The 144,179-nt window shown below is 39.9% G+C and overlaps 5 protein-coding genes across 7 annotated transcripts; 1 reads left to right on the top strand and 4 right to left on the bottom strand.

Moving 5' to 3' along the window:
- Positions 1–31,037: 31,037 nt before the first annotated feature.
- Positions 31,038–36,996, top strand: nrsn1 (neurensin 1). 2 transcript variants are annotated; one of them, XM_044034598.1, is made up of 6 exons: positions 31,038–31,201; positions 33,585–33,700; positions 33,925–34,017; positions 34,180–34,298; positions 34,597–34,784; positions 34,915–36,996. In XM_044034598.1, exons 2-6 carry the CDS (start codon positions 33,605–33,607, stop codon positions 35,016–35,018), a joined length of 600 nt encoding a protein of 199 aa, XP_043890533.1. In that variant the 5' UTR covers positions 31,038–31,201; positions 33,585–33,604; the 3' UTR covers positions 35,019–36,996. The 2 variants fall into 2 exon arrangements, with proteins under 2 accessions (XP_043890533.1, XP_043890532.1); XM_044034597.1 differs by having other exon boundaries at positions 33,588–33,700.
- A 2,272-nt stretch (positions 36,997–39,268) lies between these two features.
- LOC122775207 (doublecortin domain-containing protein 2-like) lies at positions 39,269–57,158 on the bottom strand. The gene is made up of 9 exons (XM_044035020.1): positions 56,600–57,158; positions 56,028–56,082; positions 53,739–53,815; positions 53,426–53,560; positions 53,096–53,245; positions 52,269–52,323; positions 51,488–51,671; positions 40,633–40,697; positions 39,269–40,309 (listed from the first exon to the last, which is right to left on the bottom strand). Exons 1-9 carry the CDS (start codon positions 56,884–56,886, stop codon positions 39,428–39,430), a joined length of 1,890 nt encoding a protein of 629 aa, XP_043890955.1. The 5' UTR covers positions 56,887–57,158; the 3' UTR covers positions 39,269–39,427.
- A 4,655-nt stretch (positions 57,159–61,813) lies between these two features.
- Positions 61,814–72,297, bottom strand: slc6a3 (solute carrier family 6 member 3). Of its 2 annotated transcripts, none has more exons than XM_044035019.1 (16): positions 72,123–72,297; positions 71,174–71,286; positions 70,577–70,784; positions 69,820–69,951; positions 67,841–68,057; positions 66,764–66,902; positions 66,452–66,586; positions 65,766–65,869; positions 65,048–65,172; positions 64,812–64,924; positions 64,599–64,727; positions 63,958–64,057; positions 62,608–62,708; positions 62,196–62,363; positions 62,012–62,083; positions 61,814–61,869 (listed from the first exon to the last, which is right to left on the bottom strand). In XM_044035019.1, exons 2-16 carry the CDS (start codon positions 71,219–71,221, stop codon positions 61,846–61,848), a joined length of 1,815 nt encoding a protein of 604 aa, XP_043890954.1. In that variant the 5' UTR covers positions 71,222–71,286; positions 72,123–72,297; the 3' UTR covers positions 61,814–61,845. The 2 variants fall into 2 exon arrangements, with proteins under 2 accessions (XP_043890954.1, XP_043890953.1); XM_044035018.1 differs by having other exon boundaries at positions 71,174–71,241; positions 72,123–72,179.
- Positions 72,298–75,295: 2,998 nt separating this feature from the next.
- Positions 75,296–94,353, bottom strand: LOC122774906 (lysophosphatidylcholine acyltransferase 1). Its single transcript, XM_044034501.1, has 14 exons — positions 93,859–94,353; positions 89,211–89,350; positions 87,584–87,798; positions 85,194–85,306; positions 84,592–84,652; positions 84,248–84,306; positions 83,160–83,194; positions 82,467–82,521; positions 82,221–82,303; positions 81,175–81,300; positions 80,538–80,691; positions 80,156–80,254; positions 79,740–79,881; positions 75,296–79,318 (listed from the first exon to the last, which is right to left on the bottom strand). The coding sequence occupies exons 1-14, from the start codon at positions 93,979–93,981 to the stop codon at positions 79,089–79,091; spliced, it is 1,635 nt and encodes a 544-aa protein (XP_043890436.1). The 5' UTR covers positions 93,982–94,353; the 3' UTR covers positions 75,296–79,088.
- Positions 94,354–134,257: 39,904 nt separating this feature from the next.
- On the bottom strand, positions 134,258–140,496 carry irx4a (iroquois homeobox 4a). The gene is made up of 5 exons (XM_044033385.1): positions 140,218–140,496; positions 138,992–139,243; positions 138,131–138,237; positions 136,422–136,732; positions 134,258–135,481 (listed from the first exon to the last, which is right to left on the bottom strand). The coding sequence occupies exons 1-5, from the start codon at positions 140,260–140,262 to the stop codon at positions 134,736–134,738; spliced, it is 1,461 nt and encodes a 486-aa protein (XP_043889320.1). The 5' UTR covers positions 140,263–140,496; the 3' UTR covers positions 134,258–134,735.
- Between the last annotated feature and the right edge of the window lie 3,683 nt (positions 140,497–144,179).

Consider the following 144,179-nt stretch of genomic DNA (forward strand, 5'->3'; position numbering starts at 1 on the left):
TTCTGTCTAGAGTTAACACGCCAGAGAGCAGAGAGGTGTAGAAGTTCAAAAAAAGGGGGTGGTCTGAGGCAAAATGAAATTGTGATTTTAAAAAAACAAAAACAACAACAAAAACAGCAAAACGCTGACATAAGGCAGAAGGGCAAGGAGGAAAGACAGAAAACAAGCTCATGAGAAGAAGATATTAGCAGAGAGAGAGAGAGAAAAGAATGGAAAGAGTGAGTGCACAACACGTATATGCTTGGATGAAGAGCTTGCCAGCCAAATCCATCATGATGAAACTCCCTTGCACCAGGAGGCCACCCATTCTTGAAGGTCTGCAATCTGTGATGACTATCATTTTAAACGTCTAAACAGCTTATTCTCAAAACATGTATTAAATGGGAATGGGATTTTTGATGCTGGGAGAGAAATATTGGCAAAAAATAATAAAGAACCGAGAGCGGGTGGAATTTGCTGGGTGTAGAAAATGGTCAGAATTTTATATATTTATCGTTAATGCGTCATTTTGATAATAAATGTCTGTTTTTTTGACATAATTGATTTTTTTTTTGGGGGGGGGAAATTATAGATTGGTTTTATGATTGTTTTTTTTCAAATGTTCCACTAGTATTTGCAGAAATCCCGAGTGTGTGTTTAAACATCAATCCTGCAGACAAGGTTCAAAAAATAATAATGACAATCACTCTCACTTGGTCCTGTGCACATAGCAATGAGAAAGAGAGGAGACGGACATGCTTTCCATCTCTGATTAGATGTATGATTTTTGATTACATACCTAAATGGACATGGCATCATTATCATACACTGAAAAAAAAACATCTTCTCTGTCCACTGACGTATTTATTTAATAAAGTTTATTAAGCTGGTGGTCAAATTAATCATATCAAATCCAAGTAAAATCAATTTGCGCTCCACATTTTGCCCACACGTGTGTGCAGAGGTGGTGTTTCAGGGTGTTTCCTCAAACAAGGTCAAGTCCAGCATTGTATCCCGTCCAATTCTGCACCTGACCTTGACCTCTGACATTTATGGAGCAGGCGCAGCTGAACTGAAAACAGAAATGCCCTTCAGTAATCAATAACGTAATATATTAGATGCACGCATGAGTGACTTACAGAGAGGAGCAGCAAGGAAATGAAAGACTTTATGACCCAATACAAGGCGGGAAATGATGTCATCTGTGGCCTGAGATATCTGAGATATCGCACCAGCCACACATCTACAGTATTAGGTGCTTTGCTATCAGATTCAAACAAACACAGAGGGAGGGAGGGGGGGGAGGGGACAGCTGTTATGATGCCGTTGTAGCCAAATGCCATTATTCTAATTCAAGACTCAAGCAGTTTTGGACCACAAGAGGCAGTTGTTGGACACCCATACCCTTCAAGCTAGTGACACACAGTCTGTCTCTCTCTCTCTCTCTCTCTCTCACTCTCTCACACACAGACACACAAACACACACACACACAAATACCCCCCTCTCTCATTCCATCTCCTCACCTTGCCCCCAAAACACCCAGAATCAAAATTTATTCATTCATTTATTCATTCATCCAATCATTTTGGCCTCTTCACTAGTTGAGAGGAAGTGAATAGGCCCATTGTAGTGCAACCTGTGTACCTCAACCCCTCAAGCACTCTGGCCAATTTTTGCTCCCATGCTGTCCCCTTAAGAGGCGAGAGCCGAAATGAAAAGCCTTGTCCTTCTTTCTCCCTACTGCACTCCTCCTCCTCCTCCCCCCATCATCCCCCATCCTCCTCTCCGCTCCAAAAACAACCCATAATGGGGGACTGGAGGCTGTCTATCTATTTTTCTGCCAAAAGAGGGGAGAGAAAAGCAGAGAGAGTAAGTGAGCGAGGAAGAGAGAGCAAGACCAGCAGTGAGCTCATCATCCTTGATTAGGCCTGTCACCACCAGGTAGGAGGCAGCAATTAGCCTTGGCCAGGCCTGTTCCACCGAGACACACACATGCACACATGCCCACACGTGCATCCTCGCACACACATGCATAATTACGCAGACGCAACAGACACTCGTTTAGACACACACCCATACACTTGGGAGACCAACTGAATGAGTGCGGCATCTGTTAGAGAGTGATTTGGCTGCTGAAGTGAAAGGAAGGATGGATGAATGTGTGGTGAGCAGAAGAGGAGCAGTGGCACACTAGCATGGAAGGGTGGAGAACAGGAAGAGAAGTCATGGTGAAGGACGGATGAGGGAGGAGAGAGGGTGGAATAGCGTCTTCTTTTTTTTTTTAACCAAAAAAACTAGTGGGCACAGTAAAGGACAGGTAGGAGAGGACAATGGGTGGAAGACAGAAGGGACAAGAGAAAGATGGGACGCAACTTCTAAAACAGGAAAAGCTGATACAAGGAACAGCAGGAAGTTAAGAAGAAGAGTGAGCCAAAGGAAGTAATGAGCAAAGGAAAAGAGGAGATGAATCAAGAAACGAAAAGGTGATTAAAAACAGCATGGCTGCTTGGACTGATAGTTTGTGTTTGGACAAAAAGAGGGAGGGCTGGGGCAAGGCATGAGGGGAAGTGAGAGATGATGTGGTGGAGAAATGTGGTACTGGTGAACTAAAGGACGGATGGACGGAGGAAGAGGAAAGCAAGGGGGGACAGATGGGGTGAGGAAAGAAAAGCATAGAGCAAAAGACAGGAGGAGAGGAGAGGTGGGGTAGAGAGGGGAAGGAAATGTGGGGTGTTGAGATGGACGGGGGGGAGAGAAGATTGGCTGTTTGGTTTTGATAGCATGTGCCAAATCGATTGTGGCTGACTAATCCAGTTAGTTATGGCAGAGGCATGCAGAAGAGGCGCTTATCGGGGTGTTAGGTTAGGAGTGTGTGTGTGTGTATGTGTAGCATGCCCAAAGCTGACATGAGGCAAAGCTACTGCCATGCTGTGAGACTTAGCAAAAAAAGTCTTGCAAAAAAAAAAAAGAAAACAGACCAATCATTAGTCAGTCTTCCCCAATTCCAGATAAATACTCAAATATTAAGTTGTATTAAATCATTTTTGGTTTTTTTTCTAGAGACTGAATGGTGATTACGACAACAGCAAGATAAACCAACTTTTATATGCCGTCTATATCCTTTTGCTGAAATATTGTATTCATTTAAATTCTTTTCAAAACAAATTTTGCAGCCCACACAGATAAGGACAGACGGAGTGTGCTGGCAAAGCATTGCAAAGCATTTTCATCAGCAGGAAGAAAAGCTGTTTGTGTTTCCAGTCTGTCTACTACCCCTTTCTATACCATCCAAGAAATATGGCACAGTATAAAACACTCCCTTTGTCACATTCCATTTAAAGACATTGTCAAAAAATATTGCAGCAGTGCTATAGGGTGCTTAGCATGCTCTGCCCCCTTAGCCTGCTCTTTACAATGAGCCACTTATGTAGAAAAGGGACACTGGCATGTTAAATCACTTCATCTATAATTGCCTGCATTTACTTCTCCTTAGAGGGCCAAACATAAGACATTCTCCCAGGGCCAATAAATGCTGCTGCTGACCGTATTTCTGATTAGGGGCTGTGGGCGGAGGAAGGGATTTGACGCTCATTTTTCACAAACAATTTTTCCATTTTTCTTCACAGGCAGACAGTTGGCATTAGATTAGGGCAGGCCTAACAGAGGCAGGGCCGCTAGCAAATTGTGCAGCTTGAAGGGCAAATGCCCCTCTGAATTTATCAACTTATGGCTCCAGTGAGCTCCGAGGGATGGTGATGACCTTAAGATACCCTCCTAAGGTTGCCTTTTACCATCACTCCATGCTACACACAGAGGTTCTTTACAGGGCCATAGGCTATACGGGTGTGAATGAGTCCAGTAGTTTTTTTTTCGAAGTTTCATATCTAATAAATCTGTATGTTTATTGGCTATAGCTGCATAGTTGTGATGTGCTCTCTCTCGCTCAAATAATTATATTATACTATTATTATATACATTGCAACAAATTATATCTGTTTACTTTGCTATTATTATGCTGCCATTATAACTCAGAGTGTTTATGGGCGTACTAATTTGATTTTAATTGGAAAGCAGAGTGTCACAAAGAGTACCATAAGTGTGCACACGACATGAGAACATCAATGGGAAAGTATGTGCCAGCAACTGTAAAGCAGGAGTAGATTTTTGCCAAAAACACCATTACTCACTTTCTGTGACAACTCCATATAAAGAACTGTTGTCCCAGGATCGTAAGTCAACTGGACAGACAGATAAAGTGGGTAAACGTATTTCAAAGCTGTTCCAAAATACACAGAACTATATACCTTGGACATAACTGAAGGAACATATCGTACAGTTTAGTGAAATGCAGTTCAGTGAATGCATTTTAAACATCCAGTAGATTATACATCTGACATTTGGCCACAGGCAGACCATCATTGAAAAAGAAAACCCATACAAAATGTTTCCTGTAATTTATTTTGCAGCTTTAGTGCAAGTTGACCTAAATGCACTTGCTTGCTTTACATAAGGCAAATGACATGCTCCGCTTTCTTAACAGCAAGGCCAACGTATCACACACAAACTGATTATTTCCTCTGTGTTTTAATTTAATTAAACACATATATAAATATATATATATATAAATGTATATATATATATATGTATATATATACATATATATATATATATACACATATATGTATATATACACACATATATATACATATACATATATATATATATATATATATATATATATATATATATATATATATATATATATATATACATATATACATATACATATATATACATATATATATATATATATGTATATATATATATATGTATATGTATATATATATATATATATAAAACTATAACTAAACACCTTGGCCTTTGTGCCGCTGAGTTTGCTTGGTGGCACATTTAAATAATTATTGTCCCTGTGTAACCAATACTACAATGTCCAGTATATATTAACACCAACAGACTGCTAATAGCATTAATACATGGTTTACCATGGGCTTATTACACGAGTATGATTTAATGCTCTTACAGAGTCATCTATTCTGACTGTAATTATCACGCAATCCAGATAATCAAAATGCCCGTTAGTAGTTTAGAGTGAAAGGTCACCCTTGCTAACGCCTATTAAATGAAAAATGAGGTGTTTCAATATATGCTAATGTCATAAATAGCGGCAGTCAGCCCCCAGTGTGAGGCACTGACCACACTTCATCACATGATCTTTGCAGTCATATTTCACCCATAAAGACACTGTAGACTAGAGTGATGGCTGACTCGCTTTATTTATTTATTTTTTACAGGCATTGTTAGATCTGACTTTAAGTTATGGCTGTCATCTGACCGACACTGAATACAGCTTGAAAAGATAAGCAGGAAGTAGTGTAATGAAAATGAAGTAATAGATGTAAAGGTTTTACCTGACTATAGCCACTTATATAACAGTAAGCCGAAAGGCTGTGGAGTTAGGAAAAACTGTCTCGGCTTATATTTTCTTTTTCCCTCCGTGTGTTCATCTGTCTGAATACTCTATTTTTTTATAAAAAAAAGCCACCAACTTAACGTAAGAAGGACGACTTCAATCAAAACTGCACTCCAATAATAATCACTTTGTTAGTTACTTCAACTACTTCCTCTACCTCACCCTTCACCCTTTTCCTAATGTCACTGCCACAACATAAAATGACAAAAATTTTATAGCTACAAGTCATAATTTTTGTTTATCCGTCGGAGGAGCCGTAGATTTTACTGATTTGATACATTGTGTGCAAAATAATAAGACATTTCTATCACTCATCAGCACTAACAATTAATAGACTGGGCCTCATTATTTAACTACCATCCAACAGCTGCATGCATAGGTAATAAAAATGATCATTCCTCTTTGATTGTAATATTGATATTATTAGAAATTCTTCATTCATAAAGCATAATAAGGTGTGAGCAGGCTGATCAATGAGATCCTTTATTGGCTTTGGCAGGTTGAACTTTTTTTTTATTAGCATTTGATAAATGGAAATCTGTTGCACATACAAGTGCAAAATGCAGCTATGCATGGTGGGACTTTTTTTGTTTTGTTTTGTTGTTACACAGGACATTGTATAATGGAGTTTGACTGAAACTCTTTCTGAACCAAATCAATGGAATTCCTACTTTCAAAATAGCACACACACACACAGCACCCCTAAAATTGAAATAGCTTTATTAGAGTCTGCGCCATCAATCAAAAGATTTGGGCATATTACAGTCAAGAAATATGTTTGATGTTATGACGTCTGTATGCAATGATGCACTTCTGAATAAAGTCTAATAGCAATCCTTAGAGACTCCAAACTCATTGTTCTCTGGCCTCATCAGTCAAACTCCATAATATAGAAAGTAATATGGACAAAAAGTTACTAACTTAATGTTTTATTTCAACTGGTTTTTAATTACTATGCAATGGACATCACTAAATGTGAAGTGTGATTTCTAGTGACATCAGTGTCAGTAGATAAGGTCCCCATATACAGACATTCATTCATTCATTCATCTTCTACTGCTTTATCCTCCACATGAGGGTTGCTGGGGGTGTGCTGGTGCCAATCCCAGCTGACATAGGGGCGAAAAGCGAGTTGCCCAGTCCATCACAGAGACACAGAGACAAACAACTCTCACACTCACACCTACAGTCAGTATAGAGTGTCCAGTTTGCTTTATCCCCAAATCTGCATGATTTTGAACTGAGGACACCTAAGAACCCAGAGAAAACCCACAAACACACGGGGAGAACATACAAACCTCATGCAGAAAGGCCCATACAGGTTAGAACATAAAGCATACAAAAAGAGAAGTGCAACTGCCATCCTATAGATCGTATAAGCTCTGCATTACGCTCAACTCATGCAGAAGATCCAAGGTTACCTCAACTTATCACTCGACTACTCACACATAATTCAACACAGAACTAGTGAATAGCCGTGGACAATGAGCAACAACAATGTGAGGGTCCTCTCACATTCACTTGACATCTGCCCCAGTGTGTGTTTTTAAGATCCTAATATAAAGACGACAGAGCCGTGACTTGTTCAAAAGACAGCTATATGCTCAGAAAACAGCTAAACCAATACACTTCCAAAATCTTTGTTCTGTTCAAGAAAAACACCAGCAGGTGCGTAAACACTGACAGAGTCCAACAATCACTGGTAATTAGCTAAACTTTCTTGACCTAGAGTTCTGACTGGAGGCCCAGGGGGCTTACCCTGTTGTTCACTCATGTATAGCTTTACAATATATCCACATCAGCAACCAAATGAAATACCTGTGGATAATTACATTTTAGCGTAAGGTGGTGACACTGAAGTAGACTAATTAAGCATTTTAGGCTCACATTTAATCAAAATGTTCATGACTCTGACAGAGTTGCAATAATAGAGCATATGGTAGGAAGTTCTTATCCATCGCTCACCTCCAAATTTACGCTGGTTTCTTGTTGGTGATGTGAGCGCAGAAAGCTAACCATAGAATTCCTGTTTAGAGTCCACAGGTGGAGTGTTAATAAGCCCCCCCATAACACGCATTAGCATTGAGGTGACCTTCTCACCCTGGACAAACTCCAACAGTGCTCAGCTGGGACCCTCCGAGTATCCTCACCACCTGCTCGTTGCTTTTCACACTGAACAACTGCAGAAAATAAGCAAATCCAACCGAGCAGAAGCCAGCGATAATAATGATGCTACAACTAAAGCTTAAAATTGGGGCTGGAAGGCATTTAAACCATAAAGAAGTGGTTTCTTCAACTTTCACTGTGGAAAAAAACTAAATAACAGTTTGCAATGATCTACCACTTTTACACATTTTTATCCTGATGAGCTTTTAAAATGTAATAAAAAATATTGACCCACAGTTCACGGAGGGCAATCTTAGGTTTACATACAACAACAAATATAATAAACTGCACAAGTATTTGTGTTTCAATTTCACAGCACAGACTGTTGTGTAAGGTGTAATAATGACACATGCCAGGTCCAATCTGTGTCCTTGACTGTATTAAATCAAATGAAGCTACCTAGATGTAATAAAGAAAACAATCATCTTTTAGAAAAATCAATGCATTTACTGCAATCAACAAAATCAGAGTATTGCCATTTACCTTTGGGAACTGCTATGGCTCCAAACTACATGATCGCCTCTGCGTTTGCTGTTCAAGCTGTTATGGCTGCATTAAATTCTTTCATAAACGCAGGTATTGCAGAGCATAGCAAAGCTATGTCTGATTCAATTCACTACAAATAAAACCTAGGGCAGGGGCCTGTAATCAATGGATAATTTCCACGTTACATGTCCTTAGGACTTCTGCGGTGTGAAATGCAATCAAAAGTGTCAAAACCTGTAAAGCTCCTCCCACACTGTGTGTGAGTGTGTCAGTGTATCCGTGTACGAGTATGCGCATGCACACGCAGCGCGGAGACCATTTGATATCCGCGCTGCTCTTTTAACAGCAAATGGAACTAACCACTGTGGTGTGAATCCAATTTTCAACACCCAGCAGGCGTCATTGTGAACCTCATGTCAAGCTTTCTACTTTGCACATTTCACTTACATCATTATACAACATTACTCTCACCTATTAGTGATCATACATATCATAAAGCAGACCTTTTGGACATTAATGCCGCGACCCCTCCCCAAAACAGTCATCACTACAGTAAAAATCAGCCACTTCCTTTTCCAACATTTACTGAACGTCGATGCACCAATAAGCACTCCTGTTAATCACTGTGCACACTCCATTCTCAACTCTAAATCCTGCTACACATGCTATTGAGTGCTACAGACCCCTTGTTTATATTTTTTTTCTAGGACAAAAGACATATGTCTGTCCATTAACAGTATATGTATTTTTTTTGTATTATTTACTGTGTTTAAAGCATGTTTTATTGTATCATTCACTTACAGCAACACATTATACAAAAAAAATCACACAAAACATGTTCCAGAAATGTAATCACCAATTAGAATAGTGGACATAAGGAAAAATTACAGCCAGTAAAAAAAAAAGAAAAAAAAGTGTATCTTAACCATTCTACTCTCTTAAGACTTGGGAATCAAAGAAATGATTAAATTTCTCTCCTTTTTTGTGCTTGCTAATGGCATTACATCTCTTTGTTATGCCTCGCTGGTGCAGACAGCAGTCCCTCAGTAATTAAGTACAAATGCTAGAGAGAGGAAGAGATTGAGAGAGGGAGCGAAAGAGAAAGAGGCAGGCTCAGCTGGTTCCCTGAACATGAAAACAGGTCTAATTAACAGCGCTGACTTCACACATGAGATTGACTCAAAGGGGAGTGAATTGCAGCAATTATTCATACGGCAGAAACTTCTGCCTGTTTATTCCTTTAGAGCGAAGCATAATTCACGTCATTGCAACATTTAAATGTCTTGTGATTTTTCAAAAAAATGCCTCAGGTACAGCGACATTTATATTAGTGACATCTCCTCTCCCAACACAATCTTGAAAGATTATTTGGTGTCTGAAGAGGGCGGTTGTCAAATTCTGTGTGGGTATTTTTTTGTGTTTTGGTTTTGTTTTAAGAGTCGTTTATCGAAAATGTGCAGGAGTAAAAGGTTTTAGAAATGCTGAATTCGATGGCAGATACTCGTACATACATAATCTGCATTCGTATTACTCCCTCGCGCAACCGAGCGCGCCTACCTTTTTCAGTTACGAGGACAAAGGAACACATCAATTTTGCCTAAAATGTAGGCCAATAACCTGCCACACACTCCCACCCCCTTTTTTGGCTTTGTGTAAAGTTGTTCCAATATTACAATGGGGAAGTTACCTGGTGTGAGGATAGTGCTTTGTCATCAGGTTTGTCTAACAAGAGATGGGGCGAAAAAAAACTCCCCCATTCTTCACCCGCCTTCTTTCTTTTCACAGTGAGGTGTGATAAATGGCTAGTCAGCGTCCCACAAGAAAATAATATAACTCTAGCCTTTGCTGTCTGTCCATGCCTCCCGCCTCTACCACTGCCAGCATTTTTTCATTTTTTCTTTTTTTCCTCTTATTTCAACTTGCTCTCTCTGTCAGACTCTCCCCACCTCAACACACACACATTGATGTTAACCCTATCGCTTTTTGGTCTGGAGCGCTCTCTCCTCCCGCCTACCTCCCCTCTTCCTCTCTCTCCATCATCCCACTCCCCCCCACCCCAACTGAATAAAAAGAGAAGACAACATTATTCTAGCAGAGGAGCAGGTGAGGGTTAAAAGGCGACCGCCGCCTAGTCTTCCAGGAATTAAAGGGAAAGAGCTTGGGGAAGCAGGGGATAAAGACAGGGCCTGTTTAAAATTCTGACACCTCTTTGCTATAAAGTAGGATTTCTGAGCCACTTGGGGCACAGGGAGGAGGAAAAGAGACTTAAGCAGATGCAGAGGGTAAATGCAGGGCTTTGTTATTTCTGACAAGCTCACAGAATGGAAATGTCATTAACTGACTGTAAATATTCAAACTCCATCTCTCACGCTCCCACTCTCTGATGGAGGTTTTTACAATGTTTTGTCTTTAGGCGTATGCATATATAATCCACGTTGTGTATGGAGAAGAAACTCTGAGACGTGTATCAATAATTCAGTCATATAGGTAGAAAAGGCGCATGCAAGTCTTTCCGCACGGAATTTGTCATTCCCACGTATTTTGTAAGTGGGAACCTTTTGGATTTAAGAAATCTTGAAATGGTAATCATCTTACAAAGTATGGAAGTCGGTGCATTTTATCGGTGTGGGTAGCTGTGTTAGTTTGAGCTGAAACTAAAAATTACATTTGTGTAGCACACTTTTACCATCTAAACGTTTACATTGTGAGATTTAAATATAATGACCCATTAATGTGCATCTGCAATGCTGTCATGTCACTGTGGCACACACAAGTAGAACACTCACATAGTGCACCAGGCACTGTGTTCCTCCGAATATGGAACAAAAAAAAAAAAAAAGCAAAAAGAAGAGAAAGGGACAGATAAAGGTAGCAAGAACGACAGGCAGTCTGACAGAGAGTTAAAGAAGTTCGACTCACAAGTCCAAGTCCAGGAGAAGAGAGATTTAGAGAGGTAACTGTACAGACAAAGTAGGCACAAAAGACAACCTGAGCAGATGACAACATTTTCAGCCAACATCTTCAAGGACAAATGGAATAGTGCTGGCAGCCACAGAGCACCTTAGGGCAGCCAGCAGAATCACTCTCTACCACCAACAACATATATTTGTCATTTAGCCCTTGGCAATTCAGTCCCCGCGAGACATTTGGAATGCCTCATCAAATGATGCCGATGTTCCCTTTCGCTGGTTTTGTGTTGTGTGCCCAAAAGCTGCAAGGCACATTCATCTTTGGAATAACCCAATCTTTTCATTCTCTCTCCCCTTGTGGCTATGTTGAGAGGCTTGCTGATGTGGGTTATTTGTCCCCTCATGCTGAACACATGGAGTAAGTGTATTTGAGCCGATGCTGTTGCAGCATGCTCCACACTATTGCAGCAGATTGGAGGACTGAAACCAATGGTGCTTTCTAATGTTTGTGGAAATGCAAATGGCAAGGTGGTGAAAGTGTCTGTTGGTCGGTCAGTTAACTGCGTGGGTTCATGCTGACGTTCCTCGAAAAAGCACACGGTGGAATGTCAGAGACGTGCTGCTGTTGAATCCTGCATGCTGTTCCATCAGATCAGAGAGACACTGAAGGACCATTTCTGCTTCTGTAAGTTCACTGTGAAAAGGTTGTCATTCACCCATGTCCTTGATGGTACTCACATACCCTAACCTACAAAGGGCTACATAGAATAATGTCCACTACTGGCTGAAGGACTCAAATTAGCCATATGTATATCCTGTCTTTCAATTTCATCTGGCATTATAATCAAGTCCAGACTGTAGGACACAGATACATGTCCAAAAATGTAAAAAAAATATTATAGAAAATAGTTTGCAATTGGAGCTTTTAAATCAGGTCCCTAAATGCTAAATGCAAAATGATTCAAATTGTGCCATGCAGACCAACAGTTGAGAATATTGCTAAAACAATGTCAAACAAAATGTCCTCACAGTTAAAGACAACAAACTAAAACTGATCAGTAATGTTTGAATTTGAACAAAGATGGCATCACACGCCTACATCAGGAACATTTAGACCCATTAAAAAAATTAGATAGGAGGTGCTTCTGATAGCATAAGAATATGGTACATAATATAGTGAAACAGAATTCAAAAACAATCAGACTAACAGCATGTCCGTTCATAATACTATCGATCAAAAACAATTGGAAACAGGCACAAGATCATCACTAATTGAGCATTATGGTGATCATCACTAATTGGGCATTGCATGTCTTCAAAACATCAGCTATTTTGAGCCTGTGAAGCATCTGTGAGAGAAATTACACGGCGATTGACAAGACGTTGGCCCTGCGAGGGTTGTCCTAAAGCTTTTTCTGAGACATCCTTTGCAAGCAGTTCCACTCTGCAAAAATGTGTTGTATCTGAGAGAGGCACCTTCTTAATTGCAGCAATGACAACTGTCCTTTACTTTCCACCACCTCATCAATGTCAGCGAACCGTGCAATCTTTCACAATCTCTGCCTCCGTAAAGGGCCTCTTCTGTCAAGTTTACGTCCAGGCTACACAAGGGATTCTATCGCTGCTCAACAGCAACCAAGAGCCACTTGGCTGTGTTTAAATGATGCTAATAGTACCTGTTGTACCTTCCTCCTCTCCTCTTCCTCGTGCCCTCAGTGAAATTGGCAGAAAACAAGCCATGGCTTGATTTATAGTGCCTCTTCAAGTGGTACTCTTTTAGCACAGAAATGCAGTCATTGCACTATAAACACACTGGTTTGGTGCTTGTACTTGCTGGTAAAGTAAATACATATTTCTCCGTCCATTCACTCACGAACTGACAATTTCCAAAGTCAACTTGGCGTCACTTTAGCTTGGAGCACGACATTGCCATTTGCTTTCACAGTTTAGTTCCGCTAACATAAGTGTCTGCCCACTATCCCGCCCATGAAGAGAGAGCAAAAACAGTATGACAGAATCCTGTTGCAGCCAATCACAGCCCAGCCCCATGGTGCATGCATAACGTAACATTCAGACGTACCCAAATCAGGTGAGAGCCGTTGAAACTCTGTTGCTCTTGATGAAACAGTTACAAGATGAGTTTAGTCATAAGGTCATCTTAATTTAAACAGAGTTTTGCGAGCCGTAGGAAAATTAAAAAAGGGCCGTTTGCAGCCCCCAGACCGCTACTTGAAGCGGCCTAATGTAGACCGCATGCGTCAAGTGTCCGTGACGATTTCTAGAAGTGGAACTTGGAATGTGGGAACAGACCTGCGTATGCAAATCTGGCAAACACGGAACACGTAAAGGAAGGACACATCTTTACATGGCTGTTGACTATTAGTCTTAATCAAATTACACAGACCTAATAATGTGATGAAATGAGCATATATTCAGTGATTATAAAGATGATCCTGACTGTTATATAGGTAAACACAATAATAAAAAAAAAATCAATATATTCCGCGTAGAAAAATGTAGAGATTGCAGTAAGATAACGGTTACACTTCCAAAAAGATAAATTGACTGTAAATTAGACAAACAAAGGTTAAAATAATTCTATATCTATAGAAGACACACTAAGAAATGTAATGGCATAGTCATGCTCATTATCTGTCCATTTAAAGTCAGAGAAATCCATTCTACACACTGCAGTTCTGTGCAGACAGCTCGTTATGAAGAATGGAAAGGCACTGAACATCAATAGCATGCATGACTTCTTTTATGAGCCTTGCACACAGTTAAATTGGTGACATTTGGCCTTTAATGGGCTGGCTGAAAACTCATATCCCTTCTAACTACTGAATAAGGACTTCTAATGAACACCCAACCAGCTAAGAGAGTTAGTGGCCAGTACTCAGTGAACTGAGAAACCAGGAAAGGCAATTATCAAGGTTCCCAAACAGCGTTGAGCGAGGATTGCTGCCCAGAGCAATGCTTTTAACCTTGGGTTTTAGAATGCTTGTTTTACTGCGGCAGCCCTACAGCAGTTTTCATGATTACACAATCACCCTTACACTCGGTTTGGGACATTCATTCCTAAATCTGATCCTCCAAGGCAGCTGTAAATCAGAAGTAAAAAAATGTAACATTCACAAAAAAAAAAAAAAACAGTTTCCAGCTTAAGCTTGACTGGACTTTACATGCAAGCAGTTTTGTGGCCTTAATCACAGCCTAAGCAACCAAACCTCTACATCAGCTCCTCTGATGATCTGAAAGGCCACACAACACCAACTCACTGACCCGACCAGCGGTAAACTTGCTGAGCGGGAGCATGCCCTGACTGAACCATCACCTTTTATACTGCAGCATCACTTTTCATGCCTTCATTTTTAGCCCGGGACTGTGGTATTGATCTACGAGGGACGCGATTGGACGTTGCAATTAATGACCTCGGATGAAAGAAGTATTCCTTTGAGCTCCATTCCCTGAAATGATACCAGATTACATTCCACCTTCCACCAGTGCTTTATCATCAGTGTGAGTAATACAGAGGCCGGTGGACCAAACAAATGACAGGACCCTAACTCACAAGAGAGCTGTGTAATATAGAGGTAAGGTAATTTTTGTAATGAGCAGAGACTCCATCTTTGTCTGTCAGTTATTTATTCTTCCATTCTCCCTCGTCCGTCCTCTTCTCCCTTTCCTGCATCCTCACACCCTGGCTTTACAAACCCCTCCCTTTGCTCTCAACTCGGGTCCTCAATTATTTTCAGACTGCTAGAAAAGGCACTGTGGGGGCGCAAGGGACCATTTGGACTTAGTACATTAAAGAATTCATGATTTGAAACCACCATAGCCCACCCTGACGACTCTATGATATGACTTTTCAGTGCCTGAAGCTCCTTGCTTCTTTCCTTTCTTTCCACCAGACTGGCTTTCATTCCCCCTGACGACTGACATTGATCTATCCTTGAGTCTTTTAGCTCCAGGACTCCCATACCTTAAACTTCTGACTCCTGACCATTAAAAGAAACTGAGCAGCCAATATTTATGAATCTGTCTGTAATGATTTCCTTGTCCGCTTCTCGTGTCGCCATCTGTAAATTGCCCTGTTGGTATCAGGCACATATAGCGACAGACATGACAGCAGACTGCTGAAAAAGAGATGAAATGTCTTAGTGTAACACATGGTCTCAATCTATAAAGAAAGTGGGGGTGGTGTTAGAGAGAAGGACAACGACACAACACCAAGTAGCATGGTTAGTAAGCATGGTAAGTAGACTCTACTGTAGTTGCAAAAGGAAAACAAAACTAGCATTGTTAAATTAGTACAGAATATTAAGTAAGGAAAATGTAATCCAGTTCCAAAACTAGGAAGTTTTTCCAAGTTTTAAAGCTGCATTTGTCTTGTATGTTGGGTTATTAGCCAAAAACGCAAGTTACAGTGTCAAAAACTGACCCTTGAGATTACATACAGAATATACTGGGGTTGTACTTTCATTCATAAAAACACAGAATCAACAAAAAGTCATCATCAAAACGACTGGATCAGTGACGCTAATTACTACCTCAAACAGAAAGAAACCTAGGAATGAGAGCTGCATCTTGATTAATCGATTATTAATTTGTTTTTCTTTCTATTTAAACAAGCTTTCAGATTCTTCAGCTGCTTCAAAGTGAATATGTTCTGTTTCCATTGCTCCATTTGACAAAGAAATCATTCAAACTGACGAATGTGGGTTTTGTGGACAAAATAAGTCATCTGAGATCATCATCACTTTGAGGTTTGGGAAACACCAATCAAAACTTTCTGACACTTTATGGACCAAACAAATCCTCTATGAATCAGGAAAATAATCGACAGAATAGTCCATTTAACATGAAGATGATGTCACATCATGCCTTGTCTGTGCACAGATCACAATTAGACAGTTTTAATTATTTCTTTGTCATATTGGAGCAAAGAGACCAAAACAAAAAAACTGTTTTAATCATTAAAAAACCCTCAAATCGATTATCAAAATAGTTGTGCATAAATTAAGTAATAGAATTAGATCATTATTGACTGATCAATTACTTGTTGCCGCTCTAAGCACAAGCGTGATCAAAAAGACAAAAGTGACATCACACTTAAGTCAGGCGGCTCCTCTTTCAGATCCTGCAGACTACTGCTGCTACTGTGGCTACATGTATCAACTTCATTCATAAAACCACATCAAACACATGAGCACGAGTTACAGAGACAGGAACGATGAGCAATCGCACGCACCATAGCACCCCCAAACAGAAAATTACAGAGGCACTCGGCTGTGTGTTTTCAAATTTAAATTACAACTGTTGACTGTATGTAAGTAAATAAAGTTGCAACCAAAAACTCTACCTACTAGGATCAAGCACTACACTTTCTGACACGTCAGTAAAATTGCCAACATCCAAGATGCCAAACAAGAGAAAAAGTCACCCTCTCTCTCCCTTATCGTGCATTTAATACACAATGTTTTTGTGAAGAATCCTGTGTTTGTTACTACATTTATGTACATTATAAAGGCATGCTTTTTGCAATATAATGGGAATATACTGCCATCTTCTGGCCTATCTGGGGAGAGTAATTTTCTAAGATAAAAAAATTGGCTCACCGTCTGAGACATCTGGCTGCCGACACATAATGTTGCTAAATCCCTGGAGCCTCAGTCTTTCTTTTTGCTCCTTGCCTGTCCTACCTGCTGTTTGTATTTACTTGTGTCTGTGTCTGAACAGAGTAAAAGGAGAGACAGCGCAAAAAAGGAACTGAGACCTTCTCTGCAGCACCCGTCTATTCAAGAAACGGAAGGTGTTAACATGTGTTTTCACAATGCTGGACATTCTTCCCCTCCTTGGCTACAACATCCAACTTCAAACAAGCCCTCCTCACTGTGGGCGGCATGCTACTCTCAGTGTGAGTTCCCTAATGGCCTTAATGGAGAACAGGACCATTTATTATTACTGGTTGGTGAGGTATGTATACAGCTACAATTAAGGAGAAAAACATTCTAGTGCTTGTAAAGGGCAGTAATGTGACTCTGGGAGTGATAGATGCTGGGGGAATGAGTCTCGCAGGCTAGTGGGAGTATCTTATTATCTGAGGCATGTGGGGGATCGGTTATTGAGGTAAATTAGAGAAAGAGAAGGCAATACAAAGGGGGAGATAGAGACAAGAAAGATATGGCATCTTGGAAAGTGGACAGACAGAAGACAAAAAGGGTCAAGAACAGAACGAGATAGAGAAAAGAGAAAACAGGTTTTGAATGCGAGTGGAAGTAAGACATGTGCAGCTGCACTGGCGTGTAAACATATTTATCCACTATTAAAGATAATTTCAAATTGACTTCAAGAATGATTCCACAAAGAAAGGAGCACTTAAGCCTTTTCTCTGAGTGTTTTTTTTTTGCATTTACTTTACTGGCAATTACATCATTGTTGAAATCATTGATAGATCATTTTAGATTGCCTGCAACAACTTCCCCTTGTTGCCATGGAAGTAGCCGTGTGTATATTGTTACCTTTGTACACTGGAGCGCTGTGACGAAAGAATTTCCCGCAAGGGATTAATAAAGTATATTCTATTCTATTCTATTGCATGAGTACATGTGACAGTGAATAAAATGCATGTGTTTTTTTTTGTTTTGTTTTTTTAAACCACTTGCATAAAACATGTCTATTTATGTTACTGTGCACCTGTCCAACTGATTTATTGAACTTGTTCTGCTCATCATTTCTCAGTGTGTGTGCATTGGTGTGTATGTGTACATTATTGTCGTTATAATCATGTTTGCATGCATGTATATTTTATTCTGCAGCCATCAAGCAAAATTATTGCATCATTCCCAGAGCTGTAGTCATTAAACTGTGCCTGGATACACATTCTTGTATGTATGTGCAAAACATGCTTGTACACCTGTCTTAAGTGTCAATTTGAATTACTATATCTAGCAGCATCCGCCGTCACCATTTTACCCCTGGGACTCAGTGAGGAAGACAATATGGGTGGTCAGTAGCAAGCAAATCTCAATTACGCTGACAGGTGACAGTGAACCAAATAAATTATCATTATTCCTAAACAGCAGCACAGATGAACGGCTATACACATATCTAAGTATACAAGTATTGTATATGTTTATATTAGTGCCATACACTGTGTCCACCCTTATGGGATGAACAGCCATTTGCATGAATTCACTCTGCGGGACAGCAAATGGCAATGTTCGCTAATAGCACCATTAGGTTGTGACAAATGAAATGGCAACTTACTCGGAAAAAAAACGGAGATTCATAGGTTTCGCCGCAGCTGGTTTCTTAACCATCGCGACTGTGTCGGGCTCATGATTATGTATGGCTGTGACATTTTGAACTGCAATTGATTCAGATGGAACATTCATGCCCATGTAGCACTGTTAGGTCGGGTCGTACAAGGGGTGAAATTGTGGAATGTATTGTGGCCTGATTTCATTATCATTGGTGATTGGTTATGTCCAGCACTAAGACAGAGCAATGTCAGCTCAAATCAGACAATCAGGGAAGGTTAACTCTACTTTGACTCGGACGCCCAAATACCAAAATTGTATTAAGCTATGATGGACAGGAATTAATTTAACGACATTCAAAATGACACACAAACTGGCCATTACACAGTAAAGATGGGCTCACTTATTCACAACCAGTAACTTCTAAACATGGAGCCTTTTTAAACAATTAAAACAGTTTTTTTTTCCTGATACACGATGCCGTCGTGTATCACTTTTAACAAATAGGTTGAAGTGCAATGTCACATCAGTGTGGAAAATAAACATGATGGGGCTTTTGATCCCCACTAAAAAAATAACTGTTATATTTCACTGATATACAAGCTGTGTACAGAATATGCACGGCTCAGAAAATGCATATAAAATGCACATATATAATCTCAGGAAAGCAATTTCTACTTTAAACATGCATGGAAACTGGGAGAGTAAGAAATATCCCATTTAAGCCATGCTGATATGCTGGGTAGGCACCATGCAACGTTTTTCCATCTCATCCTTATCAGGATAATCCAAAATTCCCCCCAAAAAACTGGAATAAAATGTCATTATTCTCTATCTCATGTATATACCCATGACATTTCTGGAGTGTGGATAAACTTTATTTATCACTGTATCTGTGTGTGGTGTGCATGTGTCTTTGTATCTGCATGTGTGGTGGTTTATATACGCTCACAGCATATATTGGGTTTATGTTGTTTGCGGATGATCCGTCTTAAAAGGTACATTTACTTTTCAATAGATGTCCTTGATTTGCAAGGACTAGAACAGAACGACACACAGCGAGACACCGAGAAAGACAGACACTAAGACAATTACTAATAAAGTGAGACAGAATGAGCCCTGGAAAGAATAAAAACCCATTCAGTAATACAGAAAGACGGAATGACAAAGGCAGCCAGACAGCAGGAGCAAGAGATAGAGGCAGATGGGGAAATTAAGCCAAAGTTAAGTAACCATAGTGTGCTTCTTTATCTCCCCCAGATATGCTAATCCAGTCAGCCTCTGCTGATATCACTTTAACAGCCTGGCTGTTGTGTGTGTCTGTGTGTCTGTGTGTGTGTGTCTCTGTGTGAGATCGAGTGTGAACACTTCAGTTGTCCTTTTCTATCATGCTTCCAGTTACACCAGCTCTGCATAGCCAGTGCTGAGTGACACAGTTATAATCTCAAGGCAATAGAAAAGTGAGTATAAATTACCCGTAAAGACACTCAGGGAAAATGTGACTACGTGTGAGTTTAAAAGCGACACAATGTAGGGTTTAAACCGTCAAATAATGTCCCGCAAGATTATTCTGATGGTACATCAACTCATAACAGGGTGAGTGTCACCTCTGTCAAACCCTGCGCACATCTGCATCACCTACATTGGCACTATGTAACCTCTGGTTTCGGGTCCATGTCACAAAAACAACTACAAACTAACTAAAAGAAGCATCAACGTTTCACAGGCGAAACTGTTCATCGAGTGGATATCATGGCAGAGGCAGCACAAAAAATGAAGAGGGTTAAGTAGAGGGATATAATAAAACGGAGGCAGAATATTTCATTTTCACTCCACTGACAGGGATACCTGAGCGAGGACAATCTTGTCCTGTTACTATTGGAAGTGTAAACAGATTGTTTGTCAGGCCATGTTATTGAAGTCATCTCGTCCATCTCACTCATGAATCAAGTGATTCAAAAAAATAATAATGTGCCCACAATGAGCAGCAGGTGAAATAAGCCGGGTTGAAAATGCAAGTTACGGAAACTAAAGCACAATCGTTCTATTGCCATTTTGTTTTCTCTCTGCAGACTTCATCAAAAATGCATCAGAATGAAACACTGTTGTTTTTTTCATTCTTAGATTTAGAACAATTTGTGGATGGACTATCTGGTTTTGGCTTAGCCTGTTAAATATCACTCAAGTTACTCATCAGTTTTATCTTACAGTATCAAGGGACGTATCTGTTACACAACCTCCAGTACTTCGATAATGAGAAACTCTGAAGTTCCAAGGGGTAGAAAGAGCGGTTAAAATGGTATTTAAGTAAAAGTATGAGTACAATAAATGTGTTTGGTTCCTGTCCTGGTGTTGTCAGAGTCAGTTGTTTTTGACTTTTTGTCTGCTGCCTCCTGTCTGATCTTTTACCATGGAATTACAGTTTAGAGGGAGTCATTTGTTGCAAGAATTATATTTAAAGCTGTAACTTAAAGTATGTTATGCTTGAGTGTACGGTATATTTGTGGTTAAGGCAAAGGTCCTTTTATTGCTCCATTTGTAAAATTGACACAATGGTGCATTTGTGCCACTTCCATGGTGCGTGGATTAACACAGAATCTGTTGTACAATATGCTGTGAAGCAATACTGCAGACATATACGGTATATGGGACAATGTCAGTGCATTGTCACAGCTCATTTCAAGAAAACACAAACGGAACAAAAATAACAGCATTAGTCGATGACTTTGTTTAACCTCTTTCACTTTGCCTAACTTTTTGCCGTACTACCACTTTAAAGTCCATCAAGTTCCTTAGAGAAGTGTATAAGAGGGATGACTAAAATCATCCTGATGTGATTATAGCCCCTTCAGTGTTGTCTATGCCACATAAACATTTGCTTTCAAATGAGAACAAAAAAAACATTTGTTGAAGCCTAATGAGTCATGAAATCAAAAACTTTGTTTGACCCGAGGGTAGTTTAACAGGAAAGGCAATTGGCTCATTAAACCTGAAGGGTTTTATCCTCTTTGGAGCATATATGCATGCTCCAAAAAATATAAATATAAAAAATAAAAATGATTCATCTTATGGGGCACATTATTATGCCGAGTAAATTATATGATAAGCTGCCCTTTAGAGGGATGCCTTCCGTTTGGAAGAACAAGAAGGAGGAGGAAGATCCAGCCTCTCTGGCACAGGTCTCAGACTACTTGTCTCAACTGAGGGGAGGGAGAAACCCCTTACATCCTCACATCCTTTTTCTGAGGTTGTTGTTGAAATCAGCAACCCAATCTCCCCCGGAACAAAAATACCATTGCCAGGAGATGATGGCATCCTGGCATCCAGCAATAGCAGTAGCGTCTCCATGGATTCGACAAGAACCCATAAACCTCAACTACAAACTATTAAGGCAGATTACCTGAGTTAATTAAGTAAATTAATCAATAATTATCTTGTATATTTTCTTATTTGCTCACCCACTTAATTGTTTCCTCTATTATTTCCTCTGTCAGCTGGGATGTCATATTGCCGAGCAAGCATCTGTCCACATTGGGATTGGATGAGCAGACACCCTTCAGATATTCCAGTCTGAGATTGGTCTAATTACCAAAACATGTATGATTGTTAGAATGTTAGACACATTCAGTCAGGTTGGTCCCTAAATAGCCTTTCCTTTTCTTTCAATAGTTACAAACCGTGATGTGCCTAGTGTGACGGTTACTTGTTGTTGGCCCATTTAAAACTTCCCCTAAATGGATTCTAGGTCTTATACACTACATGTTTAAAGTCAATTGTTAGAGTTAATATTTAGCTAATGGCATGAAATACTTTCATAAATATCAGAGCTTTAAGAGCTGCCACCTGACAACGCAGAGTCAATGGAAGTCTGTACCACATGACTGTGAACTGATCTTAAATTCTTGTGGTCCATCCACTGGACACGCATCTTCCCATCTGTGAGACTTGACCAGGAGTAAGTAAGACATTTAGCTCATAACCCCACCAGTGTGTAACGTCATGTAAAGACACGTGTAGGCAAACTTGCCACACTGGCGAGTCGGTTTCTTTTGCAGTGACACATGTTCATGTGACTCTGACATGCCACAGTGAGGTGGATCCAATCAGTGTTCTCTTCTGATGACCGAAGGCATACAGTGCAGCAATGAATCCAGGCATACACGTGCCCACATGCTGTGAAATCCATGACACATCTGCAAGCACAGACATGCACACACACACACACAAAGAGATTTCAGAACCTTTTTCTGGTAAAATGACTATTTCAGGCCCCAATGGCTAAAGTGAATTAAGCTCCATTAACTCCATCTTTCTCCTTCTCTCTACACTGCTCTCCATTTTTCTCTCACCTTCTCTGTTTATTTCCTTTCTTGGCTCGCTCTTTCTTCCACTCTCCCTCTTTTCTTCTTTGCCCCTGCCTTCTATCCATCTAACCCTCCTTCTTAGTCCTCTCTCTCTCTCTCTCTCCCTCCCTCTAATATCTCCCCTGCAGCCATTTTCAGGATTCTACAGGGAGGGAAGCAATCTTAGATTTATTTTGCCTCCAATTTCCAATTTGAGAGACCCCTGCTGCTGGAGGCGAATCTTCAGTGGGCTTGATGCGAGTCGTCCTGTTAAATTAAAGTCCGTAAAAAAAAAAAAAAAAGGCAAAATATTTCAGTGGCTCCCCATGTTTCCAGCAACAAGACTAGAACACCATACATGTTCAGTACACAGAATAGTATGCATCACTTATGGTTCAGGGCTCTACAACTCAGGGTCTATTACTATTGACTTCCAGAAATGTGCCAAGAGCTAAACAAGTCATAGAAACCCAGTACAGTGAGTGTAAAGAGAATGTCAATTAAATCCCTTACACACACACGTTTAAGAGATTTATGTGTAACATTTACCACTGTGGTTGATACCTTTTGTGTAACATTATTTGTTGCACACGGCTGAGACATGTACCGTGCATCTTCAGTCACTACCAAAAAAAAAAGCACACAGTTACAGTGGTTCACGGTACAATAAAAGCTCTTGATCTTTGGGTTACAACTAATCTGACCCTGTGCAAAATAACCCATCCCCTCCCAAAATGTCCTTTGAGTCCCCATTATCAACGAAAGAATACAGTCTGCCTCGTGGTCTCCGTATGTCCATTCTTAAATCCTTGTACAAAAGAGCCATGCACACACACAGTTTCTTTATTTTTATTTTTTTTCCTTGAGAAAACAAACCCTCTCCCTCCCAGAAAAAAAAAAAAACACTCCCACCCATACACTCACTCTCTCATTCAAACACTGTGGTTCGTGCATTTACACTCGCACAGCACACGGTCTTCTATTCCCAGTATAAAGCCTGGAGACAGGTGTTGGATTAGCTTTCTGGAAGAAAAGAGCTCAGCTTCTTTGATAGGAGTTGAGCTGGCCTAGAGAGCAGGGAGGCAGGTGCACCACAAGGAGGGGAGTCCAGTGTGTGTGTGTGTGTGTGTCAAAGGACACAGCTCATTCCTAGTCATTCCATCTATTGAGAGGAAAAAAGGGGAGGCTTTTGGCAGAGCTGGCTTCTGTATTTTGAGAGCTTGGCACGACCAATAGAAAAGCGTGGTTGGCTGTTGCCACGTGGTGACAATTGCTCACCAGCCAGCCCTGGCGATGCACATGTATACACACACACACACACACACAAAAATGCAGTTTTATGTGCCCAGAAGCAAAAATACTAAATCAATCAGACATTACAGTAATTAATTACCATCCAGTGACTGATCCGTTCCTGATTTATCCCACTATTATTTATCTAAACTGTGAAAAACCTCATCTCAGCAATTAAAGGAAACTTTTCATCTGGAAATTTAAGACCAGGCCCATTTTTTCAATCAGGATAATCAAAAAAGCCTACGTTAACATTACAGACCCACATACTACACAAACACCCAAGCTGCCAGTCTGTAACCACAGTAACACAGAGTGCAAAGGAGGCCTCCTCCAGATGCTTTTGTTCTTAAGGACATCCCCTGGAGGTTGTCTGCCATATTGGCATGGGGCTCACGCACACTCACACACATACAGACGGGCACCTCTAATCCTACTATTTGAGACTTTTTTCATTTAAATGGACAATTACAGAGACACGGGGAGAGAGCAGAAAGGAGAGAAGAAGAGGGGTTTTGAGGAGGAGGGCGACCTGAGTGGCAGATGGAAATGCAAATGACAAAAAGAGCAGTACTGTAAATGGAGCGGTACCGTTGTGTGCTTCATCTTCAAATCCAGCTGGACTCAAGCTGGACCAAACTTCACCGTTTCCGCTGCGAGGGGCAGGTGCACTGTGACATGGAGCAGCTTACAATCAAGGTCAAAGTTTACACACTCCTCGACAAAAACTTCATCCAGCGTCTATATTGAGAGACGACGTGTATTCATGGAGCGTTTACGCTGGGCTGTTTACGCGGGTGGGTCTACATTTTCCACGGTGAAAGCGAAACGAGCGTAGAGAGGCCATAAAAAGTGCAGAGTGAAAATCGTGAACGAAAGATAGTGAGAAAATACAGATGAATCCCCTGTCCTTAGGCCCTAACTCCTTCCAAATCCCAGCCAACCTGAACATAAACAATAACCAACTCTTTTCCCATAAAGCCGGCAATTTCTTGCATCACTCATCTGGCAATGCTCAGCTAAATTCAGTGAAACACACAATAGGAGGAGATGTGTGTGCATGTGTGAGAAAGAGAGTCTGTGGGGTATGATCGAGAATGATTAATTGTCGCTAAGTGTGTCTCTCATAAGTGATGTTGTGCCTGGAGAGCAGAGCAGAGACTATTACAGCTCAAACCCATACATCAAGCCCCATAGACCAGTGACTGATGACCACTCCACACAAATGTTTGAAATCATACAATTAAAATATGGGGGGGAGCAGCGGATCACTGAAAAACAGCAGGCTGTGTGTGTGTGTGTGTGTGTGTGTTAAACAAATTACTCTCCACATCTGATGTATGATTAATAAACGTACAATCACACTTATCACAATAACTTTCTACCGCGCGACCATGTGATTGAAGTTAGAGGTATAAAAAATGGCCCTCATTACGGCCAAACAATAACTTTATAAGTGAATATATTCATGAATTCCTTAAACATTTTCTTAACCTGATTTCTAAATTAGACCCTGCCTCCACTTTAATATCCTTTCTTATGGGGGGTGGAAAAAAAATCTATTTTATTATAAAACTAACCTGAGAGAAAAGGCGTAAGTTTAATTTGTATTGGAAGTGTGTAATGCCGTTATACCTTCATAATGAAGAAAAATAAGAAAAATTACATTTTGCCCATACTGGCCCTACCCCTATCTTCGATTATTTACATGACTGATCTGTTTAGGAATCCACAACTGTGGCTTTACCGTGCAAACCTGGTTTGCTGTGTTGCCCCGAAGCTCCCCAGTTTGTTAATAAATGATTGCAGAACACATAAGTGATGTGTTCTCATAAGTAGATTTGCTATGGACCAAGTTAAACAGATGGCCTTTGGCCACAGTCTTATTATATTGATATGATTAGTGGTGGGGGAACATGTGTTAGGGTTACAATGGAATTTGCATAACAGTTATCTGTTTCTCCTTAAACACCCCCCCTCCATGTAAAACATAAACATCTGCTCAGAATTATTTTTAAAAAAAGATTGGAGGTCTGGCCCCAGATTTGTCCCTGGAAAGAGCTGCCTTGTTGTTTTTTTGTGCCATGTCAGTGCTCTGACATGATGTCTCCGTTACAGGGCACATGCCCAAATCAGACCTCTAAGGTCATTAATATGTATCCCCATATGAACCACAATTCTTTGAGGTTGTTGATCCAGTTAAAGGGCCATACAACAATAACTCCGGCAGCTTTGTCCCACAAAGAAAGATCGTTTACAGTGGAACGGCCCTTCCAGTCAGTGGTTTATGAAATACAGCATAGCCCAACTGGAAAGTCCGAGCTCGCAGCTCTGGTGTGGCAGGATGACAGAGGAATCAATAACATGAGGAATCGACATAAACACCAAGGCTAAGGTTCCTGAGACGGATGGATCTGCTGTCCCTCCCTCTCATCCATCATACAGTATAACAGCTTGGGGGTGGGCTACAGCAACGAGACAGCCAAAATCATGTCTGGAAGTACAACATTTCTGGAACACTCTGTAACTTGGGAATAGAGTTATCAATCACTGCTGCCTTGTCTTTCACGCTGATAATTTTTTTTTTTCTTTAGTAAAGCTACTTCAGAAGCCTTTACATTTGGCACGGTGACTTGATTTACTCGCACAGAATTCTTGACAACTTGAGGTTTGAAAGCAATTTCTCTGGACTGACACTACAGTCTTGATTAAAACTACTGGCAAATATAGTGCAGACAAAGTTTTTCGAGTCACACATGGCTGAGTGGTGAATACGAGGCATAAAGCATAGATTACACATTGACTCATTTGTGTTTACTGTTGATGCAGAACCAAATCTGTCCAGTAGATGTCAGACTTGTTAGCAGGAAGTCATTACTGACTCCAGGGCTGCTGTTTAAAGTGGTACACAAATAGAAAATCATGTGCTGTGCTGAGCTACTCAAGTGTTACTTATGTACTGCATCTTATTTATAGCTGTATCTCTGCCAGCATAATACTGTGCCTGTAAGATCTACTGTATTATTGGATAACAAGAGAAAATATTAAGAGAGTAAGAGGGAACGTGTAACATGTTTGTCTTTGTGATGCAAAGATCTCACAAAAATGATAACACTTGAGTTTACACTGTTCACGGTGATGCATTCTAGGTTTCATAGCCAATATAGGACTCGGGGTACTGTCTCCACAACGTGCCTGTTCCTTTACTTCACAACAATGTTTTGGCATTAGCATTACACACATTGGTGTGAACCAAGTTTTCTCAGTCACTCACAGTCACAGCCAGACGTATCCCTGCTCACTCACAAGTAAAAATATCTGTCTACCTGTATTATCCGATTCTTGGACAGGTAGCACCTAGAGATGATCCCTAAAAAGAACTCAACATCATTTATAAGGAACTGTTTTGCATGGCTTAAACAAAAAACAACAACAACAACAACAACACAATGCAAACAGGATTTGTGAGGTTTGCTAAGTGAACATGTCGAATGGACAAGAATGCCAACCATCAAAAAGTGAGTATGTAGCAACTACAGTTGTGCAGCCAAACTCAAATGAAGGAATATAATCTAAAGAACTTTGAGAGAGAGACTGCATATAAGGGACAGGAACCAATGGAAGAGTGACATTTTAAAATACATTCTATATGTTTTATTGTGTAACTCTACACTTGATCAAAATATTGAATTCAAATTTTAGCCTAAAGGTCTGTTTTTGTTTGTTTATTGGTCATCATTGACATGTTTTCAGTCTGATGATATCGGTCATTAAATAATTTAGCTTGTCTCACTGTGGCCCTGTGATGGACTGGCGACCTGTACACAGTGCACCCTACCATTTGCCCTATATCAGGTGGGCTTGGCACCAGTGCCCCCCAGCGATCCTCATGTGGAGGATAAAGCAGTAGAAGATGAATGAATGAATGAAAAAAAAAGATCATTTAGCTTGCAAGGGCATTAGATGAAAAACTGCATACACACTTACTCTCAGTAATCCTAGTTAATGGCAAACAGTAAAACAACAACACGCCTGTATCAAACATACACAACATATTAAACATTTATCCATGATTTAGCTACCAGGTTAGCTGCCTGCCTGCACCACTTAAATCAGAGCGACGGTATGACTCACATCGTAAGATATAGTCACGTCTACTACCTCCGCAATATACACTATATCACTTCATATAGGAATAAAGTGAGAGCCAGTCACACAGACACAACGTGTTAGTGTGGCACACCATTGGTATAAATGCTCTATTGTTTCTCTGCTCTATGACTAATAACCCCTCCCTCCCTCCCTGCCTCACCACCCACCCGCCCCAAACTCCCTCATTCCCTCTAATGAGCTGTGGTCTGTTATCAGTCATTACAGGAAGCCTGATTATCCAACTGGCATTCTGCACACGCTCACTGAGAACTTCCTGAAGGTGACCTTTTCATGTTGCCATAGAAACCACCTCTCTCCTCAGAGATGCTCTGCCCATATACAGAGAGAGAGAGAGAAAGAGAGAGAGAGAGAGAGACAGAAAGAGAGAGAGAGAGAGATAACTGAACATTTCCTTCCAAACAACAGTGCATTAGTATGCTGCAATGTGAAAGCGAACGCACACTCACAAATCACTGTGTGACGCGGAACTCCAGATTATTCTGTTAACAAATAATAAATAGACATGAATTTGCCTATTATTAAGCAGAAGGCATCTACACGCGTCCCTGTCTAACGGCACCTAGTTCATCTTAAAAAGGAACCAGGGCAGTAACAGAGCATCAGTTCTTCTGGTCTGAAGGCAGCTCTCACACGTCACTACTGTCTGAGGTCATTCGAACAGACACACAAACAGGAGCAATTACATAACTAGTGATTTCTTCTTAATAGGTGCATTTGTCCGTTAACAAACGACTCTGACTATAGGCCGTAAACACATTTTCTGCAGCACATGCACAGTATATGTTCAGGCACTTCTTTCCAGATTCCAGACGACACAGCAATGGATGCAATCCAGTATGTCTGACGCAGTTATCAGGTAACTGAAAGCCAGTGGGTTATTCTTGGTCTAAATTAAATCCATTAAAGATCCAATAGCACAAGAGGGCTTTAAGGGACAGACTAAAGACAGTAGAGGCTCTTGTCTTTAATAGGCTTATGCTGACTCACCGCTCGCACAAAACGAATTTAAATTTAACGACATTTAAATTTCACGTCCGTGACATCTTCCTATTCATACAGACAGTCAGGGATACACGGTCCTTAAAACATTCACCGGTGACCCAGTTTTGGGTGCAACATATCAGAACTGCATGTCTTTTCAACGCGGACATGCTACACCTTGTTAGGAAAAATAAAAGGCGGTTTTCAGTCACCCAAGCACAACACAGCTCAAACAAAACACCAAGCAACTAAAGCAAGGACCATTTTAACTTCAACAGCTTGAGCTATAGCGCATACAGTACATGTGTTAACCCAATTATAGTATTTACCAAATTCATTGAAACAGAAGTCATTTTATTCTTGGAAAGACTTCATTGAAATAATAAAATATTGCGTCTTTTGTTATTCATATTTTAAATGGTACAGGCCCATTGTAACCCAACTATAGTACGTGGTACACAAACTTCCTCTGGTGGAAATACTGTTCTACTGTATATACCAGGGTACCTGGATAGAAAATGAAACAAATAATAATAAATTAAATAATAATAAATAGAGTCTCCTTATCTCTCACTCCACCTTCCTGTATTGTCACAATACCAGTGTCTGAAGTATATGTGAGGCAGATGAGGATGATGAGAGCAGATTATTTTATTGGGAATAAAATATGCCTGACTTTGTTTGGCCTATTTACACCACTGAATTTTAACGTTGGTGATAATGACTTTTACTGTGAGAGCTATATATACTGACATTGTGATTATTAATAAATATACAATGGCAAGCTATTAGTAAGGGAGGTGATTGTCAATGTTTGCAAAAGTTGCAGAAACCTTTAAACCTCTTAAGTTTGCAAACACGTGTAAGTCCAGAGGCAGCGGTGGTGTTGTGTACAAAGCTCACTGAACCGTCAGCCAAAGCGAAAACAAACACAGCGCGCGCATCACACAGCCATAAAGACATAAATCGCTCCTCACCTTTGCTTTTGTGTCTTAAACTTGCATCTTTATCCAACTCCGCTAAATCCCCGATGATGTAACTCACTTCCGGGCTATTTCCGCGCGTTTTGAGTTCCAGGTTTCGAGGTTCAACACTTTCCATGGATTCAATTGGCTACAACGGTTTGTAGGAGGAGCCAATGTTCAAATTGACACACACCCACAGCCTTATTGGGGCAGACTTGCGCTCTCTGGGTGATTTCAGTTGTTTATATAATGAGTGACTTTGATTCAAAAGCCAGAGACAGTAAGAAGAAAATGGTACATTTGGTACAGTGTGTTTGTGTTTTTGTTGTTTTGTTTGTTTGCTTGATCATTATCATTATCATTATCATGGTCTGTATTATTAATAATAATTATATACGTCTATATATACACATATACAGTATATACATATAATTACGTCACGGTGTAGTGTGTTTCTTTGGCTGCTGAGGTGGTGTCTTACACTAATGTGCGTCACTGACGTCTAAAAATAGACTGCCTTGGAATGTGACTGGAATTCTCGAAAATGGCGCGTGCTTGTGTTTGCACTGTAGTGTGCCTACCTGTCGTGGATTTGGACTCAGATGACTCACGTGTCTTTCTTCCACTGGACCCTTGTTCACTGCAGCTCTTCATTTTCAGTAATGGCATCTGACATGTGATTACACTCTGACAAGAGCATGGGTTTATTTGGTGTGCGCAAATATTATGTTTGCGTAAAATATAGAATATAATGTTAATATGCATGACCTTTTTCTATCAATCTATCTATCTATCTGTCTGCCTGCCTATCTGTCTGTCTGTCTGCCTATCTGTCTGTCTGTCTGTCTATCCTTCCATCCTTCCATTCAGGCCTCTTCTTTCCATGAATGTTGACTGATCTGAACTGATGAATGAGTGTGTCCTGTCCAGATATATAATCCTCCCAGCCCTTCACGAGCGTGGTTATTTATATTCGCTAATGAAAGCATATCATATTGTAAAGGATGTGACGGCTGCGCAGTAGAGAGCGTGAACATCTGAATCATCGAAGAACAGAGGGAGAGAGAGAGAGAGAGAGAGGTGACTGTAGAGTGATGGGACCCGGCTGAAGGAACAGCAGCGAGTGATCACTCTCCGGGCTGGTAATGTCAGGTAAATGATGACCTTGATGATTTTTAATCATATTTCTGACGCGATGATTGCTGCTTTCGTAAATAACAAAAAAAAACCTGGGACATACTATCTCCTGCGAGTGTTCTTTCATCGGTGTCATCGCTGCACACGACGTCCGCTTGCTGGCACATCTGGAAGTCGCTTCCATGAGCAGAAGAGCGTCGAACAAAATGTTTCTTTTTACGTAGCGTTGTCACATTCTACCTTATACGATGTTTGTTTTTTTCATTTTCTAGTGAAAAAATGAAACTTAGTAGAAAAAAAATGCGTTTGATTGTAGATGTTTCTTCATTTCCAGGATATTTCCATGTAGTCAGGAACTCAGAAGACCTGATTTGATGCTTTATTTTGAACTCTACTGCTCTAGATTCGCCTGGAAACTATAATCTGTTTCGATTCGCGTCTCATGGGGGTTGGGGGGGGGAGGACAAATGGATGAGATCTGTTTTCAGACTGGCGTCACATGTTACGTCTGTGTGTTTTCCTGCTTGGCTCAGAGCTGGAAGGGAATAATGGCGTTCAGCACCATGGCCAGCTCCCGGTTCAGCTGTTGAGAGGGCACATTTACAGCTCTCTGTCGGTTATGACGTCTTTTGCTCATTTGCGTGTCTATTTTCTATACTTCAGTCACCTATTCTCATTTTATTCAGTTTGTTATAGGTCGAGACAAGGTCGAGGTCTGTGTAGTGCATTTGGTTCCACAGATTCTGTGTTATTTCATTTGTTTTATCCTGAAATGAGTCTCTGCGGGTTTCTTAAGGTCAAGGTCAGTCACATCAAGTCAAACCTGAGCTAAATGTCTTATGTTGGGAGTGAAGCGATGCAAATAAATGAGCAATTTTAAAGAAACAACAGCTTTAAGAACACTCTTTTCTACAGGGACCGATGCTAAGGGATTAAATGCTTGATCTTAATGCAACATTTCATTCTTCACACTCATATTATGTAAGCTGACTGTTAAAAAAACCCTCTAATTTTCTTTAGTGCAGTGTGTGAATCCATGTTTAGTAATTCACAATAGTGAGTCACTCTCCATCTGCTCATCTCATCATCTTTATGGAAATCCAGGGCAGCAAAGACAAAGGCTGCAGAGAACCATGGCAGCATACTGTATTAAAGACTGGCTGACCTTCAACATGTTTTTATACTTCACATTTATGCACAAAAACTAACTTCATGTCTGTGTTAATTGACATGTTCAGTCCAACATAGTGAGCAATTGTGGGTATTGTGTGTTGTAGACAGTGAAACTTTCTTGCAAAAAAACCTGATGTATATTCAAAAGATAAACAAGACTGTAACATTAGCTCTCAGTAATAAACAACAATAGACAAGACAGTGGTGATATTGTTTACAATTGTGTAACTGATTCCCTGATTTGTTAACCAAATTATTCCATACACAAGCCAAATAGTTTAACCACAGCTTCTTTATTGGACACCAGGCCACCCAGTAGAGTAGTTCTGGTTGATTTACATACAGCACCTACCCTGACAAACCACAAAACCAATTACCTGCATGGTTTTGTTTCAACAGTAGAGTTATTTCTGTTCATTTATCACCTGAGACAGGAGAGCACAGCATTGCTGCTGTGGAACCATAATATATTTTACCAGGCTACATGTCCAGGCTTTTATACTCGCGAGACATATTAACAGTGTGAAGACATATTGGCAACACTGGGATCAATGCTTTGTTTTGATCCCCAGTCCCCAGTTTTGTTGTGGTTCAACAAAAACTGCAGGCAAGATTTAGGGCTCGCTGCTATAAACTTGAAACACTTTTACCCAGTGTTTGTTCAGAGGCCCTGCGCTGTGGAATAGAGATGGATGCTGAGGGAATTACACATGTGTATTAAACAACATTTCCTAGAGCAATTGTTTGTTTCTATTGCAGATTGTTGGTCCATCCTATTTAATCAACTACTTTAATCAATCTAGAAATTCCAATCGTTGTTGACGTTGCTGTATTTGTTTGAAGCTCTCACGCCATCTGTTCCGTGTGCATCTTCTGCTAAAAAGGTTGTTTCTGTGGCGCATGGGAGCACTGTGCGTTGTGCCAACACAAAATCGAATCCAAAGTTGTCGACCAGTGTCATGTTTCAGGAGAATGCATCATTAATCTCGATGAACTGCTTCCATGGAGTGTTACATAACTCTCCAGCATAGTGTGTGTGTGTGTGTGTGTGTGTGTGTGTGAGAGTTTAGTGCCTTTATGTGTCAATGTTTGAATGAACAAAATGTGTGTGTGTGTGTTTATGCAGCATTCACAAACTGTGTGGGTGGTTTCCTCAAAGCAAGTGACTAATCGTGCATGTGTGTGTGTGTGTGTTTGTGTGTGTATGTGTGTGTGTGTCCTCAAGCAGGTACACAGATGTGAAGGATGACTTCTTGCTCAGAAATCTGTGGGTCGGAGTATGGTGAAGCTCAAGCCAGCGGGAACTATCAGCAGTATGGAGTCCGCTCCTACCTTCACCAGGTACACAACACATACACAGACACACAAAAAAAAACAAATTGAATAGAGTATCTCTCTAAAAAAGTACCCGGCATCATTCTCTGCTTCATTCCCTTATATTTGCCCTCTCATCGTATAATCACTCAAATGATTTTGTTTTCTTTTTTTTTAAACTTGGGGTCTTAGTGTTTGTTTGTCTCTAATAGGTTTTCATTTTCTGTATTTGAAAAATCTCGCCCATGCAGTTTTACGAGGAGTGCACAGCGTCAATCTGGGAGCGCGATGAAGATTTTCAGATTCAGAGATCGCCGAGCAGGTGGAGCTCTTTACTCTGGAAGGTGAGGATGACCTTCCTGTGGCTGAGACCACACCATAGGTCACACTGTAAATGCAAGAGACTGCCAGCAGTGATGTGTTATCAGACCAAGATTCGACCCTCGTGCTATACGGAGCAAAGAAAACAATCTCTTTTAATCTCTTTTTTTTTCCCCCCCCTGCAGGTCTGTCTTGCGTTCGGAACACTGATCTTGTTGTCGGGCCTCGTTGTTGTTTTGGTAGGTTACAGCACTCCGACCAGGATTGAGGCATTTGGCGAGGATGATCTTCTTTTTGTTGACAGGTACGAAAACAACACAGTCATGTGTATGATGTCTTTATAGTTAGATTTAAGAACAGCTGTTTGTGGGTTTATTTCATGCCACGACACTTTTCTTAATGAAGAATATTGTGTTCACTGAGACACGGTAAAAAGAATTAAATAATAATAATTAACCACAACTCAAAAAACCCCATAAAAACTAGCCCCTTTGTAGGTCCGTAGTGTGTTTTTTTTTGCACAAAAAAGATGGTATACTTCTAATTAACGTTCTCAACTAACTGTATTTATTAATTAATGAATGTATTTATTTCTTTAACAGCCATGCTGTAAGTTTCAACCGTGCCCTGGATGTCTGTAAGCTGACTGGTGCTGTGTTGTTCTGTGTGGGAGGCACCTCCATGGCTGTGGGCCTCCTGCTGTCTGCCTTTGCCAAGAGCTACTCCAAAGAAGAGCTGTATCTGCAACAGAAGTTTAAGGAAAGGTTGGCAGATCTGCACGCAACAGTCGGTAAGAGTCTCTGTTTTCTGGTAACACAGGACGGACTAAATGGTCAAAACATATTTCTAAAGAGTTCATTTTAAAAGAGACACTGTTTTTGTATGGATATTCTACAAAGCGAACATTGCTTTTGTCGCAGGTTCTCCCATAATGAGAGCACCCACTCCTGGCGAGGGTAAGGTGCCAGTCACACTTTCCAAAGTCCAGAACATCCAGCCAGCGAATACAAAGTCGGAAACCTGACAGAAGCCTAAATAAAGGCATCACATCAAGAAGTGTGTTTGAGTATTGATTGAAGTGCAGACTGTGTGCGAGTGTGTGTGTGTACTCCTTTGAAAGGTCAGCTAACGTGTCACTTCAAGCTGTTGAGCTTCAAATTTTGGTTCTTCATCATTGTTGTGTTTGACATTAAAGTTTGGTTTTGATGTTATACAGGTGCAGAGTTAATTTAGATGAACAAAGTCTATCAGCTTTTATTTTTGAAACATCAGTTGTAGGAAATATGTAGTTGTCTAATTATAGTTTCCTTTTTTAAAAAAAAACTGCTGGAGAGCAGTTGCTGTGTTGTTGGAAGTTATTGGTGATTGGGCCATATTCACAGAAAGGATTAAAAGACGCACTATAGACACAACAGCTATTATTTCAACCCAGTGTCTGATGGAGCATCAGAGGATGAGAGTTATCACAGAGAGAATACTTTTTTAGTAGCGTGCACGTGCATTTTGATTTACTGTTACACCACTGCAACGACAGGCCAAGTGGAGTCTTCTACGAGAAGTCACAAGAACGTATTACAAACAGATCAGAACAGCCCTTGTGGGTAAATGTTACACTGGCATTTCCTTCTGTCTTGTTAAGCATCGGATATTGTCTTCTTCACTAAATCCTCTGGCAGGATCAATAGACGAGAGCAGACAGCCACTTAATCAAACGGCATATTTTTTTCATAAACAAGGTAAATAAAGAATTCATCATGCCTTCTATTACTGATAAAAAAAAAAAAAAACGTTAAAGTTAATGTTAAAATAAAGATGCTGCAAGGGTGTGTGATGGCAAACGACGCGACAGATGTGTTATATAACAGGGACGTGGAGAACACGGCCGCAGTTTGGAGTCTGTGATGTGATCATACAAATACGCCGCATCAAAGATTTGCATACTCATTTGGCAACTATCTAAAAACTCGCTGACTTGACTCGAGCGTGCGTACTGCAACTTCTATAACGTACAAGCACAATAAGCCGTTAACATGTCACCTTTTGCTGCTCTTAAAATTGTTTTAGCCGAGTCTCAATTCAGGGGGCATCGCCTACAGAGGGTGCATTCAGAGCTTGTCTGTGTCGAGCTTTGTCCCATTTCTAACACTGCTTTAAATGCAGCTAACAAATGGGACCTTTCATCCCGAACCAACGAAGGATCAAACAGGTGGATCCTCCCTTGTCAGGCTGATCCCAGAATTCAATGTGCACTGGAGACTAAGGATTTAGAACAATATAATGACGGCTAACGACGATAAAAAACATTCGAAGATGTTAAAAATATAAATAGCCTTCCACTGTGTTTGAAAAAAAACAGACAACTAGACGTTCACATCTTGAAATCTCAAGATGGCCATGTAGATCACCATGTCAAACTGTAGCTCTGTTGCTAGGTGACAGTGGCAAATGCAATAGTGAAGTGCATCTATGGACCAGACCATTTAATTTGGGTTCAGCCTCCACAGTCTGTTCAGCCTTTTTGACACGAGACTTTTGTCTGTATGGTTCATGTTTTTTGTCATTTTGTTAATCTTTTGTTAAAGCAGATCACACAGAGAAACAGAGCAATGTTAGGGTGGTAGTAAAGTGTGCAAGTGCCATCAAATGTGCAAAATGATGTGTTCTCTTCAAATCCATGTGGCAACAACACCGCATTACTGGTCTGTAGAGAAATCAATGAGTGGCTGTGCCGGGTACGCCTGTGTAACTTGACCTTTTAATATCATTCTCCGAGCCTTCTGTCTCATCCGTGTTGTTTTCCTCCGCCGTGCAGTGTCATTTCGACACTTCAACACGCACACTTCAGGCTCACACTCAGAGCATAACGGGCAACCTAACGATAATCAAGAGACGTCACCGCAGCAGAACTACGGCACGAGAAGACAGAGCAAGCTGATATAAGCAGACATTCCAGTGTGCTCAGTGTTTAGTAAGTGGTGAATAAATGTGCTGATTTATTGTTACATCATGCTGTGAATTCTGTTTTTATTTTTGACCAAATGTTGGGTTCCTCATGACTGCCTCGAACTCCACGATTGTTTTCCTAATTTGTCTGTGAACGCTGCTCTAATTTCCTCCGACTCTGTCATCAATTATGTCGTGATGTAACAGCAGATTCTCCCGGTGATTACAAACAAATAGAGGTTGGAGTGGTTTACAGACAGGTGACTGCTGCCAAAATAGCTTCAGTGAGCCTTGACCCTGACTCTGCAAGCCACCGGTCATCAATCCCAACATGGCCTAATCCTAGATGTACATTGGTGACTGAAACAGCCAAAGCATGCGAGTCATATCATTTCCATGCCTTTCTTCAAACAACTTAGTCGCACCGCATGGATTAGTCATAGGATCAGACTTTTCATCAAGGAATAAAGCTGCTCACATATTTGTATTTGCCTCTTTTCTGGCAATGTGAACAAAACTAAAACAGTTCCAATAGATTTGCTCACTGATGAAGCCTCATTGTGAGCTTCTCTTTGTCCATTTACAAATGTGTCGTCAAAACACAAATTGGGTCCCATTTTTATCGACACCTGACCGACTTCTAAGTCATTTTAGCCACTCCCGAAACACCGGGCCTCTTTTCAAGTCATTGATTCGTGACAACCTCGATATACTTAGTTCAGAATCAATAGGGACCTGTTTTGTACTGTAAATGCCACAGAGCATCGGTGGATTGTAACACGCAGAGGTGGTCCTGTGCGGAGGCATCTGCTACCATGATATTTTGCCAACAGTCACCCGTCTGTACAAAAGTGTCTATACAGTTGTCTATTTTTAAAAGAACACAATAAAATTGATATATATCGAGAGTTTAAAAAAAAAAAAAAACGTGTGGAAAATTCTGTGTATCCTTATATCAAGACGTACTCGGTCATATAAAGTATTATTCATTATTTAAAACATGCCCAGACACACAGACATAGACATGTAGGACAGGGACCAGTGGAGGAAATGATATAGAATTCATAATAAATCCAGAAATAGAAGGGGTCATCGCCTCAACCAGTCAGGCTTTATGACTCACACACACACAGCAGCCCCCACGTCTCCTGTCGTCCTCTGTCATTTGCTCTTCCTCACTCTCTCCCTCACACACGCTCTCCGTCTCCTGTGTGATGGTGACTCACCATCACACAGACGACGCGTGGATCCCAAATCTCAATGAGGCCGTCACAGACAGGGACATAAATCACAGTTTACACAACAAAGGAGTTCCTAATATGAAAACATAGACGCGCAAAAACCAAACACATGAATGAGAGCCACACTCCATTCTAAATGTCGTGTGTGTTTCACCATTATTTTTGTTTCGTGGTCTCAGCTGTTGAAGACTCAACTCTGTTACTTCCTCACCTTTGCATCAAAGCTTCTTCTTATATTACGACTGCGGGTCTAAAAGCCTGAACGTACCATTACGCTACCAACTCAAAGCTCTTAAACACAGCTCCAAACACTAAAAGCTTTTTTCCCACAATTGGTGTTTGCTCACAGATCTTTGACCACGAGCCTCTTGCACGGGGGTCAAAAAATGCTGACGAGTTCAGCTTTGTAAGGAAGTGATGTTGCATTCAGGGTCTTCCAAACTTACTAAGACGCAACTGAAAAAGAACTTAGGGCGGACTGATGCAGAAGAGATGAGGGAGAGATGTGTCTGAGCACAAACATGTGATGCACCGCTCCTGTTAGACGTGCCGGGCATGTAAAGATCGACCAATCATTAGTTTTCTTATTTATTTCTTCATTTGGTAGAAGAAGAAAAAAAAACAAATAAACACATCTCCATGAGATACAATGACTAAATAAATTAAACAAAATTACAATATGGGATGGCTTCACAAAAAAATGTCCTTACCATATCATTAAATGTGGCATTCAGACACAGTCACAGTTACACGTGGAGCGTTTTCAACAAAAATAGCATTTTTTTTTTTATCACTATCAAGCACTACTGGATTCATACTTATAATGTATATATATATATATATATATATATATATATATATATATATATATATTCATATATATATATATATATATATACATATATATATATATACATATATATATATAATATATATACACTTTGTGTACATTTAATTTTCTCTGCATCACCCCACTAGAGTCTTATATATGGAATTAAAATTTAACATCATGTCCTAATGTAAAATAAAAATAAGCATCACTTTTGTGTCTGTTAGGTGTGGATAATATTTTAAAGAATAGCTTCTGAAATAAAGTTCTTATAGTTTTATTTGTATATCATTTGTTTTCTTATCAGGACAAACTTCCAAAGGCCATATAGTGAATATCTCTGACTACCTGCTTTCATTTCAAATCATAATGTAAAACTTTCTAAAAATGCTGCTCATCCAATCACATCCCCCCCCCTATCTAATCTTTCCTTTTCCTGCCATCTCCATTCCCTTCACCACCTTTTTCTCCATTTGTTGCTGTATCTTTGAGTTCTGTTGATTTTTTCCCCTCCATGTCAGGCTCTGCTTCACTTTCCTCCTCATCATCTTCTCCACCAACCTCTCCATTCTCCTTCCGCTCCCCTTCCCCTGACTCTTTGGTCGCTCCCTCCTTTGTGTTCCTGCCGTCTTTCTCCTGGTTACTGTTGCTACTGTTACTTCTGTCATTATCGTTGTCTTTTGTCTCGTTATCTGGCTGAGTCTTGCCTGGGTCATTGCCGTTTTCTCTCTTGGTCTGTTCCTCCCCTGTGTCTACATCATTATTTTGGTCCTTACGACTTTTCTCCCCCTTTTCACCGTCTTTATCTCGCTTCTCTCCGTCTGAGTTTGTCAGCTGCTCGTCCTTTTCACCCTCAGAAGATGTATGGCTTCCATCCTCTTTCTCTATACTGTCCTGGCTCTTATCATTGGTGCTACTGCTGGACCCTTGCTCCTCACTCTTAACCCCTTCCTTATTCTCATCCGTGACCTCCTTTACTTCTTTTATCTCCTCATCTTTCTCCTCTGGTCCTGCCGTTCCTTCACCCTCTTTATCTTTATTTGCCTCTTCCATCTTCTCCATTACTTCTTCCTCTTTCTCATTGCTTTGCTCTTTATTTTCCTTATTCTCTGTGACTTCACTCTCTTTTTCCTCATTTGCTGATTCACTTTCCTTTTTCTCTTCCCCATCCTCTTTGTCACCGTTTGTCTCCTGGTTTTCCTCCTCTTCGTCTCCGTTGGTGTTTTCTGCAGCAGTTTCCTCCTGCTCCCCTGCTTGCTCGTCTTTCTCGTCTTCAGTTTTTACGCCTTCCTCTGCAGGTTCCTGTCATAGAAAAGCCCCACAGAGGCAATTTATTGCAAAAAAAATCAAGTTGGCTGCACTAGAGAGTGTTGAACTATTTCAAATCAAGTGGAGAATTATTGGAAACACCGTGAGCAACAGGTTGGAAAGGAGTGCACTTTAAGAGCGTCTTAATGTTCCATAACGGGTGTTAAAGAACAATTATAACACCACTATGTAACTAATGATCACACATAATGTGTATCTGCTGACAGTGGATCTTAATGAAGAGGACAACACTGGGTCCTGCGATAACCTACGATGTACACTGTTGTCTGTTTATTGCAAGTTTACAGCTTACTTACAGCTGACTGGTCTTGAGGGGTTTTGTCATCCGTGTTTCCGTCATCGCCCTTTAAATCCTGGTCGTCTGAGAACAGGGAGTAAAGATAAGAGTCATTGAGCATAAGAAATAACTGAAGTGACGGTTATAACGAAAATGAAAAACTCCCAGAAAGACAATAACTCTAAGCGTTTGCGTGTAATTTAATATAACATGTGCTTCATCCTGCTGTGTGATATCATGTCTCAATGAGTGATAGTGTCATCCTGGTGGAAATGTGAGACATTTATGGTATCACACATGCCTGGTGTGGCCAAATTCAGTTTGACCAATCAATTACTTGATTGACTAAAAATATCTTTAAAAGATAAGATACTTAAAACCTATCTTTTTACTCTAGCCTTCAACTATTTCATTTTTATTCCACCCTGTGCTGTGTTTTATTTGCATTTTTAGTTTAGTTTAGTTTTGACTCGAGCCTTTTTCCTATTTTAGTCCATCCTGAAAAACAGGGTTTTTCCTTTTTTGACTTCAGACATTCCCTTTTCATTCCACCCTGTGCTGTGTTTTATTGTTGTATTTGCATCTCTTTTCTTTTTAAATGTTATTTTAATTTCATTGGGAAGCACTTGGAGCTGCAGTCCTTGTACGAAAGGGTCTATACAAGTAAAGTTTATCATTTTTATATTATCAATCAACAAATCTCCCTCCCAGTATATAAATATGCCATCAGTGAAAGTAATCCATTAAGGCCAGAATTGATCACACGTGAAAAAAGAGGCCAAATCAAATGTACTGGTAGAGATCTAATGAGACTGCAGCAAAGAAATGGCTAATATTCAGATCTACTGGGCACATTTCAGTTTTAAAGAGACTCTGAAAGGCTAAATGAAGCAGAATAAGAGGTAATTCTGCAAACTGCGGCGCTGAGTATAAGAAAATGTGAAAACACCACAAATTGGCAATGTGCCTATTATTTCTGATTCATTTAATGTTGCTCTTCTTGTGTAGTGGCTTTATTTCATGTGCTGACTGGTGCTCATCATCCTAAAAACCTGAATTCCTCAATCACAGCACATTACATCATTTCAGAAATCCGTAAAATATCCTCCTATAAATAAGGGAGTTTTTATTCACCACCCAGTAAGTGGGTGGTTGTTGAGATTATACAGCTTTCATTCAGCAGCTGTGTTTTTTTTTTTTGTGGCTTGGGCAAGTGCAGCACAAGAGTGACACCTGGTGGTGAAGGGAAAAAGCACTCATCAAGTCTTCAGGCCAAGTAAACAACGTCACCAGACAAAGAAAGTGTCTGGTGTAAATCGTAAGGTAAATGTTGCTCTTACTGACTCTTAATGAGTCAAAAACAATTTAAATAACAATAAAAATGAAGAGAGAAATAAGTCATCATGTTTTGCTGTTCATTTTGTTTCCTTTGGTTGAGCCTTTTTCAGTTTCTCTCCCGCCTGAGACAACATTTAGGTATGTTTGGTTTGATTCTTAGTCCTTTCACTCATGCACTCACTTACATCCCTTACTACAAATAGGTTATTTTCTTTCATTTATTCATTTTTCTTAACAAAAACGTGGCTTAAGACAGACAAAATAAGTGACTTAAAACTTGTGTCTCAGGGAGACAGAAATATGACCAGCCTTTATAATAGCCCAGGCGATTACTTTCAGCTAGGGATAATATTTTCCAGTGCCCTCCTGTCGTAATTAAGTGTCTCAAGAACTGCAAAGTGATACTGTGGATTCTGGTGTTGGAGAATGGAGACATCGCATCACACCACAACTCGAAAACCAGCCACGTGCACATTCCCATTGAAGCAATCAGCTCAAGGCAGGTTTGTTGGAGTGCAAAATGAACAAGGGGATTTTCAGTTTTCATGTGAGCATCTGCACCACATGCCTTAGAATAATTAACCCTAAATATCATAAGAGGAATACAACTACATGCTCTGATAAACAACATAATTACACACTTGTTTTGAAACCCTGGACGAGACTGAAATTTCCAATCACAAGTGAGCGGCATAAGGAAAAAAAAAAAACAGGGACAGTGTAATTAATGTCTTTAATATTAGTTTCTCTTTATACACACTAGTTAAAGAAGAAAAATGACTCAGGTAGAGATTAGAAGAGTTTATGGAGACATTTAATGCATTTCAAATGCAAAACTGATTGAAGTTTAGCTATGGTGGGAGATGAAACGTTATGGTAATAATAACGGACCTCTTAAAGAATATTTTATGGAAATCGCCTGCATTCATTAACGGCGATGGCTGAGCGACTGAGTGTAAGCAGTGGCAGTGGATGAGCTGCTACAACTCTAAACATCTTAACGTGATTTGAGGACGAGGCGCAGGCTCGTGCAAATGCTAAATCAAATTAAACACAACATTTAGAACATCCCCTTACTCTTCATTAAATATAGTGGATTAAGGTTGTAGCTTTGCAGTCGGTTGGGCAGTTTGTGTTTGAAATGTGTCCAGACATTACACACAAACACAGGCGTACATGCACACGCACACACACACACACACACACACAGATTTTATTCCTTCTTTCACATAAGCTCACAAACAGCGGCACACATACCCACATTTTAGAGGCAACGCTACGTCTCATCCATCAGTGAGAGGTAAAATAAGGATGCAACTGTAAGCAGGTGTAATTAGTCACATAAATGGCTCTCACTGCCACTCTTATGAAAGGTAACGTTATAAATGACTGGTGTGTCACAGAAATGTAATAAAACACCACTGAAGATTAAGTGATCGCAGGTAGTACATTACAACAACCTCCCACTCCTCCAAAAACACAACAAACAGAATATTGCTCTTTACACACACACACGCACACACACTGGTTTCCATGACTTCAGAGGACATTGCATTGACTTACATTCATTTCCTGGAGACTAACTCTAACCCAAACCCTAACTACTGACCTAATGGTAACCCTGACCCTAACCTTGACCTAACGCTGACCTCAGCCTAACTTTAAAACATGTATTCACCTCACAGTGTAGCAATTTATGTTATGGGGACTTGATTAAGGATGACAAGTCCCCATGATGTGACTGCGTAAACAGATTTACAGTCGCATTATGGACACACACAAAGCCTCTGTGTAGGATATTTGGTCATTTTAAGGTCTTTTTATGGTTTGACAGCACAAATATAGGTCTTTTGCAATCTGTATCTTTTCTTTTTTAACTTTTGTTAAAGTTGTAACACCGATGTTGATTATCAAAGTGAGTTGGCTGACGCTTCGCGTGCAGGAACAAAGTCAATCACCCATGTTGTTTACTCGATATACTAATATATCTTTCTGCAAAAGAATATTATGCAAACAACTATGTTTGGTTCTGAGTTGGGCAGCTGTGCGTGAGAAAGAAATGTGAGGTCTGATGTCATGTTGAAAAGACTCTCTGTGCCTCCAGGAAGCATTTAATGTGAAAAAGCCATACAGCGCAATCACGTTCTTAACTCAACAGGAAATCTGTAGCACAGAAGTTCAAGATTATATTTTTTTATTTTTTTTCATGGCAATTGAGCAGGAGCAATTTGAGCCATGCAGAGTGTCACTGGAGATGTATGGCACTTTTAATAGCAGTGAAGTCACTGAGCTGGAGAAACCTGTTTTTTATCCCGACATATCTGTGTGTGTGTGTCTTGTATTTGTTGCCTTTTTAGGACCTTTTCTGTCTTGTCAGGACCAAGAGTTCTCATGGAGATCTAAACCTGGTCCCTAATGCAAAAAAAACAACAACCTAATTTATGAGGAACTGGTTAAGTTTAGTCCTTAGATTGTTAGGTTAAGGTTGGAGCTAGGAATTAACTGGTTAGTCAGGTTAAGGACAATGTTTTTTTTTTTAAGGCTGTCCAAATTAATGGATGTCAATTCAATGAAGAATAACTACACAAAGCTGTGTGTGTGTGTGTGTGTGTGTGTGTGTGTGTGTGTTCCAGGTATTACTGTGGGGACCTAACAATGTTAATAATGTAAATAATTATGTTTTAAGGTGAAGACATGTTGAATGGTTAGGATGAGGTTGGGGTTAAGTTAAGGTTAGGTTCAGGGTTATTAGTAGTAGTTCAGGTTGGAGTAAGTATCCAGGAAATGAATGAATGAATGAATGAATTCATTAATGTCCTGTCATGGAAAACAGACAAACAGTGTGTATGTTGGAGAGACTATGGAAGTTACCACATTAGTGAGGAGATTATCGTACTAGAATTGTACAAGAATTGCATCTGTAGGCATTTGCGTCTATTGATCACTGAACACGGTGGGTTAATCACAGCAGGTTGTTTGGCCATTGTATTTTCCTGAAACCACAACAACGCTGAAGAAAATCAAGCCTCTATTATCAAAGCCGGCACTACACAAAGACATCCCTTTTGTAGTCAGTGTCTATCATGAGACACTCAGGCATTCAAACCGTCTGCCTTACAAGCGCTGGAAAGTCAAGTTCCTGGAAATGCTTTGGATGTCATGGTCAGCGTGTTGTTGTTGTTTTTTTGTTTTTTTCTGCACAAGAGCAGAATCTTAATTCTCTCGGAAGCAGAGATGATGCAGTCCTGCGCCAACACAAATCACCGCTTTAATAAACAGAGTATTTATGCCGATGGAGCAAAGCGCAAGTGACACGGCCACCGCGAGGCAAATTGACTTCCAGTGGAATAGTGCTGTAGTGTTAAATAAACACTAAATCCTTGACACACTACTTAATGTATCTAAATCACTCTACACAACACTCACTGCATATCACCATAAAGTGTGGTATATTGCTTAGGTATAAAGACTCTGATTTAGCCCAGTCAGCACATGCCTGAGTTATGGTAGAGTGTAAAACAACATGGGCAGTAATTCTGAATGGTAATTATGAAATGTTGCCACTCAGCAATCATGCTTCAGTCTCTGACCAGGGTCCTGTTAAAACATTTAATGACTGTATGGTCAGCTACCATGAGAGGCACATGTGGCATTTAGTTTATTAAGTTTATGGCAATGTTGCACAGAGCAGCCAGTCGGGCTGGTTAAAATCTGATGACTGGGCAGTTTGGCTGTTCATCTGTTCCCGCCTCGCTCTCATACGCATACACACAGTCTACGCTCGTGTAATCCAGGTTTATACATGAGGGTATATAAAAAGAATCCGACCCATCTGTAAGAGTGAATAAACATGTGCTCACTTGTTACGAACATACCGTAACATCACAAGCATTTTTTTTGTTTTCTGAAGGCACTGCAAAGCAGATCCATTTGTCTTGAAATCTATGCAGGCATCTGCTTTAAATTCATTCAATTCTAGTGTTTTTCAAATCAAGGTTTGTTTTAATAATGTATCTGCACAAAGGTAGCTCACATAAAGTGAACAGCTACTTTATAAAATGCCCGTTATGTGCAGTCATGTGCCAAAGCGGGAAAGTTCTACCGAATAATGTTACAGTCAGACAGGATGCTCATTATTATTAAAGGTCAAGGATTAAGTTTTAATGTGTTAACAACACAAAGACGTTGTTCTTTATCACTTGTATCACCAATACATGAAGGCATTTACTCTTGCCATGTCACATGTTTTGGTGTCTTATAGGCTGATGTAAACCCTGCAGCTGCCTACGCTCCCATCACTCTCTCAACCGCACGTCTGACAAGCTCAACCTCAACAAAAAAAAAAAAACTGTGCAAAGTAGACGAGATGAGAAGTGACAGACGTTGAGGAATTTCGTCACTGACGGTGTCGCACTTAACCTGAACATTATATTTTATATGACATGGCGTGATTTGCGGCGCGTCACAGCTGAAACGCTCGTTAACAGATTAACGTGACAGATTAGCACAGCCGCCCTGCTCTTTAATCCGGTAATCCTGCATCAAAGGGTCATGGAGAACCTGTCGTGGTGAAAATGGGAAGATGAAAGGAGAGGAAGAGTGAAAGAAGGAGAGCGAAAGAAGGTCACGTTGCTTGAAATGTGGCACACAAATACACACACACACACACACACACACAGGCACAGACCATCAGTGCCCACAAAGCACACTTTCTAAGAACTTCCTTTTAAATATGCTATAACTCATCCTTTGCTGCTTAGGCTCTTTTTTTTTGACAGAGTCACACAGTTTAAGACACACAGTCCCTTTGTGTGACTGTCTCCTGTCTCCCATGGCTGTTTGAACCCAGTTTCATGGTGACAGGCATTATAGAAACATATGCTAACAAGGCTAATTCCCCAAAGCAGTATCAAAACTTATGACAGCAGAGGCAGAAGGTTGATCTGCCTCTGCACGTGTAAAAACGCACACACACACGAGTGAGAGAAACACACTACACACAATGTTTCATTTAAACATATAATATCACTATAAGTGATTCCATTTAAAAAAAAATCTCAAGAATCAGAAACCACTTGGGGCCACACGGTGGTGTAGTGGTTAGCACTCTCGCCTTGCAGTGAGAAGACCCGGGTTCGAGCCCCGGTTGGAACAAGGGCCTTTCTGCATGGAGTTTGCATGTTCTCCCCGTGTGTGCGTGGGTTCTCTCCGGGTTCTCCGGCTTCCTCCCACAGTCCAAAAACATGCAATGTGGGGATTAGGTAAATTGGACACTCTAAATTGACCATAGGAGCGAGTGTGACAGTGAATGGTTGTTTGTCTCTATCTGTGTGTGGCCCTGCGATGGACTGGCGAACTATCCAGGGTGTACCCCGCCTATCGCCCGATGTAGCTGAGATTGGCACAGCACCCCCCGCGACCCTCTGGTGGAGGATAAAGCGGTTAGATGATGACTGACTGACAGAAACCACTTCCTGAAGTCTCCAGAGTTGTGATTTGGCCGGCAACATGTTGAGGTTTTTCGACCGGGAAATTCACCTGCAACCAGATGCTCATTGGACTATACCACCTATCAATCACACAGGTGTCCACTCACATGTGCTATGCTCTATCGTCTATTTGCCACTAAATGGGAACTGACATCACGTCTGATTGATTGAAGACCAGAACCTCGTGACTGATGCCGTTTACTCCTCAGGACAATGTTTAACTGAAGTTGTAAATCAAGTGAGAAATAGGCTCATTTCCCATAGACATTTAGTTGGACTTCTTTTTGCTATTCAATATGCTTCCGCGTGGTTGTCCTTGGGTCAGTTCAGGGGCGGGCGGAGGCGGGAATCTTTTTTTGTTGAGCAGTAGAATTCAGAACTGAAAGTTTTTGAAAACATGTTTCTGTGGCCTCCAAAAAAAAACCTTGATTCCAAATCAAACTCTTTATGACAACAACAAAAAAAAGCATAATGTGGATCCATGATTTGAAGTGAAGTAAATGCTAAACCTTACTCAGTTTTATAGACCATGTTGTGTCACTGGGTTTCAGCCTGATGGCTTTGTAAGGAGTGCATAAACACATAAACAACTGTGTCTTTAAAAGCAGCTCCTTTATGCCATACTTTGTCAATACCGTAGCTAATGGTGGAATTCTTATCTCATCTTATACGACAAGAAAACTTGCTTATTTTGAGGAAAGGACACACAAAGCCTGTGATGTTGTGCGTCTACATTAATGCAAGCACAGACAAATACAAGACATGTAAGGGCCAAGATAATCAGCAGTCACCTCTCTGTCAGCAGACCCCCAACCCCCTCTTATTACCTTCTCGCTCTCTGGGCTCTTATCCATACCTTTCTGTCTGTCTGTCCGTCCTTCTTGATGTATGAGGCACTTTTGTTGATTTTCAGAGCAGCAATTTGGTCCCAGCAAGGGGCAGAGGCAAGTAAAATTCTGCTTTGATTACTCTAAATGGCGAGATTATCCAAATGAAAGGCAATTATCCAAACCCCATCCATCTCTCCCTCTACAGTAAAGCTCGGTGCCTGTTCTTTATACCCAACATCCGCGATTCACCAAGTCAAGCTTATTCATTATAGTCACCTTTTGATTCCACCTGTGCTCCCTTTTTTTTCTATCCTCATCCTTTTGCCGCTCCTTCATCATGTTCTTCTCCCTTCATCGCCTCAACCTTTCATTCCCTCTTCTTTAACCTTCTCTTTTATCATTACTTCTCTTTGCTTTATCTCTGCCCAAACCCTCATCTGTCATTTCTTCCTTTCCCTGTCTTTCCCTCTTCTCTTCTCCCATTCCCGTTGCTTAAGGGCGGCATTAAAGTAAACTGAAACAGAAAGGCCCCGGTGGAAAAAGAGCACTATAATAAACATCTTCTTTATATTTTGAGGTAAGCAACACAAACTGAACATTGATTGATTTTTTCTTTTTTTTTCTTTAAAGGAAAACACAACATTGGTAAGAGTCAAGAGACAACCAATGTTTTAAGGTAAGGTCAGGCCAAATGTATTTATTGTAGTAAGTTCAAATGAATTCCATGCCCTTTGCTGCATGACCTGTCACACTGCTTAGCCCCATCTTTGCTGTCAGTAACCACTGTGTTGACTCTAATGAAGTGGAAGAGTCGGAGACTTTACAATACACCGGGCAGAAAGTGCTGTAGTCATCCCAGCAGCTGATAGACAGTGAATAATGGGGATTGGCATGGCGACACACACGCGCAGACACGCACCACAAAAATCTAACCTCCCTGTCACAACAGAGTCAGCACAGAACAGAGGGTGAAAATCTCAAGTTCCATTCGTCTGTCTCATTTGTTTTTCTCGTTCTCTCTCCTTCTCTCACCCTCTCATATCTCTTTAAACATCTTTTTTTTTTACCCTTCCTCCTCCCCCATCTTTTTCTCTCTCTCTCTTACAAATACATTTACAAAAGCACGACGCCTTTTGAATAATCTTTGTTTTCATTTCAATTTCCCAGCAGAGACGTATGGGTTTCATATCGTGTGTTTTTCCACAGACTCTGCCAGTCGGCCAACTTTTCTGGCCGCGTTCCTTTTGGCAGCAGAACGAGGCGTGTTTACCTCACACCCAGACAGGGCAGGATTTCCCCAAGGAGACAATAACACCACAAACCCTGTTGCACTGCTGCAAATCGCTAAACAGAGGCGACACGAACGCTGACTTCTCACTGAGGAGCTAAACTGGACAAACGAGACACACTGTACTACCTGTTCCCTGACAGTGGGTATATAATGAATTTATTTGTGGTGAGACAATCAAAACGCTGTTTGCTAAAGTGTACAAAATATTCCTGTCTTCCAGTTACAGTCTGTTCAGTACCATGGACAGAGACAGACCGGCTCCATCATGTTCAGCATGCCTCGAGTACAACAAACGTCCAGAATACCCTTGTTAACGTGACAGCATTCATACAAAAATACTTTATAGGACACACGGTGGAGGGTGCATGAGAATGTGATATGCTCTCTAAGCCTTTCAAACAATTGTGTCTAAAGCCCGATCTTGTTTCCCATGCTGTTAATTTAATCTTTGGTCAATGTCACCCAAGGGGACCAATAATGCAGCGTTTCTCTGTGCCCATAATATGATATGCCAGAGTCTAATGCACATGCGATTGTGAGGGTGACATTACGGATTTCAAATGCTGATTTTAAAATGCAAGGCAAATAATACAATTCTTCTCTTTTTGACGCAAAATGCCAGCTCGTCTGAGCCACAGACACAATTCTCCACGCTCCTTTAGGCTTCTGTCAAACTCTGCTGCCAGAGGAGGAAACAGGCGACATCTATCATGAGCCACACAATGACGTAACGTGGCTTAAACGGCAGCAGCAGCATGAGTGACTATAAGGTCAGCGGGAGTCTGCAAAAGATCTACAATCCGTTCTCCTTTGTAAGACTTTGAAAATTCTTTCTCTCTCATTTCCATGACAATAGGAGACGACACATGTGCCGTTCATGTAAAATATGTGCCAGGCCCAAGAGCAACAAAATACCACAAACATGGGAGGAGTGCTCGTCAAAAATAAGCACAGAAGTTTAAAGCGGTTTAAAGTTTTCTGCAGGATGCAACAACAACATGAGCAAAAGCCCAGAGGATGACGTAATGCATTTCTTGTAATAGTGGGTAATGTCATCATCCTAGACCTACTTTCAATAAGTCTTGCTATAACGTGGGTAGAGCAACAGTGCCACTGTGTGGGCATTTAAGAGTGCACTTGGTTACATAAATGTTCATAGACCGTGCATTATGTCATACCCATGCATTGTGTGTCGCTGTTATTTTTTTTTAAAATAATATTGTAGCTAATATAGTCCTGTTTGTGAGGAATTATTTATGAGCGAAGACCGTTCAGACATGCAGAGACATGTTCTAAGACCAGGTAGCAATTAATACAGCATATGTCATTGTCATTATATCGTCATGTATTATAGGAAATATCTTTTTTTTTTTTTTTTTTAAGTCATGCGCTCATCTTCTGGATTGCCTTAGAACATGCAATAACTCATGTACGCCCACATGCGCACACACACACACACAGACACATAGATCCGTGCAGTTATCCTTTCAAGGACTCTCACTGACTTCCACACACGTTAACCAGTTAATGCCTAACCTTAAACCAATTCAAATGATTTAGCCCTAAATTTAAACAGATTCTCAGAAAATGAGGTTCTGCCTCACCAGGTTTTTAGTCTGTTTTTGCCTGAAACGGTCCTAAAGACACACACACACACACACACACAAACACACGCTCCTTTGTAAAATAAATTGTCAAAATCCATGACAATTGTTATGACTGATCATAATAGTATTATTAATAATATACTGTGGCACATAATTATGTTGTGTTTTAGTTTTACTGACATCAAAAAAGGTGAAAATCTGGCAGAAATATTATTATTATTGTTGTTAATAATAATAATAATAACAATAACAATAATACTAATAATATCATTCAACCTAAAATTTCATTTTTAAAAAAAAAAATCATAATCTATGTTACCATTGTCCGAGATGGTGAGCGTCATGCTTTGTCCGCTCCTCTTCTTCCTGAGAGAGATCAGCCTGGCCTGAGAGATTTCTCTGACGATGGAGGACAAGTGTTCCTTGTTGTTCCTGTTGTGACCTTGAAGCGAGGCCTTAGAGTCTCCACCTCCACTATCACTGGATGGCACTGTGGACTTACCCTGGAACAAGCGTAATTCCAGTCAGTTCACTGCAGTTTTGGGTGAGTGCTTACAACATTGACTTTTTTGGGGGGGATTTTAAACTGGCTCGGGGTGGAGAAATGACAGTGACAGATGGGTGTTTCAAAAATGATTCATTTAACTTAGCTGAGACTTATTGTTATTATTATATACAAATGAACTAAATGATACAGAAAACATGTCTATGCCAACTGTAAGCCATTGTTTACTACTGTATTTGCTTAGCATCATGACAAAATGCTAGTGCTGAGGGTACAATGCTTTTTTTTTTTAACACCCATTACTGCACCTGGCCAGGACGTCTTTGGACAACAGATAATTAATCTCAACAGATATTTCCTGGATAAATAAAGGTTAAATCTAGAGCCACTCAGAGCTCATAAACAAGTCAGTTAACAAGGTTAACGTTGTTATATATTCCTCCATAAAATATTGGAAATATGGGCGGTGACCATGTGCACTAACTACTGAATAAAACACCATAAGGCTGCGGGGAAACATTATTTGAAATGCATTGAACATTATCTTTTTAAAGCTTATCCTAAATAAATGCTGTGACCTTTGTGAGGTTCTTACATTTCCATTTTGCTTGGAGAATCTGTAGATTGGTGGAAGAGAGTTTGCTTTCATTCTATAGAAAAACATACAAAAATAGATGAATCGAGGCATGCACTTGAGATCAGCCTTGTAATTAACCCCAGTGCAACTTCACAATTCATCATATAATAATAATAATATATATATATATATATATATATATATATATATATATATATATATATATATATACATATATATACATATATATATATACATATATATATATGATGTGGTTGAATGAACTTGCACTTGATAAACCGTAAGCACCGACATCCTTTTTTGTCTGCTATTATTGTAAAATACATAAATAAATAAATAAATAAATAAATAAATACAACGCATGCACTTTCATTCATGTGCAAATCATTTGTCATTAGAATAATATTGGAGCTAAGGGATGCAGCTTTCAGGAGATTTGAAAGCAGGAAGTAGCCCTGGAGGAGTAATTAGTTGTCACAGTGAAACACATAAACACAAACTAAACTGTCTCCAAGAACCAACTCTCCCTTGTATTCCCTTTTTAAATTTCCACAGCTCCTCCTGAAGACTCTTCATACAAACAACGTGCTATTTTGGTCTCATTAGATGCCTTGAATATTAAGATTATGTATAGAAATATAAAGTTAATCAGAGCTAAATAAATCAACGTACACCTTATTATTGCATTATTTTGAATTGGCAGGCGTTTTTTTTTATGATAGCATATTAGCAAATATTAGACTCATGAAATCACCAACTAGCTCGCATGTTCTTATGGAGATGTCGGTGTTTTGACATGCTATTGTCTGCGGTGCAGTGTTTACCCATTGACCCTCCGTGTGCCTCTTGGTTTGGGGAAGAGGAGATCGCTGTAGGGCAGTTTCTTAAACTTTTCTCTGCCCACAGCCACGTAAAGCTGACCACTCTCCAGCTGATGCCCGTCAGTCACCTGCTGGCCTTCGTAGGTGTACAGACTAAAACACACGATTAAATTAGAGTTAAAAAAAATCAATAGAGAACCAAGAGAGATCATCTGCTCTAAGAGACAAACACCTGGTGCTTCTGTCATTCAATCCTCTGGATTTAATTTGAAGAAGAAGATACATAGACAGATATCAGAACACCTAATAGAGAGAAAACAAATCAACAGGTACCTTCGAACACCCCCCAGTACTTTGAGACCCATCCTCTCTGTGATCATCTCCAATATTTTGTCAAACTGGCCCAGCATCCTCTGGTGAATCAACTGCCTCACTGCTGGGTTCAACACGTCGCCATTTGCGACCACGCTAAGAGAAGAGAGTAACAAGAGATGACGTTAAATGCTTTCCATCCCCTCTCTCTATGACCTCAGGAAACAACAACCACCAAGGATGGGGGCACTTTAATGTGTATGTAAGTGACCCTGAAATAACCTTCAGGAAATAAACGTGGTGAAAGGTATGAAACGGAGGAACATGAACTCACAATATTGTACACGGCTCCTTGATGGGTTTTAGGAATCGAGCCGACGCGATGACTCTATTCTGTGGCAGAGGCTTGGCCTGGACAAGAAGGATGAGAATGAATAAAAAATGTCTTTGGCATATGAACGTTGGCAGGGAGGTCCACAGGACTGATACTGAATATCCTCTAGAGGCAGCAGTGCTTGGAGACACAGAGACAGGAAGGGTGTCAGTAGTTCAATGAAGCATTACTTGTTTATTGTGGTCTCAGTGTCAGGTAAATGATTGGGAATTCTGTTGTTGGAATATGGTGTGACAAATCTCACCTTCAAGAAACACAAGGAAAACGTCCACATGTGACCTCAAAACTACAGCCACAAAGAAAAGGACATTGCACACTTTGAAACGATATCTTTCACACACACACAAAAAAAAAACAATCCTGATACAATTTGAGATTTGAGAGTGAACTCTGCGGGTTCTGTCCAATAAGACCTGGTAACCCACTGTGACTCTAAGACTGAAAATTGGATCCTGTGAGGGAAAGAGATAAGAGCGGGGTCCTCTGGGATCTGTGAGTGCACCCTGGTAACAGAGCTTTAAGCTTAGAAGTACAAAACAGGGTAAAAAGTACGGTGATGCATACAAACAGGCTCCTGATTTCCTGAGTTTGGGACCCATGTTTTGAGCTGAAAACCATATAATTAACACATATTCTTAAACGTACAGTTTTTATTTGCAGAAATGTAACATTTATTTTACAATTTTACAAAAAAAAACCAAAAAGATTATAGTGTAACAGTCACAGATGGTAGCCGGTATCAAATAGACACAAGAAAGAAAGATGTGAACTGGGTTCTCAAGAAACTACTAAATGTACTATGTATTTATTTATTTATTTTTTTAAATTTAAATACACTTATTTTATTTTATCTTAAATGACTGTTTTTATTGTTTCAACATATTGCAGAATATAAATAGACGTCTTAACCTTGAATACGTTTGTCTTTTTTTTTTACTTTTGACTAAAGAATGTTTAAATAATATGCAAATAATTTTATTATAATTCACTCATCGAACATATTTTTAAATGGGTGGTTTACCTATTCATGATAATAATGATAATAATAATAGGTGTTAGAGAAATGGGAGTAAAAAACACAGTGCTCTAAAGCATATTCAATCAAAGAACAACACAATTGCTCATTTCAAGGAAAAGGGGAAGTTAAAAATGATTGGTGGATGCTGAGCTGTGGTCAAAGTATATATAGAACAATGAACTGTGTTAGCCTTGAGATATTGTTAGTACATCCCATAATTGCACCAACATTCAATAATGACCAGGGAAAAACAAACAAACAAACGTGTGCAGCATCAGGACAGTTAAGAGTTTTCATCATTAATTGCCACAATCAGCCAGATGAAGTGGGGGGGTCCAGCGAGGAGGTCCTTGTAAACTAAATTGGTTCTTTCATTGCTCGCCAATCACAGAGCGACAAGTCTGGTCAGATTATCTGATGTCAGACACAATTTCCTTTAAAAAAAAACAAAAAAAACAGGGAGGCCGTGCACATTTAGTGTCGTGAATAACAAAGACCTTGTGTGACTACAATGAATGTCACAACAGAAGTGTTTTAATGGCGTTAGTAGAGTTTGCGCGTCACAGTACACACATCTCTGCGCGTCCACACAATGACATTAACTCTCACAAACGTCTTTGACGGTCGACAAATAGACCAGTGTAACTTTCAGCCGCTCCTGTTCACGCTGTGACTTCATAGCGTGGTGATTAAAATTGCATCCAAAAGAGGGATGATTATGATCCATAAATGAATAATTCATAGCCACTGAGACAGCGACACAGTGATTCTTTACAGGGGACAATAGGGTGAAAAGCTAAACATTACACCTCGCTTAAATGATCTTTAAAACCCTTTTCACTGCAGGCGGAGGCAAGCGTGTAGAGGCGATGTTTGCAAATCCTCATGTATCAGGCATCTAGTTGCAGTGTCAAATGTTGAAAACTTGGATTGAGTAAAGATATTGTAACTGAAACCCCATCTTTAATAACACGGCCACTAGGTTAGATTAATCTACTGAACATTATTGAAATGAATGTAACACAATAATCCCAATTTCAATCACTTGATATTTTGTTCAACTTTTGTGTGGATGTAAACAGGCTCCATTTCTGCATAACTCTTTATATAATGCCAAAGATTATCTCTATAGAGGGATCCCTATATAAAAGGAAGTTACCACCATGAAATAACTCTCTGAGAAGAAAGTAAAAGTGACACTCTGCACTTGCCTGCATTGGAAGAGTCTGCAGCAACCGTCTCTTTCTGGAGCCAATGTGTAGGTAACTGCAAATAAAACACACACAGTGAGTGGAGTCAGCCTTAAGTAGCAGCGAAAATGATGCAGAACAAAGTAATATTCTAAAGCGACACTGTGGTATGCACAGTCCGCACAAACCATATTCACTTCTGCATATTCCCGTAGGTAAAGTATTTTTTAACAGACCATCATGGTGAAAGTACACACACACACACACACCACTGAATAAATAATCCCTTTAGCTGCTGCTGCTGCTGCTGCATCACTAAGCGAACCTCTCTACAAGTGCTGATCTCACACAGTGAACCAGCACTTGCTGCAATCACCAGTCCGAGCTGCTGAGTCATAAAGTTTAAGGCCACGGTGTGGTCAAAAGGTCAAGTAGACAGTAGCTGATTTGACAGTGAATCTGAATGCCTGCAATGAACAGTAATCACAGCTGACATGTTTATCTGTATTCTAAACTCAATTGCTTAATAGACTTAATTAAACTTAATAGAAAGTACATTTATTACTAGACCACAAGTCAATTCAGTCACTTACTCCAGCTTTTTGAACCTCTCTCTCCCGGCAGCGACATACTGCTCCCCGCTCTGCAGGCTCTCCAAACAGTCCACCTTGTGTCCGCCTCTCGGTGTGTAAATGTTCCTCACCGCTCCAAACGGCGCTTGTATCCCGCCGGTCACCTCTCTCAGCAGAGTCTCAAAGTTGGACACTCTCTTTTGGTTTATCACGATGCGACGAGCGTCGTAGTAAGGGTCGCCATTGCGGTACATGAAAACGTTCTTCACCACCGGCTGCGACAGGAAGTTTGGCTTCTCCGAGCCCATCTTCGTGCGTAAAAGCGAGCTGGCGCGCGGCGAAGAGATATAGCTTTAGTACGAACTTGCAACAGGTTGATCCCAGCAGCGAGAGAAAAGGTTACAGGCCATTATCATTATTATTATTATTATTATTATTGTTGTTATTATGACATTAAGGCTGGTCCATGCTGGTCAAACCGTTATAAAGTGGAGCTGCAGGTAAAAATATAAGACCACATGCGATCCGGTTAGAGATGTCAACTATCCATGCACGCTGCACAATCCCAGTCTGCTGCTGCTGTTGCTGCTGCGGCTGCTGCTGCTGCATCCGCGTCCTTCACTCCGCCACACAGCAGGTGATGGCGAGGAACCAAACGTGTTTGTTTCTCCCACGAGTGTCACGAGAGCTCATCTGTTGGGAAGTATCTATGGGAACACGCCGCTGTTCTCCCAACGATTACCAGGGAACTCACTCACTCACATTTAATCAGCAGGTGGCCTATAGCGAGTCATCATTTCAAGAAGGGGTAAAAAAAAAGAAAAAAAAAAAGACATTATTTAATTCAAATCACAACGACTTTGTGCAGGAAACGTGGCCCCCGAAATGCACACGGAGCCGTGTGAGCGCAGAGAGGGAGGGAAATCAAACACTTAAAGCGGCGCTAAACTCTGCAACAGCACCGCTACAAAGTTAATTGGGCATCTAGAGACCAACCGCGAACCCGAGCTGCCGGTGAAAGTAGAACAAAAAACATGTTTGTTTTGAGGAGGTGTTGCGCCACAACGGGGAAATGTGCACTCCTCGTCCTTTCGAAATAATAGTCACGGCATGAGGCCAATAGGTTATGGAATTAATAATAACACTTTAACATGTTGACTTAGTCAACAAATGTCTACAGGCCATGCATATAAAGACAAATTCAAGTTATAACATTATTGATGTCTGTGAATGTCTTAATCAGGGATAAATCTCTATATAGGCCGATATGAATTATTGTAAGTTGTGCGTAAAGCGTTTTAATGTACTTGTAACAGTTGACTGTGTACGTCTTAGATGCAATTTGCTCTTGAAGCCACCTGATGGCGCAATATCCCATGTGGCATGTTTTTTTTTTCCCCTCTATGGCTTCCTCTCACATCCCAAAGACAGTCGGGTTGATTGGTGACCATTTGTCCACACTGAAAAGGACAGTCACACCTGTCTGTGGGACTGGCTCCAATGAACACATCAATCACGAGTGGGTTATTCTGGGGGACCCACAAGACACAGCAGAGGTGCCAGACAGGATCACATGTAAGAGAATATATTATTGTTTTACATATGAATTGTAATAGCACTTCTCTTCTCTTGTATCTTCTACTTTCAGCGGATGTGAGGCGTATTTCCTGGATCAGTGACCTGAAGTGACTTCAATCAGCTAATGACTGTACTTGAGTGAGTTAAGGTGTTAGTTATAGCTTCATTAAAGGGTATGAATTTACAAGTGTTCTCCAGTACCTTTTGTCTGCTTGAAAGTTGTGGTATCATAGTATTTAAAAGAAGCACAGATCAATTGCATCACCCATCTGGGTTAAGCCCAGGATCTCCTACAATCTTAAATCCGCCCCTGCATGGTTTGTTTTTAGAATAGTTACATTCGCATTTGATTACTGATTTCTCTATCTTTTAGTTTGGAGCTGTTTTTGCAGTCGTCTCCATTTTTTATTTTTTTTATTGCATTAATGGTGTGATGGTGATAGCATGGGCTACATGGACTCGTTTACAGTGCTTTCAAATCACCAGTAGGAGGCAGTGCATACCAAAGAACATTTCACCATCACAGTCACACAGATGGGGTCTTAAGTAAAACGTGTTGTTATATTTATCTTGTTCTCTTTTGTGATCCGTTGTATGTTTTACTGTTTATTTTTAGGTCTATTAGGTCTTTTGTTTCCATATTTTTAAATGTATCTCTGATGTACAGCACTTTGTTTCAGCTGTTGTTTTTAAAGCGCTTTATAAATAAAGTTGGATTTGATTTACTGCTTTATCCACTATTTTTTCCAGCTCCAGACTTCCAGATTTCTGAGACTTTTTGCATGACACCATCTTATCACTTACTACTATCTAAACTCTAAGGGAGTCTCCAAAATCAATAATATGTATTATATTAGTTATTGTTATGCACAAACAATACAATCAAATGAAATTAATAAGATAATGAAATGCTCCAGGCATGTCTGTTCGTCCAGGGTGTAACCCCAACTTTTGCCCTAAATCAGCTGGGATTGGCACCAGCAGCCCTGCGACCCTCATGAGGAGGATAAAGTGGTAGACAATGACAATAACTGCTGTTGTTTATTGTTGATGTGACAATAGCACATTTTGAAGACTGTCCTTTTATGAAAGAACTCACTATACCATGACATACAACATATATTATCTAAACTGATGATTTACTGCCACACACTGATGTTTGGCGTACATTCAACTGTTTTTCAATTTGGTCAGTGTAGCATCCTCAGCTAATCATAGAGATTTGCTTTAGGGTAATTAGTATGGAATACAGATATGGCGAGGAGCAACTGCAGCCAGGTGCTTTCGATATGAAAAGCACACTTGCCGTGCTTGGATTCACAAAGACAGATCTTGTGGAGGTTATGTGCTTGGTCAGGGATGAAATCGGGGGAAATGATGCCACGCAGATTTTGCACACAAAGTATTTCTGTCTTTGCTTGTGATAAATCCCCCATAAAACGGCGACTGAACAAGCCTATAAATACAAAACGTCCCCCACGTAGACCGCGCCGTCTTCAATAAACACTGCAATAGGGTAAAAACCTCATAAAATATCTAACTCAAGTGTCAGACCACCCGGTGATTAGACCGTATGTCAATATATCCCCAAACCTCTCAGACAGTAATCATTCTGAAACGTTGTCTGCTGTAGAGATGAGGTTTTCTGTCTGTGTGGATTGTTGGATCAGTGTGTTTTGACTCTCTGGTTACTTTAATGAACACAGCTGATTCAGGGTCATGCTGACCAATCTCGAAAGAGCTCACGACGCATATAGATCTGTTTAGAGGCGACTTGACAAAAATGTCTAATACATATCCAATGTTGTGACGGATCATAGACAATTGTGTTTCTAATGACGTTTAGATTAATGCACAGTTTTCTACACCTGCCCAAGAAAAACTGTGTTTTTATTTATTTCTATTTTACTGTGTAGAGTGACTCGGCAAAAATAAAAAGGGCATTAATGAAAGAGGGACATTTGAATGACCTAATTAAATGAATTATACTTTATTTGACAGTACAAAACAAAGTCATACAGTCAGAACCACATCAGTGCACGGTACAGCAGCACAGGCATACACAGTTTTGGACAAAATGAACCCATTAAAGTGTCACATGTACTACAAGATGAGAACAAGTCACCGTTGGACTTGTTTGCAAAGGGTTTGACAGGAATGACGATCTAGTTCTCATTGAGGTCCTTAAGGTTAATATCAACTCCACAGTAACAATGCAATAATATCATATATCATTTACAAAAGTCGGAGAAAACCTCCCCAACCAGGAGTATGGAAGAGTTGTCTCAGTTATGTATAATCTTAGATTATATACTATATATGTAGGATTATAATTTATATAGTTTTCTTATTTGATATCATACAATACAATAGGATACAGGCCCCTTTACATCACATTCACGTACATAGATATACTGTAAAACTTAAATGACTTCATATTTTACATAACACAATATTTATTTGCAGCTCAGTAAGAAGCAGCATTTTTAAACAGTCTTGAAAGAGTGAATACGATTCTGTAAACAGTTAAATTAAAGCTTTATGCTTAGTGGAGGAAAAGAGACAGTCTTAGCTTCTTATTCACCAGCTGAGACTGAGGGAACGTGGCAACGAATAACAATGTGACGTGATATCTTTTTGTTTTGTGTCTGTGGAAACTATTAGACGTGGAATTTTTGACTTGACCTATTTGCGTTGTTACTCTGGGGCAGCATTTATAACCTATTTAAGGCTTGTTATTTATACTCTGCCTACATTTGGTGTGGAACTCCCATTGTTGTTCTCGTGTTCCATCTGACAAAACTAAAAGGGGGAACACAGCGAAAGGACATGACTCCTATTAGTTGGAGTCATATTTAGTTGGTTTGTGTGTTGGTGTTTATGAAAACCACCCGATAAAGCTCACGTTATCAGTTCAGGTTATTCAAATGCTGTTGTTTTGGTCGTTGTTGATGGAATGAATCTGTTAGGTAATGTAATAACAGTCTCGTTAAAAGCGCTAGTCAGTAAATAATAACATATCTAGGACTAGAATGAGATTCAGTAAAACCTGTGGCTTTTATCACACACGTGCCTCACTGTATCCAAAGAATATGTATAATAAAAAAAGCTGTGTAATGATGAAAATATGCTTAAAAATATCTTATTTCCAGTCAATTATATGAATTTAGAAAAAAAAAATCATTATGTATATGGCATATCAAACTCCACATATGTTATACTACATTTTACCTCAAAGAAATGGAGAGGAAGTGTCAGTTTTATTCTGTGTCACTTAGCACCTCACACAATGCAAAGTAAACCTGTGTGGCCTTCACTGATGTTCATGAATTCTGCACTGCAACAAAGACTAAGAATGTTTCTTGCTCTTTTCTAGGCGCATAGTGAAGATGACCGGCCGGGCTATATGTTTTCTCTTTGTGGAAAGAGCAGCATGAAATACTGCGCTAACCTCAACACAACAGTGGTCAACGCACAGCTTCACACAACCACTGTTGAAATCAAAGAACAGTAAACTTTTAGACTGCGTCACCACGGCAGTCATAACAGAGTTACATGGCTATTTCTCTTGTTCCTTTCAGCTCCTTAGGTCTTTGCTGTGCATTCATCTATCTATCCATCCATCCAACATCAATTTTCTCTCTCACTCTCTATCCCCCACCCCCAACCCGTGTTTCTGTCTCAAGCACTCAGACCACCAACCAGTGATGCAGCTGTGGGAAGAATTGAAAAAAAACTTGTGAAATAACATTACTCATTTAATTTAAATGGCATTGGTAAAAAAAAAAATATGGCTACATACATTTGACATTTCGGTGCATGACGATATTAACTGATAACCAAGTCAACACTTACAGTGAACTGCCGAACCTCCCCGTTGTCTACCAAATGGTGCTCTGTCTCTGGGGTGATGGCATAAGCCAGTCTCTGTTAATCAGAAAGGGAGAAGGACAATGAGATAGAGCCTCGGTCTTTGCCGAGTGGGATTCAGCATGACAAAGACGAGTGGATCATGAAACATTTGCATTTACGGACTTACATTGCAAAACTTCCCAGGCAGCCTGCAGAGTTTGTAGATGGCATACAGAGGCACCATGGCCATGGAGGACATGGCCAGACACCAGCCCAGTGTGTTAGCCCACGGAGGAAACGTGTAGGTGCCGTACTTTGGGGGGTTGAACCTGACAAAGCTCACCACCACCATATACTATTGAAGAAGATGTTGTCAAGGCATTAAAATGATCTGCTTATAGCAAGGGGTGAGTGTCCTGGATGACAAAGCTCTGCATTCATTCATGTATCTCATGATGAATGAATAAATACTATTTTAGCTCAAAAAGACATTTTCTCTCTCCTACTCAAATGTCCTTCGTTCTTATAAGAATTTTAAGTAAAAGACAGTTTTCTTAGGGTATTGCAGGGCATGAGTTCAAGATGAGAGAACAACTCACCAGGAGGAAGCAGGGGCTGACAAACTTCCAGCAGAGCCTCCAGTACCAGCCTGGGCGGTGGCCAATCATCTCCTCGATGTCATCACTGAAACGATCCACTCCTGAAACACAGAGAGAGAGTGAGAGTATTATTATTATTCAAATAGTATGTCGTAATTCAACATTTGCATAAAGTGTAGTGCACATTTTTAACCATATCTTAATTGTTCCATCTGTCATTAAACTGGCTCTACAGTTTTCATGTACCCTTTCTGCCTAGAAGGCATGGATCACCGCAGAGAAATATATCCAGACTGACAAAGAGGTCTTCAGCAAGCACAGCTGAGTGTACTTATTTAGTGGACCAGGAAATGGAAAGACCACCGTGGGCCAGGGGTTAAGGATCCCTGTCAGCAGGTAAGGGGAAGAGAAAAGGGCCTGGTTAAGCTTTGGGCTTGATTTATCTGGCTTGCCAAGGTCATGACCCACCACAGTGGTCTAATGTGCTGACCCATACTGCCCTGGGGCCTGGTTAGTATGTAGCCCTTTATGGATCTCTCCACAGTCATGTGACAACAGACTCAATACAGAAGTTCAGGTGAACTGTTTTGACCTTTTTTTTTTGCTCCTGTTAATGTCTCAAGATTGACTAAGGTTTTCACACATCTTTTTTTTTTCTGCTGGTAGTGCAAAATGAGAAGATAGATAAATAAATAAATTAATGAATGAATAAATAAATACTCATTAGTGAAAGCTCTGGTCTTTACAAAACCTCACCAAAACAGAAGTGTATAGCCAGGAAAATCCTGAATTAGTAAACACTATTGTATGTATCTATCCATCCATCCTGACTCTGGTTTCTCTTCATAACATACAAGACTATCTTCCAAATGGATGTAAACTGCAGTGTCAGAAGATTCTGGACATCTGGAGAGACACTGATTTCGAGATCACCCGTCCATTTTCCACCCACATCATTCTGCAATCTAGCTATTAGACAGCTGACTCCCGTCCAGGATATGTGGGAAGCGCCTGACCCTCAGCTGCAATTTCTTTATTTGGCACCTCATCACTGCTGAATTAATGCATGTGTAGTACTGGCAGGGGTCAGTTAACTTCACAGAGCCTTTACCATGACTTCTGTGTACCCTTGTACCAAAGAAAGCACAGAAATCTGATCAGTGACTGAATAGGCCAAAACCAATTGTGGACATGGACGTTCTCACAGAGGAATCCTGATGTCTAATAGAAATATGTTGTACGGAGGCACAGAAAACCTATACCAGTAGATTTCTCATCACACCCCTAATTTAGCATTAGCGCCACTGGCCATGAAAACATCAGGGTTTTTCACTTGTCTGTCTTCCTCACCATAGAACCATGCGATGCCGATGGCTTCAATAAGCACTCCAAAGAGAATTGATGTCCCTGCTGCAAAGTGGTCAAGCAGAGTAAACACATACATCCCTCCCTGTAAAAAGATAGAGAGACTTTATTATGCAGTGCAAAGTGAACTAAATTGCTGATTCAAAATGTTCCGAGTCATCATCAGATGTGATGAGGCATTTCAAATTCAATTGGTTTCCTATGCAGGGTAGGAAATATGACTCAAAAGCGCCCCCTATTGAAAGTAGTCATTTTTCAAAGTTGCATCAATTTTGATGAAACTAGAATTTCTGAGAATTTTGCCCATGTTGGATTTCCTGCAGCATTTTTTTTTCCATTTATGGCCTTTAGGAAAGTCAGATTCTTTATACTAATTTGAAAGAACAAGTTCTTTAAATTTGACATCCCACTTTGACGATGGGCTCAATAGTGCCCGTCATCCATATTCATGGAATTTGGCACAAATGTTCCGTAAACGGTGAGGTCAGAGTCACATCAGGGACTGTCGCACCGAGGGTCCTTTCATGACCACAAGCAGTCCTAGATACATTTGGTGAAGTGGAAAGTGGTTTGAACCAGGTTTTGTGAAAATGTATGCACTCATAATGCACTCGTATGATACTTGCATTTGTGACACAGAAGAGGGACATGAGAAAGGTGGCAACCACAGTAAAAAAGGTGAACAGCTCTCTGTGCTTGTGGAGGCACTTGAATTCATCAATCAGCCCCGTAATAACCGACTCCATTCCGCCCATCTATAGCAAAAGACACAGAAGACAGTGAGAAATGAGCGAAGTCACTGTACACATGTCCACGTGTGGGTGCGGGCACATACTCACAGCACTGTCAATGCCCAGCGTCAACAGCATAATGAAGAAGATAACTGCCCATACTGAGGACCCAGGTAATGTTGCTATGGCTTCTGGGTAAATGACAAATACTAACCCCGCACCTTAAAAACAAGAAATATATCTATTTTTGTCGCCGTTACCATCTCCATACACGAATAACATGTATTCATGAATGTGAGTATTAATACTATAAAACAAAGAAGAGTAAAGACAAAATACAATACCATCTCTGGCAACTTTGTCCAAGGCCACGTTGTGTTTTTGGGACATGTAACCGAGGAAAGAGAACACCACAAAGCCGGAGAAGAAACTGGTTAGGGAGTTGATGGAGGTGGTGATGATGGCGTCTCTGGATCGATACAAAAAAAAAAATATGGGGGGAAAGAAAGTTGATCAGAATAAGAATAGAAAAAGTTGTGAAAGCCAATCATTGTTGGCTTCTACATGAAGGCTTGCTGCAAAAAGTGGCCAAAAAGTTCCTAGAACCAAAATAGGTGTGTTGGTCAGTGTCTGTTTTGGACAACCTTTTCTTGAGACAGAGACAAAACTCCAGCTACTGTAAAACCGAATAATACAAACCTAAACACAGAAATGAGGTGACTGTAGGTGCCCTACATATAATGGGTTTGAGGAATCCTCAAGGTAGTTGGTGTCATGTGTCAGTTATCAGAAATATATATATTTCTTTTTAAAAAAGGCAAAAGAGGAGATAGGAGCCTCCTGTGGGATGCGGATGATTTTCAAAGAGTGCGACAGTTTTGATAGGTGTTACAGCCATTTATTGCACAGCATGATGTCAAAGACATAGCGGGTTTCATGGAGCTTCAAAGGTTATTGTAATTCACCTGCTTATGCTGCACGTGTGTGTGTGTGTGTGTGTGTGTGTGTGTGTGTAGAAGCCACTCCCCGCCCTCGGTCCAGCCTCTATCTGTGTGTCTTTACCTGTAACAGTTGTTGCTGAATTTGTTGTAGCTGGAAAAGGCAATTAGCACACCAAACCCCACTCCCAGAGAGAAACAGATCTGTGTCGCTGCCTCAATCCAGACCTGGGGAGCGACAGAACAAGCACACTTGTGTGAAGCGGCAAACAAAAGGCACAGAGAGGAAAAAGCCATTATTAGGGATAATTGCAGGAAACTCATTCAACGGTAGTAGATGAAAGACGCTTGTGAATACGGGGGGTAATTTTGCAAATTACTGCTCCATGCATCCATCTAATCTAATTCTTCAATTGTTGCCATGTATCTCTCTATATCTCTCCTTGCTTTGTCTCTTTTTTCTCCATAACGGCATCCTTTAGTCTTGCATGATTTCCTATTAAGCTCCTTAGTGCGCGCTCTTAATGGAACGTAAGATATTGTTGTGGTGAAGTGGGTGTCACAGATGAGAAAAATCACCTCATTTGTCACCAACATTTTTTTCTTTTTGTTGTTTTTTTTTCCCCCTTCAGGGAATCCCTCTTTATTTGTGTTTAGGTTAATAAAATGAAATGGGGGGCAAAAAAAGGAAGATATGATGGCTATACCTTAACATGTATTTAAGCCACTGCCACGCCCCAAATAGAATATCTTCTTCGTTTTGCACCACCGCTCTCACCTTACACATGGCAACCCACACTCCCCACTCACCTGGGCTTCGCACAGTCTCAGGAAATCCACAGAGAGGTAAGCCTTAATGCCATCAATGGCTCCAGGCAGTGTGACTCCTCGGATCAACAGCACAGTCAAGACCACATAGGGCATGGTGGCTGTGATCCACACAACCTGAAAGGGTTACACATGTTTTACACACACACACACACACACAAATGAGAAAAATCCATTGCAAGATATTGTGTTAAACAGTGTGTTACAGTAGATTAACACTAGACTTGAAGACGTAAAATCGAATTGACTGAAGACTGATGGTTACACATTAGGAAAGCATGGCTACCTGCCTACCTTGCCAGAGGTCTTAACTCCCTTCCAGAGACTGAAGTAGAGTAGAACAATCACCACACCCAGACAGGAAGTCAACTGCCACCGTGGGCGACCCAGGTCATCAATACCATTACTGTCCTGGATGTGGAGAACTGCTCGTCTATTGAAAAGGTAATATTCAACAATATTCACACAGCAATAACAACAACAACATTCAAACAAGAGTAAAAGTCAAAAGACATGATGAACATTGTAAACCAATACCAAACCCTAGCTAAAAATACCTCTTGTTTCATGTTTTATGGTGGCTATTAGATTCAAATGGGCATGAGAATAAAGGTAATAAATGTTAGGACGAGGTAGAAAACCTTGAAGTGAGAGATAAATTTGCTGAGAGACTTAAGATATTCTGAGAGGCATTTTGAGTCCTCACCAAGATATATTTATTGGTAATACTCAACAAACTGATTTTAAATTCATGAAAAATTGATATATCTTCAAATAATAATGGCTATGCAGCCAACCTAAAATTGTTTTTTTATTATTATTATTGTTGTGGCAACAGTAAGGTTATACACCTAGATTCAGATCTCATCAACGATTCACAATCAATATCTAGGTCTTGGTGGAAGCATGTAGAGTAGCTTGTGTTTGTGAGTGACAAGCAATACTATTTGAAAGTGCACCTCTATATTGGATGGCACCTGAAAGATTAGGAACTCACTGAACATTGTTGATGCCTGAATTCACATCCTTTCTGAGACCTGTATGAGATCAGCTAATGTTCATCTGTTGAGGTTGAATCGTTTGCAGGTGGTTCTGCACAAATAGCACACTGCCATTGCCGTTTCAACCAAATGCCTCGAATGTCACAACAGAAACAAAACTCCTCGCTTGTTGAAAATGGAGACACCTGTTCACAGGGAGGCAGATATTTACAGCTAAATTCAGCCAAAAACCTGCATTCACTTTCATCTTCAACCTAACTAAAGCAAGTCCAGTTGCACATAGCTAACGCCTGAAGACACTTAAAGGAGGTTATTGATATTCATTTCTGAATATTTTATTATTACTTTAATGAAGCACAGACAGACTTACTCAAAGTACTCCTGTGCAGGTGTGGCCTTGTAGATGTCCCCGACTGAGGTGTTGTCGGCCCAGTCGGAGCAGTTAGGACTGTTCCACGTGTTGTTGCAGTGGACCCATGGCAGCTCGTTGGTGAAGGAGGAGAAAAGGTAAAACAGTGCCCAGGAGATAATGACGTTGTAGAAGAAACCGACGTAGAGGGAAATGAGGATCACCGTAAAGCCGACACCTGTAAGGAAATCGCAAATGATCAAAAGTGACACTGAAGACAAGGAAACAGAGGAGAGGCAATTATGTCGACAGTGTTGGCAAAACAGATAATTGCTCGAGGTCCCAAACTGAGAGGTGGCTCCAAAGAACATGCGAGTATGTTAGTCCACAGCAATGATTTTAATAACGCCTAATAATTCTATGATTTGTACAGGAGACTGTCATGATCAAATCTCTCTAATGAGTCCTCATGACACTCATTTCTTTTGGTTTGATTACAGCTGTCTTTCCAGAGACCCTCACAGTCCATTGAAACACCCCTGGCCACAAGATCAACCTCCATGCAAAGATGTTGTACGGTATATTGTCGTATAAAGTATAAAGTAGTTTTGCTGCACTGCATTTTAAGGTAAACACAGTATATGTGGGAGACTAACATTTAAGATCTAAGAAATGAACGGCTTCACCACTCCATAAAGATATTTGAATAACATTAGTCTCAAAAACAGACACAGGCATGTCTCTGCTGGACACTGATTACATCATGCACCTGAAAACACAGCAGGGAGCACTTCTCGAGATTGCCTTTTCATGCTTTAATTATCAGCACATTTACCCTTACTGTTAATCTGAAACAGTGGCCAATCTTCTAAGGCTGAATTTAATTGTTAACCTTTGCTAACAGGCCTGACCACAACTGTGGCATATTGATTCCTTTGTAATGTGGATGTGATATTTGTCCAGGGAAAGATGCCTCTTATTAGCACCACATGCGGCCATGCCATCTCTCCATCTATCTCCGTCTCTCCCTCTCAGTCCTCTTCCCCCCCCTCCCCCCACACGCATTGATCCTGAGAGGAAACCAGCCTGTTGATCAGAATAATTACTGTCAATATGGGCATGTGTATGTGTGTGTTTGAATAATTACTGTTATTCCTCCTGCTGAGAGGCAGAGAAAGTGTGAAGTGTGTGATTAGAACGCCAACCTACTCAGTGTGGTCCCTGACAGACAACACATGTTCACACGCAGGAGGCTGAGACACTGAGCCACCTTCGGACCAGCAAGGACATAATCAATCAATGGGAGTGGTATGGCTCCATGCTGAGAAGCAACAGATGGTCTGCTGGTGACACCAGTATATGATTCAGCCGTTCAACTGATTCTTAAGTGAAATTTATATATTCATATACAATAAAACAAAACAGATGGCGCAAGTTTTCCCTCATATTCTCACTCGACTTTGCTCAAAAATGTGTGCGTATGCGTGGATGGCGTTCTCCTAAATGGTGTGTAGTGATGTGATGATGAAGAGCACCCAGGGAGTGTCAGCAGTGTCAGCCGCTGCTCCCTGCCACTGCTTGACAGATACATTTGGACAATCTGGACAAGAGTCTAAAAGCCCAATTTTTAATTTGCTTTCCGACTGAGTGCCAACAGGACCTGTTGTTCTGGCGAAGATAAACAATGCTTGTCACCGCTCAACATGGAGACAAGCAGACAAAAGACACTGGCATGTGGATGGGTAGGCATGTGGGCAGACAAGCAGACTGAAAGACAAGGATATTAAAGGAAGTACATTATCAGACAGATGGGCTTACAGAGCGACTGCAATGTATGCCGCAAAAGGACAGATTTAATACACATGAGCATTCCGGTAAGAACATGCAGGTGTGGAGAGACCGCATTGGGATGTGCATATCCTCCACTGGTCATGAGTGTGTGGGCATGTCTCAGTCTGATTATATGATTAGCTCTCCTGTGATGAAAGTTCCTTTCCTACCTTTAAATATAGGGCAGATCTTCCACACGCCTGCTGCGCCCTCTCTATTATACTGTCCCAGAGCCAGCTCCATGTAGAAGAGCGGCATCCCTGCTATCACCATGAAGAACATGTATGGCACCAGGAAAGCACCTGCAAACACACACACACACAAGCAGACACACTACTAACACATCTTATTTCAAATGACTCCAGGCTGTTATAACTAAATAAAAGAAAAGTGTGTCCATGAACAGCTAAATTACATATTACATGGAATACTTGATCAATCATGTATAATATATTAAATCTACTTTCTTGTGCTTGTGAAATGTGATTATTTCCATGAAGGTTACAGTATCAGGAACACTGTACTTTTGATCACACTTATGACAGAACGTTGGATCTGGGAACATACAGTTTCCCCAGATCAGGATGTCAGCGTCGACTACAGCTCCTGTATCATTTAGAGCTCTTAAACCTAATGAGAGTTTTATGTTAAACAGCTATAATTAGTGGCAGTGACTGTTGGGGCTAATCTATTCAGAGCAGCTGTGGTGGTTTTCCCCCATTTTGATCTCTGCAGAGGGTTGGGGAAGAAAAAAAAAAAAAAATCACACATGGCGACGAGGGAAGACAAGGAGTGGACACACGTGCAAACATTCACACCTGTGCGTCAATTTCCCTTCCTCTTCTCTACTTTTACATTGCTCTATTTGTAACAAGAGGTTTTTTTTCCAGGACAGACAACTTCTTCCCCTCAACTCATCCATCTCACCTCCTCCATTCTTGTAGCAGAGGTAAGGGAATCTCCAGACATTAGCAAGGTCCACAGCAAATCCGATGACTGACAGGAGGAAGTCGATTTTCTTTCCCCAGGTCTCCCTCTCCTCCTCGCTGGGATTGATTTGAGTCGGAGTCGGCGCCACTAAAGTGGTTGAGGTGAACTGGACCCCGTTCTGTTCCTTTACAAGGATCAGCTCCAACTGAGGGGGTTATAAAACCAGTGATTATTGGATGCAGCGTAAAATAATCAGACATTTTCGTTTTGCTGATATTGCAACGTCTCAATATCATAACATACAACATTTATGTTGGAATGAATTGGCCTCTTTATCCAAGTAATTTCATTATTCTATCAACTCCCAAATCGGGCACACAGTGACTATAACCTGCTTTTCTTTCATACACCACTCAAAGTCTTGTAATGATATCATCAGCCCAATACAGTACATGGTGATTTCAGCCATCTTAACACCAAACACATTTAGATTTAGAATGATGAACTTTCCAACCCAACACTTTGGTAAGTAAATCAAACATTAAATAAAAGAAGAAGAAATGAATCCACGACCAATGTCAGATCTGCACTGACCTCCTTGGGACCCATGGAGGGTTTTTCTGGGGCGACAACTGAGGACATGAGGCCGACAGCGACGCTCTCTGTCAGAATGAGGAGAAGCACAGTCTTCAGGAGGGAAAATGCCGCTAAAGTGGAGGGAAGGAAGCCGAGTGCAGCGAGTCAAAGGGGATTATTATATTTAACTTCAGGGGAAATCATTCATTTAGCACAGGAGAAATTCTACATATTCCCCCACCATATTTCCCTTTTTTTTTTTTTTTAAAAGTTCCAATGCATTTTTCAACATTTTTCAAACACCTTAACAATGTGGGATACTTCATTGTGAACATTCCTTTGCAGCTTTATCAATTTAAAAGAAAAAGGCAGTATATATACAGAGTAACAGGATCAGGGTTAAAAAGATAAGGTGGGGAGCTTCTCCACAAGGCCACCATTGCGCTCCTTTCATTTTACACTTGTTGATCGCCATTTTGCTCACAGGTTTGCCCCGGTGTCTTCAAACTGTGTCAGATTAAGATGTGATGTCCCAGAATTAGACTCCTTTTAGATATTTGTATTAAAACATCGTCTGTGACAGTTCATATATTCAATACACATGTGATTAGTATGAAGATATTTCAATTTTTGCTGCAATGAGTGATAGATTGTGTGCATAATTTGATTTTGCTTATTTAATGTTTCTATTCTGACATTGAAACATGCATCTCTGGTATCAGATGATCATTAGAACATTTTCAGCATTCAACAATGGGGAAAATAAAGCCAATTTCTCATGCGTATGCGTCATAATTTAAATCATCTATTTACTCCACTCAATCATTTCAAGCGTTGTTATCCTTGTCAATTATTCATGCAGCAAATATACTGTTACCACAAGACAATAAATAAACACTATGCCGCAGCCACATTATGTGTTTTTCCACAAATAAAATTGCTAAAAGAATAGAAAGTAAACACTCACCTTTTGGACTGACAGGTGAAAGCTCCTCAAGCTGGCACACTGAGTGATTTAATTCTAGCTGTGCTGAGGTTCGTCCGTGTGCTGCAAACTGAAGCTGACCATTTTTACACAGACAGCCCTGGAGAAGTTCCTCTTTTACCCAGATTAGTAAATAAGCAAAATAAATCAAATGAGAGATAGGTTAGAACATATAATAAAATAAAAATAAAAATCAGTATGAGCTTGACTGATGGTAAAAAAAAAAAAAAGGAGAGGAAGATGGAGATCCTACAAAATGAGAGGAACAGGTATATCTATGAGTTGTCGAAATCTCTCCTACTCTTTTTGGCTCCAGTGACAGACACACAGAGACCAGAGTACTCTGTGGACTGGTATGGAGATCTGTCTGTGGGACCACTCTTCAAATATGAGAAACAATCAACTACACCCCCACCCCCTCTCTCCACATCACCGTCACTCTCCTCCCTCCCTCCTTCCTTCCTCACCCAGGCTTCATCTGCTCCTGCCTCCTATAATTTTCTTGATTTAAGCATTTCTTTCTAGGTAACAACAAAACATCAAAAAAATCAAACAACACCCCCCAAAAAAACACAAACAAATTCTGTATTATGAAATCACATATCACACATAAATACACTGCTAATTCTATGCAATTATTGTAAACTTCCCTTCAGATGAACTTCCACCATGATGCACATGATTCAGATTGGATATAATAGGAAAATATAACATAAGCTATAAATAAGAAAAAACACGATACTTGATACGTACAAACAGTGTCTTCATGTGGCAGACAGACGGTCCGACATTAACTCCAGTATAGAATTAGACAAGTGGAAGCTTCAGTTAATTTGAAAGTGCTGCGGTTCCACACATGCCTTTAGTCTCTTGGAAGTTTAAAACGGGTCCAAGTTTTTGTCTGTCGTTTTATATTACTGTGCAAAACAGTCTTTGGCCACCATTAGATCTGATGTTTTAGTAACGCTACAATGACCATACTGTGTCATACAAGTTCTCATATCGGAACATCATGAACAATAGCATGGCCCTGGCTCTCAAATCTGGAGTGGAACCCTAATTAATGCTTGAGCATCACATACACATGCTGTAGGAGTTAAACTCACTCACAATAAGACCAACTTTCAGTCACATCATTCCAATCTAAATGATGATGGTCACAGAACTTTACAGATATAAAAATAAACAAAGAAAATAAACAAACCTGGTGAAGACTTTTGTACAGTACTGTACGTCCACTTTGATATCATCGCATTGATTTCATAATAACACAATTGCAACAGTAAAGTATTATTGCATATAGGGAAAAAAAATTAAAACACTAATTCAAATATTGCCAATTCCTGATTGGTTCATTGTAAGCTAAAGCAACTTATTTTAACCAATTGCAACAAAAAATACAAATTCTGTTAAAAATCCACTTGATCATATTATTCTTGAAAAAAAAAAAATATGATATGAAAAAAATTGTCTCTTCTTGATCCTGCTCAATGGAACCCAATGACACATGGACCCACCCTATCAATTGGCAGAAATGTCATCAACTGTAATTGTCCAACAGGTCTAAACACAATCAAATCCGACACCTAAACTCAACCAGAACAGCACCATGGCATCAAATAACACAATCAGCCCGCTCCCCACGGACAAATTTATGACCCTCATGCTCCAGACTGACAACTTATTGTTTGCAAGCCAATCATTGTGATCAATTGGCCACTCATGCCCAACACCACCGTCACCTCCACCACAGCAGCACACAAACACTTATAAAGTGCAATCATCCATCAAGCCTCAGGTTTCATAACAGAAATCGTTGGGTCAGAGTGAGCCGTGCTGGATGTATGAGGTTCCCATAATCGAGTGCCTTGTTTCCATAAATGCAACAGCTGAGACCCAGAGAAAAGAGTAGATGGTGGAGGAGGCAGCAGGAGATAGATGGGGGCGGGGGGGGGTCAAGAGTGGTGGGAAACAGGTGAGGCATGGTGTGAGGGGAAATGAGAGTATAGTGGGGAAAGAAAAAATAGTTAAGTCATGTTTATATCAAAAGCTTTCCCTCCAGTTTACTCGCACAATACATCTCCCGTCCTGCACCATCTTCTGAAGAAAGAACATGTAACACTCGCAGTACCAGACCCCATGATCCGGAAATCTCATGTCTGTTTAAATTGTAATAATTCTGTTCTTCTCTACCACACTTTGCTTCCTCATGAGGATGTGTGCGTATAAAAAAGTGCAACAAAAGAGAGAATGAGGACAAATTCTTTGACCAAAATTCAGTCTAGAAAATTAAAACACCACCTCCTCAAACCACAGACTCCGGTCAATGTCTCGGCCATTACTAAAAGAAAACACTTCTATAGAAAGAGACTCTGTTGCACACAAATAAATATTTGTAAACTACAAAATCAATGCAAAGCTGAGTGCAATTAACTGACCAAGTCAGCCATGCTGGAGGAGACTATGCCATAGACAGCAGTGTTTTAAACTTTGAGTGGCAAATGGTTGCAGGTGTAAGGTTTACTGTGTTCAACAGCATGTCAATATGCAGATATTTTAACTAACAGTCAAAGTCACAATCCTGCCCAAAGATGAACTAATGCCTCCATCAAATTTCATCACAAACCATCCAAACTGATGCCGGGATTCATCCTCTAGACACAAATGTTGGTACAGAAGATGATAGACTGTCAAGGGGCCTGACCAACATAACTGAGGTAATCAGTCAAACCTGCAGGCAAAGAAACAGGAGATTATTTCAACATAAGGCAGTCAGGTAAGCAAAGCACAATAAACACACACTTCAAATAAAATGGGCCTACCTTCACTCCCGAACACAATGGCTTTTCTTGATGGACAGAATGTTAATAGAAATCACAAAAGTAATCTGCTAAAAAGGCCGAGTCAACGTACCTCCACATTAAGGCATACAAAAAATGTCAGGTTACCTCAACACTGTAGTACTGAAAAAGGAAGAGACATTTGATTACATAGTGAATCCAAATATGAGAAAATCTGTCCAACTGTACCAATAAATTCAAATACATTTTAAAATACAATGACCAGGCTATTGGAACTAACAAAGCAGAAATGATCCATTTCCTCATTCAATTAACACATGCAACCAAAATGAGTGACACATCAGTGCGTTAAACTTTTGATTGCTTTTTTTCATTTTTTAATTCAATCCAAGAGTCACATCGACAAGTTATATCATAGCAGTCCTGAACAGACACATTCAAAGTAGCTTGGAGTAATGACTCTTCATCATCAAAATGCATTAATAAAATAAAACCTGTAGAGTATAGAAAAAAGACAGGAAGTGAAGCTACGAGGAAAACAGGTATCAGTTTCCTGGTCCACATACGAGGAGCCATCAGAAAGACAATATCGCTCGGTCAGAGTACACAGATCTTTCGTCTTAGGCTCACAGCTGGACAAACAGTGGTAAGCAGGCAGCAGTAGCATAAATACAAGGTCATCTCAAACTCTTGCAGGATTACATCTTCTCAGACTGATAGCAAATAAAACTCATAATCCTCTAATGAGGTATATGAAATAATATTTTTTTTTAAAACGTGAAAATAACTCACTTGACTTTAATATTCTTATATAACCCCTGTGCGGAATTGTTTGAACGGAAACCTGAATGTAATTGACTTGCAGATGATAAATGCTATAGATGGAATGGAATTATGAGTCAAAACAAAAACAAACATAAGTGAGTGACTCTGGCTCAGAACACTTCAAAAATATCATGTTAAGATCATATAATATGCATCAGTTGTAATTCCACGGTCAGATTTCCCACCAACGTACAAAAAGAGCAGAATTTGCCTTTAAACATACAGCCTGAATTGTACATGCTGTTAAATTCACATTCATTAAATACTTTCCATTCCACGGTGCAAACCATTTCTCGTCACTTACATCCATACAACGTTGCAAAGTTCACAAAGTCTTTTTAAAGCTACAGACTTTCCACAATCCTGAGACAAAGTATAACGGTTGGTCAAGACGGCGTTTTAAATGTTCAACTTGAACTGTTTTATAGAGTTAAAAATGGGGTATAGGAATTATGCCATTATTTATAGTCCCTAATTTTCTCTACGGTCCAATTCAAAAACAAAACAAAAAAAACAACTTTGTAAACAGTATCGAGTTACAATACCATAACTCGAGAAAATTACAAGCTTTACAGCAATGCGACATTTCGGAAACATAATTAAAAAAAAGAAAAGAAAATCACAAGCAAAGTAGAGCAAGACTAAAAGATTGTGACGAAACGTGTTAAACTATTAGTTTACATGTGCGCACAGTCTGGAGTGTGTAGAATTTGTGCGATGTGGCCCGTCATGTGGTGGCAGACATCACCTCAAGGCCCGAAACACTTGACACATTCTCACTTTCTCAAACATGCATAACAAGACGGGATTCAAACGGAATAAAAAGTGTACATTTAAAAACCATGAATTGTTAGGAAAATGTCCACTGGAGATCAGCGCTTCGAAGCAGCTTCTTGATTGTGACAGGATTGTCTATACATTCTGTTTTTATAGCATAAAAAATCAATAGATTCAAGGCTATCGGTTTCCATATGAAATCTGCATTTTGTTTCCAAGCAGTCAACTCAGCAATAATAGTAACAATATAACAATACTTTACACTGTGTAGGAGGAATACAGCACAAAAAGAACAACTGCAGTATTGTACAAAGTAAAATGAAAAAAAAAACATGTGGCTCAAGTTTCACCATCAATATATACTGCAGAGGAGAGAACAAAGATCTCTATCATGGCAGTGAAAATAAAAACCATTCATATATGTATATAAAAAAATTCACAAAATGTCCCGCATTTGGAATATTCAAAATACATATAAGAACTCTTCAAAAGTAATACGTCGCTAGAAGGCTTGAGAAATATTGTGAAATATTGCTTCACCGAAAGCCATAATGGGGATAACACGTACAATAACGCATGGCCATGGATGTGATGCTCACCGACACGACAAACATGGGTTAAAAAGAAGAAAAGCAGTGCATCATTTCTGTTCAATTAACAAAAAAAATAAATCAACAAGTACAACTGACTGCAAACAGTTTTTGACCTGCTTCATTTCAACTGCTCAGAAGAGGATTTCCCTTTGACAAATAAGGTTCCTATAAAAAAGACATAATATAAAGCTAGTTTTCTAGTTAGGTGGCTGCATAATCTACCTTTAAAAGGTGTGTATATTTTTAAGTTTTGGAGTAAAGACTAAATATAAATACTCTTAAAGTGTGTATCTCTTGATTCATTTGACAGATTGAGCTTCTTTAATTAAAATGAATAACTTTAACACCAGCAAATACAAATGTGTCTATAATCTGCCTGATTTAAGATAAATCGTATCATCTTCCAGATCAACTGATAAGATCTAGATCAGCTATAAGATCATAAGTCCATCACATCTATGAATATAAATACATTTTGTGGCCAGACCATGCAAGCACATTTAGTGAGAAGTCAAGTCAAACAAATCTGAAGAATGCAGACATAACTATTGGAACATGTGAATAGTGTTCCTCTCTAGACTAAAAAGTGATAATGCATAAACTGTGCATATATGCACAAATGAAATATAGCATGTGGGTCAAATTCACGGGTGAAAACGGGGCAATATTTCATGATCACACATTTTACAACATACAGGAAGAGTAAGAATTTCAGTCACGCTAATGAGTCGTGTGGTGGGAAATGGATGAAATATTACAGGTGTGGAGTAGTGCAATGCAAAAACGGGGAAGAGTACGACCTTACCTTTGGAAAACCCAACTTAGCCACTAATCTAATGTGCTTTCAATGGTCATACATTGTGATTTTTTTTTTGTTGTTTTTCCTTGAAAGCCATTACACTACTAACTGTAAAAGGACAGTACAAACATGACAGTTGAATTTCTATCACCAGATCAGTTTTTGGTCCACATTTAGTTATTTTGAAATTAAATTGAAAAGACACAATCACCTGCCAGCATGACAGGGAAAACATAATGGAAATTAATGTGATTGAGAAATGACTCGGCAGACGTTACGCCAGAATAAAGAAAAAAAAATGCACATAACCCAGTGAGCATCAAAAATGATGACATCATACAAGTTAAATTTTTCATTTTTGTCACTGGACCCTGAGCTAAATCAAATATATCATTGTAGATATATACATATACATATATATACATATATATATATACACACATATATATATTTACACACACATATATATATCTAGATATGGTTGTATATAGAACAGGCTCATACCAATTATGATCATCAATTCACAGAGACCCCAGTTCACCTCAAATGTGTCGACAAAAGCTGAACGCTTGTAGTGGTCTAACAATTGTCACTGGTAACCACAGACCTCCCTTCTTAAGATAAATAATCCTCAATACTGCTCAACATAATATGAAGCCATGCATTCTGCCCGTTTAAAGGGCAGCTACCATTAAAAAAGGAGAAAGCAATAACAAATAAAAAATAATCAACACTAAATTTCACAAAAGATTTGTTCACTTTAGGGCTATTTTTCTTGCTTCCCTCGTGTTACAACATGCACAGTCCACACTGTGTTGGAGGGAAAAGAAATTTCCCCCAGCAATTATTTTTTATAAGTGCTTGCCCTTCAAGTATTCAAGCATTATATCTGAAACAACCAGTGTTTGGCATTTTGATATTTGATCCTTGCTATAAAAAGAAACAAAAAGGGGAAAAAAAAGGAATATATAACAAAATAAACTGTTACCAGGCTGAAAATAACCTCAGAAGATACCATGAATACACTATGAATAAAAAAAAGGGCAAGGTAAACTTTCTAATATTTTGTAAGCTGTGGTAAATGTAAGTTACTCACACAGCGTCCTCTCACCAGGAGAGGAGTCACTTCTCTCCCACTACATTTTGAACCATTTCAGTTGTGTTTCTTGAGGATTTCATATATTGTACCATCGTGGTCGTTGGTGCTAAAGTCAGGGCAGATACCGTTAACAGTTTTGAGGGTGGCAGTGCCTAGCGAGGCCAGGGAAGACAGGCTGGGCTTCTTTTGGTGGCCGCGGCAAGGACCGCTGCGGAGGGCCGCGTTTTCTGAGTGCAGGTACTCGGCAAATTCTGGCTGCTGCTCCACGAAGCTTCTGAACTTGCCTGTACAAAGACCACCAGAGGGCGCCAGAGACAAAGAAAATGACTCAGATTGAATTTTAAAGCATGTCCAGAGACAGACTACAATGAACAACCACATGATGGACAGAAAAAAAGCAGGAGATGACAACTACTTTGACGAAGAAGCAAAGTTTTTAAACAAAGATTAAACAAAAAAAATACACATATACATATATATACACATACATATATATATATATATATATACATATATATATGTGTGTACAGTATGTATGAATATATATATATATATATATATATATATATATATATATATATATATATACATATATATATATATACACATATACATATATACATATACATATATATACATATATATACGTACACACATATTAGTCAATCAATGACTAGTGATGGTTCATTTCATTTGCTCTCTTACCGAATGTTATTTTCCCTGTGTCTTCAGAATCGATGGCAGTAAACAGACATGTCACGCCAAGGTGAGTCACTCCTAAAGCGGTCTTCAGTATAACTGCCAACTGCATCTCTGTGATGGCACCATCAACGTCTCCCGCAAACATCTGGAAGAGATAAAATGGAGGAAATGCACATGTCATCAATGCAACTTTGTTTTGTCCAACTTCATAAATGGAAGTTCTTCCTCTAAAATGGTATGAGCTATGATAAATTGTGAGCTCCACTTTACTGCTCGATTGTGCAATTGTCATGCAATCTGAAAAACCTCTGCTTGCAAAAACTACGACAACCAAAATGTGGTATTTTAGCGTTGAGTAACCTAACACAAAACTTTATTCTGCCCTGCGATGTGACAAAAAAGACTGAAACTAAACATACCTTGAAGGCTAGTTTCATCGTTTCCAGAGTTTTGGCAGGTCTGCACACGACAGACAAGGCTATCACATACTCTCTGACATCTATGCAGTTATTTTCATGCTGGAAAACCAAGAGAAAACAACAGGTTATGAACAATAAAGAAAGGGGATATGAGCAAGCAGCAAAGGGTGACTGCTAGATTACAACTGACATAAAGTTGCATTACAACAGTGATTGCAAATATATTCCCTAATGAAAAGTAAAATATAACAATCACATTCAAAGCTTATTGTTGTTTTCATACAGGTTCAAAGGAGTAATCAACAGAGACACAATAAAGCATAGTCCTATCCACTAAGGAAGCCATCAAGGTTACAAGGAAAAAAAAACAAAAACTCATTACCTCATCAAAAAGAGCAAACATGTCTCGCAGCATGTCTGAAACTGGCACATCAAGGAATTGAGCAAATTCATTCAAGCCCAGCTTCTGTCCCCCCAGCGTGCTGGCTCTGTTCCCATACTCCCACAGAACCTTCTCTGCGTTCTGTGGTTTGAGCCTGGAAGAAGAGTTGCAGGAATTGTTTTTTTATTTATTTATTTATTAGCAAGTGGGAAAAGTATTACAATACACATTGAAAATCTAAATATATTATTTAACCTGTATTTTGCAAAACTGCAATATTTTCAAATACTTTATTTATTCACATTTTTCCAACCCTGTATTCGATCGAGAACCCCCCCCCCCTTCAGTGGCTCTTGTCCCCGACACTGCCACAGTCACTTCAGGGAGGGAGTAAAATGAGTGGAAAACTGAAAGCCTCATATGACACACATGTTGGATCACAGGATACCCGTCCAGATCACGTTCCACGTGACAGCCAGCTGGAATCACCAACACAGGTGACAAGGACACAATGCCCAAATGCCTTTCCACCCACACAACCACACCACAAATCCCACTGCCAGAAATTTTTATTTGGATGGCTCTCACTTAGTCGTCATTGATGGGTACATATCATTGGAAGGTTTGAGTGACTCACCCCAGTCTTCTGACGAGTTTGGCAAACTCCAACAGACAGGTGTCGACTGGCAGTTTGAGCTGGCCTTCAGCCATGGCCAGCTGGCAGTCGTCAAATGAATAGTCAGTGATGGGTACACCCAGGGCTCTGGGCACAGCAGAGGAAACAATAAATAATCACTTTGTGCAAACTATAACACAGTCTGCTGAAGGCTTGTAGGTAGCCAGTACAACTACATGTTCAGAACAATATGTACTTCATCACAGGCTCACATCAGTGATGCAGAGAATGTGGTGTGTATGAGAACAAAGGTGGTCAATGTAGCCTGAACAGGAGCACTGACACTTACTGTGGTATGTGTGAATAAATAGTCATGCTAAATAAATAGTCATGCTATTAAAAGGGTAGCCAGTGTGACTCTCTTTAGTAACACATCTCTTCCACAATCTAACCACAACTGTAACTGTGTTAATTAAGTCTCACCATCTGGCTTCCTGTTCAGGTGAAAGCCTGTTGATGCTCAGCTGTGTTGCGTAATGCAACACGGCTAAAAGTGTCTAATACTCTTTTGTTGTAGTAAGGTTTTACTTTTGGAATCAAATGTTCAACATAGTTAAGCAAACCTGTTTGTTTTTAACTTATACGCAAGATCAAAACCCTACATAATAATAATAATAATAATAATAATAATAATAATTTGGTTGACTACATTTATTTTCCACTGGTGCACTTCAGGTGCCATTGTGACGCCAGTACAATTTAAAAACCCAACCCCATTAATTTCCCTGCCCCCGTCTCTCTCACACACTCGCCTTTCCACAAACAGCATCTGCTGCCTTAATAAAATGATAATGCAAAGAGCGATGTTCACGGTATTTTTTTTCTACAAGCGTCTCAGTTCGTAAAAGGAGGTCTTGAGCCCTGATATAATTTTGGGTTTAATAATTTAGCTATTATGATATTTATAGAGGTGTATAAATGTCTGACTGATACTGCATTCACTGTATACGGCATTTTTTTTATGTACTCAAAAGTTAACTATAATATTATCAATGCATTCGACTTACTTAGCCATGATGTTCCTCACGTTGATAGCAAACAGAGCAGGATTCTTTTTTTCTTCCTCTGATGGTGTGTATATGGGAAGGAACTGAGGAGTGAGCACATATAATGGCATTAATAATATGGTATCAAGTGAACTTTGCATGTGTATTGATATTGTATAAGCATTTACAATAATATATCAACATGGCATCAACATACCACAAATACGTTTATACATAAAGTTTGGAGAGACCAACTTAAATGCTTACTTCAATCACAAACTCGTTATGCAGCTGGCAAAGTGTCAGCCACAGTATTTTAAACCTGGATATGAAAAGGATACAATGAACAACAATTATCAAATAGAAATACAAAGGGCATTTGACTGTTTGAATATAAGATATCTGTTTTTTCATTAACATAATTTCCAGCCTTCATTTTTCAAGTTTAGATTGAATGGCATTCTAGGGTTAGGGTTAGGGCATGCCTTTAAATGATTTAAATTGTCCATACATCTTCTACCACTTTATACTCCACAGGAAGGTCACTAAACTAATATTACAAAAAGATCATTTTGCACAATGTTTTATGTTCATGCATTCACATTATGTGCATGTTTGCATATGTATAAGTTTGAGTGAGTGATTTAAACATTAGATATTATTACAACATCAAAGACTCCTCTCATCCTGGCAAACACCTGTTCCACCCTTTGCCCTCAGGGAGGCGATATAGGTCAATTAAATCACACATCACCAGTTTTTTTTTTCCCCAAGGCCATCTACTCATCTCTCAAACAGCACACACCAACTACAACCCAAGGACATTTATAGAAATAAACAAACATATATTGTTTAGTGGGGTATAATATTACACACTGACTTTCTATTGTATCATTTTAAAATAAAAGAGAATCCAATGACTGGCACATGAATGACAAATATGAAAAATGAAGAACTTACGCTCCAGGTCCTTGCCATGTCCATGTGATTGTGTCCTGGAAAAAAATACACAAAACATTTTTAGATTATTCATATATTTTCTTTTGACTTTGACTGCAAATGTACTTGAAAACCATGCATTTAAAAAATGGCAGCAATGATCAGATTACTATGCAATTAATTCAGCAACAGTTTCTATGAATTCATGAAGCAGTAGAGTCCCAGGTTAGTGACGCTTTAAATACTTGACTGAATTATTCTCATACATTTGCCAAAAAAGATGCCAAAAATTTGAACCAGCAAATTAATGCTTTGTTAATATCAGCTTTACATAGTTACTTACTTTCAAGACTTCCACAACTATTCCTATGGGCTAATGATTAATCTAGAATTGAATGGACAGTTAAACAGGATTATAGTGCAGTTCCATAGCATGGTTGTATCTATGGGATTTAAAAAGCCACATAAAATGATCATGTGGACTGCTGCAGGAGAGTGTATTAGGTTAAGAGGCACACAATGTACCCATTTAGTGTAATGTCTGAGGGAACTACTTGGGCATTTTGAAGTTAAATGTCTGTTTACTCAGACAAAATAAGTCATTTGTTTTGATTTGCTAAATGTAGATTCAGCCCTTTTGTGACAGCAAGTATTTTCGTTCCATCACCTGACAGTAAAGTCACTGTCAGCAATATGTATTTAAATTAGAAGCAAATTCAATTTTAGGCTGGAAACCGTGATATTCTCAAATGCTGCATTATCAATGAATAATGTCCTGAGTTACAATGGCTTTAAGAAACAAAATGATGACGACACCAAATGCTGATTAAGGAAGGATCTCACAACATTACATGGGTTTCTGCCAAGTAAACAAAATGCCTCTGCTTTACTGGGACCATTTTTTTCTCATAGATACACTGAACAACTACAATAAAAATAAGCAGCAGCCGAAAAGGCCAAAGCTAATAAAAGAAAATAACCGATTATAGTCACACTTAACCTGTAAGTAGGGAAATAGATGGAGAGTCATTCGCATTTGCTTGATATATCAAACATCATTCAACTGAACCATTGAGTAAAGTTACTGACATGGCATAAAATAATCTTACCAGTTTATTAGGGTAACGAATCACCACAGGCTGCACTGGTACAGCTGGGATGAAGGCTCCTGGAAGAGTAAGATGAAAAGTATTTATTTCAATAAGAATTCTACCATATAAAATGACCATAGTGATTTAAAAAAAAGTGCTCTCAATGACTAATCCTCATGGCAGGCTAATCTTCAAAGTCTTTTTCTTACTCATTTTGTATATGTATGCAAAAACAAACAAGTTCATCTTCAGATAAATGCGAGGTTAAACTTTAACTTCCATATCACAAATCAACAAGAACACAAGACAACTATAAAAGAAGAAGAAAAGAAAAGAAAGCTCAGTGACAGGAGAGACGTTACCTGGTTTAAAGGTGATTAAGCAGGATCTATTGGTGCATGTGCCCTCTGGAAAAATCATTATCTGTAGGTGAGAGAAGGCAATCGGTTAGCTATTGAAAAATGCAAAAGAGCAAGTTAGGACAGCATGCTGTACATCAATTTTTCTATTAATTCAAGGAATGCGTCGCTGTCCGTCTGTCTATCACATAACTGTCCAACAGCTCACTTGACAGGCTTCTACTAGTTACAATTAACTTGGTTACATTAAGTTGGAGGCAGTTACGTCACAATGCAATGTGGAATTTTACAGACAGAATGTTTGCCAGTGGGGAATAAAACTTGCAGTTACAGTTGGCAAAATACCTTAATTGTGGACAAAATGTTGGTTTAATAAAAACTAGTCCTTATGACTAATTTGAAAATACATCTACAGGGGATGTATGCCAGTTACTGCATTTAGGTCACTTAACTAGTGTTGATGTTTGTTCCGTATCATGTCATCTCTTTGGTAAATGTATTTTTTTTAGAGAATTACTGTCAGCAGTTAGTGCTTTTACACTGACTTGGCAGATGTATATTATTACAACTTGACAAAAGTGTTTGTGTGACTTTCATTTACTTACCTGAGGCCATTTCCCTCCAGAATGGGCTCTACGTTTGATTTCCTCCACAGTTTTCTTTCTTGAATCTTGGTCTGACCGTGATACAAACACTGGCCTGATGTACTTAATCAAAGCTAGAAACAAAAACCAAAGAGAACAGGGGATGCATGAATAGAAGTGCATTTCTTATCACAACTAAGCAATCTTAACTTATTTTCATTATGTGCATAAGGTTTATTAAGAGTGAATATATGGAATTGCAATATGAATTGTCTACCGCTTTATCCTCCACGTGAAGGTTATATAAACCCATGTTATTATTTCACAAATGATAACATAAATAACATGTATGGTGTTGGCTGGAGGAGTACTTCTATTTTCAAGTTAAGTGTAACAGCCTAGATTAAGTTGTCACACAGGACTGAAACCATTTGAGGCTTTCATTTCCTATTGCCTAACTACTAGATTGTACAACACTGGGTTAGACTTCTCGCAACAATGCAATAGATGGAGCATTATCACATGAGAACATGAGGTTTGCATAGTGTATGATCTGCAGGACAACCTTTGAGACAATAGCTTCTCTGTAGGTCATCTAAGCTTAAGGTGTTCAATTGCCAATGGAAAATGCCACTGGTCTTCAAATATTTTAGATTTCATTGGCAGGAGATCACAGATGTGGGAAGAATGGAATTACACATTTAATGTGCAATAAAAAATGAGCTAGGTCTATGTTGCAGGCAGCCCTGTGACTCAATTAAAACAGAAAGGAACAAAAGGAAAAGGAGAGTTTGAGGCTGTGAGAAGAAGAAATGGATTCCAACTGTGAGCTGTCTGCCTACAGGACAGGATTATGTCTCGAGTACCAAGACACACAACACACGTCACTGTGGCTGATCAGGTCTTAATGTTTATTCTGGATTCCACTTACTCGGCCAGGATTGGCATCTACTACCTCTCGCAAGAAAAATAAAGGGACTGTTTAAACTAATGGAACAAAGCTGTCAAATACCAGAATCTTATTAAAACAATAATGTGTGCCCTGATTCTATCAAAACATCATCTTAGCTGACTGCATTCGGTTGACAACAATATTTCTTTGTCAAAGTAAAAATTTGTTCGACTACAACATGTAATTAATGTTGCAGTAACTTGACATTTAGTAGGTAGAGCAGGGGGAGGAAAAATAAACTATAAGAACATAGATCTTGGCCTCACGCTCACCAGGGACATAAGAACAATTGTTTAAACTGGCAAATAATAAAGTAACTGGACGTGCAGGCTCACAACATACTGGAAATATACACAGGTTAGTAGAAACTGCTAACAGTGCATGTAAATACTGCAGCCAAGCACTGATAACTCTGATATTTACAAAAGGTTTTTCTGATGAAAGCAAATAAACAAAACACATAAAAGGAGACTGCAATGCGGGCAGGTTTATAGTTCTCAAGCTCTCTACTTTACCAAGATTAAAATTTAAATAAATGTTCTTTCATTTTTGGTACCGATACAAACTTTGATGGCCAAACTATTCAAGAAAGCAATGCCAAGAATAGATTAATTCATTATCAATTCATTTTATAATGAATTACTCATTTGAAAAACAAGTTATCTGATTTTGTTCAGCTTCTTAAAAGTTAATATTTTATGGTTTCTTTGCTTCATGTAACAAAGAAAATCATTAAGACAAAATCATTTTGGTTTGAGGATAAAAACAAGAGATTTGAACACTGGTCAACATTTTCAATATTTTTGGACAAAACCAAATAATTACTCAGTTAATCAAAAAATAATTGACAGATTAAGCGATTATGAAAAATAATTGTTAGTTGCAGCCCTAATTACTGTCTTACTGTTTCTGTAATTACTGGTAATTATTGTCTCTTCAAATTACCTTTAATCTCTAGTTTATATACCATTCATAGCACAAACTAATAAAGGGAGGCTTTAACGTATAGCTTTTCTTCTATAACTTTCTTAAGTACGTTTTGTTCTTTTGTGTGTGAGTGTGATCGTTTATACAGACAAAATATTTGATTTGTATTGTCAGGAAGTGTTAAATGAGTATAAAAATAAAATGTACATACATACATAATGTATTTAAATATTTTACAAAATGTACTTCTGAGACAAAACCAACAAACCAAAGGTGTTACTTTTTAAAAACTTCCACTTCAAATAAGGCAATTGCTTATTCTGTGCCTTAAGACCTTATTAATATTATATATTATATTATTATTTGTAGAAAATAATATGGATTTGCTTCATAACACACTGTGCAGTGGAACCCACATGTGGCTGTAATACCATTTGGAAATAACTGTCTAATCACAGAGATGTTGTATTACTGTCAAATACATTTTATATCATGAAGAATTAGATTTTTCCGTATATGTAATGCTACTTACTGCCCCAAAGAGGTATATCCCTGCTCTCAGCCTTCATGACTATGGAGGCCATTGACATTGTGACTGGGATGGCATCAAAGTAAGATGAGTGGGGTGCCAGGGTAAGAATGGGAGCTTCCGCAGGTAATGCTCTTTGCCCTTTTATAGTCAGCCAGTGGAAACCTCCTGCAAACCACATGACCCGCATGATGATCTTCAGAATTATGTCCACCAGTCTGGAAACAAAGATCATAATTCATGTGAGATTTTATTACTTAACTTAAGATATGGACTGACAATAAACAAGGGTAGGTGAGGTGAAGTTTATCAATTATATTACATTCAGAAAATAACACCAACATAACACAAACACCTTTCCTCAATTTTAACAAAAGCTATTTGCTTCCACTAGAACTCATCAACACACATTCATTTCAGATAAGTGTTCAAGAAGAGTCCTGTTTCTGCTGTGGAAGACTGAGGTTCACACAATACAACGGTTAATACAACAAAATCAAGAGCACAGTTTTCTTGATGAGCCAAAATGTTGTAGGTTTTTAATTTTTCACTATGGTGTTGGTGTGTTCATTATAGTTACAGTCATATATTCGAGGGTGTTAATTAGTATCACTAAGCAAAAATGTAAAAGCCTTACATTACAGTGTATGATATTGTATGTGAAGTAGCATTTTAAGCTCTGTGGTGTTCTGTGCTGAAAGCGCCATTGGTGATAGTTCATGCACTTGTCATGACAGTGGCCCTCAGGACAAGATTGACCAGTGTAGCTTCTCAGTACCGTATTCCCAAACAGTTGAATAACTGCCGAGATATTGAAAGTGAAAGTTATCTTGGAAAAAGGGGCAGAGGCACTCTTTCATTCAACAAAGGCTTGTTGCAGGGAGATTGGGGGACTGTCTCTGCTCCCCCTATATGCTCTGTATTAGCCTTGCTAAGTTCCACTTTAAAATAACATTAAAAAACTCCCAGCATCTACAGGTTAAAGTTTCAAATATTTAGTGTGACTAACTCTTATACTTGAAAAATAGCACAACCCTGGCTCTATAGAAGACCAACTTTCAGTCACATCACTCCAATAATTACATAATTGACTGACATAAAAAGACAAAGCAGGTGATAAGACTTTAGCACAGTACTTTATGTCTCAGCATCACTTGTGTGATAGTACTATAGTGCTTTACTACAAGACAAAACTCTAAACCAGGGGTGTCAAACCCATTTTTGTTCAGGGGCCACATACAGCACAATTTGATCTCAAGGGAGCCGAACCAGTAAAAATAGCAAAATAATAGAATAATAACCTATGAACAACTCCTTTGTTTTACATTTAATGAAGGATAATTTTACAAAACATGAAATTTCTTGAGAAATATAAGTGCAATTTCAACAATATCATGCCTAAATGTACTATTTACACAGCACACTGGATCTATAGAGGCACAAACATTTAGTCACGGGTATCTGGAGCATTTGACATTACATTTAGATTAGTGTGAAATTTTAACAAATTCATCCTGTGGGCCAGATTGGACCCTCTGGTGGGCCGGTTCTGGCCCCCGGGCCGTATGTTTGACACCCCTGCTCTAAACTATTTACAAGCAGAAACACATTATGCACATGGAGCACCCACCTCCTCCAGAGGCACTGGGGTTCCACAGTAGTCTCAGAGTGCCCTACTGTGGCCAGGAAGGCAAAAGGCCAAGCCAGCAGCATCATGAATGCAGCTATGAGTAGACGAATGGGGAAGAGCGTGACTGTCATTAATGCAATCTGGAAGAAACGGAAAAGGGGATAAAAAAGGGTTACAGAAACAGATTCAGATCAACACAATATTTGTCACCTTTAATTACTGTGGTCTAACTATAACTGATGCAAGTACAGGCTGTAAAATGACTATCATTCATTCAACAACACAGATATGCAAATTCTCAATCAATAAAGAACATTAAATTAGGATTTCGCATATCTCCATATTTTGTGTCATTGCTAACATCTGACAAATTCTGTAACTTTTTGCATCTAAGAAATACTGTGTGTGTTCATAGTGGAACACAGTGTGGACACAATGGAAGGGTTTTTCTGCCACTGAATAACTGGCCACACTACATAGTCAAATATAACAGTGAGGGTTAATGAGCAGTAAATTGAGGCTGAATTTGAAATCAGTCTCATCTTTGCTTCAGTCCCTGCAGCATTTCTTCTAAAATGTGTTGTGTTGTCCAGCAAGGCCATGATAATGTCCAGTGTATAAGCATACAGCTGTTATTTATCTGTAGCCATTATTGCCACAGGGGATACACCAGTTTTATTTTCTTCCTCATTTCGTTGTTGCTGTATTTAAATGGTCCATTAAAGTACAATTGATACCAACTCAGACTTCTATATTGACTTTTATAAGTGGGCTCATGGATTGACTGAAAAAGTACAAATACTCATGATAATCTAATCCATACCAAATGCCAAAAGTTTACTACATAGATTATAGTCCAATGGATTATTTTAGGTGTCTATGTGTGGCCCTGCGATGGACTGGCGAGCTGTCCAGAGTGTACCCCGCCTATCGCCCTATGTCAGCTGAGATTGGCACAGCACCCCCCACGACCCTCCGGTGGAGGACAAAGCGGTAGATAATGGATGGATGATTATAAAATCTCCAAAATAGCATTTTCAAGAATAATAAAACAACATTATTATTGACTTCTGTAATAGATAATAGAAAAAAAGGACATCTAAACATCCAATATGCAACAAAGCCGAACTATCTCGCTCGCATTATAGACCTATACAGTACACACAGGCAGCACATCTGTGGCATGGCCTCGCTACACAGCTCCATGCATCAGCTACGCAATTGCAAACACAAGCGATAATCCAAGAATTATGTCAATAATACACAATTTAAAGGCATGTCAGTGTGTGACTCAACTCTGTTTCAGAATATGCACTTTATGAACTTCACATAATGTACATATTCATGTAAATGTTAAATGGTGCTCGTTGTTTTTTAAGCTCAAACAAAACCTGAAACTTTAGTGTTTGTTTTAATGGTGGTCATTTACTGAAGTGCTTTGTATGGCTCTCCGATAACACCACTTATCTAATCTTATGCCAATATTTGTTTTGATAACGACTACTAGGGACTATAAAGTCTGTCTACAGACAATTTGTCTGACAGTTAAATCAACTTAAAACAGTCGTTTAAAAAAAACTGCTTTTTTTAAACTAATGCCATTGCACAGTAAATGGTTTTCTTAAGTTCAAGAGTAATATTCCTACCACTTCCAACAGTCACACACTAGTTCCTTTTGTCTTGTCATAGACTTTTAAACCATTTACATTCCCAGGATGCACTGAAAATACATCAATTAATTATGGACTTCCTCCACACATTTAAACAAATCTGAAATCCACTCTTTTGCACAAGAAAAAGCCAGCACTGGAAGTACTGCTATATTTATTTATTTTTTTCATCGTAAAAGAGTTTTTGTCAGGAATGTTTGAGAGCCTCTGGATAATGCATTTGTTAAAAATTTATTCAGACCCAGAGCATGAAAGCATGGATGTCACTTAGAATTAAAATACAAGCAACTCTACAAAAGACGAGTTATTCAGGCAATAGTCTGAATTCAGGCTCTTAATAAAAAGGCATTTTTAAAAATATGCAGTAGAGTTTGTCAAACACAAAATAAGGACTGGTGAGACTATTTATTTTTAGCTGCCAACATAGGGTGAAATGCGTAAATACACAGATAATAATATAGAAAATTAACTGCAATTTACAGTTCATAATAAAACTGCAGAAACAAGTGAGGTGTAGCTGGTTATAGGTAAAAAGGTAAAGCAACAAGTTGTTATGATGTCCACAGAAATACTGACCTACAGTATAGAGTCTTTTTTCAGCAGAAACCGTGCGACTTCCGGTTTGACATTTCTGGTCAGTAGTCATTTAGCTTTACGCCACAAGCATGACAACAGCTTTGACAGATAATATCTCTTGTGTGCAGTCAAGACTTGCACACAAGAATTTTATAACAAAAAGTGAAAGGCTTTAATAAAACAGGAAAGTCTAGATCATCATCATCTTCATGGTGATTCAAGAGGCAGGCCAGGAGATGAACATCAGTGCAATTCTGCGGAATTGAACCAATATTTGAGGAAATTGACTGACGTGGCTAGTCATACATGTCTAAATAATTAATTAAACATACGCATTAATTAAAAGTTAACAAAACAGAAATTGATTGAAAAATAAATGAAATACCTCCACTTCCATTTGATTGCATATTGTACAGCAGACTCATAAACTGTGAGGTACAATGCCAAATTGGCTTGTCACAACAATAAATATTCAAGTCAGATAAACCTATTGACTCCTGGGCTTTTGATAAGGTACATTTACAGGAAATGGTCACAGCCCACAACCTTTTCTTCTCGCTTTGTATGTAACAGTTTAGATTGTGTCTACCTCATGTGGATGTGAATGTGAAAGCAAGAGCAGCACTGAAAACAGCTGTTCCCAGTTACATCAGTATGAGGAAGCCAGTTTCCATCACTCCATGACCCACTTTTTGTTCACCACTTAGTGTTTAACCACTTAGAAATTGGATTCAAATGGCCAGCTACTGTATGCAAAAGTTGAAGCTGAAAAAAGCTTTAATGTGAGCTTAATGGGAGTTAGTAGAGCAGTAGATGGAGTATTTTACTTTAAATAAATAAGCTTCAATAATTCCTTCATTGACTTTAATATGTTACAGTTTCATAAGATTCGGTTTTCCTTTATACAGCTTACGTCCTTCCCTTTCCCTTTAAACAATATTAAATATGTGGGAACCTCCCTTGGTCACTGTTGAAACACGATTGTCTTGCATACCTGCTATGTCAATGCAGCACCATTCATAAAACAGGCACAGCAGTGCCCTACTTTCTCAATATTTACTAATGCTTTATATAAAATACCATCTACTATGCAACAAAATGTTTTACTGTTCTGTGCTTTAATTGGCAATAACGCCAGACATTAATAATATAAATAACAATGTATATCCCCTAGAGCTATGAGTGAATTTGAGTTTAGAGACCAATATGAGATTGCAGCCTGGCATTTTAAGAACAAAATAAAGTCACATTGTGCTGTTTCGTAGGAAAGTGACACTCGTCACAAATCAAACCTCTCAAATCATCCCATTCTGTATGTAACCGTTTAAATGTATGAAGCAGAATGTGCTTGGTGTACTGCTTAATGTTGACACACGGCACAGGGTAAGTACATGCACACGAATTGCGTTTACATGACGTAAAATGTGAAGGCAGACCATGTGTGAAAAATTATAGACCGCCCCAGTTTAAACATGTAAATTATGAGTGATTTTCATTATACAACTCACATAACTGGAAAGAAAAAGATAGGTTAATGAGAATGTACACACATTCTGCATCCATTCCAAACAATTTGAAAAGAGGAGTTAACAATCAAAACCAATGACTGCAAGCAGGAGGTAGATTGCAAATAAACACAATGCAGGGGAGCCTAAAAGCTCTAATCTGATTATCATCAGTACTACAGGTCTGCTCCGTGAAGCAAAAAAGTAAAATATATATATTTCAAACATAAACAATTAGAGGAAATCCATCGGAGCAGCGGATTTGAACGAGACTGTCAGTTTCCCATCATATTCTCCACTTTCCATATCCACACGTGTTTGTTGGTGGCTGGGTGGGACGTACCTTTACAGCCAATGAACAAATCTAGGATAAAATTGCACGGGCGGCTAGAAATATGTGTTAAAACGTGTTAAAACCGAATGCCATTGTTCCAGCATGCGCTGTTAATACAAAAAACAACAGCAATAATGATAGCAGGAGCAATAAGAGAGTAACAACCGAGGCCCAATGTTGTGCAAGCGACCATGCTCAAGTCTCTGCATCTTCTTATAGTGGGTTATGAAGGATTCCTGAGAGAGATGGATTGGTTTTACTATTTTAAACAGTCGTGAGTGAAACACACTATATCTGCAGCTAAAGAGACATAAACAAATCTCAGTCTTTGACTGAGACATGAAAGTCATACGCGGTGTCAACAGAGCATCAAAAAGCAGAGCGCAACATGTATGTAGCTAATGCTAGCTTGTTAGCTAACACTAGCTCAGCTGCAGACTGCATGCAATCAGGAAAAAAACTGCCAAGTTGAATCTTGGTGACAGTCTCTCCACAGTGTAGCACTAAAGCGTCATCTCCCACAAGTAAAATATTATAATATGCGAACATAATATAATAACTACCTTTGCCCTTTCCCGAGGGGTGAATTTCAAGACGTGCACAAAAGGGTTTCTGAACGGTGGCGCTTGATCCATTTTCTTCCCATCTCCTTCCATTGCACATTGCCTGTTACTCGGCAACCTCATTCTACCAATAAGCAGCGTTGGTCGAGGGTACAGATAAACGTCTCAATATTAAAAACAAAAAAAATGATAATGCCAGAAAGGAGAACTCCTCGCGCAAAACGCCGTTCCCCTTATCTTTCTTACGCCGTCTTCGCTAATTGAAGTGGCAGTACAGGGTTATTAACGTTATCTTCCTTCCCCGGACAGCATGGAGGGATAATGGTTAGCTCAAGGATTAACTGGGGGTATTTGAAGACGTCGTTATCTCCCTTCCTGCCGTGCGCAGGACGCCTTCCTCCGTGTGTTTCCAGTATGCTAGCTGTGGATGCTAACGGAGCCCCAATCCAGCGCCTCTTAACCGTACGCACGCGCAGTGCCGTAAACTCTGGGTCTGGATCCCTGTGTGATGCTGCTGCTTTCTCAACTGGCACCATATAGTGTGTCACTCTTGGTTTATTTTAGAGGGTATAGTGAAATCACTCAAGTGTCCTAGTAAGCTGACCAGGCTGCAGCGTATCATTGGCTCTGCTGAGAAGGTGATTGCAGCTGACCCCTCTCACCCAATGCACAATTTGTTTTTGTTGCTCCTCTCTAGCAAGAGGCTGCTGTCCATTAGGACCAAAACAACATGACAAAACGTTTTTTCCCCTCTGCAGCTGATCTCTTCAACAAGAAGAGAAGGTGATTGGCTGCAATCATTTGCCACAACTCTCCTCATGTCATTGCAAAACTCCATATTGCAATGACAATTACTACTGTCCGTCTGCACTAGGTCTCATGTTAGACATCTGTATTAAATTGTGTCCACCTTTGTTTTAAATTATATTCACTCACTGTTGTAAATAACTCTTTTTTTAAAACTCTTTTCTTTTTTATTTTCCTTACAACTGACCAGAGAAAATTCCTAGTATTGTGTAAACTTTACCTGGCAATAAACCTGATAGTAATTATTTGCACTTTCAAGGTGAAGCACTGAACTTAAAACTTCTACCAGATGTGCACTAAATAAGCAATCTTCAACTCCAAAATAAAACCAAATAACTTAATCTCAACACTATTGCAATATCTAAATATACCTAAAAATATGTAGATCTCTTTGTTAAAATGTTTTTTTCTCCACACACCCTATCACCAGGCAAGACATGTGTCTTGGGCCGGCTCTGCTGTACAGTCAATCAAAATGAAATGCGCCAACTTCTATGATGCAAAGAGGAAAATAATAAAGTCATATAATTCACTGATTTAAACTGAGAGGACATGAAAACCAGTCAAAGCTGTGGAATTATGGATACAAAATTACAGAGAAATATCTGACTCACTGAGCTGACAACAGTGACTGGACAAACAAACTCTTCATAAACTATGGTATGCAAGAGTACAAAGGATGATGCATTCAACATTAACAATAAAAGTATGCAGACTACCATCTAGTGGTGACAACCAGTAGTCACTGTGTTGTATAGAATCTGTTGTTGGATCAGAGAACATGAAGCAACCAAGGCTTTTGATGACATTTTTTTGAGGATGTAGATTAGAGTTTAGTGGTGACCTTGATAGAGTCAGGTTTAAAAACAAACACATTGTTTTACCTTGCAAGGTCGGGGAGTGTGTCCAACACGCTGTCAATTAAAGCCAAATTCCTCTGAGACACTGAAACAGGAACTAAGCATTTCAACCATCACTACAACTTGTGTCCAGCACATCACAGAGGCAGTATACTGTAAAACCCACAAACGCAGTCTAAAATTGAAAATTGGGTCAAGAGCTGGTGTTCATTAATGGCCTGCACACACACATACACATACAATTTTATTCACAAATTATGTTATCTAACTGAGTACAAAGGCATTTGAACAATGGGCACTCCAGTAGCGCGTTGCAGGGAATAAAAGTAAATCACTCAATACCAATATTTAGCATGTTTCTCAGCAAATAGAGGCACAACTGAACTGATGGATTATCCTTGGCAAGAGGTTCTGAAAATATAATGTATTATTCTCATAAAAAGCCTCATATGTTTCGGCTTTTCTTGCATTTGCAATATTTAAACTTAAACCAACGGCTCTTCAGCTGATCATATACTTCCATCTAGTGGTGAAAATCTCACATTACAATCAGAGAAGCTATATTTGTCTCAAGTCTCAAGGCACCAACCAGCTTTGTTGTTTTTATCTCTGTCACATTCTATGATCATTGGCACTAGGATTGGAATAATGTGATTTAAAGTTGGTGTTATATACTATCAAGCTGTCAATGAGTTTAACAATATGTATCTATGTCTTTTATAAACCTGTTGTAATCTGCCTTTTTTCACATCAGATATTTTTGACAGAAAACAGAGTTTTACCAGTGACATTAATTAGGGCACTACTCCAGTTTTAAGCAAGGTCATACTATTGTTCAAGGGTAAAGGTAGGTCAACACTTTTACCTGAAAAAAAAATCCTTTTAAAACTGCACAGGTTTTTACAGTATTTTCTGGATGTGTTCCAGTAAAGTGATTGAGAAATAATCATTGCTAAAACAACAAATCTAATAGTAAGACTTTTGCACAGTACTGTTTCTACAAAGCTTAGGCACTGCGTAGGTACCGAAAGTGCCAGCAATAAAAAACAAAAAAATAACATTTTGTTATAAATGTGTAATTGTGATATGATTTAAGAACATCAACTAAAAACTTGATTCCTTATCTCTATTTGGAGTGAGCCACTGTTGATGTATCTGATAAAATGCTTTTCATATGAAATAGAGAAGTTCAGTATAGGCACACCTTCAAATGGCGACTGGAAAAAGTTTCTTCAGAAGGACGTATTGTTGCAAACAATAAAGCCAAAGCTGCACACACAGCAGTTCCCCATTTGCAAACCTATATTGATTCAAGCATGATGTGAAAAAAAAAAATGTTGTTATTCAGAGGCTTTTGCTTTCTTTATCACAGTTGAATTCTCCATGTCCTCACAGCAATCATGTTTTTGCTCCCGTTTTTGTAATTGCAACCATGTCAAGATCAAGTAGTAAAACACACACGTGCGCAAATGTGCCATGCAGGCACACATACACACACACGCACCCACACACACACATGCAGTTCAACTTCCTATTTTAATTTGGGTGTGGAGCATGTCGTCAGAGTGCCCCGTGGGCTGACCATATCAGGTTGTGACATTTGCATTTGACAGGAATCACATCAGACAGGGTTAATACTCTAGAGAATTGAAGGAGAGAAAAAAGAAAAATGAAAGAAAATAGTGGAAAAGGTTTCACCCATCTCTACTACACTCGCTTCCCGCACTCTCTACCCCCCTCAATCCCATAGCTGAGGTGCTTAAATTAAAAAGGAAGAAATGCAATTTAAAGACATGGGGTAAACAATCACAAAACACTTGTTTCTGGAGGAGACACAATTTCCTACTGCCTTGTCCAATTTCTTATGGCCTGGAGGGCTGCCGCATGCGTTTTAACACCTGGTTCTACACCGCTGATTAAAATTGTAATGTCGGTGTTGAATCAATCCATATGACATTTTGGAAATGCACAAGTATCAGGACATTTTATATAGACAGCACTTTTTTCCCCCATTGTTTTCATTTGAAACTAAAAGGTGCAAGGTGTTGACTTGCACTGCATGTCGCTACTATGCCTTCCAACTGTTTGAGAGGAAAAGGGAACGTTTCAATATCCTGCACAAATATGAATATGCCATTCTCCTTGTTTTACACGTTATTTACTCAAAAGCCACATGTACACTGCGCTGACTAACCTAAAATGGGACGGTCGAGTCTGTGTATTTTCAGGTCATCATCATTGAATATTATATAAATACAACATGGAATGCGTTTCCTCACAAACCGTTGTGAAATGCAATTAAATGCAAAACTGAAAATAAATGATCATAATATGGACACTTGCAGACTAACCATACGTTGCTAAAACCAAAGAAGATGGAGGCATACAGCAGATCAGTGTAGACGCGGTGTGAGACAATAACTGAGATAATTCCAGAACAAATGAGTGTGATGACATTAAGGAGGCTGGAATGACTGAAAGGGAAAGACATGAGTGAGAATAAGAACAAGAGAGAGAATGTCCACATTTTTATAACACTATTATACCAGTTAACCCCCTCAGGCCATGCATCTGAGGCAGAGTGACAGATGGACTGTTGTTTGCTTCACACCGCAGTAATGTTTTACCAGCCCCTGCGCCCATGTCAATCAATGGCCGGCATGTTCCAAAACATATTCAACACACAAGGAGAACACTTTGGCTCGAGGAAATGGATTGTGTATAAGATTGACATGAGGGTCTCTGGATATGTCAGTCACCAAAGGCCCTTTGTTTACCCCTACACCAAGCCCTGTGAACAAAAACATTTCCTTTTGTTTAATTTCTTTCTTTGTTTACAATATAAATCCACACATTTCTCATTTACATTTGGAACAAGGTGAAGGAAATAGAAACACAAGGTAAAGTTCAAACACATTCTGCGGATTTACCCTAGGGAGGTGGTTTTGTTAAAAGCCACAGGTGAGAGGAAGAGCGGAAGTCATCCGTCTACAGCGCACTTTTATGAAAGTGCTAATCTTGCAATGAGTGCAAGATGAGAGAGGTACGGATGGGAGGGCAGTCGGACTGTTAACATTTGAAAGCATGATTTTTTTACAACTGAAATCCAAGCTGCTGTTCCCATCCCTGGCATCAAATATAAGCGGCTTCTCTCCAGTTCTTCTCATCTCTATCCTCCCGCCTTTTGTCCTTTCTTCCTGTCTGACATGTCCAGGTGCTACGCTATCTCACAGCTAGGAATCCATGAGCCTTGTACATCCGCGGCTCTTTGAAAGGAAAGCCACTTTTCTGCTCATCTTGGAAAGCACTTTCCATCGCCCTCTGTGTTCCGCATGGAGATGAAGGGGGTTCCTGCTAGAACAGCAGGCTTTGTAACCAAAGCCACATGTTGGGCAGGACAGCCAGTTGTAGGACAAGAAAGATCTTTGTGGTGAACAGAAGTGCTTGGCTGTCCTCTTGCGTGCCTGTCTGTCAACGTTGCTTTGCTGACTGGACACCTGTTCAAATGTAATTTTACACAAGCAAAAACAAAGACATGGGGAACATTGCAAAGAGAGATTATGTTGGCGTATGCGTGTGTTTGTATGTGCTTTTTTTGTGAAGAATTCCGTAACTGATGTTAAGTGTCCTCCTCTGAAGGGTAAAATCAACACCTATCATTGCAATAGAGTCAGCCTCTCAGGAGGTGAGACTGATCAAGGCTGAACAAGTGAATGTGGAATTTGACACTGAAAAATGTTGCTGGGATATTCAAGAGATGGCCTTTGACTCTGGGAGTAAGCTAGGCTACGATCGGTGTGAGCACCGAGTGACTGAAAAGCTGGGATTTTCAACACAACTTAATCTTTCCCATTGGGAGCTTCACGTTCAGTGGTGAATGGAAGAAGGGGGGAAAAAAAGGGAAAAGAAAAACATTAAATAAACAGAGGAGGGATGATAAATGGAGACACAAACCTATTCGGGGATGAAAGGGGAGGTCATGGCTTTGGAATGTGACTGGGTGATAGAGAGTAGGAAGAGGAAACAGATAAACTCTTGCGTGCAACGAGCACACACACACACACACACACACACACACACACAAGTAGCCCTTTGTGCTAATCATCAAGGGTCGAGTGTTAGCTGACAGAAACCACTGATCTGCCTCGGTGCTAAAACCTTGATAAGGCACTCGGAAATCTGTGACCTGTGTGTGTGTGTGTGTTTCCACAAGCCACACAGTGGCTTCTGAGGTATAAAACAACACTGCTAACATTGTAGTGTGGCAGGTGTTATGCTTCATAATTTAGCAGGAATAATCCATTATGTATGTGATTTGGCTTGAATGATACACACTAAAAGGCACAACCGTTACCTTAGCCATCTACATCGGCGTTACTCACACATGGAGACTATAGACTGGTCTGTAATTTGGTATACCAACAGCCTTTGTTCTATAAGCCTGTATGGCCTGTGATATGGTCGGGTGTTGTTGGATGTGCTAGAATGGCCTACGCAGTGGAAATTGCTGTGCATTTTTATTCTGTGTGTTCTGTCTTGATTTGTTGTCACATTAGCAGTGTATTAGAGTAACAGGGCTTTTTTTTTTTTAACAACAACAACAACAACCTCTCAATCTCAGTCATTTAAGATGTTACATGTCGTTTGTTCAAACCATTTGAACTTAAATGTTTCTGCTTTAACGTCTAGTACCTGTGCAAGCAGGTGAGACTCCAGGAAGTGAGGCTATTGTCTCCCAATAATTTGGTATTCTTGTGACTATCATCAAGAGAGGGAACAAGTGTCCAACTACACACATACAGGTGGTTGCACAACCAAACGACCAAATGACATGGTTAAGGTTCACCCTGGATGTGTCATCAGTTCACTTCATAGGGTGACGATAAAGAAACCAACTACTATTTTATGTTACTATATATGGTAATTATAACTGCAGTTTATGGACAGTGGGTGCTTGGAGAAAAACATGCGGACACTGAGAGAACATAGAAATGCCACTGTATAGTACAGATCAGTTATAAGCAGCAATTTGCCATCAAAGGAAAGCTCTCAGAATGACATGGGAGAGCAAGAGTGGGCCAATTATTTTCCAGACAACCAGATTAATAAATGAGGACACAAACGTAAAGACTCCCCATTAATAGGAACAAGTGGTCAGGAGTTCAACTATTTTGAGGTTTTTATTGTGAAATGCCTTTACACATTCTGTTTAGTCTTTCAATTGGACCTTTCTTTCTCTTTGTCATTTCCTCATCTTCATTTAGTTAAAATCTCATGCATTTATTGCATGTGCAAATCTTACAGTGCCTAAATATACTGTAAAAAAAAAAAAAATCACATGTGTGGTTGTAGGGGAGCAGGATGATCATACAGTATAATTGCTCATTTTGAATAATTTAAACAATATACATAATATTTTTGTGTCTCCTCTAGAAACAATTGTTTTGAGTTGATAATTCAAAAACATACTACACTGTACAAAACATGTCAATTGTGATTTTTAAGCAGATGTAAATGAAGTTATCAGCTGCAAACAAATCAAACCAGGGTTGTCCCTTGTTGCAGTACTCACTGTGCGCAAAAGGAGGAGCTCTAGTGATGTTCTTTAGACCACTTGGGAAGGCCACAGATGGGACTTGAGGAGGAGAGTATTGCATGTCTGTGTGACTGTGAACACCAAAACTTGCACGACAGTGTCTACAAGTCTCATGCGTATAATGTCATCACTGTATGAACAACACTCCTGAACAAATATGTTCATGCATTTCAGCACGTGACCTTGTTTTGGGATACTGGTTTTATATATAAGATTCCTTGTGTTTAATGCATGCACATACACGTATTGTGCTTTTGCTGATGTTTTTTTAATTTATTTTTTTCCCCTAATAATTAAAAAAAACTGAAAACATTATCTATTTGCAGAATGAATTTTGGTTTCCTGGCTGAAGGTTTTGTGCAACATGCTGCACTTTAAAGAGCGATAAACAGCCATAGAATGGCTGAGAGTAATTAATACCATAATCAAGTTAGTATTTGTATTTGGACTCAGGAAATATTGAATTTTTTGGTGGTCTTTGGTACCATCTTTTGGAAAATCTGTGAATCTCTATCACTAGAGAAGTGGCTGGATTTTGAAATGCTGCAGAATTTCTTATATCTGAATGTATCTCAAATAAGTAAATGCTTACTAGAAGTTTTCTCTTTCATAACTAATTATCCATAACTTATAACAGTTTGCTAAAAAAATATACAGGTGCAAAACAAACAGCAGTGGGAGAGGCCACATTATTTAAAACTGGAGGTATTAGAGGTACTAGCACTAGCAGGTTTAAGTTTTCACATTTTCACTTGTACACCTCGATGAGGAGGTGCTAAAGATAACATCTTTGAGCGGTCTTTATACTCTTTATGCTAACTATATTACGTTTTAGAAAATCAAGGATTGAAACTGTGCATAATAAATAACTGTCATAATTAGTTTTGATTTTAGTCTATAAAGTTGGCACAAGTAACAGGCACAAAACAGGAAAGTGAAGATAGTGAAAGTCTATGAAAAGTTTTTTTATAAAGGAAAAACTAATCCTTTAGGGACATACAGTAGAGCGGCTCAAAATGTATAATAGTAAATGTGTCTAAGTACAGTGACATTCGACAGCAGGCAGATTATCAGGCAAAAACTTCCCTTCTGTACATCTAAACCCAGCTGCCTTGTAGCCCTTACATGCTGTTAGAACTCTGCACAATGGTTGACATTGGTCTTGCAGCAAAGAAAACAATGGTCCGACATGCTCCTATCAAACTCTGACTGAAATCCCCCCTTTTACCCTGCTTTCATTCTATGTCATTCTGCCATGTATCTGGCCAGGACTTACAAGTCTCCGGCTGTGACATAAGGGATTCCATGTTGTCCACTCCTAACAGATTACACAAGGACAGAAGACAAAAGGATAGCAACGTGGCCTGTGCATTTACTGGCTTTAAGAAGGGAGGTTAAGAAGGTGATGGGAGGGGAGAAAAAGAGTGAGAATAGTCATTTCCAGATATGAATATTAATGGGATAAAGAGTAGAGAAGGGGAAAAAAAACAAGAAGAAAGAGGAGAAAAAGGAGAGTAAAGGGAGAGCTTTATACTCCTCTTGGTTATCACTGGACCAGGCCAGCATCTTTATTCTACCAGGAGAAAATGCTAATCATCAATCTCAGGCTGCATGCTATGTCTCTGTTTAATAGCTGATAGGGAGTCTCCACAGGCTGCTTTGCTTCTTTGTTTAAAATGACATATAATGGGACTGAGCCTTATCAGTGTCTCAATGCATTCTCTCTCTCTGTCTCCCAGTCTAACCATCTCTCTCTCTCTCTCTCTCTCTCTTTCTTTGTTTCTTTCTCTAGGATTGTTGTCCAGCGTAAAGGAAGAAGGAATAGCAAGCCACGATTGATTGTAAGCCAGGGATAACTTAATCCATCAATTTAACATGAAATGAATATGCAAAATGCAAAAGTGGGGTTGGGAGTTGTCAGGGGAGGGTGGGGCCTCTTCACTGTTGACAAAAGAGGAGGACAAACAAATGAATGGGTAAGCAAGAGAGAGAGAGAGGCATAACAGATGGTTACGGGTTTGTATTATTAGTTACTACCTACAAAAACCACACTCTCATCTTCGAGGCAAATCCATCAGCAGGGCGTTTTTGTTTTTCGCCATATTTCAAAATGACGGACTGGAGGCAAATCATGATCACAATTCATTGTTGCACACATGAGTAAATCACCTGCTGAGAATACATCACCACTGTACCTTTGTTGTTGACGATGAATCAACAGATCTGTAAGGACAACACTCACAATGTTTTGAATGTAGGACAACGTACACGTACGGAAAGGTCTGGGAAATGCTGGTGGATCTCTTGGTGAAAGAACAACAAAAAAAAAACCCACCAAATCCCTAACCTTAAATAACATGACAAAGATACCTAGTGGTGTATCTGACCAAACGTAGTAGGACAGTGGAACAATGTTTTATGATAGTCATAGTCTTGCGAATAATTTCACTCAATTCAATTCACCTACAGGTGGTGTTGCAACTAAAAATACGCTCAGAGGCATACAATTCCAATGATTTAAAGTCATATGTAATATACTCATCAGCCCTACTTTTTTTAAACTACAGCTATTCATAAAAGTTTAAATGCATACATATACATATTCTTGTAGAGCAATATCTGTGAGACACAATGCATTAACTTGCCCTTTAGCCATTACAACTAAATGCCTTGACCTAATCTAACCCTATAGAACCAGGTCTTAACCCATTAACAGCATTTTAAGGTATGACAGAATGTGAGGGGTTCTCACAAAGATGTATGTGCACACACACACAAATTCATTTTAGCGCTGGAGTGTGAAAAAGTTTGCAAAGTTGAGAGCTGACCCTGCCCGAGTAATGACAATAAATGAAAATCAAATAATCTAGCGAGATATTTCCATTTCCTCACCGTCATGCACTTACAGGTTGCTTCTCCTTATGGTGGTTTCGGGTCAGCTACTTGTCTGTCTCATGATCAGGAGGGAAGAAAAACATTAACATTGAACATAGGCTGGAGCAGATGAAAGCTCTCGGCCTGACTGTCAGTGCTCCGATGTGATGAGACGTCATTACTTATTCATGAGTCCTAAATGCAGAGTAGAGGAGATGGGCATGGCTGACCCTGAATCATAGGGGGTGGGGAGTGTGTGTGTGTGTGTGTGTGTGATGGGGATTTTAGATGAAAGCGGAGTGATTGAATCAAACTCAGTGAGCCAGCTGCAATGTTGACTTTATCTACAGCGCCATCTAAGATAAACAAAAAACATATGTAATCTTTATTTATAAAACATGGTCTTTCTTTGTGCCCACGCACAAGTCCAAGTTTTTGACAAAGAGGGTTAAGATTGGCATGTGGGAGTGTGGAGCATGTGTCGTTGAAGGGGTGCTTTAAGGATAAAGTCAACTTTGATTTGTGCTCTTGATACTCTACTATTCTCCATATGTTTGTGGCTAATCGTTTACCCTGTTAGAAGTTTGGGACTTATTCGTTTGGTTGTGCAATAAATGATTTTGACTGGTCAGATGTGGGAATTGATGAAGAATGTGCAGATCAGTGAGACAACTGCCTCCCCTAAAGTCAGCCCTCAATGTGATTCTTACTGCATACTATCCCTTACCAAATAGCAGACTTTGGTGCAAAATAGAAAGTAATGTATGTCTACAGAGCTACATAATATCGCTTGACTCAGTTTGCATATGGTGGCAGGAAACGCTTCAGCAAAAAGGAATGGTGCAAGTGCCGGTTTCAAGCCTTCAAAGTTCCCTGCCCACTTTAAAAATCCATCCAAATCCGCGGAGGTCAAGCAATATATGATAAAACCTGACAGACTGAATATATCTGCGTCTTACAATACCCCTGGGTGCTTTTCACAAGTACGGAAACAGCCAGAGTGAACATGATTCGAGATCGTCTAACCTGATATGTTCAACGTTCTTACACATGGCAAGAAATGGATTCCGATGGCTGTGTCTTCTGTGCTGGCTTTGAACGTGTTTTGTGGCAGTGATCCAACGCTACCGTCTCTGTGGATCTTTGGTAATCTGGTAAACTGCTCACCCGTTACTCTGTCCCCGACTGTTTTGGCATCACAGCAGTTACCATATTGACTTTTTATCAATACAGCAGATGGAGAGATGTTGTTTTTCACATTACACTGCTGGTTACATCATGTCTCTGCCTGTCATTTTGGATACATCAAAAAGGTGATTCAGGTTAACGTTAAGGACTAAAGGCCGTGTTGGATATCTGTAAAAGTTTTCCAATACAGTAGGGTTTCACGCTGAATTCAAACGGCCTGTTCTTTTAAACACATTTTCTATAAACCGTTGAGCACACATCAACACAAATACAAACAAAATAAAGTATAAACACAGCGGCACAATAAACCATGTCATGGCCTGCCTCCAGGTTACTGTGCCTGCCTGGCATGATACTGTGTACATTCCAAGCACGAGCCCCCTCATCATCTTTTGGTGGCCACAACAACAGAAAAGGCATAAGATGGCGATTCTAAAGTTATACAAAGGTTATATAGCGATATAATTGAATTTAATATGATGTATGGCAAAGCTATACAGAGGCAACAGAAAAAAAAAGTTTGTGCCCCAAGTATTGATTTGGTCACTCTCATACTATAAAGAGGAGGAGGGTAACGACACAGGTTCCTGTGCTCAAAGCCACCTCCAGAGCCAGTTATCAGCAGTATGGAGATAATGGAGAAGAAATAAGGTAAAATGAGGTAAAATGTGGTAAAATGACATTTTAGTAATGACAAATAACATACGGTAACATTACTACTTAGCACAAACAAGTACAGCTGCCGTGATTGATGGAGTAATTTTCAAATGAAGGATCAGGAACATAGTGCAAGTCTGTTCTTTTATTTATCTGCAGCTTAAACTCTGTAGGAGGTATAGAGAAAAGTGAAGGGCTGGAATTAACCAAATAACCTTCATTTAAACATTCCACAGTATTAATACATAGCTTAGTTGCTTCTACTGATCCAATACAAAGAAAGACAACTTGTCTTTTTTGAAACTCCTCTAGACACGGAGCTTTTTCCTTGGAATGAATGCGTGTCCCAGGTTTAGTGTACTGTTATCTGTTTTTCTATCACTCTCTGTCTTCTCCACCAATGGAACTCTCTTTCTCTTGCAAAGTTAAGTTGTTTTTGGCCATTCTGCTGCAGCACCATCTGCCATTTTCATCACTGGGGATAGATGGAGAGAACGTTATATCCTTGTTTTGGTTAAGCACTGGCTGACAAAGTTCCTTTTTGGAAGAAACGACTCGTCATTTTTCTTTTCTTTTCTCCATGAAAGTCATGTTTATGTGGCCAAGAGAGCCACACACGGTGAAAGCAAGGTGTTTCACACATCTATAAGCGCCGAGGTGTTGTTTTTCTATCGCCTTCACAGTTTTGACATCATAAAGGCAATTTTAAGCTAAAGTCTTGATAATTACAAGAAACATAAAAAAAAAAAGACACCTGTTCAGGATTTCTCCAGACACTTTCTCTCCCTCTTCTGTTGGATTCCCCTGGAATGAATTGGATGGGATATTCTGAGTGAAAACCGCATCTTTTATGATTCATATCTAGTTACCCTATGACTCAATTTTCCACTGAATGCTGCTCCTGTGTGATCAGAGACCTGAGGGTGCTATACTGTTTCAAAGCAGCTGGAATGATATGTCATCGCCGGGGGGAGACGAGAGAAAAGAGATGACTATTGTATGGATTGTATCTGAAAACTTTGTGAGACATGAGACACTATTAACACATGCACATAGGCACGCTTCAGACAGCTGAACTGGTCCAACATTACTTTGTTAACACAGAACAAAAGGAAGAAAATGGCCCAAGTAACTTTGGCACACTATCCGTTTTGACTGTTAATACTGTGGTCTTAACCAGCCCCCACAAGCCCCGTCAGCAGGTTGTTTGATTCGATACAGCTGGCTGTGGATTAAAAATGTAAACGTAGTTCCAGACTTGTAGCGAGACAAATGATAGCAAGTAAAAAAAACCCTGTTGGCCCATGTTTCCGACCTGATTTACAGACCCGGCACTCTGGTTTCTATCTAGCAGACTCCTGAGCAAACAGGCCAGAGAGGTTACACTACAGGAAATGAACTCAATATCATGTAACTATTTCTTGTTGATAGAGGTGGGTGTAAAATATGCAAGGCTGGACTTTGTGGGACAACCCCGCCACGCTGTTATTGACTATTCATTTTCCCTGTTTGTCATTGATGTATGTGGGCAAAAGAATAAGTAATGCATATGTAACCTATATATACTCCTTTTAAAATATACACCGGCCAAGCAGTAAAAAGCTGCCCCAGTGATTTTTCCACAGTCCTTATCTGCATTTGCAGGTTGCCCAGATCCATCAGTGTTTATGAAGCCGGGGCCAGTGTAATTCTAGCACATTTATCCAGCTGGAACACACACGTGTGCAGACATGCACATGGAAACAGGCACACGCTCGCACACTTAGCAGGATTTTTCCATTAAGCTGTGAATATCACCGGCATGGCCAGTGTGTTCCCCCAACACCAACTTTATTAATATCTAACCCAGACAAAAATCTTGAATTATTTTCATAGAAAACAAACAAAAAAAAAAAAAAATCCCAAATATTTTATAGTAGATAAGGTGAAGATATGGCTGAGGGAGGCTCCTGGTTGGGTGTCACTGGAAGATAACTAGGTTTTATTAATGACCTGACAGTAGAACAGGCTAAAGTAATTAGGCTCTTCCCACTCTCCTGCCCTCCTTCCTTGCCTCGATAGATGGGTGAGCAAATTTTGGCGATAGTTTGATAACCAAAAGGACACCAGCATGCTGCCGACAATGCATTAAATGAAAGCGCAGAATAAATGAGTGCAGGCAAAAAGAGTGATGCCATTGATGTTATCGAAGTTCATTTGATTTGCCATGGAGAAAGCGCAGCGCCTATCGGTTACATTCACCTGTGAATGGTTAATTGTCCAGCACATGCATATGGGCGAGTCATTAATAACAGTTTGACTAACAGTTTAATTCTCTCTTATGTTCCCTCTCAGTGCGATTCTCCGTTTATCCGCTCATGTTTGTCTATTTGAGACATTTTACACATGCATTTTTATATTAAAAATTAAAAACATACATTTTACGCCAGTACTCGATGAGTTTACACGATGTAATTTGGTCAGAGGGTTTATCTACTGTATGTCAAAGGGCATCGTCAACCTAAATAAATAGTGCAGCATTTTAAGAAATAATGCTTATTTGTCGAGAGACGGATGAGATTGATGCCGCTCTCATTTGAGTTTGACAAAAAAACAACAACAACACAACAACGAGCTAAAGTCAGCACTTTGATCCCCTGGCACAGGTCACCAGCATCAGTTGTCCCATTGTCCTTGCATGATTTGGTTTCTCAGTGTTTGCCTGAACTTTTATTCGATCGCAGTTGTTTCGCACGACCTCTTCTTCAGAATATATCCAATTTAGCTAGTTTTAGTTTACCTATGGATGTGTGTACACAATTGACGGTATTTTTCTTGGCTGTTATGATGACAAACCTATGATGAAATCCTCGGATACAGAGGATAAAATATATCCAGCACATGTGATACATTACGCTGCCGCAGCTGCAGGATATTTTCATTTAAGCTAATAAAAAAAGGCATATGATAAAAATGACCAGACAAAGAATATGTCATATAATTATCTCCCCAGGACACACCACTCCTATGGGGTGGCATTTACTTTTAAAGCCCCATTTGTCTTTTGATCCATTAGCAGGAACATCTGCAGTATCTGTCTATCTCTCACAGCAGCTGTAGGATTGAGAGGAAGAGTCTGAGATACGTTAAGACAGCCAGTTGGTCTGTTAAGTGTTTAAATGTGATGCTATCCATCCCTCGGGTGCTCTGTCAGAGTCTCAGATGGTGTGTGTGTTTTTAAACCTAGGACAGAATGTGTGTCCGGCAATGCTGAAAGCTTGACCTGACAGTGCGGTTAAAAAAACGGTGTTTCTAAATATAAATGAGCATATGCAGACATTGTGTGCGCGTATGTATGTCCGATGGTACAGACATCAGATCCAACGTGGGGTTTAGTGTCTTAGGTCACTTCACCTCGCTAGCTGGAGGAGCTGGTGATCGAACGAGCTGACCCTCTGATTAGTGGAGGACACGCTCACAGCTGTCCCAGTCACTCTCCAGTGTCCACCTATCACAAAGGAGAGGATTAGGAGGATTATCTCTCAATCAAAGGTTGCTGGAGCTATCTGAGCTGTACCTGTCTGAGCTGGCAGTGTCTGCCTTTGCCTATCTCTGTGTCTTCGCCTCTGCTGTGACTTCTGCAGTCTGTCGAAAACTCGCTGGAAATCAATGAGGGAATCAACAATTTGCACACTGAGCAAAAACGCCGCCTGAATTTGCAGTATGTGCAGTGTGACTGACACGATTTCTGATCAGAGTGAACACAATGGATGTGTCTGACTTTAGAGTACTTATGTATTTTAGCATTTACTCATGTTCCTGAATACATGAATACCGTTACACGACGAATATCCAACACCCGCACTCCTAAGACTTGTTTGAAAAGGGTTGTTTGTTTTCCCTCTCGATTGTTTAAATCAAATGGTGATGCGTTTCAGGTCACGACTAAATGAAGGTGGAATCACAACAGGTACACTCACAAAACAAGTGTTGAGATATGGACCTCGTGCTGGACTTTCAGAAAGCTCTGCAGGCTCACCTGAGGAATTACCCCGGGAGCCGGGGGGTTATTTCTGAAGTGTTTCGTGAAACGATTAGGCGATTTAAAGGCACAGAGTTAGTGCATACACATTTATTTGTGCTAGTTACATTCTGATAATGAAGTCACTGCGTGACGTGATGTGTGAAATGGTGGTTGATGACGTTAAAATGAAATGTTCTGTCTTTCTCGCTCTCCCTTGTATGTGTGCGAAGCCCATGAAACCTTAATTGCCCCCGTCCGCAGTCCTAAGTTTGCAACAAGACAGACTAGATGTTCTTCACCCAGTACAATGATGGACCCGTGATTTAAGATGTACTACAGCAGTTAAGCTCCGGAGTGTGTGTTCGACAGACAAGATGTTCTACAGCCTTTACAATGACAGATCTGTGGTCGGAGATACTCAACTAGAGCGTTTGGTGTTGCTGAGTGTGATGGATCAGCCCTGGGTTGACATGATGTCCAACAGAAGGGTAGTACACACTGCAAGGAACCATGTTGCTTCTGGTGTACACGCTATACGCATTTGCTCAGCTAACTAGGTTTCCTCTTGTGGTGAGCAGCTACCACTTCCCACTTCTGGACAGCTTTCAATTCTCTCTGACGTCCCGCCTACGGGCATCTTTTGTTTGACCCTTCCTTTTGTGCCGTTTGTTCCACTTTAATGTTGTGAATATTGAATGTACTACAACTCCTATTCCTATAAGAATACATGCAGTCATTAAAATCGTACTGAAATGATGAACAATAGCGTTGAATGACAGTTCCATCTCACAGTGTCATGCAGTGTGACTGCTATGGTGTCAGAAGTGACCAAATCAACTGTATCGTCGTTTTAATGGAGGGATTCTGTATATTCAACGTGTCTATACACAATAAATTATAGTTGAAACAAGCATTAAGATTACCACACAGTTTTTAGGGTGTCGTTGGCGTGCAGATGTGTTAATTCATGAATATTACGAGTTTGTGTGCATGACTGGGGGATGAATAGGACACAAATGTCGCTGGGTGAATTTCCCTGTTCTGACCTGCGACAACTGCCTATACCAGCTTAAATTAAACCCTGACAGGAAAAGCTTGGTCTCTCGTCTTCCTTAATTTACTTTGGCTACAAGGGCCGTAGAGTCCCTGTAGAGCGTCACTACAATGCAACACAGTCACACACATACACGCACACGCACACACACACACACACAAAGTGCCTTTATAAAATGGCAATTCATATTTCATATGTTCCTGTTTGAATCAGTTTGGGCCACACAGTTACAAATGGAGAGGACGTGGTTTAAGTATTTATGCTATGCAACCCAACAGTCTATCTATTAGTAATACGAGAGAGTGAAGGGAAACATATTCTTTGTCTTATATCCCATTTGTTGTCAGGATGGATTCACTCATTCAGCAAGATGCCATACGGGGATAACAAGGGGATCATGGGGGGCGGAGAGGAGATTGTGTGTCTGGGTGTGTAAGTGTGTCGGTGTTTACAGGGAAAACTTCACTTGTCCATGTTGTTGGTCGGATGGACGCATGTATTTTTCAACCGTGTGTTTCGCCATGCTTTAAATGTTTTACTTGCTTACATGTTTCACTGTGTGTCTTTCGTACTGTCTTTTGTCACATACTTTCTAGATACCAGGTCACACAATATTTATATATATACTCTGTATATGCAGTTGATGTGCAAATGCAGCTGGACTTCTTTAACTGATTTGGACGTGCAGTGTGTATCAAAGTTCAAACTGCAAAAAGTTCAAACTACAAAAGTAAAGTGCATATTGTATTGCTGCATGTACTTTGCAAGGGCTTTAAACTTCTTTAGGATTCTCGCTTTAGAGCAGGGGTGTCAAACATACGGCTCGGGGGCCAGAACCGGCCCGCCAGAGGGTCCAATCCGGCCCATAGGATGAATTTGTTAAAATTTCACACCACGATTACAATCTAAACGTAATGTCAAATACAATATTTTTCACTTCCAGATACCAGTGACTAAATGTTTGTGCCTTTATAGATCCAGATGTGATGTGTAAATAATAAATTTAGGCATGATATTGTTGAAATTGCACTTATATTTCTCAAGAAATTTCATGTTTTGTAAAAATATCCTTCATTAAATGTAAAACAAAGGAGAGAAAAAACAAAGGAGTTCTTGTTGTTCATAGGTTATTATGCTATTATTTTACTATTTTTACTGGTACGGCCCACTTGAGATCAAATTGTGCTGTATGTGGCCCCTGAACCAAAATGAATTTGACACACCTGCTTTAGAGGGTCACCACAGCAGGTCATCTGCCTCCATCTTGCCCTATCCCTTGTGTCCCCTTCCGTTTCACTCACTGTCCTCATGTCCTCCTGCACAACATCCATGAACCTTCTCTGCGGTCTTTCTATTTTCCTGCCCAGCTGCTCCAACTTCAACATCCTTTGTCCAGTATTTTCACTATCCCTCCTTTGCACGTGACCAAATCATCTCAACCTTGCCTCTCTTCACTTTATTTCCAAACCGCTGCAAGTGTATTTAACAAAGGTCATAAATCTATAGACAAGTGTTATTTCATCAAACTGGTGTCCACAACTTCATGACCCTCAGCCAAACAGTCACATTTATAAGAAGTAAAGCACTGTTCTTGTTGTGAGGATTGGGAATTATAGCTGTGTTGTATTCTGATAACATTGGACCTATTTGTTGAATCACTTTGGGAAACACACAAACTAATGTAACCACAGTGGTACTAGTCAGGCTAACATCATGTAAACAAGGAGAACTGGATGCTGCATTAGGCCAAATGACAGTTAAATCTAAGGCGCGCAGGGCTGGTAGCGATTTGCCAAGTTGCAGACAGCAAAACAAAAGGAGAGATGTTTACAACTGTGTGAACCATGCCAGGGAGAAAGGTAAGAATTAATAGTTACAAAGTGAAAGCTTGCTTGGAATGCATGTTTACCTCTGGTTAAATGCATATTAAATGACTTCCAAAGGAAAGCAAATAAAATATCAAGGCCACATGCACAGGGGCATGTTGGATTCAGAACATGGTGGAACATAAGTTAAAAGTCGTGCAGAATTTATATAACATGGATGCAACATTATTTTGCATGTAAGTGAAGAGCAGAATTTGCATGAGATATGAATAAATTAAAAATGCACAGGTTTTTTTTTTCTTTAGTTCTGTGGCACCAATCAAAATTAATTATTTCTATTGTTAATTTTTTATTGTCTCAACATACGACCACGACTGAGAAAATGCATTAGTCACTTAGCACCCATTGAATTTTTCATGGCAAGCTGCTCTGGAAGAAAATACAGTCACTAAACAGAACACAACAAAATGTAACCATGGAGGATGCAGCTACATGCAGTTGTCACACATCTGCAGGGAAGCGCGACAACGCTGAGGTTACAGAAACCTTTTAACCCAGTTCAGTAAAACTGGAGAAAGAAATGACACATTAACCTAAAGGAAACGTGTCAAAGTCACATTTCTCATAGAAGCTAAAAGCTTAAAAAAAGCTAAATTCTCGTTAGAAACAGGAATAAATATCCATATCTATCTAAATTTTTTACAAATGACATGAAGATTCATATTTGATTAAATAAGATTGTTCTTATAGGAGACATGGGTGTTACAGTATTGTATAGCCCTTTCTTCATCTTGTCTACAACATTACAATGCTAACCCTGTGTGACATTCCGCATGCATATTGAATACATTAGTTGTAGTGTCAAGCTATGACAATGATTTGTCTGAAACTATGCTCAATTAGCTATTAATCCTTTACGTCTGTGCAATTAGCATTCTTTCTGAGGAGGGGGCTGCACGTACCTGGTTCTAACAGTTTGGTACCAGTGGTTGCAGAGGCTTTCAATCTGATCAATAATACAGGCCTTAATGAAGCGCAGCCTACCCCCAACTGGGAAGATTTCATCCAAAATTCATTAATTTCCTGTTTTATTAATCTGAAACCACAAGCTGAGGTGTTCAAATCTGCAGGAATGCCAGAACCTGTGGCGTAGGGAACGAGGGCAGATAAGAAAGAGAGACAGAGGGATTGCATACGCTTGTTTGCCAACACTTCATCATGAGGCCCAACCATCACTAGCCTCAAAGTTATCTGGAAAGTCACTAAATGTCGAGACACAAAGATCACAAAAGCCGCTCCTGAGTAATTCACTGTAAAGTAGGTTAGAGAGATTAATTCATAGTCACCTAAAATGTATTATCTTAAAAATAAGATAACAGTCACTCCTTTTTTTTCCCGCATTTGCATTTGCATGTGTGCAAAACAACCCAACCATCCACATACATATAAACATAAACACACACACACACACACAGTCTTGATATAGTATTTCCATTCATTTATTGGGAGTGGGAAGGTCATGGTGCATCATGTTTTTAAACTGACAGGGTTTTTTAAGGTACTTGTCAGTCTGGGACGACTGAGCAGAAAAGCTGATATCCTGCATCCACACTGTGTGGCAGATGGAGAGATAAAGGGAAGAGAAAAGCCAAGGGAAAGAACAGGGTGAAAAGGAGATGAATGATTGCGATACAGTGACCTGAGAAGGTGTTTGGTATGGAGGGAGAGATGGAGGTGACTGGGGCGCAGCCAGGTGACAGAGGCAGAGAGTAAGGGCAAGATTAAAGGCCAACCTGAAGGTGAAGATGAAATGATTCCTCAAGCATATGAAAAATGAAAGGGAGGCAAAGTTTGAGGTTGTCTTGCCACAACAGAATTAAAGATTCTTCTGACAAGTCTAGATTTTGTCTTCAGAAATGTTTTATTGTACTCTTACATCAGGTTTCCTAGAATTGGACTCCATTGATTGGTACGAGTTAGACCTTCTGTGCTCCTCGAGCAGCTCTTTTTTCGCACGTACACATTGCTTCCTGCTCCTGGACCTACTCGGGCTACGCTTGCCTCCATTTGCATTCGTTTTCATGATTGCCCCATGACCGTCTCTCTCCCCACCTCATCCTCCTATTACCTGCCTGTCCACTTGGCTTTGCATCAGTCCAGAGACAGAATTCACCATTTTCACCTCCTTTTCAAAATCACAGGCATGGTTGAGGGGAGCTGTAGTCAAAATCGCTCAAGTGTGCTCGTTCACTTTTTTTAGGGGCTTGTCATTTCACAATTCTACCTTTTCCAACGCTGCTGTCGGATAGAGCGGGATTAATAGGCATCACCTCAGTGCTCTTCAGACTGGATTTTTTTTCTCTGCCTTTGAAAGTATTAATATAAATTCATTTATACTGCTGAATTTATGTATGTAGCTCTTCCCTGACTGAGAGCATATCAATGACATTTAACAATCAAGGCAATGAAAGGTGTAGTCTAAGATCCACACAGATGTGTTTCACTCACTGCAAACTTTCCCTGAAAACAGCTTAGATTTATTAAAGCAGTACATCTATGTGTAGTTTAATTACGGAGCCCTGCTATGCTAACAACCTGTATTGACACAATGCATTCATCTAATAACACAGCACAGACATATGCATATCTATAAAATGTATAAACTCGCACTGAATTCTCCATAAAAGATCAATCCCTCATGGAAATTGTCCATGTAAAATATGTAAAATAAAATCATTTAAAATAGTCAATTTACAACTTTATGTAATTTCTTCAAATGAAATGTGTCTCTCTGCATCAGGAAATGTATCTAGGCTCTATTGCAGAAAAAATATATATAAAATACCATCATTATAATAGTCATCACCCCCTCCCCTTTCGTTTTATTCTCCTCGCATCCTCATTCCCTTTTCTGTTTAACGCTACGTCTTTTCTCTCCCGACTGCCACAAGTGACCGACAGAGACTGTGCAGTCTCTTTTCCACAGCTCGCAAATAGAAAAAAAGACAATGTTTAAAAATAATAAAACTGAAATGCTTGAAAAGAAGCAAGAATTAATGTTAAAGATTTTTTTAGGAGTTGGAATGGAGACATTAAATGAGTATTGAGGTGGACTTTGTAATTTGGGGTTTTAAAATAAAAACAAAAAAACAAACAAATTAACCAAGAAGTTTCATAGTCGTCTTTATGAACTTAACAAATAAATAGATGACGTTAATTAAAATGCAAACGTAGCTTTGATACATAGACCATTCAAACATGGTCTAAACTGAAAATGTTTTTGATTGATTGATTGATTGAATTATTGCAGGGGATGCATTTTTTTTAATACCTGCTACTGATGAAAAGATGAATTGAAAGCATACCTGATAATAAATACAATCATGTTAAAATTTGTGTGCCATAGTATCACAATATTTCAGCAAGGATGTGAAGGTAGAATCTAAAAAAAAGCATGGCGTATGCTGAGGAGACAGTTTTGGGTGGGGTTTTGGAGCCTCCCCGCCCCCCCTTACCTTTAAAATGACTACTCCGTCCCTGGCTACCACCACCTCCCTTTTTTTTTTTTAACGTGCAGATACCGTACACTTTGCATACACTACTGTACGCTGTGCGTCCGAAAGATGGCTCGCTCCCGCGCGCTGCTTCACTTACTCAGTGGCTCACTATCACAGACATGCACACACAAGCACCTATCTCAGCCTCCTTTGTTCACTCTGTTTCTCCTTATCGCTGGCTTTCTAACAAATAAGGGGGTAAACAAGCAGAAAAGTCTGCTGGACATACATAAGCATGCACATGTGGCACGCCTGCGCCCAGCCACCCCGCCACAACATTTCTGCACCGCAAACAAGTGTCCGGCTGTTATCGCACTTCGCCATGCTCGCTGAGCAAAGTTTAAGCTGATTCGGTGACAGCCCAAACCCAGCCACCCCAGCATTTCTTTCAGCGTGGCCCCTAATCTGCCAGACTGGGGGAGAGACGGAGAGTGGCCTGCTCTCTAATTCGACAGAGAACCGAGGCTTGAAACAGCACAATTAAAAAGATACTGTTGTGTTTACACTCACTGGCCTCTGTAACAGCTGAAAGGGGGACATAAACAGCTTAGTTGGAGCCAGTGTAAGTGGCCTGCGTGGGCCTCCTCTCGCTGAATACGAGAAGAGCTACTGTATTCTGTCACACCGCATTTGACAGAAATTTGAAATCTGCTGCATTATGTGCTTCCCACAATAAACCTTGTGTTGTTTGAAAAGCCGGCATTAGACAGCAGCAAACTGGCATCACAGAAGGGAAATAATTTGATCTTGTCTAATCTGGCTGAGGGGGGGAAATATTGTAATCCCTTCTGTGGTCTGGGATGTGCCTGCATCTGGCTGTGTGTTTGTGCAAGTTTGTGCATGTGCGCTTATGCAGGATTGTGCACATGCATTTGCTCCCATCCAAGGCGGATTTTTTGAAGGCATAATTCAGTTATTTGGTCCTTTGTGTTAAATTGCTGCAATTGCATTTTCTGTTGAGGCTCCCATAGGTGTCTCGAACACAGCAGATAAGAGAATAGTGAAAATCCATTGCCGACACACACACACACGCGTGCGCACGTACACACAGAGTTGTGTCTGGTCCTGGAGGGCCCGTTGCAGATCCATTATAAGAGCGTTTGGTTTTATGAGCAGTGCAGATGTAAATCCTCACATTCTCTGTGGTATCTCTTTGGCATTTTGTTGTCGCTTTCTTTGATCACCTATCTTCTGGGAAGTGATGAATACCGAGCGCCACAGACTGTAGACAACAGACACATTAGGCCTCTTGTATTTATATCTGCCCTGAAACAATGGCCTTGTGTCAGGGCGATCGTTTCCCCCTGTGACGGGAAACTGTAAAACAAAAACTTTGTGTTTTGCACCAGCCCGTTTCATCTCTCACCACCGGTATTGTTTGTCTTTGATAACGGGCTTGAACAAACCCTAATCTCACACGCTCCCATTCATTACAATCCTGGATCATAAAAGTGAACATTTTCATAGTGTTGTTTGACCAAACTCTTTGTTGTCTTTTTTCATGACAACATGTTGTTTTTCATTCACTCTTTTTGTTGCTGTTTGTCCCGATCAAAGCTTAGTTATGATTGCATGAAAGGTATTCAGGTGTTGGGAGAAAGGGGCCTTCTCTCACACACAGTCCTTGTTGCTTGAGATTTCCGGTGAGATTAGCGGAGCACAATCACCCATGGGAGAAGCAACAATGAGCAGAGTGGATTGTCTTGTGTACAATGACAAAATAAGAGGCCCATTATTATCTGTAGAGTGATAAACCACGTGAATGGCTCGGATATAAAATGTTCCTACTGAGCTAGTTTAGCAATTTCAATGAAAGCATTGAAATCACTGCAACAGTTAGGAGTGAGGTGTCGTGTTTAAGTATGTTACACAAAGGACTTTATTCTAAAACAGATGCTACTTATATGCTATAAATGACTCATCTCAAATGAACAGTCATCACTTGAGACGTGAAAGCCAAAAAGGAAGGACATCCCAAATAACTATTCTGCTGCTTGAGCTGCTCGTGAAGATCGAGCACGTTGTGTGACTTATTTACCTGTCCAGCCTCTCTGTGTACTGCATTGTCAACAAGATGTTAGCACTCAAAGGGGAAAATAACTGCAAATATAAACATGGTGAGGTACATCTCGAACTGGAACAAACCTGCTTTTCTGACAGTTTGACAGTCACCTGAGGGTGAAACAGATTCCAGAATCACTGTCCAACTGGCCACACACATTGTGTTGCTTTGTCGGACCTATAAACACACACACACACACACACACACACATTCACACACGGAGCAGTCCACAGAGGGGCTAAGCAGGAAAAAGAGGCCTTCTCTGGCTCGGCAGCTGTACGGTCAAGCAGAAATATCTGGATGTTTTCCCTCCAGCAAAATGCTAGTATCAGTGGTGACAGACAGACAGTCTGACAGCCGGACCTCCTCCCTCCTTCCCTCCCTCTGACATACACACACACACATACATGCACAAACACACACAGAAAGGCACAGTGATCGACAGAGAGATGAAGAGACCAGACTGACCAAAAAGAGAGAGATGCTCATTCTGTCCACGACGGAGCAAAAGACACACACAGCTTCCCTCTACACACACACTGGCCGTAATGAAATGAAATATTCGTTTGTGATAAGATATATTTGGTTCTCGTATCTTTACAGTAAGGTTACATTCGTTTTTAAAATGTTCACATTAGCATGAAAAAAGGGATAGTTTCCGTCAGCTCTAAAACATCTATTCTATATGTGCCCAAGACTTCTTTATGTGTGTAGTTCCCTCTTTAAACCACAGAGGTCACTGTTGCTTTACAAACAACTAACACTGTCTGTGTTAACCAGCATTAGTTCTTTTAAGTACCTTGACCAAACATTTACTCTTAGAATCTGAAAAGCCCCCTAATTCTTTTTTAATTGAGTGGTACGCATCATGTTAGTACACTATTGTTTTTTTTAATTTGGTAATCTGATAAGATTAGTTACCGGTGTACAGGAAATTACAGTTTTATTAACTTACAGTATTCTTTAAAAGGCAGGTTTTGCAGCCACTATGACGTTAGAAGACATATGTTACTTTCAGCTTCTGGCTAATGTGTAATTGTAAAAGGTTTGAAACACTTCCATAGTACCCTCGCACTAACCCCAAACCTTTCAAAGTACTTAAAACTCACTTGATGTGGTACAATTACAAGAAACATACCTCTTTTGTTGGCTGGAATAGGAACTGTTGAACCACTGCACCTATTTCAAACCACAAAAACAAACAGTCAAGTGATTAACATTTAGAGTTATTTGGTGCAGAGTATTGACTTTAAATAACTGTCTTGTAAGTGCATTCAATCTATAGCTCAATCCAGCATACAGCATACATTTTACCTCTGTTTAAACTCCAGCAGAGTACTGCAAAATGCCCCTTTATAACTTGGCACCAGAATCCATGTTGCATTGGCCTGTGGGATCAAAAAAAGGGAAAATGTACATTTAAATGAAATAAAGCATGACAGTAATACACCAAAGTAGAATCTATGGAAAATAATTTGACTTCATTTGGCCCTTCAACAGGCCCTTTGCAGACATACAAAAAGCTATTTCAACATATCGTTCAAACCTTGAATGTGTTAATATACTATATAACATATTTTTTAAAGGTTGAATACTCATAGTAGGCCAACTGTCCCTGGATGGTGAGTTTAGGATCTTGAGACACGGCCCTCCAGCAGCTTTAGGCTATAACTTTTAGTGCAGCAAATGATCTTGTCTGACCCCAAAATAAATACAGTTTTACACAATGACAGGAGGAACTAAAACACAAGAGCAAACATGGTCATTAACCTGTATTCATTTAGCATGTAACCAGTGTTTATGAAAGAAAATCTGAAATACGATGTTGACTATCTAAAGCAAAAGACGTTTTTTTTTCTTCAGTGTGGAAAATCATGTAAAGTCTTCTTTTGTTTTTCGGAAACCCACACAAACACAGACACACGTCGAACCTGTGTCCAACAAAGTGTTTGCATTCAGGTTGTTGCATTACTGCCATCTTATCCATTACTTCCTCTCTTTTTTTTCCCCTCATCTGCCCGGGCCAAATCTCAACCTGTCCTGCTTGTATGCATACTGCATGTGTGCACACGTGTGTGTGTGTGTGTGTGTCTCCATAACCCAGACACGCTGTGTAAAAGTATGCAAAGTGTGCAAGTGTCCATGGGGCATTCGAAGCAAGTTCAACACACCCCCTATACACGCTGACAACCATGCCCACATTTAACACATGAACTGCAAGTGCCAAATGTTCAAGCTCTGCTGGCTTTTTCAGGGTTTGTTTGAGTGTACGTACACACACACACACACACGTGCACGCGCGGGCACGTACGTTGTCTCAAGGAGGAACTCACTAGAGACTTTATGGCTTGGCTTTGGCCCATTAACATTCTATTTCCTGTCTGCCCCACTCTCCTTAAGTCCCATTTCCATCACCTGAAACACAAAGGCGGGATCCTCCCTTCCCACTGAATCTGTTCGAGTGGGAAAATAAATAAATAAATAAATAAATAAATGTGCACTCTGCTGTACAACAGCTAATTATCTGTTTCACTGAGTGGCAGACTGTCTCGACCTTACTCTCTGCCTCGCGCGCACACACAGAAGAAGCAGCGAGAGAAAAGAGAGACGCGGCTTTCTTGTGAACTTGTTTAGTCAAAATAACAAGTCGAAGGATTATGAAAGACTGTAATTGGGAGTTGCTGAACGATTGTGCAAAAGAGTGAGTGACAGCATGGCATCCTCCTGACTTATCTTGTTAAAAAGTCCTTTAGGTGAGTTGGCACATCATCCAGGCAGTAATGCCTTACACCTTGCGGGGGAGTTTTAAGTCATTTTGGCATGTAATTATCAAAGGAACACTTTGTGATAGATGGCAGAGTCAATGACAGAAAGATCAAGGGGGCAGGAAGAAAAGAGAGAGTGAGACGCCCAGTCTGAACCTCATCATAATTAGAGGATTCCTCTGACTTTGATCCAGCGGATAAGAGTTTTCTCATGGATTCTTTTTCAAGTTGATATATTAGACCTAGGCCTTAGACACATCCATGCACCTGTCAAACAAACGAGTCTAATTAACTGTCAAAGGAAAGCCTACTAAATGCTAACCTTCAGTGGTAACAAACTGCTAATGTCAAAACGTGCAGAACAAGAAGCACAAATAACATTTAGCGCATGGTAAATTGAATTGTTATTGTGAACTGGTCGCAGTAATCCTTCACAATAGCTCTCTCTCCATTGGTCAATAGAGAAAAAAACAAACAAAAACAAACAAACAAACATACAAATGCCTGCTAACATATTGCTATTGTCGGCAAAAGGAATAGAATTTGCATTCCCTCCAGGGTCAAATGATTCTGCAGAAACAAGTTTGTATTGGCACCGTCTCTGATCAGCACTAATGTAAACCTGACACCATCCACTACTTTATTTTTAAAATCTGTGAAGCTGCAGGAACTGGAGATAACCCGATGCGAATAAATGCGAGGCTTCGGATTCAGTAAAGCATCAGTGCAAACCACGGCAGCACCATATGGCCCATATTGGACATATGCTAAAAGGTATTAAGATGTGGTCAAATTCAAAAGTGGGACAAAATGTGTGGTTCTTGTGATGACGTTACTATTTACAGTGGCTGGTTTCTATAGCTAACAGGTAAATGGAAACCATAGTTAGCCACAAACATGTTGGTCAGTGGCTTCAGATTTAAATCAAAGTGCATGATCTAAGATAAAATATCGTACATGTGAAATTCTCTGAACATTGTCAAACCACAGACGACAACGACACAGCATCAGCCTCTTTACCTATATGCAATTGTAGCCTATGTCCATTCCCACTCATGGTTAATGCTATCATTGAACTGCTGCCATGCAGAGGAAAGGGCATAATGATTCATCTCGGAGTTGCTTGCCAAATCTGTTCTGTACATATGCATGGCATTCCTGTTTAGAGGATGTGCAAACATAGGACAGAGGTTAGTTCAAACAGAGCGACCGGTGCAACCTTTTACTCTAATCTGTAACATTTTTCGCTACATGAACAAAGGACACGGGAGCATGGAAAATTACAGACAATATACTAATATGTGAATCAAAGGTCTACAGTTAAAAGCTACCCCACTTTAACGACTAATTGATTGATATTTTATGTCGTCAAAAATAATTGCTTTAAATATTGCAGGGTCAACAATTCCCTTCCTTTATTTTCCTTTCCTTTCCAGTTTGTCTTCAAACAGAATTCAGCATACATCCTCAAATTGTGCTCAAAGGAAATAACCATTTAATGTCTGGATTTACGTACGGAGCATTAAATGTAGGAGACATTGCTGGGCGGTTGTTCTTTAAAACAGTGCAGGAGAAAAGCCAGGCCACATAAAAACACAATACATTACACACTCTGAGAGAGATGTGCCAAGGGACAAACACTTTCTTCTCTTTTTCTTTATCCAAGTCATATTTATTTTATTAGGTGTATTCTCCATGGGCTTCATGGTGGCAGGATAGCCATGCGCTCAGACACACACACACATACACACGCGACAGGAGCCCAGATCTCCACTGGTGCATGTAGTGATTCTATTTTTTTTTTTTTTCTTCCTTGTAGAGTTTTTATTTTTTCCTTTCATCCAGGGAGGATAACAAACACCAGCAGCCAGACATAATTAGTATTGGAGAAGACACAAAGAGTACCTCCTAATGACTACAAACATCTATGTGGTTGACTTTTGTGTATGTAATTGAAAGGGGGTAAAAATCAATAGCATTCAATGAAAACTAATTGCAAGAATTGAAAGTGGGGAGCTGTGAGGCATCTATTAGGACAGGCAACAGCGAACTGCGTTGAAGATTCTCCAGTCGCTTAGAAAATCGCTCTTAGCGCCAATGCGTGTGAAACTGCGCGTGGCAAATAGTGGAATGAAATACCCATAATTCTTCTATTATTTAGTTACTTTCAGGCAACACAGAATGATGGGATGGACACTGACTCTTAATTTGTGCAAGTGGTGATTTTGCAGAATAAACATTGAGCATTGTTTTTTCACAGCTTTCAAAGTGCAGTCTGATCACACTATCTTCTATCATAAAGCATTAAATAATTATTCTAATTTAAGTGCACAGATAAAACGTGCATCTTCCCACATTTTACTGTTTACTATTGTGTAACTTTTATAACTCACAGAGGTCGAAGAAAAACAGAATAGATATGCGTGAATGTAATTTATAATTTTTAATTTACAGTAGATTTATTTTTATCTTTTCATTTTTTTTACAGGATTGATTTGTGATCCTCAAATGTTTAAAACAATTGAAAAAGTTGAACCACCACACGGGTCCATGTGTGCAATTGGCTCGGATCTCTAAATCCTTTTGAAATATCACACATTGATTGTAGTGATTATTCTTATGCAGACTGAATAAACAGGATATTGGTGGTGTTAAAGTCAAACACCAGGGCCAGCAGCACAATAGAGGCTGGGTACAGACACCTGCCAAGTTCGCAGAGGTGCATGTTTACACTGTGACTGAGTCAGAAGCCTGGAGTAACAAAGGGCACGGACTTACAAACAAATGAACACATTGCTCTATCAAGAGAATTGACAAATAACACACCTTAAATTTAAGAGTGTGCTGATATCTGCATTATACTTTATTTCTAAGGTGATAAATTGCACCCAAATGTATTAATATCTTTATTATCTTTTTTACAGATACACCATATTGTCGGGACTTTGGTTCCCATTTGGTCTTGGCTTCACTACACTTCAAATATCACCTGTATGTCATGTACACACACACACTCGCAATTACCTAGAGATTATAGAGAGGCCACAGCAAAACACTCCTAACACATGTACACACAAAATGTCAGTTGGCCGTGGTCGTTGGCAGTGGCCTTGCCATAATCTCTATCTAATTATATACACAGCCAGGCTTACTGTTTCAATGCAGAGACCTGAGAAAATACAACCTGCTAATCTTATTTGCACACAGTGCAGTAACCTGCTGGGTGAGGAGAGGAGAAGTGAAGAGAGGGAAAAAAAGAAGAGAATTTGGCCCAATTTTTTTTTGATTTTACGACCCACAAAGGTTGCTTCCCAAAATAACAATGTTAATTGTGTCATGTTATTATACTAAGTCAATGCAAACCTCTCATCAATGTTTTAACTGGTGCAGTTCCGCCTTAAATACTATGAATACCTGTCATTTCTTCATCTCCAGTGTGACTTATGAGCAGTATAAGTGATAATGTTTCTGTTGTGATTGTCTGTGCTGCTGTGTAGATGGTCTATATGGAGAATAGCTGACTCTTTGTTTCCACTTGGATGCTCTGTGATAGAATCACGGGATAGAATATATTCCTTTTCCAAAGGAGGTACAATGTAGACAGAGTGTTTCTCTCTCTCTCTCTCACACACACACACGCACACACACATGCACACACACCGATGCCTACACACACTATGTAAATAATGCATGTGTCTTAAAGGGTTTCGCCCTACCACAGCTGGCCCACTCCAATTAGAATGCTTTGCACTCATCTTTTCACTCCTTTCTTGTGTGTCCTTTCTCTCCTTTTCCCCATGATTTCTGTATTTCCTCAATTTGCACAGACAATTTCAACAGAAAAAAAACGACAACACTGTGACCATTTTAATAGTATCTAAAATAGTAAAAACACACTGTATATCGGTGGGAATTGTCCCCCACCACATTCTGCCAAAGCTCACGTTTGTGTCTTTGTCTCATGATCTTTTTAAATTTAGCGGAGGCCCTGTGCGTGACCCTCGCGGCTCACCCTTAAAACGCTGCCTTCACCCCCAGCCTCGCTCACACCTTCATCCCTCTTTACTTCCACTTTCCATAAGTGAAGGCCTTGGCCAGGTCGACTCTCCTCCAAACACATCTAATTACCCCAATCCCGAGCATTTCCCATCCATCACATTATCTTTCAGAGAAGAGGTATTAGTGCTCCCAGTCCCATCAGCCAATTACCTGCTGCCGTCTGCTTGAGTCACCTGCATTGCAAATGTGACCTTTACTTAGAGGGCTGATTGCATGTTTCCTAGAGTGTGTGAGAGAACGCAAGATTTTTGAAGTGTGTGTGTGTGTCTGTGTGTGTGTGTGAAAGAGAGAAAGAGAGCATGTGATCTCTGAAAAGGGTATATTAAGCCAACGGAAATGTCCAACTGTGCTTATGTGTGTGTGTGCGCGTGCAAGTACATATTATGTAAGAGCTGTGTGTCTCCAAAGTGTTTGTGTATACAGTATCACAACTGTGATCAACTGTGTGCGTGCGTGTGTGCGTTTGAGACTCGGCCGGGGCAGAGAGAGCAAACCCTCTCAGACACCCCTGACCCCCACCCTCCCTCATGTGATGGGCTGTCGTAAATGTTAATGCTCTGTGATGGCTGTGGAGCAAATAAGTGTTTCTGACACAGAACAGACTCCCATTACAGGTGCAGGCCAAATGGGCTCGCTTGTGCCTTAATGAGCAGGCGGGTCAGTCAGCCGCAGCCTCTGTACCAGTCCCACATAGTGGTTATGCGGGGACGAACCTCAACACCCCTCGACAAGAGCGAGGCGAAGGGCTGACTTTCCCCTGCTCGAATCTGGAAACCTCCTTGTCTTTTACTATAAACTGTGACCTTACTTAGAAGCCGGGAATGCTTTCAGATTTAATAAATAAAAGAAACCAAAATGACCGCAGATTCATTTAAAGCAGGGGTGTCAAACATACGGCCCGGGGGCCAGAACCGGCCCGCCAGAGGGTCCAATCCGGCCCATAGGATGAATTTGTTTTAAAATTTGTCAAATACAATATTTTCCACTTCCAGATACCAGTGACTAAATGTTTGTGCCTTTATAGATCCAGATGTGATGTGTAAATAATAAGTTTAGGCATGATATTGTTGAAATTGCACTTATATTTCTCAAGAAATGTCATGTTTTGTAAAAATATCCTTCATTAAATGTAAAACAAAGGAGAAAAAACAAAGGAGTTCTTGTTGTTCATAGGTTATTATGCTATTATTTGACTATTTTTACTGGTACGGCTCACTTGAGATCAAATTGTGCTGTATGTGGCCCCTGAACCAAAATGAGTTTGACACCCCTGATTTTAAGTGTCCAAGAATATTACACCTGTGTGAACACATATGTCAGTCAGCCATCCACGCTTAAGTGCCACTGTGTTTGACCTATACAACACCAAACATGAGTTGGGAACACATTTTCTGCATCATAACATCTACCAACCGGGATGATTTGTGTAGAACCTATGGAGTATTCATAATTGAATTCCCCATTTTATTTTATTTTATTTTATTTCAGGTAGTTCTGCTTTCTGCTTTTGTTCAGTTTCCTGGCTCAGACAGAAGGCCAAACACAGAAATTGATCATCAAATTCGCCTGGTGATTGATTTCCTTTTTTGCCAGAAACAGAATAAGCTCTCCAGCCAGAATCTTGTCGCCGTTTGTTTACATATTGTCTGTTTTTTCTGGACTTCGATTTGAAGCTCCTTTGTGTTGTGATGCCTTGTAACTTCTTTAACCTCGTGTGGTAGCTTCTCAGCTGGCTAATTAGACGGTATTTTAACATGCGCCGTCTCTAATAACTTTCACAAAATTAAACTTGTCAAATAGGGCACACATCAGAAACTGGGAAGGCCTGTGACACATTGGTCTGCGAGGCAAACCAAGAGTCTTGTCCATCGTGAAGTCCCACTTAGCCTGACAGCCTGTGGACAGCGTAAACTCAGTCACAACCAGTCCGGTGCAGTTACAAGCCTGTGAACAAAGACGCTGTCTTCCTCTTCTCCCACTGGATTGTCAAGAGAAAGTACAGCTTGTAAGTTTGAGTCAACCAGTTATCTCTGGAAAAGGTGGAGAGCACATCGCTTGGCTGACTCATCACAATTTGGAGGCAAAATGATTCCTCCTCCTTCCACCTGAGGAGCGAAAAGATCAAATAGTAGAAGGAAGCTTAGAGGGAAGAGCGAGTGAGGGGTAAAGCCCGGACGTGGACATCCGGCTTGATTGAGACGCATGGCAGACAGAAAATCACCTGGTGCTGCACAGCACATTCTCACAGTTGGCCGAGCTGTCTCTCAAAACTCTCTAAATAGTCTAAAGTCGACCTGTTTGAATTACTGAGTCGTCACACTACATGTTGTAGCCCCGGAGCAATGGGCCCACAAAAGTGTCTCCTTTCCTCTCGCTGTGGGACTTGTTAGAGGAGCTATTTTGGAGCTTCTCTGCCTTCATTTGAAAGAACACCTTGAGATGTACCACACACACTTTAGAAAATGCAATGGTTCTCGTACGAGCTCCGCTGTAGGAGTTGAGCCGTACAGTTTTAAATATTATAACGCAATGTACCTTATGCATGATGATTGGATAAGTTGCTGCATGGGCGTGGTATTTAAGTTCATTTTGAAAGGTGCAGTAAGTAGACTCTTTGCTTTGGGGAGTTTTTCTTTATTTAAGATAAATAAATGTGGTACTGTTTGAGCAAAATTGTTCATTTTTAAGTTAAATTAAAAGGTAGCAGAAGTAGGAGAGAGAGAAGCCTTTTTGTTTTACCTTTCTTTTCTCCTGTTTTCAGGTAGGAGCTTCGGTAAGTTTGTTTGTCAGTTATTTTCTGTTTTCTTTTTGTAGGTAAGATTAGGTTTAAAAAAAAAAGAAAAAAAAAAAGGTTTGGTTTGTTGTTTTGGCATTGTTCCTCTCCGAAAATGAACAAAACTGCTACACTTGTTTGAACAGACTTTCGATTTATTTTTTATTATTTTTTATTTATATTCCCTATAGGCCAGGAACGTAAATGATCTCATTATTTTAGTCATAACATCACTACACTTTCTTATCGTACAGGTTCTTATTTCATATTCAATTTAATGATCCAACACCCAGTGTCCTCTGTAGTTAAACATTTTATTGTCTGTTTTAAAAAGGTGAAGGTCACCTATACACACAAGTGTGCCTGCAAGAGACATCAAGATACAAGTCTGTGCCAGCACTTCTGACATTTTTTACAACTATGATAAAATAATGTAGAAAAAATATTTAATTCAAATGGCAGCTTTTTCTGAAAAGTGACAATGTGTCTTGTGATTTTTATATTTGTCTCATGCTACCACAGAACAGCTGTTTGCACATATGCTTTTGTTTACTCGTTACATGAACAAAGCCATACAGTGTGTATGTATATATATATATATATATATATATATATATATATATATATATATATATATATATATATATATAATATATATATATACATATATATAATATATGTACTTTTTAAAGGGGATAGCGACTGGCTCGACATAAGACACACCTCTGAGATAACAACGACAACAAAAATGCTCTCCTAAGACTGTTCATTATTCTTCATAGAAAACAATGGTTTCTGAATTACACAAGTCAGATGACACCGATACGCCGTTCTCACATAATGGAAGTGCCAATGCAGAAACTTTTCCCTATAATGAGACTCAAAAGGTCAACACAGCACTTGAAGGGAAAAACCTTCATGTGCAAACATGACAGGTAAAACGCCACAGATAATTTCCTGAAAAACTAATTGGCAAACAGTCTGTCAAGAAACCTCGTGACAGACATTAATGCATGAAGGGGAATTAAAATTGGGGAAAAAAAAACACACTTTTCCGCCACTTGATGTTGATAATCTCTGATCTCAGTGATGTTTTTCTTTCAGAATTCCTGCTCTGCGCATTTGAAGCGCAAGACAACTGTAGATCACGGCGACGAGTGCTGATTGAAAAGAGGGCAAGCTTTAAGTGAAGCAATAAGTATAGTTCCGTGACAGGTGATGAACACTATAGTCCCACACATGAAATTCACGACACGAGCAACTGCCACTGCAGCCTCAACCCCCACCTCATGTCAAAACTGGTGACAAACCATCCAATATGAATGTAATTGCCATGATATCTTCCTGGACTGTTTAGTTAATAATAACTATAAGAGAGAAATACTTTCTACTGTTGCCAGGGATCAAGAATAATCCATGAAGCACACAAGTCACACCAAAACAATCCTTGTACAGCACAGACGTGCACAAGATTTGCAGCATTTCCTAAGTCTGTTGTACAAAGAAAAGGGAAAGGAAAGAAAGGTTGCTATTTATAGCTAAGGACTTGCTATTTTTTTTTAATCAGATGGAACCATTTTTCATTTTTACAAATTATTCACAGTCACAATTTGTTTTCCTGGATTACCTAGGCTACAGTTTGTGTTGGAAAATGCAGAGTTTTAAGTAACAAAGTGCTGTGGTTTAGTCTTAGTTCAATGTTCTTCCGAACATTCCTAGAAATATGTAACTAATCTGTCACACCAAATGAGTTTTGTTGGCAATATCATCACGACTATGGTCTGGATGAACACAATGATGATAATAAGCTTCAGCTACATCATTTACTTTTTGTTTTTTGACCTGTAGAATATAACTAAGAGACAAGAGAACACTCTGATGCTGTCTTACTGCATTGCTGCGTTTAAAAAATGTATGCACCTCAGTCCTTGAAGGTCCTTTTTTTAAAAACACCAAGCCATTGCTACCAAAACCCCCTTTTGTTTCAATAGAAAAGCGAGGCCCTCATTTGTATGTTCTGTTGGACCTCCTGGAAACAATGAAAAATGGAAGCAAAGGTCAGTGTTAAGTCTCCTCTGGCTTTTGTTCTTTAAAACAACAATATTGTATTGATCTGTCCTGAATGATAAACACAAATGTGTTGGTAAAACACAGTCTCTTTTGACCTTTAGCAATTACTTCTACATGGCTTTAGCCGTAGTATAAGGGGGAAAAAAATGTCAAACTCATTTTGTTTTCTCTTTTTTCCCCCATTTTTGTTTGTAACTATACGCTCACCTTGATCGAGCGCTGTTGAAATATACATACGGATGGATTTGACTTAAATTTCACAGCTATGGCGCGACTGAAAGATGTTTTTTCAGTGGTATGTTAACTCTGAATCTGATGTACAACGTAAAACAAGTTAGAATGTAGCTTGTTGCTGTGTGTTTTAAATAACAATATGCCATATGGAAACATCAAGTATGCGTTTGAGTGTCTTATGACAGAAGAAACACAGCAAAACGTGCACATTTGTCCCGTGTTTCCGCCACGAATCAAACAGCGGGAATAAAAATAAAAAGCATCCGAACAAGCAGACAGCAGACAGCACACGGCATCAGAATCTCCGTTATCTTGTGTCGAGCTAAACTAAATTGAAGTAGTCAGACAGAGTTGAAGTGTGCTGTGATGACTCGTGATTAGATGCTCTTGACCTTTTCTCGGATCTTGAGTGGGTGCGAGGGAAACATCATATATTTTGGAGACGGCAGCCACTGATCAAATAAGCCAAAAAATGACCTCCTACTTCTGTTATTAGTAAAGTTAGATTTTGCACTGTATGTGTTTTCATTCAAGAAAGAATATAGTTTGTATAGTATGAAAAAATTAGCGATTTTGGATTTGGGAAACATACTCAAAGAACAGTCAGTCGGTGTTAGGCGAATGAAATGATGAAAACCGATGCCCCTGCAGGCTTAAACCTCTTGACCTGTGGAATGACTGCAGGGAGGTGCCGGCAGCAAGAGGCTGATAGAGGCCACTCACCGATACCTAAAAGGCACATCCTGGACATGTCCTTTCAGCAGCAGAGCTCTGAAAACAGCCACACATGCACACATGGTCCACCAAACGCACAAACACCACACACACACACACACACGCCTATCTCCAAGCAGTGAAGGAAGAATAAGAGGAGGCACTTTAGATCTTAAAAGTTCAGCAGTCAATATTTCACATCACTTCTGAATGACCAGAATGGCACTCAGTGGAGCACATACCACCACCAGGGCGGAGCGCGTCCTTCTCATGAGTGCCCATAGTCCCAATACAATGAATGCTCAAGGTGTATTTTACACAACAGGAAGCGAAGGAAGCATTCACCGTTTAATACACATCCATAGCTCCATGAAGACTGGTGGACATTGATTTTAATAGGATTTGCTGATGAATAAATCAGCCAACAAAACCAACCAACCAACCAAAACACACACAAATCCATTGATGACTGCAGTAACAACTGCTAGATTCATGGTGTCACCAAGAAAGTCAACCTGGTCTATACTTCAGTCTGTTTCACATTACTAAATGAAACTCCTTTGGAAACAAACAAACAAACAAACAAACAAACAACTCGGTGTGTCCGTCTGTATTGTATCAATACATTCATTTGCTAAGATCAGCCGTGTCAAGCATCCTCGTCAGCTGACATTTAGATTTTTATTTAATCCTCGATTTGTTTTTGAAATGAAATGATATGATTACACACCCACAGGCTGCTTTGTTTATTGTGGCTACAAACACATATATTTTTTTTCCTCTTATAGTAATATGTTTGGTTTTAATTGGAATCAAAGGCCATTGCATTGATTTTTGAAAGGGGCCACGACGACACTGTGTGTGTGTGTGTGTGTGGGTGGGTGTGTGGGTGCGTGGATGTATTAGTGATATCTCTACACAGTGTGTGGTCATGCTTCATATTTTCATTGTGAGCTTTGATCACATTACTGCTGTTCTCACCACATCAATGTTAGTCAATGAATAGATGAATAAATATTCAATTAAGACGGAAATGTGTGTGGCAATGCGTTTGATTGTGTGTGTGTATGTTGATGTGTAATGATGTGTAAATATATTTATGGCTCAGGGTCACTGTGATATTAACCTGACCCAGACTCTCACTCCCTCTCTCCCTCTCCCTCTCTCTCTCTCTCTCTTTCTCTCTCACTCTCTCTGGGGAAGCCTGTGCTGTGATTGTTTTGTGTTTCAGTCAGTCTCTCAGTTTCAGTCAGCTTCTGTGGACCTTCTGCCTTCGAACACTAACACAGCGTGATATGTGACAAAACACTTGTTTGTCTGGCTCCCATAACTTCATCATTTGTGAAAAAGGAACATGTAAAAAAAACAAACAATGGTGCACAAAACTGGTGGAGCTTCTTCCACCCAGAAAGAAAGATAAAGATAAAGATAAAGCTGACTGGGCTCTCTCACATGAGGCCTGCATTCTGTGCTCTGGTACATGCTGTTTCACGTGTCAAAGGTATTCAGTGAGCTGCTGTGCCATCAGTCAAGCATATGCCAAAGGCCTGCGTCTTACTCAAGTTTTAAACGTCTAATTGGTAACGTTTAAAAGGCGTTTAAGAGCGCCCTTTCTTCTCCCTTTTCTCATTTCCCATTTAATGTGTTGTGTCAAAGTCTATTACCTCCGTTGGACGTTTCTGTCCCTTAAGTTGAAAAAAGAAGAGCGAGAGAGAGAGAGAGAGAGAGAGAGAGAGGGGGGTGAAAAAAGAGAAGCCATCAGCTGAGGTTTGCCAGGTCGATAAAGCTTTTAGATTTGGAGATGTTTTCAGGGGTAGCCCATTTCCTGCGGCTAAGAGTTGTTAATGGAGCTTAAGGAATTATCTTATGACTCTCGCTCTGAGAGCAGTTTATTTCAGCCCGGACCTTGCTCCTGCACGTGTCGGGGTGGCTGAATATGCTGCTGTCAAACGCGCTTAATGAAAAGTAACGCGTCGCTGATTACAGTTTTATTTGGTCTCTATGTAAAAAGCTCCTGTTAATTTACCATCGCGCTCCCTCTGTGTGTTCGTATTTGCCACGGCTGAATGATTTAGTTACAGCAGCAGATCTCTCTCTCTCTCTCTCACACACACACACACACACACACACACACACACACTTTCCTTTCAAATAAAAAGCCACTTGGTTGAGAGGTCCAATAAAATAAGCTTTCATGCTAAATTAATTAAATGGTGAGCCTTTGTAGTCTAATCTGTAAGAACTATATGTATATATTTATATATATATATATATATATATATATATCTATATATATATATATATATATATATATATATATGTTTATATAAATACATATCAGGTCAGATAAGGTTTTTTTTTTATCTAAGAAAGCAAATAAAATCATACACCCCGACTCCCGGATATATCCCTTTGTCCGACACACTTTTTCTATAAGAGGAGGAGGTCTCAATCGTTTGTGGTTTTCCCATTAAAATTCATCACTGATCACACACACCCCACCTCGCAGGACAGACTTAGTCCCCCGAGAGCTCCACTTTCGCCATTACTGTCAAGTACCCTTGACTCCTTTCGTTTTGCCCTTTTATCTACAACAACTAATTCGAGTTCCTTTGCCCTTTTCACTTTTAGACGTCGCGAGGGCCTCTCCCGTAAAGCCCTTTCACTTTTCAGCAGAGGAATCAGCATCCAGGCAGGTTTTTCTTTTTTTCCCCCCTCTCTCTGAGTATAGGACCCACGTTTCTTGGAAATTGAGGGGTTAGTGTCAAAACGAAAACTCCTCACTTCAGATGATTTCGCAGGGGCTCCGCTTTTGAACCCATTAATGGACGTATGTGGCGAATAACTTACCCTTTTGACAGCTGCATCATGGGCGGTGTTGAGATGTTTCGATAATATTATCAGAGAGCACGGAGGGGAAATCAATAGCCTGACATAAAATATGACTGCGAACATCCCAATTACAGCCTGTTTAGAGGGAATTAATGAGGCAGATCTTAGTTGCTGATATTGCTCTGTCTTGAGGCTTGGGCATGCCTCATTTTCTCGCTGTCACCAAAGCAGGGAGAATACTTTCTGGGTGGGGGTGGGTTGTAAATGATACATTACGCCTCTTTGAACTGGTTAAAAATGAGTCGAAGTGATAAAACTTACTTTACCGTTGCAAACTGCAGCACGTGATTTTATTTGTTTATGTATAAAAAACAAAACCAAAACTCGATGATAAAAAGTGGCGAGGCCTGTGTTTCAGCACCATGGACAGCATCTCTTGCCATGAACCCAACATTACACGCGCCCCTCTGAAGCCGACTGCTTTTATTTTCAGTGAACAAAGTTGAAACGCTCTCGCATCCACTTCGTGGCAGAGCTGTGCATTTTGTGAGACTTGTTTTTTTTTTCATTTAATAGTGATACTCAATCGATGAGACCTAAATAATATTCAATTACACTTGCATGCGCATAGTAAAGAAAAAATAAAAACTCGAAACAAAAAAAAAACTGTAAACATTAGGCCTATTTTTCTCAAAGATGTAAACTTTTTTTTATATATACATTTCGATGACTTTTGTGCGTGCGTTGAATCAAAGAAGCCAAACTGATCCGGGTATTTCACTTGTGTAACGCTATAGTAACAGTATACATAGCTACAATTGCTTTAAAAAAAACAACAACAACAAATTAAAACAAAATGAGGGGGCATGAAGACTTAATAAGCTTTACCACCAGTCAGTCACAACAAGTCTTCCTCGTTTTGCATTAATTGCGTCATTTGGTTTTGTTAGGAGCAGAAAAGTTTGTTGATGGTTTTGGGGAAACTCATGGCATTGTCTTTGGAGTCTTGATGTTGCTGCTGCTGCTGTTGCTGCTGTTGCTGCTGCTGCTGCTGCTGCAGGACCGCCGCGCTCCTCTCTGCCTCCAGAATGGCGCCTTTAGTGTTCGTGGTCCAAGAGACGGTGGTGTTGGTCAGGGCCTGGCTCAAAGTGCTGTGCCTGAACAAGGGGTCGTGGAAAACCCCGTCCACCCAGTTTCTCAGGGTCGTGACCGGCGAATCCTGCCTGTTGTCCAGGCCGGTCACAGGTGAGGTAGCGGCGGGGGAAGGGGTGAGGGAGGAGGGCGGCGCCTGGCATCTCAGCATACAGGACGGGTACTCAGTCTGGTTCAGGGATGTCGCAGTCTGGGCCAAAGACCAGATTCGAGGTTTGCCGTCTAGTATCTGATGCCCCTGTTGCTGCTGCTGGTTATAACACGCCTTGGCCTGCGATCTGCTGTCCACCTGGAAATCATCTGGGTTCGTTTTGAGGCAACTTTTGCTCAAGTCCTGTTCCCCTCCCAGAGAAACGGGGATGGAGATTTTCAGAGACGAGTCCTTGATGAGGTGCTCAGTGGGGCAGTCGGCTGTCGTTGACATGTGTGTGTTCATATGGTATCGGTGCTTCAGCTCACACTCGGAGCTCTCTGACTCCAGCGTGTCGAAGTCGTCCAAGTCGCTCAGCTGCAGGTCCTTATCAGGCCGACTTCTGCTCTCTGGGGGAGAGAGGACAGAGACAGCAGACATGTCAGTGAGAGAGTTTGTGACAGGTGGATGAGATCTGATCCAGCACAGTCTCCCGAGAAATCAAATTGTGAATCATGCCTTTTAAAATAACTGCTCGATTCGGTCTCAGTTGCACATGAGCATGCAGATTGAGTGCTGCTGTTTTAGAATGATCAGAATTATTATTTGTATATAAAGAGTCAACAGCTTGTGAAAGTGACTGATGCCTGTTCACTTTCCAAGGCACAAATGTAAAATGTTGATAAATATATTATGTCAGGCCTGTGCATATAATGTTAACAATTTAACACTGGTGAACAGTAAGTATTTTGAATAAAGTGCAAATAATATATATATATATATATATATATATATATATATATACACTCAAACTGCAATGTCTGAGTTCAATTAGTTTCTAATTGTCATCACTGATAACACCATCACAGATAAAAACAAATTTAAAAAATATACTTGAAATTATAAGATTTACATATTTCTAATATGGAAATCACACCTATACTTTTTTGAAATGTAACAAATTGATTAACAAATAAACAAATAAAATGCTGCTGTTACGAGTATAGTTGTCATTATATTTCAATGACATGTAGATATTATTTTCCTTTTTTATCACATTCATCGTAATGTCAGAATGTACTCCCAAATAAAACTAAAATGCCACAGTAATAAAAAGTGGCCATCATTCTATAATTGTTATGACAAGATATAATAAGATAATATTAAACATTCATTCAGGCTTGTTGTACCACAATAAACACCCCTAGAAGTGAACATATATTTATTTTTACTGTATCTCATCATCACTGCTCCTGCATGACCTTAATCTTAAAGGTGTGTTTATTATGGCACAAGCACAACAAACGCTTCACACTTTTTACTCTGCAACAACTGCATTTTGAAACTAACCATCCTCATTGTTTTCACTTTTTATCTGCTCCTCCTGAGACCCGTCCTCATCCTCATCATATCTCTTCTCCTCTGAGCCCTTGTTTCTGGGCGGCCATGTCATCTTGTTCTCCTTCTTGAGCCTCCTCCTGGCATTTGCGAACCAGGTGGAGACCTGCGTCAGGGTCATCTTGGTGATGATGGCCAGCATGATCTTCTCGCCTTTTGTTGGGTACGGGTTCTTCCTGTGCTCCTGCAGCCAGGCCTTCAGCGTGCTGGTCGTCTCCCGTGTGGCGTTCTTCCTCCTCGTTCCCCCGTCCATTGAACCATATCTGTAAACAAGGAGAACACAAACAACCTGGTAATGAGAGCGTACATATGATGTGTGATGCTTGTTCCATGTACTTTATTGTGTGTCGCTCTGGCACTTTGTACCCCTGTCCTGACAACCATGACAGAGCAACCTACTTTTGATAATACTCATAAAATGATGCATAACATGCTTTAAAAGCTTCAAAGTCACCATCTGAAACAAAAGGTAAACACCATAATCACATTACATGTGAAATTGAAAAACAAGCCTCTTAAAACACAGTGTGGTGCATATTCCTGAAAAATCAACATGGCCAAACAATGGTTTAAATACTGTAAACAGACATATGCTGTGGACCAGCTATGGCTTCAGTATCCAAGTTTAAAAAGGAAGAAAGATGGGGAGACTTTTGGTCCAAGACAACCCCCTCTAAAAATCCAGCACTGAAAGTTCCAAATAAATTAAATTTTTTTTATCATACCCTAAGAAAATATTGTCTCTTAAATCTGTAGCATTGCATGACTCCTTCCCTGCCGTCGCCATGTTCACACATATATCCCATGGACCCTGCATTTAAAATGCACAGTGTTGATTTTCAGTCAGCAGTGAGCTGTAAAATTCCTCTCAGGGGAGGCTTTTATGAGGCCTTTATTGCTCCGTATGGCTTAGTGCAGGTCAAGTACTGCTAAGGGAATCAAAAGGAGAGGAGCGCTGTACATTTCCTTACCCTGCGTTGTTCCCTTTCAGATAAAATAGACTGTAAAATTGCTTTATTGAGTGTAATGATGAGCCCTCAGGTAAAAGACGGTCGCAGACAGACTCTTATTCCTGTAGGCCTGCTTGTTTGTCTGCATGTTACTGATTCTGTTCTGCTTTAGATTCGGGCCTTTTGCTGTATGTGCACTTAGTATTCTGCCTGCTCACACTATTTGGACTGATTGTGTTTGTTTTTTTTGTTTGATGTGAACTCTTCTTTAGCTATAAGACTAATCAATAAAACATTGAGTTTTTCACAGTTTTGTTTGCACTGTTTTTTTTTTAAGTTGAAAAGAGATTACTGATTGATAATCAACATGATCAGTTACCATAATCATCCATGAGTTACTTTTTCACTGCAATAAGGATGCCATCTATTTATCGGGAAGACCTTTTAATATGGCAGGAATGGTCTTCAGTAAGGGGAGGTCTTGATCTCTCAGGGACAATTGATTTATTGTAATTTTTGGAAAACTACAATGCTGTACAATTTACCCAGAGTTAGCTTTTCCTTGATTTTTACTCACTTCCTGCTTTTGTTACAAACTCAAAGTAATATTATTTCTGAGTGAAGGTATCACTTACAGTTGCAGAGTTTGTGATGTTTGGCTTCTTAGAGAAACAAAAAAAAACAAAACACATAGTGATACAAGGAACATACCTGTCATACTGATACTGCCCCAGCGTGGGATCATAAGGGTAGTAGGCTGTTGCCTGTGTTATTCCAGCATGTGCAGAAGCATTGGCATCTTTAGTATCAAATGTGCCCTGTAATCAAAAGACAAGTGTTTAACAGAGTGAGTGACACAGATAGGAAGCTCAACCAAGTGACTCACAAGAAAACCAGTTATCCTGGGTGTGTTTTTGAAGTTATCTTACTGTTTTTTCTGGCTGTAACAAGAAAGAAAAACTACACTAACTATGCCACAAGGATACATCTTGTCCATGGTGTGTCCAGTATAAACTGACACAGAGAGACACAAGTGTTTGAATTGCTTTTAAAGAAAAGTAATTCACAAATAGCACGTTGTTGATAATATTTTCTGTAATACAACACATATTTCTTTATGTCTGAAAAAGCTATTCTGAATCAACTTATCATTTTCTTCAGCATCCTGACTATATATATATATATATACTGCATATAAAGAAAACATTGTTGGAATTGTTTGTCTGTCAAAAATACATTTTCATAAACGTTTGTTAATTTAATAAACATTGTCTTTATGTTTGAACATTTGGTTTGTTTTCGTTTAAAGTCAAGAGTTGTTTTTCCTCCAGAAGAATAGCCTGTACACCTGAGCATATCTGGCTTTGCTGACACACAGTTTCATGTATTAAAGACGACTTGGCTTGAAAGGTGATGTGGGAATATAAATCATGTAGGCTACAGCAAAGGTCTGGTAATATTGCGGCGTAATGTATTAAAACGAGGGGAGCTGAGGTGCGCAGAGCTGGCTCAAGTCTCAGCACCCTGCGGCTCCATTAATCAATGACAAGAGGGACCAGATGAAGGACTTACCAGCGAGTAGAAAGCCGAGGCGTCCGTGCCGTATGTAACGTAATTCCCATAGCTTTGGCCGCCGGTGTAGGGGCTCCCGTACACACCGAGCGCGGCGGCTGAGCTGAGTTCATGCCTCGCCGTGGCCAGCAGCCGGCTCTCGTACACGGGACAGTAGACTGGTGTCTGCCCGGACGCCGCTACCCCGGAGTCGGCTATGGATCTGCCGGTGGACTCGCAGCAAGTGGTCAAAGAGTTGGTTGTCATCAGAAACTACAGGGTGGAAACCGAGAGAGAATTATCTTTTTTATATATACATTATATGTATATATATATATATATATATGTATATATATGTTTCCTTTCCCAACACAATTTTGCTGATATCCATCTAACACTCGATGTATTCAATTGCAGTAACATCACATTCTAAACTTAAGCCACTGTTAATAACTTTTGCCTTTTTATGTAAAAGATAAATCGCCCTAATGAGATAAACTCAGACCTGCACCCTTCGCCAATAAGTTAAGTTGTATATCCGCAATATTACACACATTTTTAAACACGGTCTAAACAACACAACAGTTTGTTTATTTGCAAACAGGTGAACTCGTGCTTCTTCCGTGACACACGTTCATAAATAAAATACGCGACACATAACTCAAAACACTTGATATTTGATGATGGAAGAAGCGTCACATTCCTGTGATAAAGTGCGCGTCAAAGAGTGTCCACAACCATCCGTCTTTTGGTTTGGATCTACACATGCAGCTACATCACGTTGTCCCTAACATCGCCCTGTAGATAATCAATGTTAATCTCAAGTTATTTTTTTTTTTATGGCTCATAGCCAAAACAAAACAGCTGCTGGGTTATGGCGCACAAACACACACTCAGCGTGTGCAGAACAAGTTGGCATGTGCGTCCCAGCGCAAATAAACATATGGCTGACATTAGAGCGCGGCTATTATCTTGCAGAAATCAGCGAACGGGTGGTCGCGGGTCTCGCCGGTCTCTGGTTACCTTCTCCTTTACCGCCTCTTTATTTTATCTGTCACTGCAGGAGCGCAGGTATCCCTGGCTGTAACGCAATACCTTTCCGATAACCGAAATCAGCGTGGACGCATCTCGGATTCTTGCCCAAACGCGCGTAAAAGGCATCAAGCTCAAATCGATGAGATAATCAATCGGTGCAATATGAAAAAAACAAAACAATCAGCGAAGTCAAGAGAGCCGCATGCACTTACTTGTGGAGCAGACGAGTAGGGATATCCAAACTGTGGATATGACATGGTAGAGGAGTCCCCCAATATCCAGAAATGAAGCGAGACTGAAGGTCTCCACTCTCACGCAGGCTGTGGCTCTGTTTGACTGTACCAATTGATTGGTAAGCACTGGCTCCAAGGATGCTTATAGGGCGAAGCAGAGCAGCATGTTTAATTTGTGTAAAATGCCCCCCACTCAAACGCCTTTCTACGGGGGGGAAAAAAAATAATAAATAAATAAGTGAAGAAAAGCTTTCCTCCTTTTCTCCTCTAAAACCCACAGTCTGGCATAAATAAATGAATTAAGGCGACACGAGCCTTCTTTTGCCGAGAATAATCACTTTGCTGTGAGATACATATTTTTGCCTTATAAAAAAGTACTATAAAAGACGTCAGCAGCAGAGGCAGGTTGTTTTAAACGGCGGCGACTCTGACGTCAGAAATTTCCCACTCTAAAAATGCCCGGACTGTAACTTTGATTATGCATTTTTTTTTTTCACTGCCAGGATGACGACAAAAACAAAAAAGGGAAGGATTCAACAAGAAAAAAAAATTGAAGGAATGAAAGAAGGAAGGAAGGAAGGAAGGAAGGAAAGGAAGGATTAATTTGCAGTCCCAATCAATCAGTTAGGCCAATCAGTGTCATGAATATGCAAACGCATGTATGCTTTTAAATGCATTAAGCCTAATTAAGCACATTCATATCCTTCCTCTGCACTAATGCTAATCACACGGAGAACTAATTGATTTTAAATTAATTAGTAAAGAATAATTTCATAGTGAGCAGAGACACGCTGCAGCCAGTCATAGACTGAACCAACAACAAACACAATGTAAACATGTTGTGGTGGGTTTTTGTTGTTAAACAAAACAAAAAAAAAGAGGTTTATAATAACCAAGAAGGGATGATATGTTGGTACCACAGCTGCACTGAGAGCAATTACTCCTCAAAAGTGCTTAACAGGTTGCAGTATCTATCTATCTATCTATCTATCTATCTATCTATCTATCTATCTATCTATCTATCTATCTATCTATCTATCTATCTATCTATCTATCTATCTATCTCTTGTCTCTCTGTCTGTCTAATTAATGCTGGACGTCTCCCTCTCCCTCTTTTCCTCTCTGTCTTCTCCCACGCGTGTTTTGGTCAGTAACCATAACACCGGTCACAGCCAAAGCCCAAAACTGCCTCGCCACATCTCGGGCACCAGTGTGCGCTGCCTTGCTTGGAGAATCCCGGGTTGAGACATGTGGATAGCCCCGGGGGTCACTCCTCAAATTAATGATGATGTACTCCTCCTCCTCCTCCTCCTCCTTCTCCTCCTCTTCTTCTCTCCAGCTGGATCTCTGCCTGCCGGTGACAGGTCGATTGAGAGTGATTGATGACCATCTAGGGAACCGGGGCCAACATAATAATATGATACCGGCACCTTGCAATAATTGCTCACTTTCATTTACAGATGAAAGAAGTAATAATAAAGAGCCATAGAGCTGGAGATTCTTGCACCACAGTTGAGTACATTTTACCTGCTTGATATTATTATTATTATTATTATTATTATTATTATTATTATTATAAAAACAACAAAAACAACACACACCAGCATGTGTTGTGGGAGGACAGGCTCTATAAAAAGTCTGATCTCTCGTTCATTTTGACAAATTGAATTATAGGGGGTTAGTACCTCCAAGCAAATGGCCGTATTAACACTTGGAGGTGGAGGAGGAGGAGAAGGAGGAGGAGGGGTGGGGGTGTCCAAAGGGATCAGCCAGTGCATTTTTTTTTTTTTTTAATTTGCATTTACTCTAATTCCACCTTAGCATTAACAACCCGTCTAAGGCACTCAACCATACACTCACTCACAACACACACACACACGCAAAGATGGAGAGAGATAGATAGAGAGAGAGAGAGAGAGAGAGAGCATTTGGTTTATTAATTTAGGCTTTTTCCCCTTTTTATTGGGGTTAATGTGACAAGCAGTGCGTTTAAGGCAGGGCAAGGCACATTTATCTTCTCCATCACAGAACCACAACGAAGGGAATACACGTGTTGACCCCCTTTCTCTCTCTCACTCACGCACACACACACAAACTTTGGGGCCTATGGATCGAGTGGCATTAAGCTGGTGACAGTGGCAAGAAAGTGACAGACGCACTAACTAAACTGCAGTGCCCATACACCCCACTTCTTCACCCCCCATCCCTTCACCCGCATACCTTTTCATTATCCGCTGCGTTACCCAGTGTTATCTGGCGCCAGTGATAAAATATTTAGGCGCACTAGTATATGCTTTTAGACGGAAAATGAAGGCGACAGCGGGAGTTCATGCTTGTTTAGCGTTTAAAGATTAAAACAGAGGCTTCCTTTCTTCCATGGACAGATGTGGAGACGCAGGAATGCTCTGTGTTTAAATTGTGAGGGATAAATATGGTGCTCCAGTTCACACTGCAGTCTCATCACATGTCCTTTATTGACTTTTTAATTTTTTTTGTCATATTAAATGTGATTGTTGGCTATAAGTTCACTTAGGACTCATTTCATTTAGACCAGGGGCATCAAACTAGTTCAGGGGCCTCTTACAGCACAATTTGAAAAGTGGGCCGGACCTGCAACATAATAACAATAACATATAAACAACAAGAACTCTGATTTTTTCCCCCCTTTATTTTACTTTTTACAAAACGGGACATTTCTTGAGAGAAATAAGTGCAATTTCAAAAGTAGTGTGCCTAAATTTCCCATTTACACATGTTCTTTGCAACCTACACATCACAGTGGATATATACATTTAGTCACAGGTATCTGGAAGTTAAAAATAAAGTATTTCACGCTTTGATTAGATTCAAATCATAGTGTGAAATTTTAACGAATTCATCCTGTGGGCCGGATTGGACCCTCTGGTGGGCTGGTTCTGGCCCACGGCCCATACGTTTGACACTGGCCGTACGTTTGAAACCTCTGATTTAGACGAAATGGGGTCATTATTGCTACTGTACCATGATTCTACTTTGCAGTCTTGGATTTAACCATATGTTTGCTCAGTCTTCTACTGCAGCCATAAGTGCTGGAGTTTGCTATTTTTTCCCTCATGACACCAACCTCACACTGTTGTATTCTGAATAATAACTGTGTTGCACTCTGAAGTATAAGCCTGCTCATTTGCATCTCCTTCCAAACTAAACTCATATTAAAAAGTTCCCCAGAAACATTGTAATCATGAAGGTGTCACTTTCCTGATAATCTGTGTTTGATTAATGAGCCTCAAAGAGGGGAGTGTGTGGGTGCCTCTCCACTTGTGTTTATGTGTGTGTGGAAGGTGAAGTCACACAAATACACACACACACACAGAGAGAGAGAGAGAGAGAGGGGGAGAGAGAGGTGGTAAATGGAGGAGGTTTTAAAATAGGGACAGGAAAGTGTTTCTTATCCCCCCAAATTGTTCCTAGCCTTATGGTGAGACAAGCAACTAAAAAACAAAGTTCAGTCTTGATGATCTCAGCATTAAAGACAACATTGCATGGTGGTAAATATAAAAAGGTACGTCAACATTGTTTCGTTAGTCATATTTGTCAAGTATATTCTGATTGGAAAAAACAAAAATGCATAATTGCCACATGTACTAAGGCATTTATCCTCAAACAACGGTATAGTATGCACACATTTTCATGATTTATATTGAGAAATGGGTCACAATGTTTTTTCTTCCTTATATAGGTGCCCCCTATACAAAAAACAGACCGCTATACCTGAAGGCAACTTTCTGATTGGACACCTTAGGCAATCGCACTTCTTTTTGATGTTAGGTTTGGATAGGAGCCATTGAGGCAGGACATTTGCTTCAAACAAGTAAGGTTCAGTGATAGTGTAGATATTGAAAGGTGCAATTTTCAAACTCCCCAACATGGGTTGACATCAGGTGAAGAACTCAATACCTCTC

Source organism: Solea senegalensis, linkage group LG9 (assembly GCF_019176455.1).
Source record: "Solea senegalensis isolate Sse05_10M linkage group LG9, IFAPA_SoseM_1, whole genome shotgun sequence".
Taxonomy (NCBI): domain Eukaryota; kingdom Metazoa; phylum Chordata; class Actinopteri; order Pleuronectiformes; family Soleidae; genus Solea; species Solea senegalensis.

Excerpts from the sequence above, each read along its gene's own strand:
- nrsn1 (XM_044034598.1), top strand. The coding sequence starts at position 33,605 with ATGACTTCTTGCTCAGAAATCTGTGGGTCGGAGTATGGTGAAGCTCAA. Across the intron at positions 33,701-33,924 it reads TCCGCTCCTACCTTCACCAG|TTTTACGAGGAGTGCACAGC; the intron begins GTACACAACACA and ends TCGCCCATGCAG. Across the intron at positions 34,299-34,596 it reads GATCTTCTTTTTGTTGACAG|CCATGCTGTAAGTTTCAACC; the intron begins GTACGAAAACAA and ends TTTCTTTAACAG.
- LOC122775207 (XM_044035020.1), bottom strand. The coding sequence starts at position 56,886 with ATGGGCTCGGAGAAGCCAAACTTCCTGTCGCAGCCGGTGGTGAAGAAC. Across the intron at positions 56,083-56,599 it reads GAGAGGTTCAAAAAGCTGGA|TTACCTACACATTGGCTCCA; the intron begins GTAAGTGACTGA and ends TTTTATTTGCAG. Across the intron at positions 53,246-53,425 it reads GTACTGGGGGGTGTTCGAAG|TCTGTACACCTACGAAGGCC; the intron begins GTACCTGTTGAT and ends CGTGTGTTTTAG.
- slc6a3 (XM_044035019.1), bottom strand. The coding sequence starts at position 71,221 with ATGTCCTCAGTTGTCGCCCCAGAAAAACCCTCCATGGGTCCCAAGGAG. Across the intron at positions 64,058-64,598 it reads CCCTCTTCTGTGTCACAAAT|GGAGGGATGTATGTGTTTAC; the intron begins GCAAGTATCATA and ends ATCTTTTTACAG. Across the intron at positions 62,084-62,195 it reads TGCCTGGGAAGTTTTGCAAT|AGACTGGCTTATGCCATCAC; the intron begins GTAAGTCCGTAA and ends TCTGATTAACAG.
- LOC122774906 (XM_044034501.1), bottom strand. The coding sequence starts at position 93,981 with ATGAGGTTGCCGAGTAACAGGCAATGTGCAATGGAAGGAGATGGGAAG. Across the intron at positions 85,307-87,583 it reads GGATATACCTCTTTGGGGCA|CTTTGATTAAGTACATCAGG; the intron begins GTAAGTAGCATT and ends TTTTGTTTCTAG. Across the intron at positions 84,653-85,193 it reads CTGGAGGGAAATGGCCTCAG|ATAATGATTTTTCCAGAGGG; the intron begins GTAAGTAAATGA and ends TCTCACCTACAG.
- irx4a (XM_044033385.1), bottom strand. The coding sequence starts at position 140,262 with ATGTCATATCCACAGTTTGGATATCCCTACTCGTCTGCTCCACAA. Across the intron at positions 139,244-140,217 it reads CCTACTCGTCTGCTCCACAA|TTTCTGATGACAACCAACTC; the intron begins GTAAGTGCATGC and ends TCCACCCTGTAG. Across the intron at positions 136,733-138,130 it reads GGGCAGTATCAGTATGACAG|ATATGGTTCAATGGACGGGG; the intron begins GTATGTTCCTTG and ends CCTTGTTTACAG.